Source organism: Balaenoptera ricei, chromosome 14, assembly GCF_028023285.1.
Source record: "Balaenoptera ricei isolate mBalRic1 chromosome 14, mBalRic1.hap2, whole genome shotgun sequence".
NCBI lineage: Eukaryota > Metazoa > Chordata > Mammalia > Artiodactyla > Balaenopteridae > Balaenoptera > Balaenoptera ricei.
In genome coordinates this window covers 15,536,551-15,678,164 of record NC_082652.1, presented here as the reverse complement: position 1 = coordinate 15,678,164, position 141,614 = coordinate 15,536,551, and the positions used below count along the sequence as shown (strand labels likewise).

Here is a 141,614-nt window from a genome sequence, read left to right as displayed (position 1 = left end):
GGGGTCCCCTGCTGTGCTGAGTGTTAACTCTTTAATTGCTGGATTATGGGGAGGTTTTAGGGGGATGGGGGAGTATCAAGGGAACCACAGGGGCCTCAGTGCAATATAACCATACAGTACAGGGGTATTAATATATATATATAATATATTATAGAAGAATATTATATATTATATATTAGAATGTGTAATATATATCTAATATTCTAATATATAATATGTAGAATATATATGAATATATAGAGTATATAATATGTAAAATTTATATGGTTTTATATATCTCTCTATATATAAGTATAGTTGACTTTCAGTGCTGTGTTAGTTTCAGGTGTACAGCAAAGTGATTCAGTTATACATATATATTATAACAACTGGTTCAGCCACGCAGTGCATGCCAGCCCACCTGAGGTAGCTGGGACTGGGCTGTCCACACGTGGGTGTTTTTGAACATCTACTTGCTGCCTCCCAGCCTTACTTCCTTGGGGGTGGTTAATATCCAAGAGGCTGCCCTCCCTCCTCCCTCATTACATTTGAATTGGTGCATTATGGTGCACCAGGGAAAGGGAAACAGAATCTTCTGGAAAGAGCCTTGGACTTGGATCAGGAGCCCTGGGTTCCAGCCCCAGCTCTGCCTCCCCTTTCTGGGCCTCAGTTTCTCCATCTTTGCAATGAGGTAGTTGGTCTATGTGACCCCAAGGCCCCTTCCAGCTCCGAGGTTCTATGACTATGTGATGAGTGTGCATGTGTGTGCACACACTCAACGCTTCTAGGAATGGTTAGCACTGTGTTTGGGAATTTATCTTATGTGTTGAGGAGGTTTTGTTTGGGTGAATCAGGATGGGGATCGACCCTTTGAGAACTTTGCTAGGTTCCTAGAATCCTGTGCCCATCTGGAGAGGGATCTTCTTTGTTTATGGCTTCAGTTGCATAGACATCCAGGTTTGGCAGCACTTGAAGGCCCTATAGAGATTTATCTCAGGGAGACACCAAGGACCCCTTTGAGAACCTTCACTCTGAAAAGATGCATATACCCTGTAGCCCACCTGAGCACCTCAAGTTCGGAACCTCTGATCTAATCTGACCCTTCACGGGCCCCAAAGAGGGAAAGCAACTTGCCCAAGACCACACCATAAGTCATGCACAGCAACATAAAAGACAAGGCATTACGCTCTCATTCCTGGCTCCAGCAGCCCCCACTACCCCCACCCAGCCAGGGTGCAGGGGGAGGACTTTCAGCAGCTCTTCTCCATCCTGTGCTGGTAATCAGGAAGCATAACCGTGGAGACAAATGTGGACATTTCCTTTCTCACTGGTGGGAAGGAGGCAGCGGCCAGAGATTCTGCAGTCCAAGACGGTGGCCTGGGAAGTCAGTCTCCCCAGCTTGCTCTGCCTTTTCTCTTTTCTTGCTGCCTGTACACATCCTGGCTGCCTGTCTAAGGCTGTGGGTCTGGTTAGGGTGGTTTATTTGTAGGCTGTGGTATTTACTTTTATTTAACCCTCTCTTTCTTTCTCTCTCTGTGGGTCATAGAGAGTTTGTGACTTTCTAACAAAAACCACCATGACATATGGACCTGTCTTCTGTTCTTTATCGCCTTCAAGAGGGGAGCTGATCATGAAGGCAGACAAATTGGAGTTGATGTAAAAGTGATGAGAAGCGAACAGCATGGTTTATTTCTGTTAAGCACTGTGGCTGTAACCTGGGATAAAAATAAATCTGGGACCCAGTAGTGGTGGGCTGGAGCCGATGAGCTTAAATTATTCAGCTGCCACCCAGGATGGAGATCCTTGATGTGCTGGGAGAGTGAAGGAGGCACCACAGAAATAGCCCTCTCTCCTTGCTGTTCCCCACCCCTGTCTGCTTCATTAACCAGGCTTTTTAGCCTCCAGGGGCTGCAGTGTGGGTCCCTGGGAGCAGCCAGACCTGAGTTTGAATCCTGGCTCCAATGTTTCCTTGCTGTGTGACTTCAGGCAAGACCCTAAACCTCTCTGAGCCTCATTTTCCTCAGGTGCAGTGTGGTGGTGAAGAGTGTGGGCTCTGGAAATAGATCTCTTGGGTTTAGATCCTGGTTCTAACACTTGCTAGTTATGTCATATCATCTCTCTGAGCTTCAGTTTCTCCATCATTAAAGTAAGGATAGTAAAGGAACTGTGAGAATTTTGAGTTAATGTTTGCAGTGTGCTTAGTACTGAGCCTGGCAAGGAGTAAGTGTCCAACAAATGTGAGTGATGGGAATGCTGTTGGTGATGGTAACAGTGAAATCACCCCGACCAAAGTAAGACTGGGCCAGGATAGAGGAAGGTGAATCCTTTGTGCCAGGCATACAGCTCTGGGACCCAGGAGAAAGAGGATGTGGCTTGGAGACAGTAGACTTCCAGTCCCACTTATTCTGTATGTGGTCTTTGTGCAGTTGCTGAGGGTCCCCAGACCTCAGTTTATTCACCCATGAAATGGGCATAATGACCTCCTTTCTTTAAGCCTGTGAGGCCCTGAGGAAACAGGGCAGTTGTGAGTGTAGTGGGTAGGCCCTGGAGGAAGGAGTTCAGGAGGAGAAGCCCTCCTGACTGCTCTGAGTCTTTCGTTCCTCCAAATCCTTGGGAGGCTTTTGCTGAATCATCTCAACTCACCAGCTCGGAGCCCGAGGATTTTTCCTAGGAGACCTGAGCTTTCCCTCCCTTCCCTGCTATGGTGCTTTCCCTGCCACGATACTCCTGCATACGGCACCTGAGATGCTACAAGGCGAGATCCTTGCAGGCCAAGGCTCTGCCATCTTCCTTTTTGGAGTCAGATTTAGCACACAGCAAATGCTCAGCAATGACTTGCATGAATGAATGAATGAATGAAACCTCGATTGACTAGTGAACTGGTCAGTTTGGGGAGGTGCCTTTTGCCTATGGTCCAGCAAGAGAGCTGCATACAGTAGGTGCTTAGTTACTGTTTGTTGATTATGATGAGTCATTGGTGAAGAGTTTAAAAGGGCTTGGCTTTCATCTCAGATCTGCTACAGGCAAAGGACTGGCCTCTCTCTCCTCTTGTCAAGAGTGTTAACTGACATTTATTCATGTGTCATACATTTATGGAGTACTTACAGTGTGCCTGGTACCATGGTGGACATTGGCAAAAAATAGTGACAAAGACATAATCCCTTTGGGACTTAGATAATGTAAGCGGCTGCCTACAAAATGTGATCTTTTGGGGGGTTGGTACAAAGAGGGCTTCCTCTGTCACCCTAAAACACTCAGCTCACTGATATGTGAATTTCCATCATTAAAGTTTCATCCTTTGTCTTTAGGCTTTGCTCTTGGATAAAGATGCTTTTGGGTGGAATAATGCATCCAGCCTTATTAGTCATTTACACTTCAGTGAAGAGGAGTTGTAAAATCCTCTCCGAAAAGTGAAGGGAGTGCTTTTTGGGAATGGGGAGTGGAGTTTGCACGTACTAAGCTTGAGGTTTCACCTGAGAGGGCAAAAGGCAAAGAAAGACAAACACTGCTGGATTCACATTCTGCTGTAAAAAGCTCTCAATGCTCAAGACTGATTTGCCTGAATTGGGTGATTCATCTAACTCAGTGGTTCTCAGACTGTGGTCCTGGCCACCTTCCCCCCACCGCCCCAGCGGTATCGGCATCACCTGAGAACTTGTTAGAAAGGCAAATTCTTGGGTTATATTCTGGACCTGTCCCATCAGAAACTCTGAGTACAGGGCCCTGGGATCTGTGCTATAAAGGAGTTTTTGAAATGCAAAACACTATTACAGGTATTAGTTATAACAGCTCTGGGTGTGTTGTGAGCTTCAGAATTTTTGCCAAGGTCCCCCACCCTCATCATCCCCCGAGGGGCTGAGGTCTGTTGCTTCCTCAGCACACATCATTTACTTTTTGCTACTGGATCCCTCTGTTTCACACGGGAGCACGAGCTGGACCTACCAGGGTTGACCCCATTCCCTGCTAACCTGAGTGCTCCAGGGGGGCTGCTTCTTTCTCAGGCAGCACCCAGGGATTCAGGTTGTAGGATGGCTCATTGTCAAGGCGTCAAGGGTCAGCCCTCCAGCCTGGCCAGGGAACAGACCTGGTTCCTCTTAGCCCAACACAGCTTCCCATTTGGGCCAGGGGAATGTGGGACACCACTGTGCAGTGCTGAGGCACCAGACTGCCATATGCAATGTCACTGTGGTTTCTTCGAAGTAATTGTCTTGCTGTCATTAGTTTTAATGACATATAATGCACGCTTAAATCTCATTGCAATGGAGCTGTGTCAGACTCTGTCTTAGGAATCCAGCTAGTGAGCAAGATAACATGCCTCAAGAAGCTGGGGTTTTGCCCACCCCTCTGCAATTAATCAACAAGAGGAAATTCATATGACAGCATCATTATGATGTTTGGTTTGTGAAGGATTTATTTGCAGAGTGGAAGAAAAAAAAATTTCTCCACATCTCTTAATATAATCTAAGTTCATTCAGCTGCCTTTTTCTTTCTTCTCTCTCTCTCTCTCTGTCTCTCTCCCTTCCTCCCTCCCTCCCTCCCTCCCTCCCTTCCTTCCTTCCTTCCTTCCTTCCTCTCTCTCTCTCCCTTTCTCTCCTTTCTTTCCTCTTGTAATGCATCTACACCATGACAAGCAGCAACTTGTGAATGGAAGCAGCTTTCAGTAGAGAATAGATTCGGTAAGCAGGTTTGGTGCCAGCCATTGATGATGAGGCTGCATTCCGGGGCTGCTGAGAAGAGAGATGATTTCTTGAAGTTTGTTAGGAGGCCCTCCATGCGAGATGCTGCCAAAAGGCATCTGTGTGGTCCATTCTGCCCCATAGCCTGTGCCTGCCCCCGTCCCCTCCTGCTCTACCTGTCAGGTTTTCCTCTGTCACCATAGCACTGTGTCTCTAAGTCTGTCTCTGTCTCTTTCTCTCTCCCCTTTTCACACCCCCAACCCAGCCCCTTCCCCATCTTTCCCATCCTTTAAAAATTCCCTTTCTTTCTTCCTGTGGTTCATCTTTCCTCCCCTTTTTTCCCCCTCATCTGACCTCTCCTGTCTCCCTTCCACTGGCATTTTCTCCCAATCTCTTTTTATCTTCCTGTCCTAACCGCTGCCCTTCCCCATCCCATCTTTAGTCTTGTCCATGCAGATATACCAAAGTGGCTTGGGAAGGGAATGCATTTGTGAGTCCCAAGACCCCAAGTCAGGCCTCCAAGTAGGATGACCAGCTGTCCCAGTTAGCCTGGGACTGAAGGGATTCTTGGCAGGCAGGACTTTCTGTGTTCAAACTGGGAGAGGCTCAGGCAAACCAGGACGAGGTGGTCGTCTTACTGCTAAATCAAATGCTTGGGATTTTGTGGAGCTTTCAAAAGGCCAGAGATGTGGCTTTCTGGGCAAATTGCCTGCCCTCCTGCTCTGGGGAGGGACACAGTGGTCTCCAAAGCCCTTCCCAGCCTTGGTGTGCTCTGCATGGCTCTGGGGCCTGAAGACTACCTGGGCATGCAGAGGCCAGTTTTCAGTCAAGGGCACAGGGCTGACTCCTTCCTCCTTCCCCCGACAAGACTGACCACCCAGTCAGTTATGCACTCCTTAGTCACAAGAGGGGATCCGGTGAGAGACTGTAGGTGGTTCTATGACAGAGATTCACAAACTTAAGCCTGTGTCAGAATCCCTTGGAGGGCTGTTAAAACAGAGTTTCTGATTCAGTGAGTGGGGCCCAAGAATTTGCATGTCTAACACGTCACTCCCAGGTGATATGGATTCTGCTGCTCCAGGAACCCCACTTTGAGAACCACTGCTTTCTGCAAACTCATTCCCTTTCATTTATTTACTCCTTCATTCATTCATTCTCAAATATTTATTGTATACTACCATGTGCCAGGCACCGGGGACTCAGCAGTGAATGAGACAGAGCTCCCTGCCTTCCTAGAGCTTACAGTCTAGTGGGGAACAAAGGCAATAAACAAGGGAAACACACAAATAAGATGGTTTTAGACCATGTTAAGTGCTATGAAGGAAATGGTATGACATGATCGAGAGTGATAAATAGTGGGTGGGGGAAGAGAGATAATTTAGTTATTACAATTTAGTTATGAAAAGGATGGCCAGGGGAGATGGTAACATTTGGATTGAGAGCTGAGTTTCTAGAAGGAGCCAGAAGGATCCAGGCTGGAGGAACACCAAGTGCAAAGGCAGAGACAACTGTGGTGTCTTGAGGGAATAGCAAGAAGGCCAGTGTAGTGGGATGAGGGGAAAGTGAGGGGGATGAGGTCAGAGGGCCCTGGGGACTGCAGGACCTGCCAGGGTAGGCAAGGAGTCTGGATTTTATTTCACTGGGAAGGGGGCTTTAATTGGGAGAGTGACATGACCTAATTTACAATTTTGGTAATGATCACTTCGGTTTCTGAGTGGAGAAAGGACTGCAGGAGGCGGGGTGGAAGCCAGGAGACCGGTGATGGGGAGCAACGATGGCGCCTGGGCCAAGTGGTAGAAGAAAGACGGTGGTAAGATCTGGGGTGGTGCGGGGCTTCGGCAGTAGCTCAGTCAGGTCAGATATGGGGGAGAGGGAGGAACCAGGGCCCACACCAGGGGTTGGGACCCTTCTTGGCAGTGGTTCAGCGGTTGTGATTCTGGGGATGTGGAGAGGGGCCAGTGGGTTAAGAGGCAAGACCAACAGGGTGTTCAGAGGGAGGGGCCTTTCAGGGAGGTCTGCAAATGCCCTTCCCACCCGGTTAATGTGCACCATCCTCCCCTCCCCAGAGGAAAAGGCAGCGACAAAGCCTAAATCCAACAGAATGTGACAAAATGCTGGAAAAAGCAGGCGGTTAAAATTGTGCCCTCAGCATCCTTCCTGGTCAGGCCCCAGCAGCTGGGGCTGTGAGTGCTTCCAGGTGGGTGCTCCAAGTCACAGAACACCTGGCTACCGGCAGGTGGCTGATTCCCATGGGGAGCTGGGAGCCCCAGGGTAAACATACAGGGTTCTGTAGGCTACTTCTCATGCTTTGGGGGAAGTTGGGTACCTCCCTCTCCCTCGGCTTCTGTCCTCACCCCACTGCATGTGCCATGAGCAAACCTCTGGGCTCTTTGTTCTTCAGCACCAGCAGTTGGTTGGCTCAAGCCAGGGGTGTGTGTGTACCAGGCATTTGTAAAACCTGACTTGCTTGTGGGATACCCCAGCAGTAAGGGGCTCAGCAATGAGAGCTAAGACTCCTTGGGTTCAAATCTGCACTTCATCCCTTTCTAACTGTACAGACTTGGCCAGTTACCAAAGCTCCCAGTACCTCAGGGTTTTTTTCCAACTATAAAATGGGGATGCTGTTAACAACAACATGTATTTTATAGGGTTCTCATAAGGATCAAATTGGTTCATATGGGCAGAGATCCCAGGACCCTATCATCACCATTGTTGTTATTTCATAGTAGCCAACACAAACTCGTTCTAAGATCTTTGGATCTTCCTAGTTCAGGAAGGCTCTTGGAGATCACTTGCTTATGCTAGTGGTTTCCAAACATGGATCTGGCCTGTTATAAAGTTCCCACTGGCCTTGATGAAAGAAGGAAAATTAGGCCTTTGAAGATAGGCAAAATATTGCCAACTAAATTTTCCTAGAACGGATTTTCCTTTAGTCTGACATTGTCTTTTCTGCTCATTTAATGTTAAAATATGTTCTTTAAAAATGAAACATTGGCAATAGTTGATGGTAGTTTCTTTCTTTAAAAAAATATTTTAGTGCCCTTCCTTGGAAAGTACCAACAACAACAAAAGTTGACAACCCTAGGGAGGGCTCCCCTAAAATTTGGAAGAGAATTTTACTCACTTGAGAAATCCTAATGTCTGGGAGCTAATTTTGCCTAGTCATTAACTTCAGGGGTTCTCACATTTTACCGTATTCAAGAATCTCCTGGGGTATTTTTTTTAATTCTCAAGGCCCATCCCTAGAAATTCTGATTCAGAAGATTTGGGGTTGTACCCAGGAACCTGCAGGGTAAAGAGTTTCCTGACCGATTTGGTTGCAGCTGGTCCATGGGTCATTCTGGGAGGAACGCTGCTCTTTCCCGTGGGTGAATCCTCTTCATCACTCCTAGGCCAGTGGGCTTGAATGCCTCCATGGTGGTTGGCTCAGCACCTACAAAGTCATTCCACACATTGCTGGACAGGTCTGATCAGCATGATTGTCCTTCCTGGTGTTGACTTCCATCTGACTCCTCTCGCTGCTGATCATTTAACCTACTGGAGCCAAACTGAAGAAGTAAAAATCCTAAGACAGAACATGATCCGTAAGAGTTAAGTGCACATTCAGAGGTGATTGCATGAAGCTATAAATCTGAGTTCGTTTTTGTTAGGGGGATAATTCAGAAAAGAATGTCTAGTCTCCTCTGCATTGAAGTTAGGGGTCCCCTCAGTCAACATAAAATCATTTATTTATTCAACATACAATCATCACTATTCAGCTGATAGATATTTATTGACTATCTACTGCCATGTAGGTCAGATGGCCCCAAATACAAGGTTGACCTTCAATTTCCACATTTTCCCAGTAAAATCAGTCCCTCCTAACTTGCACAAAATGGTTAGCCAGACTTTAAAAAATAATCTGTTAGGAGCTGAAAGAAAGAAAACAAAACCTATTAGGGATGTAGATGAAATGGTCAAATGTCCATTTATAGTATCTGATTCATCAATCATATTATACAAACATACTTAAAATCACATATTATATAAAATAATCAATTAATCCATAAAAACTATTTTTTCTGCCACTGACACATATTTTAAAAATAATCAACAAACCAGAAAAGTAAGGAAAGTTTTATAACTTTAACAAAAGTCATCTACTGCAAAAACCTTTTGTTGAAGAATGGGAAAAGAAAGAGATACCATTTGGAGCCTGATGGATGAAAAGCTTAGAAAGAATTTACATAAACTATTCCGTTATTCCAAAAAGTAAATTGAGAGAGATAATGAGAGACACTTGACAGTGTAAAAAAATATTTTAAGGACCTGGATAGAAGGTGGATTTCTGTTTTCTGAGGGATATTTGGTTGGGGGATCCTTATCTTCTATCTGGTCATTAGTAGTATTTGTCAGGCACTGTGCTCACTGTTGGGATATGGTAGAAAACAATTTAGAGTTGGTACCTTCCCTCAAGGAGGTAGACATAAATCAGTAATGATACAAATGGATGTATAATTAGAACCTGAGGCAAGGGTTCTAAAGAGAGGAACACAGGTCTCTGAGAGCATGTGACAAAGAAATCTGATGTAATCTGGGAGGGCTTCCCTGAGGAAGTGACATTTGACCTGGGAGCTGAAGGATGAATAGGAGTTAACCAAGCAAAAAGAGGAGAAAAGAACATTTATGGCAGTGAGGACAGCATGTGCCAAGGCCCTGAGGTGGTGGTATTCCAGGATCAAAGAAGGCCAGCATGGCTGGAGCACAGGTTTGGGGGGAGCGCAGTGTGAGATGAGGTTGATAGTACCTGCAGGGCCATGGTGTGGCAACTTGTCTTTATCCCAAGAGCAATGCGGTTTCACAAGCAAAAGGATGACCTGATCTGATCTGTTTTGAAAAGGGCTCCCTAGTTGCAGCACAGGATTCACAATCAGGGGAGGAAGAGGAAATACTCTAAACTGACCCAGAAGGAGTTTCATATGTTGGCCAATCCACCTGCACCCCACCCTCTTTACAGCACTGACTCCCTAGAAAGGAGGAGGACAGTGGGACCCCAACCAGGGAGAGATTATGTTCTGTAATTAACCATGGTGTAGGGTCCCTTCCTGAAAATGAGGGCGGTGAGAGTGGAGGGAGGAGGTAGGGATAGTTGCCAGTCTGCCTAGGTTTGAATCCCAGCTCTGCTGCTGTGTGACTGAGCAAGTTACTAAATCTCCCTGTACCTCAGTTTCCTCATCTGGAAAATGTGGATGACAATAACATCTACCTCCTGGGGTTGTCTTGGGAATTTAACAAGTCAATATATATAGTCTCTGCTTGGAACAGGCATGATAACATAATAACAAATAACAAATAACTAATAACATTAGTTATTTTTATTTGATGGTGGTGATGATGATGATGACAAAATCTCAGAGCTCAACATTCTAGAGAGGGTACACTTAATCCTTTCCACTCTCTGCCCACTACCTCACTTCCTTTTGGACTTTACTTAAACATCACCTTCACAGTGAGACCTTTTTGGATCATCTTGTTTAAAATTGCACCCGCCTCCAGAATTCTACTTCTTCCTTCTTTATTTTATTTTTCTCCCTAGCACTTAGCACCATGTGACACATGATTTTACTTATTTATTTCATTTGTTGTCTATCTCCCCTCACTAGAATGTCAGTTCCACCAGCACAGGAATATTTGAGTGTTTTATTTATGACAGTAAGCTCAATACACTGTATCCCACAGTGTCGGCACACAGTAAGTGCTCAGTAAGTAGTGTTTGTTAGATAAATGAGCACTGACAGTGTCAAGCTAATGCTCCTTGCCCTTGTTCGAAACCCGACCCACTCCCCAGGCTGCTCTAACTCATCCTATGGTTCATTAAACAGCAAAAGCAGTAAAAGAAAAAACAATCCCCATATCTTGAAAGGGGTGGGGGACAGTCAGGGAAGGTGTTGAGGCACCGGAGATTTTGGTGCTGGGGAAGAAAGTGAAGGTCTTTTATAAAACCAGCCCAGCAGCCTGATCTTTGTAACCTGATTAGTCGTATTAAGCCTTTGTCAACATCGACATTACCTCAGCCCTGGCTGTGGCAGTTGGTGGAGCAGCAGACATATTCAATATTTAAGAAGACCTGCATAGCAGGAGAAGGGTTTGGGCCGTGTGTGGAAGAACAAGCAGCAAATGCTCAGTGACAGTCTCTTAAGTGGTGGATTATTTTTAAAAGGAGAGAAATAGGAGAAGAAAAAGCCCCAGAGTATTCAGCCTCCCCCCTGGCCTTCCTTGGTTTCTGGTAACATTTGCTCTGACCCAGGACAAAGAGAATGCTGTCAGCAGAAGGGAAACCATGGACCAGGAAATTTGGTCTCCTGGGTTCCGTTTTTCTAGCACTGCACACAGGGGTGGTCCCCAGAGTGTGTGTGGTCCCTAGACCAGCAGCATAACATCACCTGGAACTTAGAAATGCAACTTTTGGGGCTCTGTCCCAGCCTTCCTGAATCAGAAACTCGGGGGCTGGGAAGTGGGCGTCGGTCTCCTTTCCTGAGCCCTCCAGGTGACTCTGATGTACATTCAAGTTGAAGGTGCCCTGGCTGGAGGAAAGGGAGCCTGGAGAGAGTGTGGATCGGGGCACATGGTTCTAAGCTGGTGGTTCTCAGCCCCAGCTGCACATTATAATCACCAGGTGGACTTTTCAGAAAGTATGATGTGGGTACCCACCATGAGCATCTTCTTTAGTTGGTTTGGTTGGGATTCTGGAATTAGCATTATTAATTCCTCTCGTCCCCCACCATGATTCTAGGGTGCAGCCAGGGATATGACACTTTGTTCTAAGACAGTCCCTCTGTTTACTACTGATGTGCCTTTGGTGAGTCATCTTACCTTATGTGTCCTCATTTTTGGCATCTTTAAAGTGGGCCCTAAAACTCCCATCTTATGTGACTTGCAAGGAAATGGTGACACTTAAGAGGGATGCTATTGTGAAATCTTTGCAGTGTGTTAAAGTGCTATGCAGATAGGACAGTTGATGAGGGTCTCCTGGGTTGTGTCAGTGCCTTTTGACAGTTCTTGACCATTTCCTTCTGGTTGCCCCATCAGCCCCCCTCATCATCTTGGGGATCTAGGGCCACAGAATGCTCACCCCCCGAGATTTTTAAAAGATCACTGAGGCTCCTCAGTATGGAGATTACTGTACCTGGGAGAGGAAGGAGCAGCACAAGGTGCAGAAGGCAGAAAAAACAAAAGGACATGAGTATAAGTTCAAACCTTACAGGCTGTGGTTGGCAATGAGGACTTTGTATTAGAATTATCATTATTCTGGAATGAGAGCTGCCAGTTACTGAGCACTTAATGTGGGCCAGCACCATGCTGGGAGCACTACGTGTCTGATTTCAACCAGTTCTTCCGTCGGTCCTGAGTAGAAGGTACAATGATAAGCCCTATTTTCTGGACAAGGAAAGCGAGGGGCCAAGGAACTTGCCCAAGGTCCCAGGATAGCAAGAGATAGAGCCAGGAGCAGCCCTAGTGAAGAGTCTAGATTTAAATACTTCATATCCAATGAGTCCCTAAACTGAACACAGGTTGGTTTCCTAGGAGAGGTGATTATTGAGGAGAGGTTCTGAAGATGTCCCCAGAAGCACCAGATGAAATGACAGTGGTAGGAGTTGAACATCACCTTCTTTCCTGTTGCCTCTAAATCCAGACCCTTAACACAATGCCTCCTGCTGGCTTCAGTTCTAAGTCACGAGAGCTTGGTTTTTCACTCAGGGTTTCTCTGTCCCCAGGTCCCATGGAGGCTTGTTGGGGACACTGTCGTTTCCTTTCTTGATTTTCCTTGCAGCTTGGCCATGCAAAAACCAGACCAAAAACTCAGAAATAACTGCAAAGCTTTAACTCCTCTTTTAGAGAGAAATGACCTTCAAGTTTTCCTTTCTTTCCTGAAGAAGGAGCTGGAAATCAGGGCCAAGGGGACTCAATCCTCACTTGTCCTCAGCTTTGAAAGATGAGGACTGTCCTACTCCCTCAAATCAGCCCTCATCAGTGACCCATTTTATTGCAGAAACTGAGCTGGCAGCCTGGCTGGAGAGGAACCACTTGCAACTACCCCTGGCTCACTGCAAACCTTCCGCCTCTGAGCATGCTCTGCGGATGCTAGAGATTGAAAATGTACTTATAAACCCATTTGCTCCCAGCCCTGGTTTGTTATCTGATTAGGCTCCAGAAGGACTGTGTACTAGATGATTCCTGCAAGTTTTCCATCCTCAGTGAATCCCCAAGTCAACTTGTTCACTCTTGGCTGGTTTCCATTCTTCTGCTTCACCTCATTCTGCCCCAGAAGGGTGATGGTGTAGGAATGGGGTTTGAAATGCACCTTTGGTATTACATGGGAGAAATTGGCCAGGAAACAAGCCATAATGACAGTACTTTGTAGGTCCTTGGCACTTTTCTTCCCTAATTACCTCTTTGCATCAATTATCTTATTATCTGCCCTTTGCCTCTACTGTACTTGAAAAATAAAATAGAAAACAGACCAAACTACTAAGCATTTGTCCCACTTAATAGTCCTTATCGTAAGAGGAAAACTGGAAATGTAAGAGTGCTTGCTGATTAGTCTAGTATTTTACATATATTTACATATAACACATATGCATGTATATATGATATATAACATCATTACATATTATGTATGTATTATTTATTTTATATATACACATAACTGCATATATGTATGTATGTGTATGTATATATCAATATATACATATCTATACATGTATAGGGGGAGAGAGAGAGAGTTGATGATCATTATTTGTAGTAGTTATGTTCTGTGAAGTCACCATGATCACTGAATTAGCAAATACTCAACCATTGCTCCCAGGGGAAATACAGGGTTAGGTTCCTGCAAGCTTCTGGTCACACTGCATCAACCAATCCATACATATCCATGTTTTATGTGTTTCTGTAAAAAAAAACTTATTTAATACTGATGGCAAACCTAACTCAAACTAATTCAAGTGATACAGAGGGACATCTACTGGCCAATGTAATCAAAGAGTCCAAATCACAGCTGAGGCGTGACTGGATCCCGTGGCTCTAGGACTGAGTTCTAACCATCTCTTAATTCTGCTTTCCTTTGGGTTAGCCTCACTATCAGGCAGGCTTTCTCCACCTGATTGAACCTCACCAAGTCCAAGTTTGTATTTTCCCATCTTCAGCCCAGTAAGGAAAAAAACAGAGAATCTCCTTCCTAAGATATTCCAACAAAAGTTGCAGAATTGAGTCTAATTGTCTTGTATTGGGTAACTAATACAACTTTGAACCAGAAGAGGGGAATATGCTGATTGCCCATACCAGGGTCATGTGACTTGCCCCTTAGCTGGTAGTTGAGGTTGAGCCCCATCAGAACCCCATGGGTAAGATAGGAAAAGGGTGGTTCACTAAAAGAAAATTGGAGTGTTGATAACAGGAGAAGTTCCATTCCTCCATGGAATTTTCAGTCTTGTGGATGATGATTTCTGTGAACTATGGGAGGCTAAGCCCTGAGTTTCTGAATTCCAAGTATATTAAAATTTCAGAGAAGAGAGGGCTCAGGTGACTGTAGAAGGCATTATGGGACGGTGAGGGTTGAACTGGGATTTGAGGTGTTAAGTGGAGGAGCACAAACATTTCAGGGAATGAAAACGGCTTCTCAACACCATACGATCCTGGTAGCTTCTGCTGCATGAACCTCAGGGAGAAAAGTGTGAGTCACATCATAAGGGGATGGTGGACCCCAACTTTTAGGAAGTGCATCAATTACTGGTTTCATCCCTACACACACACACACACACACACAGAGAGAGAGAGAGAGAGAGAGAGACACACACACACACACACACACACACACTTCCATATATTTACTAAAACAGGGGGAGTAAAGTACATGTGCTGCTGTCTATGGTCTTGAACCATAGCTTTGGCCGAATCTCTGCTGACATCTCCCCAACTTTTCTGAGGAATGAGGGCTTCTAGTTTGTTGCTGCTGTTGTTTTCTGTCTCCATGAAAAATATGTGCTGTTGACACTGCCTGTGTCAATCAGGATCCCAGCAGGAAACAGATGGCAATTCAAACTGTGTAATTTGAGGACAGTTTTTAAGAGGAACAAAACATGAGCAGGATTAAGGAAAACCAACCATGGTTAGTGAAGTACCCTGGGGCTAACAATAATGGGGAGCTGTTACCACCCCTAGTTCTGAAGGGGGAGATAAATAGAATTACCAGAATCATGTGAGAGCTGGAGATGTAGTTATAGGACAGGGCCTTCTGACCAGAGATGTGACCTTTGTCAAGGGAGGCAGCCAGCCCATGACAACACTGCAGGAAGGGAGCCCTGACCTCACTCTCCTACCTCCATCCAGTCTCCCCTAGTGCTCTCCATGGGAAAAATCAGAATGGAAGCCAGAGGACAAGGGAGTTGATTGAAGTAATATATACAAGCCAGCCTTCCACAGAATAGAAAAGGGTGGGTAGTAGATGTGGAGGGGCAAGCAGAAGATATGGCACACTACCAGTATCAATTAGTTATTGCTGCAAAACAAATCAGTCCCAAAGTTAGTGGATTAACACACAACCATTTATTTACTTGTAATTCTGCAATTTGGGCTAGAATCAGTTTGGTGGTACTTCTGTAGGTCTTGCCTGGGGTCACTCATGTGGCTACAGTCATCTGGAGGCTTGATAGCTGTATAGTACAAGATGGTCTCACTCACCTGTCTGTTGATTATCTGGGCTCTTAGCTGGGAGCCTTAGTTTTCTTCCATGTAAGTAGACTGGATTTCTAACATGGTGGTAGGAACACTCCAGAGGATAAGTCCCAGTAGGCAAGCACTTATCAAGCCTCTGTTTGTGTCATATTGATTGACTTCCCATTGGTGAAAGAAAGTCATATGCTAAACCCAGAGTTAATGTGGGAGGGACTACACAATGTGGAGGCATGTTCATTGAGGACATCATTTCAAAAGGCTACCGTGCTGCCCCAGTACAGATAGAATCATTGCCAACATTTTACATTTTTGCTGCTGGCTTCATATCCTTTTGCCAGCTCATGCAAGTTCCTGACTATTAAAAAAATGATTCCTGGAAAGTTGGATGTTGAGAGGGTGTGTGTGTCCATGTCTGCCCCTAGTGCAATATAGATGTTTCACTTACTAGATTGAGAAGAGAAACTAGACCAGCTTCAGATGTAGTTTTGATATAATGTCTCTTGAGAAGATCTTAAGTCAGGGAATGAGCAGTGGCTTATCTGGTGTAGCTTAAGGTAGGGTGTATACGTGTGTGGTGTAATACATGTATGGTGTATGTATATCTCTGACATCTGGGATTTGAATACTGGCTCATTGTTTGTGACTTTGGGCTAATACCTAACCTCTCTCTGCTTCAGTTTCCTGGTATAAAATGGGGCTAATGATTGAGCTGAGGATTAAGTTAGATAATACTGTGTTAGGTACCAACATGTGGAAAGCACTTAGCACTGTGCCTGAAACAGCATGAAGGTTCTATATTTATTAAGGGCTCAGTGAAGAAGGATGGGGAGGAGGAAGAAGACGGTAGGGGGTGATTTAGAGTCAATCAGGACTGTGTTTAAAGAAGCCCTACTTCTTACTGGTTCTGATTCAGTCTTGGGGAAAGCCAGTTAACCTTTATAAACGTCAATTTTTCTATCTGTAAAATGGACTCAGTGGTGTCTCTTTGCAAGTGTTGTATGAGCCAATGTATGTAAATCACTTAGTGTGGTGCCTGGCACACAGTAGATGGTAAATGCCATTATAGCTGTTATTCTCAGCCTTTATATCCTGGAGATGTGACAAGGGTAACGTACTTCTCTCTATTTAATTCTGACCATGTACCAGACACTGTTCTAAGCACTTTACAAATATTAACTCATTTAATCCTTTAACATCCCTATGAAGTAGATACTATTATCACTATTATTATGAAGTTTTTCATATGAGGAAACTGAGGCACAGAGAGGTTTAGTAATTGTCCTAACATCCTACAGCTAGAAAGAGGCAGAGCTGTAATTTGAACTCTGGCCGCTCAGCACTTTTCAACCTCTGCACTCCCCTGCCTCCAGTGATGAGGGTCATAGCGCCCACCTGCCTGGTCATTGTGAAGACCAAGGGCTTTGTAAATTGCAGAGTGCTCCATCCATACTTAATGTTCTGATGGCTGTTTTCATGGGGACATAGGGAGAGGAACAGGAACTTTGAGGTTCATTCATGTTCTCCAGCCAACACTGACCAAGATTCATTTTTCTGCTGCTTCCCCCCACCTGGTGTCAGGAGGGCCTGGGCGGGAGAGAGGAAGAGATGGAACGAACCAAGTCTTCAAGATTTATTGTTCATGGGAACTTTCTGATGTGGTCTCAGATTTCTTAGAATCCACATCCCAGGGAAGTAGCTATGGCTGGACTGTATGAGGCAAGAAGTATCCTTCCTGGCCAGAGACCCAGTAACCTATGTTATTTTGGAGGGTAGGGTTCTGCAAGAGCCCCTGGGTGACACCTAGTGAGGGTTTGCCTTGCACCAGAACTAGCCTTGATACTCTCTGCTACTGTATTTTCCACTCCAGCCTCTCAACAACCCTAAAATCGACGCTCTGAAATGTTAAGTATTTTGCCCAGGCTCACCCAGCTTGAGTTTAGCTGGGGGTTGAATCCAGGTGTATGTGACTCCAAAGCCTGAGCTCTTGACGGAAGATTCTGTCATGACATTTGTACCATGGGTGAAAGTGAGGGTGGTGTGCGTGTGTGTGTGTGTGTGTTTTGGAAGTGAAGGTGCTTGGGGTGTGGGTGCAGTGGGTATGGGACTGACTGGCGTAGATGTGGGTGTGTTGTGGGTGGGATGGTGCTGGGGGTGTGGGGGAGAGGTGAGCAGGAGCATGTGGAGTGTGTGGCGGCCGGCGTGTGGACGTGTAGTGTGAGTGTAGGTGGGAATAAGGGCATGAGAACATGCTGTCAGTGGGAATGGGCGAGTGTAGGTGTGCGGTGTGGGTGGGTAGGAATGGGGCTGAAGCAGGGGTGTGTGTGTGTGTGTTGAGTTGAGAAGACAAGTAAAGCTCTTCCCTGGGCTCTAATTGCCTCTTCTTCCAAGGATGAAGTGAAATATGCATTTTCCCAGGACAGGGAGCATCTAAGGCCAGAGTACTTATTCTTTCTGTCTTGTAACCAGAAACTGGCTCTGCTTGCTTGATAAGAGAGCCAGACCAAGTCAAAGATGAGGAGCTTTGCCTGCATATGAGAGGAGAGTCTGTGAGCTTGAACCATTCCTTTCCAAATGCAGAAAGAGGCCATCTCAGAAAAGCATATTGCCCTTTTTACAACAGCCCCAATGAGTAGTTTTTCTGTTTGTGCTTGATTACCTCCAGTGAATGGAAATCCATTACTTCTCAAAGTAGCATATCCTCCTTTTGATACCTCTGATGATTAGAGAGCTGTTCTTTACCTTAAGCCAGACTTTCTCTTACTGTACCTTTTACCTTTTGGTGCCGGGTCTGGCCAGGCAGCTGTGTTATATGAGTGGCTGTCCAGAGTAGTGGTCAAGAGTGTTGGTATTAAGGGGAGATACACTGGGATTTATACCCTGGTTGGCTCCACCATTCCTGGCTGGGACATTGGGCATATTAAGGTACCCTTCTGAGTCTCAGGAGTGGAAATAACCTCATAGGCTGGTGTTGAGGATGAAATGAGGTGGTATATGGAAATTGCGCAACTGAAGGCTTGTGATGTTAATTTCTGTGCTACCCCACCTTTGCTAATGATAGACCCTCAGGGCAGGAGAGTGAGTTGGTCAAGAGCACAGGCTCTGGAACCACACTGCCAGGATTCTAAATGTGGCCCCATCATTTACTAGCTGTGTGACCTGGGAGTAGCTACCCAACCTCTCTGTACTCCAGGTGTATCACCTGTGAAAAGGGAATAGTCATTGTTTATTAGATCATTGGGAGGATTAGGTGATTCAGTACCCAGAACAGTACCTGGTATATAGAAGGCACTCAGAAATTGATCACATACCCAAAGGAATAAATGAAGAGAGTTTAATTAAGCGACTGTTTATAGTCATGGGAATGAGTCAACAAGGTCAAGGGAAACCAGGGTGCTGAAACACCCCAGCATCCATCAAAGGAAGCCATCACCATCTCCAGGCCTGGAGAGGCAGGAGAAGGAGCAGTTATGGACCCAGAAGAGAAAGGGTTATATGAAGAGGTCCTCCTGACGAGAGTTACCACCTTTAGTGTAGGGCCACAGCCAGCCCGTGGTGACCACCACGAGGGGTCCAGGGAGGAAGTACCCCAGCCTCTTGCTCTTTCCTCCCTCCAATCATCAGCAATCCCTCCAATTAGACAAATCCAACCAGAAACCAGAGGGTAAGGGAACCACTGATGCTGTCCACACAGGCCAACCTCCCAGGGCACAGACTAGGGCGGAAGGGTGAATAGATCTGGAGAGTGAATGGAAAATACCCAGCAAAGCTATTTTTATCATTAGTTTGGCACGATGATGCCACTTTTTAAAACCATATTTGCCATATAAAACCAGCAAATTAATATGCTTAACCAAATATTATATTATTTGCACCAACAGTCAAGATAGCAGGTGTCTCCCTCCCACCTGCAAGAGGGAGGGGATATGGGGGTATATGTATACGTATAGCTGATTCACTTTGTTATACAGCAGAAACTAACACATCATTGTAAAGCAATTATACTCCAATAAAGATGTTTAAAAAAAGAAAGATAGCAGCGTGGTCCGAAGGCTCATTTATATAAGACCCAGGTCCAGGAATATCTTTGGATATTCCACCTGCTACCAAGTGACCTTGGCAAGCCAGGGCCTCAGTTTCCTTATCTGTAAAATGGGAATGCTACGTCTCCCATCTGTGATTTGTGAAAATGCTCCTCAGATGAGAGGATGCTGTTTTTTTAAGGGGTAAATGCCCCTCTTTACTCTGAGTATTTCATCCCTGAGGCAGAGGAGGGATCAGGGTGACACCTGTGGTCTCTGTGGCATGAGGAGAGTTAGGGCTGCAGATAAGTCAGTTCCAACTGAGTTTTAATCAGAATGAGTGTCACTGCAACTTGACCCTGCGTGGCAGCTGGAGGCCATTAAGCTAAATGACTTGTTTTAATACTCAGACCTGCCTAATCACATTTTCTTGTTTGGAGCCGTGTGTGTCTGTGCATGCGTGCTCAAGTGCAGAAATAAACCTGAGCTTTTCCTCTTCTCCTTACTCACCACAATGTGGTTGGAGCAGAGATAAGCTCGATAAGCAACACAACAAAAAGCTTCCACTTTATCAAGTAATCAGGTAATTGGCTGGACTGTGCAGGGAGCCCTGAAAAGTGTTCTGTTAACAGTGTCTGCCTTTGCGTTTTGTTGTTCAGTATTTGGGTCTGTAGACTCAGGGCTCGGAGGGACTCATAACCCAGGGGAAGAAGGAAATGTTGAGGGTACCCCTGTCCAGCAAGAGACATTCTCCCCAGGAAGATCAATTCTAGATCCTCTGCCTTGCCTTCAGTGTGTGTCATGTGTTTTCCACTGTGGACTCATTTCGAATGCATGCACTGCTGTGACTTACTCGCTGTGTGTCCTTGGACAAATGACCTTACCTCTCTGGGCTTCAGTTTCCTGATCTGTAAAACTGGGTAATAAAAGGTCCTATTTTCTAGGATGGTTATGAAGATCCAACAAGATGTTTCACATGAAACACTTAGTGCAGTTTCTGGCCCCTAGTGAGCACAGACAGGATGGGTTAGGTTGTGCTGTGGTAACAAACAATCCTTGAAGTTTCAGGGACTGAAACAACAGAGATTTGTTTCTCACTCATGCTCCCTGGATATGGTGGGTTAGCAGGGGGTGTCTGCTCTGCATTTGTCCTCACACAGGGACCCAGACTGAGGGGGGATGGAGCTCCATCTTCATTCATCCATGATTGTCAAGACAGGAAAAAGGGGAAGTGCTAAAGTGGGCACCAGCTTTAGAATTTCCACCTGGAAACTTTTATTGGCCAAACAGGTCATGTGACCACTCCCAGCTTTCCATGGAGAGGGACAGGCAATCCTATTACATGGTGGAAAGCCAGAAATATTTAGTTATCAGCATTAGTGACAACCATAGCACTATCAAATGACCCTTGCTTTAGTACAATTATATTGTCATTATCATAATAACAGAATATGTTTTGTTGTTGTTTTTATTTCTGTCATTCATCATTATCATGCTTCATGTACTTAATCTGGCTTCAAGAATCCTGAAACATTTCCCTCTAGTGCCGAAGTTCGGTTCCCATCTCTTTAAGAAAACATACCTGAGATTATTATTAATAATAACATAAATTAATAGTAGCTTCCACTTGGCCCCAGACCAAGGACTTCACATATATCATCTCATTTAATCCTCACAGTTCTCTTTTGAGATAGGTCCTATTATTTTCCCCACTCTACAGATGAGGAAACTGAGGCTCAGGAAGGTAAATTCACTTGTTGGGCTCATAAATGGCAGAATGGACTTGGCCCCCAAATCCATACCCTAAGTTGCCTTGCTGAACTGTCTGCTAAGAATATGTTGTCTTAGCCTCTGGATCTTTAAATGGGGAAGCAGGGGTTGTCTGGGTGGAGAGTGCTGGAGACACTATGCACGATCATTGTTGAAACCCACAGAAACAGGGGTTCATCGCTGGGACCCATCCACTCTTTTCTGTCCTGTTTTCCCCTCTTCTCAACCCTGCAATCACCCAGGCTCCATCCTCATGAATTTCTCCATTCCCTAAATATTCCACATCCATTGAAGCCTCTGAGCCTTTGCTCACTCAGTTCCCTCATCCTTTCCTCCATCCTCCATGTCTTGCACACCCCAGCTCATCCTTCAGGGACCAGCCCCAATTTTCCCCCTTTTGGGAAGACCCACCCCCAGGCAGAGCCAATCCCATAATCTGTCTGCTCCCATGGCATTTTGTACATTAATAAATCTAAACCTTTTCTACACACACACACACACACACACACACGCACACGCACACACTCACAGTCTTTTTAGAGGAGGGAAGAAATTATTCTTTGTTTTTAATTAATACCAGCTCTCTCATCCCAACTTTTAATACTGCCACCTCATTTGTCTTATTAAGTACTTAGTTTTGCTTTTAATTAGTGCTGTTTATTTTCACTGAATTTTAATTGTCAGTGCAGGATCTCAGCAGACCTTGGTGAGGATGCTTTACAAATGTTTCTTGTCCTCCTGCACCACCTCAGCTTCGGTGGCAGTGTCTCTGAGGTAAAGGAGGCAGGGATTCTGAGGGTGGCTGAAGGCAGGTGTGTTTTTTTTCCATACCTCAGCCAATTCTGGTTACCTTTGAGATTCCTGTTCGCTTCAAGGTAGCTGGTCTATGAAGACACATAGAGCTTAGGAGCATTGCAATGGCAGAAATTCAATTCAAAGTTGACTTCAGGAGAAAAAATAGGAACATATTGGCTCATATGTTCAACATATGGTAGCCAAAAAGACCAGGATTGATTCAGGTGTGGCTCAATCCAGCATTCCAGCAGTGTCGTCAGGAATCAGTCCCTCTCGATCTCTCAGCTCTACTTTCACCCCTTCACAGACCTTTGCCATTTGGTGGCAAAAGTGACCAGTAGCAGCTTCAGGCTTCTGTTCTACCAGTTTAGCAATCCCAGTGGAAAAAGAGTGCTTCTTTCCATATAGTTCCAGCAAAAATCTTAGGGCATGCCTTCATTGGTCCAGCCTGGGACATGTGCCTATCCCTGAACCCATGGGGCATCATACACTGATTGATCAGAGATGGATCATTGGCCCACCTCTAGGGACCAGGTTTGGGTGCCCCCTCATCTGAGCCACACAGATTGATACTGAGAGAGGGATGGTTTCCCAAAGGAAAATTGGGGGTCTGTTACTCAAAAAAAGAAGGGATTAAGTGCTAGACAGGCAAAAAACAAGAAATATCTACCCCAGATGTCCACTGCATTGTCTCACTCAGGCCTAAACAAACACCTGGAATTTAGACATTTGTTTTCCTCCCCAGCCCCACCCTCAAATAACACTAACAGTGACCTCCTTGCCTACTACTTAAAAAGCATTTTATATTACCAGGCCCCTGCACATGTGTTAACCCTTCAGCTCTTCCCAACAACCCTTCGAAGTTGGCGTGACAAAGATGGGAATTTTTATGTCCTCATTTTACAGATGCAAAAACTGAGGCCCAGAATGACTAAGTGATGTGCCAGGAAATGAGTAGTGGAGCTAAGGTTGGATCCCAGGACTCTGGGTCCAAGGCCGGCAATTGTTCTACAACAATGGGCTGTACTATCAGCCAGCTTTTGCTGCATAACAAACAAAGCACCCCTCAGATTAGTGGGTTAGAACAACAGCGTTTTGTGGTTTTTTTTGTTGTGGACCATTTTTAAAGTCTTTATTGAATTTGTTACAACATTGCTTCTGTTTTATGTTTTGGTTTTTTTGGCTACAAGGCATGTGGGATCTTAGCTCCCTGACCAGGGATCAAACCTGCACCCCCTGCATTGGAAGGCGAAGTCTTAACCACTAGACTGCCAGGGAAGTCTCATCAGCCATTTATTTATCTCAAGATTGTTTAAGTCAGTGACTGGGTTGAGTTCAGCTGGGCAGTTCTTCTGGTCTAGGCTAGGCTTGTTCACATCTGTGGTCAACTTGTATGTTGGCTGGGCCTGGCTAGTTTATGATGGGGCCCCCCCACAAACGTGGCCTCTGTAAACTGCCAAAGTTGCAGAGCAGTGTGGGATGAGCTCTGTGCCTGCCTTAAAAACCCATAAAATGGGGACTGTCCTATGGGATTTCTTGAAGGCTCATGGCAGGAACCATCTGTTACTGCTATATGGTGATGGGAGACCCATAGGGAGGTGACAATAAATTTGCTCTGTTTCAAGGCCAGGAGCACAGAGGTGCCTTCATCTCGAGCATCTCTCAGGCCTGTCTCTGTCCTTGTCTTGGATGCCAGCCAGCTCAGCATGGAAGGAGTCAGGCCTTGTCATTCTAGCTTTGGCCCAGTTCAGGGGAGGCTGGGGATGTCCCATCTGGCTCTAGGAGCAAAGAGAAACCAGCAGCAGCCTGCACCCTCTGGATGTAGCTGGACCTGTAAGGGATGCTGGGGCTCTGAGAGAGGAGGGTGGAATGGCAAGGCTTGCAGGCGTGTGGAGGGGCACTCAGCTCTGTCAGTAGTAGGCAAGGCAGGAGACCACCATCTTTCTCTTTGCTGAACCAAGTGTTCTTGCCATGGCAAATGTCTATAGGAGCCCTTAGTGCCTGGCAAATGGTCAAACCTGGATGCATGGTTGAGGCAGAATAGAATATATTCAGTTCACTTCTCAAAGCCCTTCTGTGGCTCCTACATCACTCAGAGTAGAAGCTTAAATGGTCCTAATGATCTGATGTCCCTTACCACCCCCACTGCTGCTTCGGCTCCCACTTACCTCCCCCTTGCTCACTCTACTCCAGCCACTCTGCACTCCTTGTCATTTCTCCAACTAACCAAGCACATACTCATCCCGGAACCTTTGCACTTGCTTTCCCCTCCAACTTAGAATGCTCTGCCTCAGCTATCCATGTGGCTCAGTCCATTACCCGCTTCAGTCAGGTCTTTGCTCAAATATCATTTCTCGGTGAGCCCCCATCTGACCACGACCAGCTTTTTTGTTTGTTTGTTTTGTTTTGTTTTGTGTTTGCCAAGCCTCGCAGCGTACAGGATCTTAGTTCCCCAGCCAGGGATTGAACCTGGCCCCCTGGCAGTGAAAGCACCAAGTCCTAACCACTGGACCACCAGGGAATTCCTTGACCACCTACTTAAAATCAAACTTCCCTCTCAATCACCGATCCTCCTTCCCTGTTTTTCTCTAAAGCACTCATCACCAGCCAGCATGCTTTACATTTGACTTACTGTTTCCCCACTAGAAGGTTAGCTCCATGAGGACAATGATTTTCCTTTTTTATTTGTTTTAATGCTGTATCCCCAGTGCCTAGAACAGTGTCTGGCACATAGTAATAGATGTTCTATAAATTTTTTTTTATTCTTCCCATTTCTCAAGAGAAGCTGGTAAACTGTATTTTTAATTAAATCCTGTGCTTTTAAAATATTGGCTTAATTTTCCTTTTAAAAAATACTGCATGGGCCAAACAAAAACGTAGTTTCAGCCTGGATGCTGTTGGTGGAGGGCCCCCAACCCCACTCCACCCCTGTTTGGAGCCCTTGGTGTAAGCTGCATTTCCCACGCCGTCAGACATTCCAGGTGATTTTTTTCCAGGTTCTTAATTGGGCAGAGATAGGCTGGACTCAGGAGAAGAGGGAAGGGGCAGGAAAAAAGACAGAGAGACGGAACTGACTGGGCACCATCTGAGCTGGTGGCTGCAGGTTCTGCCGCGAAGCATCTGGTTTAATTCCAACACTGTGGGGCTGGGAGGCTGGCTGTGGCATTGAACTCTACGCAGACAGCTGCAGCTCACACTGGTTCCCTGCAGCGCCCTGAAGTGCCGCGTATGGCCCCTGCCAGCCCAGCCCAGGCCCACCGTGTCACGCTTAGACACCTGCTGTGGCTCTGAAGCTAAATGGACTTTGAGGGTTGTTTTTTCAGTTCAACTAAAACCAGCAGAAGACCTTGGAGGTTCTGGGGGATGGAGGCACCCTTCCTTAACAAACTGTGCTAAAGGGAGTCAGGGGAGAAGTAGGTAGAACAAAATGTAGAGGGAGAAAGGCAGGGTTCTGGAATCTGGCTTTTCTGGGCTTGGGACAGGGTCTTCGTGTTATTTTAAGATGCAGGTGACATAAAGATTAGTACCAAGCTGTGGAGGTGGGCAGATCTGGAACAAGGCCTGGCTCTGTCACTCACATGCAGATTTATTGAGTGCTCACTGCACTCATGGAGCTCTGTGACTTGTGTGAAGATTTATTGAGCATCTACTATATACCACACTCAGGACTGGCTGCAAAGTGAAAAATGCAGGGCCCCTTGTTCAAATATTATAAAGAACTTCAAGATGATGACAGCAGAGCATTAAGCCAAGTGTGGGCCTATCTAAGTACAGGGTCCTTCTAAGCTCAGGGTCCTTCTATGCATGGTGCCCTGTGCACCTGTATAGGTCGCAGGCCCATGAAGCTAGCCCTGCATGCACTGGAGTTACAACTGTTGAACAAATACAGACCCGGGCCCTGCTCTCATGGACCTTACAGAATAGGTGGGGAGACAAACAACGAATAAGTAAAAAATAATAATAATCGCACATCACAATAACTATTATAAAGGGAACAAACAGGATGCAGTGAGAGTAAGTAAGGGGTAAGAGGAGGTGACTTAGAGAGTGTAGTCAGGGAAGGCTTCTTGGAGGAGGTGACGTTTGAGCAGAGATCAGCAGAGCGTGAGCCATGAGAGAGTGAGAGGAAGATGCTATCAAGGCAGAGAAACAGCAGAGGCAAAAGCCTGGCAGCTGGAAAAGACAGTGTGTCTGGAACATGGTCCGAGATATACAAGAGTAGTGGGCAGAGGGTCATGACAGCTGTTTGAGGTCACGGAGAGAGTCTTAAATCTTATATGCAATGGACAGCCATTGAAGCACTTTATTATTTATCTTTTAAATAAGTCATTTATTTTTGAATAGCCAACATATCCACATGGTTGCAAATACAAAGGGGTATCATGTGAAAATTCTTCCCATCTCAGTCCCAGCCTCCCAGTTTCCCTGCATAGAGGCAAACAATGTTGTCCATTTCTCGTGTGTTCTTTGCAGAGATACTTTATGCAGATACAACCCAAAATCACATGCACATATCCTACTTGCCCTTGTGCACACAGATGGTGTTGTTCTGGAATATTTTTCTACATCTTGGCTTTTCCACTAGACAATTAATCTTGGTGATCAATCCATATCCGTCATAAAGAATCTCATTATTCTTTTTTTTTTTTAATTTATTTATTTATTTTATTTTATTTTTGGCTGTGTTGGGTCTTCGTTTCTGTGCGAGGGCTTTCTCTAGTTGCGGCAAGCGGGGGCCACTCTTCAACGCGGTGCGCGGGCCTCTCACTGTCACGGCCTCTCTTGTTGTGGAGTACAAGCTCCAGGCGCGCAGGCTCAGTAGTTGTGGCTCACAGGCCCAGTTGCTCCGCGGCATGTGGGATCTTCCCAGACCAGGGCTCGAACCCGTGTCCCCTGCATTGGCAGGCAGATTCTCAACCGCTGCGCCACCAGAGAAGCCCTCTCATTATCCTTTACAGCTGTGCAGTCCTCCACCGTACAGATGCACCAACATCCAGCTAGCCAGTGCTTGTTATTCGGCATTTAGATTGCTTCATTGACTAAAGCAGGTCATTGGGAAGCCCACTTAAACTCTCTGTGACTCAGTTACTCATTTGTGAAATGGAATAAGAAGAACATCTACCTTCTAAGGCTATTGTGAGGATTAAATGAGATAAAACCTGAAAGGCACTTAGCAGGTACCAAGCCCTTGATATTTGAACTAGCGATTGTTGCTGTTGTTGCTTTCATTCCTAAAAGCAGACAGTTCCTTGGGGCTCACAGCCGGGCTGTGGGGGACCCTTTGCCCAGGAAAGACCTGAGCCTCTGGCTTCCAGGGGAGGCAATTATTTTATGCCTTCTGAACTTGCAGCTGCAGCACTAGATTTAAGCCAGTGCTTCTACCCTGGTGGAGCCGAAGCATGTGATCTCTCAGAGTCTCCAGGCAGGGGTCTGGGTGGGCAGGTCTCTGTTCGTTGCTGAGGCTGAGGTGGGAATGCAGCCAGGGGCCAATGGCCATCAAACACTCGTCAGAACCCAACAATCTGAAGTCCAGGGAGGAGTGTCCTACAGGTGTGAACACAGTAGTGCATAAGCACCTGGGCTTTGGAGACAGAGTTCAAGGACTGGCTCTGCTACTTGGTAGCTGTGTGATTTTGAGCAGGTGGCTTAACCACTCTGGGTCTCAGCTTTCTCACCTGTAAAATGAGGATAACACCACTTACCTAGGAGTAAGACTATAAGGATAAAGGCTTAAGGACTGTAAGGATAAAAGCTTCATTATTTAATGAAGCTATGGAATTTGGCACATAGTAGATGCCCAAGAAATGTTAGTCCTTACTGTCAGATAAACTATGATCTAGGAGAAGTAGGAAAAGGGAATTACCATTCTACAAGTGCTTACTGTGCATCAGGGAGTGTGGAGGTGCCTAAACTCATCATCTCAATGACCCCAAGATTCTGCTGCGGTCCTAGGGCTGGAACACACATTCATCTGACACACACACGTCTACCTCTGCTCCTGAGATCAATGGGTGGTTTCCCTCTGCTGGTCCTCCCTGGCTTCCTGTCCGTCATGGTGATGCTGTCTCTGTAGTGGGCAGTGAGAAAGATGGGATGATCTGAAAATGTCAGGGGCTCGCCATTGGACTTCCTCCGTTTCTGTTAACTCACCCGTAAACTTGAGATCTTGGCTGGACTTCATGGAGTATTATTTGCAGGCAGGCAGGGGATATGTTAGGATCCAGCTCTGTCAGATTGGAAATGGTTAAGCAGCTTGCCTGAGGTGACATAATGAGCTCCGGGACCAGAGTCCCACTTTCCTAAGATTCTCCCTTCTACTTTCACATGAAGTCAAGTTCTCTGGAAGCAGAACCTGAGACAGGTTTTTTAAAAAAATTGTATTGAAGTATAGTTGATTTGCAATGTTGTGTTAATTTCTGCTGTAAAGTGACTCAGTTATACATATATATATTTTTTCATATTCTTTTCCATTATGGCTTATCACAGGATATTGAATATAGTTCCATGTGCTGTACAGTAGGACCTTGTTGTTTATCCAATTCTATATATAATAGTTTGCATCTGCTAATCCCAAACTCTCAATACTTCCCTCTCCCACCCCTCTCCCCCTTGGCAACCACAAATCTGTTCTCTGTGAGTCCATTTTTGTTCCTTAGATATGTTCATTTATGTCATATTTTAGATTCCACATATAAGTGATATCATATGGTATTTCTCTTTCTGACTTACTCGCTTAGTATGACAATCTCTAGGTCCATCCATGATACTGCAAATGGCATTATTTCATTCTTTCTTATGGCCGAGTGATATTCCATTGTATATATATACCACATCTTCTTTATCCATTCATCTGTCAATGGACATTTAGGCTGTTTCCATGTCTTGGCTATTGTAAGTAGTGCTGCTGTGAACACTTGGGTGTATGTATCTTTTCAAATTAGAGTTTTGTCCGGATATATGCCCAGGAGTAGAATTGCTAGATCATATGGTAACTCTATTTTTAGTTTTTTGAGGAACCTCCATACTGTTTTCCATAGTGGCTGCACCAATTTATATTCCTACCAACAGTGTAAGAGGGTCCCCTTGTCAGTTAGTCATGGCTCTGGGCTGCTCCCTGGGGTGGGGGTAGCCTCCTAGATAACTCTGGGCAAGGCAGATGCTCTCTTTGGCTGAGGGCAATGCTCTGTAAAGTGGGGCTACCATAAGCCCCTAGTTGCTAACACTCCTAGAGGCTGGGGGTGGGGTGGGAGCCCCACCTGTAAGGGGCATCAACAATTTCTGCTGTACCCACTCACCTCCACGGGCATCTCCACCCCTAGCTGAGATGTGGACACATGACCTTCCCTCTCTGGGCTGTTACTCCAGTTGTTCAAATAGCCTTGATTACTCAGGCTTCCCTCTCCAGGCCCAGGCTACTTGACCGGGGCAAGGAGCCCATCCTGGGATATTACACTCTGAGAAGCCTGGGTGGCAAAGCTGAAATAACCAGTGCTGTCCAGGGTGGCTTCTGGCCTGGAGGGACAGAGCTGGGTGGTTTCCATGGGGCGGCCAGCCAGTGAGTTTGGACTTTGCAGGCAGAATTTTAATAGGAAATGAGCTCCCGGTATGCCTGGCTGAATGCAAGAGAGGGTGGGCAAGCCACGTTCTGCCTTGAGGGCAACAGAATTTGGAGATCAGAGTTCCTGGGAGGGGACAGTGTATTCCTTGTCCCAGCCCTCCCCCACCCCGATCTCCTGGGATCCTCCAAGGTCAGTGCTGCCTCTCTGCCTCAAAGCAGGAGGCGAGGTAATCAAATGAACGTTCGGCTGTCCAGACCAAGGGCAGCTGAGGACGCCCCCAGGGGGCCCAGGACAGCCTCATTCAGCTCTTTGCACAGGCAATAATGAGATGTTAAGGTTCTTTTCAGCAGATTTCCTTCACAACAGGAGTCATCTCTCCTTTCTTTCTGTTTTCAAAGTGGAAACAATGAAATGGTCATATTAATCTGGGAAGATTATGTTAACCACCCGGGAGCAGATGAAATGGCTTTTCTCTAAGGGGCCTTTCCTTCCCTGTGTCCAACCATCAGCCCCCCGATCCCCGGCTTCACCCACACGAAGATTTAATAATTGCACTGGCTGTAGAATAGGAAAGAGAGTTCTCTCCCTGTTCACCTCCCAACTGCTCATCTATTCAGCTTCCTAGGAAAAAAGACTGTATTGTACCAAGACCTTCAGGGAAATCAGAACCCACTGGACACAGTGACCTACCTTCTAAGGCTTTTTTAAAAAATAAATTAAATGTGATCTCCATGGTCTCTTTCCCCTTATTCTTTTTAGAGATTTATTTATTATTTATTTATTTATCTTATTATTATTTTTTTGGCTGTGTTGGGTCTTAGTTGCGGCATGCGGGATCTTTTGTTGCACCACGCGGGCTCTTCATTGTGGTGCACGGGCTTCTGTCTAGCTGTGGCCGTGAGTTTTCTCTTCTCTGGTTGTGGTGCTCAGGCTCCAGGGCGCGTGGGCTCTGTAGTTGTGGCGCGCAGGTTCCAGAGCGCATGGGCTCTGTAGTTTGCGGCACGCAGGTTCTCTAGTTGAGGCGCATGAGCTCAGTAGTTGTGGCACACGGGCTTAGTTGCCCCACGGCATGTGGGATCTTAGTTCCCTGACCAGGGATTGAACCCGCGTCCCCTGCATTGCAAGGCGGATTCTTTACCATGGGACCACCAGGGAAGTCCCTCTTTCCCCTTATTCTTTGCTTAGACCTGAGGGAAGGGCAAGGAGGGGAAGTTCAGAAAGGACATAAGCTTGGCTGAGTTCAGCTAAACTTAGTGTTGATGGAGACTCATTCACGCATTCAACAAAAATTTATTAAGTGCCTTCTATGTGCCAGGCACTATGCTGGATATTGGACATTAAGCAGAGAACAAAACAGAAAGAGTTCTGCAAGAGGCTTACATTTTAGCAGGGAGATATTAACCGTGATGGTGCTGTTTTCACAAGCTGTGATTTATGTTTGTGATGATCTCCCTGGTCACTGTGTAGAGCATGGACTGAAGTGGGCCAAGGGCAGAAGCAGAGAGACCAGTGAAGAGGCTCCTATAGTAAGCCAGGCCGGGATAGTAGTGGTTTGGATCAGCATAGTAGCAATTTAGGCACAGAACATTGGGAAGATTCTGGATCTATTATGACGGTGAAGCCAACATGACTTTCTGATGGCTTGGGTGTAGAGTATTAAAAAGAAAGCAAGCCAGGGATGACTCTGGCATTTGGGACCTCAAAACTCTCAAGACGTGGGTTTGTTTTCTTTTTGACCTGACCAAGTCCAAGTTGACTAGTACATGAGTCAGATGACTTCCTCTAGTAGAAAGACCCTGGATTGGAGTTAAGAGCTCTGACCCTCCCTCCTGGATATGTGGTCTTGCATCAACAATGAATGGGAGGAACACGGATTAAAGGGAGGAAGTTCTTCCCTCTGATCCATTTCTGCCACGAGGGAGCTGTGACAGTTTCCCTCTTGGGGCCTGAAAGTCCCCATCTGGAAAGCGGAGAAGCTGGATGAAGTTCCGTTTCTTCTCTGTATCCCCCAGAGTGCTTGGCATAGACCAGGGCCCTGAGAAATAAAGGGTGATTGAATGACTGTTTGCATGATGTCCTTTCTGGGCTGTTGTTTTCCAGGAGCACTGGGCTTCTACCATGACTGACACCGTGTTCAGCAACAGCTGTAGCCGTTGGATGTGTCCCAGTGACCGACCCCAGCAATCAAAGTAAGTCGCTGGGTGTTCCTGGGAGTTGTTTGCTTTGGGGCAATGAGGTCCTGATCTACACTTGAAGGAGGAGAGGAATAGCAAGGAAAGAAATTTCCTTCCCTGGGGTGGAGGAAAAAGAACCTAGTGGGAGTTTGTTGTGGAAACTTCACTGATTTTACTTCTTTGCAAGGTTGGAGTAACAAGATTAAATTCTGAGCTCCATGCCCTAAATGAGAGGTGGCTTGGTGGAATGGAAACAGCACTGACCTGGTGGTTAGAATCAGACTTGGTTCTGGTTCTAGATCTGAGCTACTCTGGGTGAATCTCTTTCCCTTCTTTGGGCCTTGGTTTCGTCATCAATTAAATAAGGAAGTTGGACTAGATCAGAGATTGCAAACTGGCAGGCCACCAGCTGACTCTGACTTGCAGAAATGTGTTTTTTCTTTTTTCTTTTTGGCCTGATCATTTAAAAATTGGGAAATTTCACATACTCTTTCCAGTAACTATTATACCTGAATCAGTGGTGTGCTGGATCTGTACCATGGTGGTTCCTTAGAGCTGATGTTAAATTTTCAGGAATTTTTGCAAGTCAGTTGTTAAACATGGCCAGAATTAAAAATTAAGTTGTATAGTTTTACAATTAAATTACATTAAACACAAAGGTGGTGAATACTTAACGTTAATCACTTCTTAATTTTTTTTAACATCTTTATTGGAGTATAATTGCTTTACACTGGTGTGTTAGTTTCTGCTTTATAACAAAGTGAATCAGCTATACATATACATATATCCCCATATCTCCTCCCTCTTGCGTCTCCCTCCCATCCTCCCTATCCCACCCCTCTGGGTGGTCACGAAGCACCGAGCTGATCTCCCTGTGCTGCTTCCCACTAGCTATCTATTTTACATTTGGTAGTGTGTATATGTCCATGCCACTCTCTCATTTCATCCCAGCTTACCCTTCCCCCTACCCGTGTCCTCAAGTCCATTCTCTATGTCTGCATCTTTATTCCTGTTCTGCCCCTATCACTTCTTAATTATTTTACTATGTTTTGTTATTCTCTATGTTATTTGTGCCTATGATACCTGTATGGTGAAATACTATATAATAGTACACTACTGCATGTTTCCTCCCAGTTCTGCATTTAGTGACATCATATAGGTACTCGAAATCAGCCACAGTGGGGCTTTTTCTCCAGAGGTTCAACTGTTAAACATTTACCAGCACACCACTGCCTGAAGACCTTTACAATCTAAGTCTATTGTTTATCATCCCTGCAGATTTTCACTCAAAGGTCTTGTTTTTTAAACGCTTGGTAATTTTTTATTGTGAGCTCAACCTGTGAGAATCCTGGGGATCTACCATGGGAATATTTTCTTCAGAGAGATTTGCACTTGCTTCTGCCAGGAATCAGGTGTGCTGCTCACCCAGGATGTGACCTGAGCTCCCTTAGAGGGTCCTGGCTCAAAGTGGGGGTCTCAGATTCAGCTTCCTCACCTTGTTAGGAGCTCAGAGTCAGCCTCTGGAACATAATGCTGGTATTTACATTGGCTTACTGCTCACAGCTCCCTGTTCTGGATTCAGTTTGCTGGGTTTTCTTTTTCTTTTTTAAAAAATTGCCTCATAAAGGTATAATTGATTTACCTCCAACAGTACAGTTTGATCATTTTTACGCATATGCGCACACTCATTCCCCTTTGCAGTCTCTCCTTTCTGCCCCTCCCTCTCCCCACCCATCCCTAAGTAATTACTAATCTTCTTTCTGTAACTATAAATTAGTTTGCATTTTTTGGAATTTCTATAAATGGAATCATTCAGTATGTACTCCTTTTTTGAGAGATGTCTTCTTTCACTTGGCATAATTATCTCATGATCCATCCATATTGTTTTTCATATCAATAGTTTATTCCTTTTTATTGCTAAATAGTATTTCATTGTGTGGATATACCACAATTTGTTTATCCATTCACCTATTGATGAACATTTGGGTTGTTTCCAGTTTTGGGCTAGTACAAATAAAATTTGTATAAACATATACTTTCATTTCTCTTGAGTAAATACCTAGGAGTAGAATGTCTCAGTGGTATGGATAGTAGGTGTATGTTTAACTTTTTAAAAAACTGCCAAACTGTTTTCCAAATTGGTTGTACCACTTTAAATTTCCACCAGAAGTGTACAAGAGTTCCATCTCTCTTCCTCCTCACCAACACTTGATATGATTAGTCTTTTCCATTTTAACCATTCTAATGTGTGCATAGTGGTATTAGTTTTGTGATTTTAATTTGCACTTCCCTAATGACTAATGATGTTGAATGTCTTCTTTTGTAATTTTGCCATTCGTATAACCTCTTTGTTAAAGTGTCTGTTCAAATACTTTGTCCATTTAAAAATTGGGTCCTTTATCTTCTTGTTATTAAGTTTTCTAAGCTTTTTGTCATGTGTTGTAGATAAAAGTCCTCTGCTGGAGACACATTTTGCATGTATTTTTCCTGGTCTATGACTTGCATTTTCTTTTTCGTAACAGAGTCTTGAAGAGGAAAAGTTTTTTATTGTGATGAAGTCTGTTTTGTTTATTTGTTTTGAAGTAGGGAGGGTTGTTGGAGAATTCCCTTATTTTCTAGCAATCCTAGGGTCTTTTGGAATATTTAGTGCACTCATATTCTTGAAGCAAAAGTCCCTATTTACTACTTCTACCTAAAACCTCCTCTAGTTCTACAAGTTTATAGTTTTGAAGACATTATTGATCTCTGTTGGTTTCCTTTTTGAAAGGAAACTTCTAGTTTCCGAGCCCTTCCCATGATGTCCTCTTGAAGCCAGCCTTACTTGGCAGACAATATTCCATCAGCCAAAAATTGTCTCTGTAAGATAAACAGTTGCCTGAAGGTGAATGGGGTAAAATATTTATTTTATTTAAGAAATGTCAGTTAATTAAAACCCATCAGAGTTTACTTTAGTCGATATGAAGCCAAACAATTTGCCTTACAATTAAATTAGAATTATTCAAACAGTCTGGATGCAGTTTCATTCAAGTGCTTCTGGGCTCCTGTGAAACATCTTGGCATTCTGAATGCATCCAGCTGGCTTGATTGCTACTGCATTTTCTTCAGATGTTAAAATTATTTTCCAATAAATGCTAATGGGTAAATTATAGTCATCACACATGCTATCTAGTCTGCAACAGTGATGATGTGCTAATGCAGACGCTTCAAATGTCTTTCTCCAATAAATTAAGAAATCTAGTCTTAATTAACTGCTGGCTAGCCAGATACACTTTACTGCCTTTGTGATTTCTCTCAGTCTCCTTGAATCTGACGATGGTGTTTGGAACACAGTTGTGGTTGTGTTTGAAAGAAGTGAGTGTATCTGTTTCTTGCATCGGTAGGACAGGGCTTCAGCTGTCTTATGTTGTTGATACACGTGGAGAAATGCTGGTCTCCGATAGTTGATACTTCTCTATAGTTTTCAAGTCTGCAAGCCTGAGAGTGCCAGAGATCAGAGGTGGAAACTGAGGCACAAAGAAGAGATGTGACCTGCCTATGGTAGCATGTCTAGTAAGTGGAGAGGCTGGTCTCCTTTTTAGACTGGAAGGACTTGCTTCCCCAAACTGGGGCACTGCGAGTTCTGCTTTTGGATGATCCAGTCACGGTTCAGGGCTCATTGCCTACCTCAATGTGCTCCTTATCCCCCAGTGTTTGAAACAACAGAAACCAAGAATGATGGTGGCCCTGTTATCATTAAGTGATTCCTTTTTAGTGCCAGAAAACATTATTCAAATACATAAATGATCAGATTGGTTAATTAATAAGCTGAACTGATTGGTCACTTTAATCAAGGCTGTGGCTCATACAACCCTACGTTGCTGCAGCCTTGTTTTAGATGTGCTGGAATAAGATAATAATGACTGATAACAAATGGAAGTAGGTCACTGTGATTTAAACAGAACTGTGCGGTTGTGGCATCCAGACAGTGTTTACATTGTTGAGAGATTTTTTTCCCCTAACTTCATTCATTTTGTTCTTTCTCTCCTTTCTTTGCCTTCCTTCAGTGATAAAGAACAGTGAGTATTTTGTAATACTTTTATTTTTCTACAGACTGAATTTTATCTCTTTTCTGATTAAAGTGGCTTGTCCCTAAAGAGAGATGGTTCAAAAAGGAACTAGCATGTTTTACATATCTAAAAACAAATTCCAGTTGTTAAAAAAAAACACATACCCCTCTTGAGAAAGAAAAATAGGAAATTTCAAAAAAAAAAATCTTGATAAAAGGTTGGAAAATATTCCTTAGGGGAGCCCTCAGTTTAATTTTTGTTAGCAATTCGTGGGGTTCAGCAAGCTTATTAACCACCGTGTGCCTCTGTTTCTGCACCAGTTTGCCTGGGAACACTGTTTGTAGATAAAGAAAATATTAACTCACATGACTACTATCATTAATCAAAGATGCTGATGAGCAGAACAGAGCTTGTGGGAAGTTATGTGCTGTACACATGGTCTCTGTCACCTCATGGAAGGTCAGCCTGATTTCCCAGTGAAATGCCTTTGACTCAGAGGTCCTATCTTTGCTCATAACTTTTGTTTTAAATTGGATTCATTTCCTAAATATGCATGACAGATTGGATGCTGGGTCCAACAAATGAACAGTCAGGCTGCAAAGCAGATGGGGCTTTGGTTGTGTGTACACATTGGGAAACTATGGGAGGTCATTTTTACCTTCCCCTTGATGGGGAAGTTTTCACAGAGCCACAGCCAGAGCGCTGAGTCTAGCCTCAGAACACCCAGGTCTGAGTCCTGCTCTGGGACTCAATGTCAGTCTGGCCTTGGGGCACTGCCCTTCACCTCCTTGAGCCCTGGCCATAATGTGGTTATGTTAACCCTGCCCTTCCACCTTCACTGGGAGGTGGTACGGTCATATGAGATGCATGGGAAAGCTTTGTAAACCGTAAAGCACCAAAATCAGAGGAAGGTGTGGATCACAACCTTGCTTTACCCTTGTGTGTATTTTATATATATATATATATATATATATATATATATATATATATATATATATACCTTGTATGTATACATTGTGTGTGTGCATGCATATATGTACGGTGTGTGTTCTACAGTCTCTGTGTTGGCTGGTAAAATTCTGGTCTTTTTATGAATATTGTGAGCATATCATTCAGACATGCTAGGGAGAGATGCTGAGATGTTGTGCGATTATAAATATGAACATCACAAGAGAGAAGTTCATGACTTCAGAGGGTCCCAAGTGCTTCAGGCTTCCTGAATGCTGAAAGCTGAAAGGTAGGGTGTATGTCCATCCTCCTTCCCTCCCTCCTTCATCCTCTCCTTCCTCTCCTCTCCTCTTCCCTTTCTCCCTCCTTCCCTCCCTCCCTTCCTTCATTAACAAACACATATCATGCACTGTGCTAAGCACCAAGAATACAAGGTTAGCCAAACTCTGAGTGGATGTCTAGAAGGGTTTACAAACAAATAAATAGTCAGTCACCAACAAATACACTTTATAGTGCAAGGAGCTATAATAGCAGAATCACAGGGGCCAAGGGAGCACAATGGTGGGCACCTAACTAGACTTTGGGGTCATGATGGGAGAGCTTCCTGGAAGAAGTAATGTGTAAGCTGAGACCATGTAAAGGAGGTACAAGATAGAGAAGAGACAGAGGAGTTCCAGGTAAGGGAACAGCATGTGCAAAGTCCAAATAGGAGAGAGAGCATGGGATTTTAGGAAAGCTGAATGGCACTCAGTCTGGCTTAAAAGATTACCAGGAGCCCGAGATCCCCTTAGCTTTCTGAAGGGAGTCGGGAAACCACAGCATCCTTTTGGCACCCTCTTTAGTCTGTTAGGGGTAAATTTCATCCAAAAGGGCCTTTTTACCAGCAGGGCTTATGTAAACTGTTCTGTGGTGTGGATGCCCCTCCTTCCACCGCCTCCCCTTCAGGATTCATTAAAGTCTCATTCACTGAGCTGTAAAGAGACTTCCTGCTGACACCTGCTTTGGTCGGCATCCTGGGGGAAGGGAGGGGATAAGAAGAAAGGAAAGAAAAAGGATTCATTTTCTGCACACCACCGCTGTTTAATGCTTCAGAGCCTTCGTGCCCTGACAGCATTTCCATCATCCCACTCCTTTTGGGAGTTATAATATATTAATAGAGACATCCGGTGGGTATTTATTACGTGACTATTGTGTGCATGAAATGAAGAATCAAGGTGGGAGGCAGGAAGGAGCTGGGAATCTGCCCTTTGCAGTATTTTAGGGGGAAACATCTGTGAGGGGCTTCCACCTGCAGTCAGGACTAATTTCCTTTTGTGTTAGAGGCCACTGGTGCTGGTTTGTTGGGAGAGTTCCTTCTGACCATCTCTAGATGCACCTAACCAAGTACATTCAGGTCACAGATGAAGCACGTCCAGAATGCTGGTGTCTCGACCCTCTGACCATATTCTCCCCACACAAGAGAATTTCTTAGCAATTCTCCTCCCTCTTCTGAGTGTCAAGCCTCTGGAAGATGAGCAGGTCAACTGCAGTCATCTTTAGACTTCTGTTAGCAGCAAAGTTCTTTCTTTGAATACTATTTTATTCAGAAGCTAAATATATAAGACAGGTAAAGAGTGGCGATGGATAAAGACCTGTCATGGCTGAAAGCATTAAACATACCACGGTGCAACTGTAAGTTAAAATAATACCAAACTGTAAAGTAAATGTAGGGAGTTTAACAAGCTTCACTTTTTTGTTGCCACAGTAGATAGCGTATCAGTTATCTTTTGCTGTGTAACAAACCACCTTAAAACTCAGTGGGATAGAAAAACGATGATTTATTCTCAGGGACCTGGGCTCAGCTGGTGGTTCTGCTGATCTTGGCTGGGCTTGCTCATGTATCAAAGGGTTGTCTGATCTAGGATGGCTGTGGCTGGAATGACTCAGCTCTGATCCACATGCCTCTCATCCTCCAACAGGCGGTCCTAAGCTTTTTGTCATGGTGATGACAGAGAGTAAGAGAGTAAGTAGAAACACACAAGGCTTTTGCAGGCTTAGCCCCGGATGGCACAACATCTCTCCCCTGTGTTTTATTGGCCAAAGTAGGCCATAAGTCCAAGCAGGATTCAGGGGTTAGGGAGAAAGACCCTGACCTTTTGGTGAGATCAATTTCAAAGTCACATGGCAAAGGGCATGGATACTTAGAAGGGTGAAGTATTGAGGTCACCAATGTAATAAACTATATCTCATGATTTTATTAAATATCAAATATTAAATTCTTAAAAAATTTTTTTCTCTCACTCTCTTTGTTTTTAAACTGGCATCCTTGCTTTGCTAGTGTTGGGAACCCAGCATTGCCATCTGGGCCGAAATGAGGATGGCGGGCCTGGTTCCCTACCCACTCTGTCCCTCTACGACCCACTCACCTGCAGCCCTTTGAGATCCCTCCAGGGAACTACAGACAATAGTTTGAAAACCATGGCTTAGACAGTTTGGGGAAATAGGAGGCAGGTGCCCTTTGATGATTCTCCAGGAAGCATTGTCCTAGGTATGTGAATGAGAGCAGAGATGGGCCAGCCCTCTTCGCCCTGTCTCAGCCAGTAAGCCAGGGGTCTCTCCTCATGCAGCTACTGAGGGTCAGGAGTAGCCTCTGAAGGTCCCGGCAGGAAACAGACATGAAATCATTCCCACTTAACAGATCTGGAAACTGACATTCAGAGTGGCTCAGGGCCCTAGTACACACTGCTAATAAGCCACAGGTCCAGGATTCCAATCTTAAACCCCGCCAGGTCAAGGAGGGCTCAGGTTGGTACACAGTAGGCCCTCTGGGTATTTACTGGACTCGATACAATGCTCTGAGTCACTTGTCCAAGGAAGCAACACTTTGATCTCCACCTTTGGTTTTTAATGAGATCCCAACACTGGACTCTGGTCTTAAGGACGTGGAGCTGGAATCCTGTGCCCAGAGGCCCTTGGCAAGGGTGCCACCGTCCTGTCACAGGAGAATTCTCAAGGCCCCCATGCTCACAGTGTTCTCCAGCCCAGAGGAGGCCCAGACAAGCCCATTTTCTCCCTTGAGAGCAAAGGCTTTGGTTTGAAAAACCATCTCATTTCCCTCTGTTTACTTTTGGGATTAAAACATGAAAATCCACAGGAGGCTTGCGTGTCCCCACTGAGAGCAATCAGTGACATTTTCAAACACTAGATGAACTGTTTGTCAACTGCGTGTTTCTGAGCAGAGGATGGGGGTCTGCAGAGGTGCCGGCAGCCTCTAGCAGGCCTTCTGCTCATCTGCAGATGGAGACAGTTGTCCTCGGCAGACCTCTTGTGGACCCCCATTCCTGCTTATCTTTCTGCAGTCGTGCATTTCCTGTGCATTCTGATCCCAGCGAGTTGTGTGGTGGGGTGAGAGGCATTGGCTTCAGGTCTGACCCATGGCTGACCGTACCCATGACCAGATTGTGAGCTGTGGGAATGTGCCCTTGAAAGGGTCTCCACTGGGTATGAGGCCCAGCATCTCACCTGTGCTCTGTCTTGGTCACTGAGCTACTTCGTAAAGGCAGGAAATAAATGGAGGGACCGATCAGAAGAGAATGAAGGAAGAAAAGAAGGGATGAAGGAAGGAAGAATAGGGGCAGTTGAGGCATCCATTTCCACAGAAAACCAGAGGGACCTGGGGAGGTGGCTGGATGAGGTTATAACTAAGGCTCTTTGGGAAGGATGGTGGTCTTCATTATGCAGGAGTCCAATGTATCCTTTACAATTAATGGGAAGAAACATCAGGCTGAGGGATATTAGCACACTGTAAGGAAGATCTTTCCAACAGAACGGCATAGACTCCTAATGAGAGAGTGAGGTCTTCATCACGGGGAGCATTCAAGCAAGGCTGGAAAGACCCCTGTAGGGAGGCTGTGCCAGATGGGCTTTCAGGTGATCCTCAATGGCCCTCCCCTCCTGGTGTTCATGCCTTTGTGTAAGCTCCTCGCCTTGAGTGCGTGCAGGACCTGGGATGTGTTTCTAACCTATAGAATACGACAAATGGGATGGAACATCACCCTTGTGATTACATCATGTTATATAAGACCCTTTCTCATTTGACCGGAGCTTGAGAGTCACCTTGTATACTTGATGAAGGAAGTGGCCCACAGGATGAAGTTGGAGAAGTCTGCTTGGTTAGGAATTGCAGGCTGCCTCCAAGACATGGAGGTGACTTCCTGCTAATAGCCAACAAAAAGCTGGGGTCCTAGGTCACATGGCTGCCAGGAAATGAATTCTGCCAATAACTCAAATTTGCCTGGAAGCTGATTCTTCCCCAGAAAGGCTCAAGATGAGAACTCAACCCAGCCGACAACTGATTGCAGCCTTGTGAGATGCTGAGCAGAGGACCCAGCTAAGCCGTGCCTGGACTTCTGACATGGAAACTGTGAGATAATGAATGTGTGTTGTGTAAGGCCCCTAAGTTTATAATAACTTGTTATGTAGCAATCGAAAATGAACACAGACACTATCGCTGGGGCTTTGTGCCACCCTGTCTCTATCCTCCAGCTGGGCTGATTTTTCCAGTTATCTGATGCTGCAGAACAAATCATATCAAACGTAGTGGCTTAAACAACAGAAACTACTTATTACCTCTTGCAGTTTTTGTTGGTAGATATTTGAGAGTGGCTTGGCTGGGTGGGTCTGACACAGTTGTAGTCTTATGTCAGCTGGGGCTGCAGCCATATAAGGGCTCGACAAGGGCTAGAGGATCACACAGCTGGCACGTTTGGTGCTGGCTGTTGGCAGGGGGCCTCAATTCCTCTCCACAGGGATGTTTGAGTATCCTCATGACATGGCATCTGACTTCCCCTAGACTGCATGATCCAAGACACCAAGGCAGAAGTTGCAATGTCTTTTGTGACCTAGCCTTGGAAGTCACCCACGGTCACTTCCATTGTATTTAGCTGGTCACACAGGACTAGCTGGGATTCAGTGTGGGAGGGGATGACACAGGGAGGGTGTGAATACCAGGAGGCAGAGATCCTTGGCGAGCATCTTGTAGGCTGGCTACCATATTGATCTTCCTTCACCTCCTCAGGCACACTGCCCACTCTCTCAACTCCAGGTCTCTGCAAAGACCATTCCTCTGTCAGGCTCAGTTTCTTCCTCTGCCTTCCTCTCACCAACTCTAGTTTATCTCTGAGGTCTCAGTAGGAGCCAGCCATACCTTTCTGCAGCCTGGAGCTTACGTAATTTAGGAGAGCCCTCTTCAAAATAAAGAAGACAAAAATATCTCTCTTTTACAAAATTTTCAGGACAGATGATCATTACGAGGGCTCTTCCCAGGGCCTTGGAAGGTGCCTGTGCTAGCAAAGGGTCCCAAATTTAAGCTCCACCAGCATCACAGTAAATCCTCTTCAGGGTCTCAGAGTAGATATCACTCCCTCAAGGCACTCTCTTTGGTCCCCTAGACTAAGTGACTTCTGTTGCTTCAGTCTTGCTGTGGGTCACACTTATAATCAGACATTTATCATCCCTTTTGGCAATAAGGTATTGTGTCTTATTCAAAAACTCTTTCTGTGCTTACTCTCAGACACTATTCTAAATGCCATTGACATAATAGTGACCCAGACCCAGACAAGGTCCCTGTCCTCCTGGAATCCTACGTTCAGGTGGGGGGAGAGAGGCAACAAACAGGTAAACAACAAACTTCTTTTAAAAGATAATTTCAGTTAGTGATGGATACAAGTGAACCTGGGCAATGAGAGCTCAGGGAAGACCTCTCTGAAAGGCTGACATTTGAGCTGAGACCTGAATGATGAGAAGGGGGAGATCTGGGGAGATGAGTGTTCCTGGAAGCCGGGACAGCAAGTGCAAAAGCCCTGAAACAAAAACAAGGTTTCAGTGTTCAAGATTGAGCAGGGAGGCCAGTACAGCTGGAGTGTAGTGAGAAGGGGCGAAAAGGATGGAGAGTCAGGTAAAGCACAGATCGGGTAGGACTTTGCAGATGGGCAAGAAACTGAGTCTTACTTTTATTAAGGTAAAATTCACTTAACATGCAATTAACCGTTTTAAAGTGCACACTTCAGTGGCATTTAGCACATTCACCACATTGTGCAACCACCACCTCTATGTAGTCCTGGGTTTTATTCTAAATCAATGAGAAGCCATTGGAGGGTTCAGGGAAGGGGATTTGAGTATGTTTAGCGTTTGTTCATCCCCAGAGGCCCCTGATCCAAGGCAAGATGTGTTTCCCCCAGAATTTCCCCAGGCTACCCCCTCCTTCCCTTTCTCGCAACAAGACTTGCCCCCAAGACATCTGCTTCCATTGCTTTCAAACTCTTCCTTCTGTGCTCTTCTGAACAAACCAGCTAAGGTGGGAGGATGGAAGAAGAGGCGGGAGCAGGGAGGAAGATGGGGCCTTTAATTTCCAACTTTGAGTGTCAAAAGGCAATTTCACGCCTGCTGACGTGATTAGAGCAGTGGAAGTAATAGAGGCTGGCAGCTAATGGGGTGCTGGCTCCAGGGGATTCACAGTTACTGATTTTTCCCCCAACAGGGACAAGAATTTCTAGTGGTGTTGAAGCCTGCATTCCACTTGGGCGATGCACCTCAGTGCCCTGGGGTGTGGACCATGTTACTAGTGGAGAGGATGATACTTTGCCATAGACCACAGCGTTAGCTCTCTACCCAGCAGCCTCTGATCCTCTGCAGCGTTCAGTTCTCTCCGTACTGTGGAGGTTAAGTGTGCAGGCTGCCCAGGTCGGAATTCCACCTCTGCCACTTCCCAGCCATGTGACCCTGGGCAAGTGGTCTAATGTCTCCTCACCAGAAAATAGACAGTAACAGTCCTGCCTTGTAGAAATGTTGTGAGGATTAAATGAGATAATGTGGGCATCCAGTAGGTGCTACATCAGTATTTGCTTTTTGTATTTTAAAAAAAAGATCAAGGAGAGCACAGGATGGAACTCAAAATGCTATAGGAGCTTTGGAGGCAAGAGAGCTAGATGTTTATGTGAAATCAAGAGATTTTTATAAAACTAGTTGACCACTAGTTTAAACTTTTTTTTAAGGACTCTGTGGCCTACACCAAATGTATTTGTGCCAGACAGGGGCTGGCGTCAACCTGGGATGCAGGGCTTCAGACCAGCCTCCCAGAACTGTTTCCACTCCTGCTGTAGAAGTCTACCGTTTAGATTCTTTTCCTGAGAACACCATTATCCTCCAGGTTTCCATGAACTTCCTGCACATGCTACTTCCAGAGTGTCTGCCATGTGCTAAGCACTTAATAAGCTCATCAGAACCTTATGAGGGAGGTATGTGTGTCCTGTTGTACAGATGAGCAAACTGAGGCTCTGAGAGATTGGATTCTTTTGCCCAGGGTCTCCCAGCAAGGATTTGAACTGAAGTTTACCAGACTCCGGGAGCTAGAGCCTAACCACCACTCTGCAACTGCTGACTTTGTCTGCAGCCTCACACCTTCCTATATTACCTTTCAGGCTCCAGACAGGATGGTCCGTTCACCCCAGTGGTCAGCCAGACAGACAAAGGAAGCAGGAAGAGCTGACAGATGAGGAGAAGGAAATCATCAACCGGGTGATTGCTCGTGCTGAGAAGATGGAAGAGATGGAGCAGGAGCGAATCGGGTGAGGCCTGATGCTTCCCATCCGTTCTGAGAGCCAGTGAGGGCCAGGAGGCTCTGCTGCTCAGGGCGGGTGTGCTGTGGTGGGGCAGGGCTGCCTTCGGGGTTTGTGATCTGTGATGTACCAAGCCACCCACTCAGGCAGAACTGGAATCCTTGATGTATGAGGTGGGAGAGCTGGAAGAGAAAAGAGAACAGGGGAGAGAGTGGGCTGGGGGCTGGCTGGGGAGGGGGCTTCTGGGCTGGGGGTGCATTAAAGATGGAGAAGGAGGGATCTTCTGAGAGGGGGATGAGAGATTGTCTCTGAAGGCTGGAGACGTGTGTGTGAGCACAGGTGTCATATCCATTCCAGCTGCATAGGAATATGTTCTAGAGACATTGGCCATGCAGATGCCAGAACGATAGCTGAGGGTGAGGTAAGGGGGAGGAAGTGTATGTCAAAGAGACAGTATGTGAAAGAGCATATCTGAAACGAATTATATGAGAGAATTGGAGAAATCCATCCTGAAGGGAGGCCAGCACGAGAGCGAGGTAGCAGAGGTTGGGTCTGGACTCTAAGAACTCGGCTTCCATCCCAGCTCCCCCGCTTGCCGGCTGTGGATCCTGGGCCATGTTGCTTCACCCTCTGAGCCTCAGTTTGCTCACTTGTAGAATGGGAGAAATAAAAGGAATAGTCCCACAGGATTGTTGTAAGGAGTAAGTGAAATGATGCTTGTATGGTTCCTGGACCAGGCCTGGTCATACTTCATGTTTAATGAATGGTAGGAGGAAGGGAAAAAGTGGGGTTTGGAGGGCAAAGGTAACAAAAAACATGTATGGGATGTAAGAAGGTGTGTGTGTCAGAGCATCAGTGAGCCAGGACAGTGTTAGAGAGAGAGGGAGGGCTCTGTGCCTGGGCTTGGGAAGGGTGGAGTGGGGAAGTGAGAGGGGAGGAGTGTCTGGGAGAAGAGGAGAGTGAGCGTATGTATGGAGGAGGGGGGCTCTTGGCGTGGGTGGAAACTTCCACTGCCAGGATGCAGGGAGGCCACCAAGGGGTCCTCTAAGACTGAACCTCAAATGGGAAATGGGAGGAGCTGCTGAGATGCCACCCCCTCCCCAGACCTTCTTCCAAGGGGCAGCCTTTGCCAACTGCTTACAACTGGTTTGGGCACTGGGGTGCCCTTTCATCTCCCTACCCAGCCACTCAGTGGGGGGTTAACAAGATTCTTGGATGGAAAATGATGCTGTGAACACACAGGAAGTGGGTGCCTTTGATTTGAGCCTCTGCAGATCATTTTATTCAGAGTGGGCTGGGGAGATCAGAGGTGCCATTGACAAATGACAAATAGCCTGGCACAGGCGGAGTCAGCTTTGTGCTCGGCCCTCCGTCAGGTTCCTCAGTAGGTTGCTAAAGGGATGGGTCTTGAGGGGTCTGCTTATAGGGTTGAGTTTTTATTTTGCTTTTTAAAAGATACGTCAGGAGTGAGGAGTTGTCCAGGTGGGAGGTCTGTGAGCATGTGTGTATGTGAGTGTGGGAGTGTGTGTGTGTGTGTTCACTTCAACCAACAAGGAGCCTCAGCCTTGCAGGAAGGAAGAATATAGATGTTAAATTCTTGCTTGGAAGCAACGACTTCCAGCCTTTTTCCTGTGGAGCACTTTCCACTAGCTAACTTTGAATTTTATACATTGATTATATCTCTCTCCCCGTTAGATTATAAGATTCCTGAGTGTAGAGATTTTTGCCTGTTTTGTTTGCCACAGAATCCCCAGTCCTAGTACATAGTAGGTGTTCAGTAAAGTATTTGGTGAGTGAGTGAGTGAACATGGTAGACAGTGCTGCCCCCCAATTTCTTTCTGCATCTCCTGTGACCAAGAGGCTGGAGAGCTTAGAATTTTGTAGTCCAGGGTCCATATTCCCAGGGAAGACACTATGATTGGCTGCTGCCTTATGTTTATATCAGATTCTATCCCTGTTAACTGTGGCCAGAGGTGCTGGCTACATTGTGCAAGCGTGGCCACTAGGCTGCCTTTGGGTGTAAAGTTAAGGGGATCTCTGTGGACTGAGCAGATTCTGGCTTGAACATTCTAGAACAGGGCTGATGGGTTCCCTGCCTTGTCCCCCATGTCCTGCCACATTGCCTGACCTGGTGACATGGTGGGAGAGCACAGTGGTTAATCCCTGGGACCCCAGAGTCAGAGAGACCTGGCTTCAAATTCCAGCTCTGCCGCTTATTCCCTGTGTGACCTTAGATAAGGCACTTTACCTCCCCCTCAGTTTCCTCAGCTGCAAAATGGGGATAACATTAGCACACATGTCTCGGGGAGTGTTTAATTCACATGCAAAGGATTATCGTGGTGCCTGGCACAGAGCGCATGCTCAGTTAATGGTGACAATCATTAATGACAAATTTGCTGAGGAAACTTGTTTTTTTACACTGGCCAAGGTCTCCATTCTAGAATCATGCCCGAGACTCCTGTTTGGCAAGCCCCTGGCTTCCCCTGAAGGAGATTTCAGAGCCTTCCAGGGAAGCTGGGGCCAAGCCCATGGTGACAGAGTGTCCCTTTGCTGAGAGAGTATGTTTTCTGCCGGAACGGGGAGGGTAGTCCTAGAGGACTCTGGCTGAGGCCGTTTCCCCCGCTCCCTTCCAGCTGCCAGCCCTTGCTGGTAGCATCGCCAGAGGCAAGCCCAAGCTATTTGTGTCTTATGACCTTGAACCTGCCCTCATTCCTGTTCTACTCACACTTCCTTGGGAGAGGATCAGAGTGAAGTCAGATGAAAGGAGAGAGACACGGATTGAGGCTGAAAACGGGGCGCCATCAGGGCTCCCCCTCCAGAACCTGAGGCTCAGTTAATGAGCCTTGGGGGCTTCAGTTCCCCACTTGTCCGATGAGGCGGGTCAGTCTGAGTCTCAGGATCCTTCCTGATCTGACTCTACAGTATTTGGGGGTGTCTGGTGTCTGGTGGAGGACCCTGTACCCTGTTGTTGGCTGCACCTCTCAGAGCAAATGAGCTCCTTCTGGCTCTTCTAACTGTTAAAACTGCAGATGTAGTTATGTCCCCTTCTGGGTCTAGACACCAGCTCTGTGATGCTGAGTTTTCTTTTCTATTACCGAACAGTCATCTGGGAGACAAGTGAAGTCATCGTTTACATAATAAACAATCATTATAAATGGGTACCATTTATTGATTGAGCACTTACTATGTGCCAAACATCAAACCTAAAAACTTGATATGGATTTAACTCATTAACTGCTCCTCTCAACCCTATCAAGTAGGTGCTATTTTGCAGGTGAGGAAACTGAGGCTTAGAAAGGTTAGGTCACTTGTCCAAGGTCACACAGAGCTAAGATATATGTCCCTGTCTGGCTGACTCTCAGAACCTATGTTCTAAACTATTAGATGTCTTTCCTGAAGGCATGGCCTCAAATTCTTAGACTTTGCAGGACATGGAAATTTTTAAAGCTCAGGTTTGGAGGGGACATTTGGGGAGCTAGAAGCTAGAATCCCTTCTGTGCTGGCCCAGTGATTCCTTCCCAGTGATCTTATTAACCTGTTTGTACCTCCAAAGCTGCCAGAACTGGTCTCCATGGTCCTAAGGCCATGGAGAGTTCCCTGGGAGAACACCCTAAGGCGTCCCAGGAGGTGCTGCCGCCTCCCTGGGGCAGTTTTGCTAGAGTTTGCTGCCCCAGGGAGCACCAGATGATGCAGTGGACCAGAGTTGGTTCTCACCTTGGAGCCTCTGCTTTTGCCCAAGGCAGTGTCTAAACCTTCACTGAGTGGTAACTCAGCCCACAACCAAGCTCTGCTCTCTTCAGCACCCCCAGAAGGAGAGATGATGGTCAGAAGGGAAACTCATTAAAGAGCCTCATTTTGCCTCACCTCCCTTATTCAAGGCTAAGTGGGATCTCAGAATTTATTTTGCATGACCTGACTGCTGTAGACTTTCTATACTAGTTAGGACACTTGGCTTGCAAGAAAAGGAATTAGTTCCAGCTAGGTTGTTTCAGTTATCTATCACTGCATAACAAACCACCCAAAACTTACTGACTACAAGCATCAATAGTATACTCTTTTTCATAATTCTGTGGGTTAAGAATTTAGGCAGGGCTCTGCTAGGTTGATTTTTGCTCCATGTGGCATAGCCTGGGGTCACTCACTCAACTGCATTCAGTGGGTGGCTGGGTTGGACTGGAAGGGCCAGGAAAGCTCCAAACCCTTGTCTGTGCCTCAGTGCACTCTGCATGGCCCCTCTCTCTCCACGGAATCTTTCCTTATTCAGTAGTCTGGCCCGAGTCCTTTAGATGGCAGCTGACTCCCAAGAGAGCAAGGATGGAAGTCTCCAGGATTCTTAACAGCTAGGTCTGGAACTGGTAGGGCATCGCTCCACTGCAATCTATCGGAGAGGAGAAATAGATCCCATCTCCTCCTGCAAGAATGACTTATGCATCCAGGGAAGGAAGATGTTAATGGTGGTCATCTTTGGAGACTCTACCCCATTAGGCAAAAGGGGAATTTAATATAAGGATTCAGAGGTATCTCAAGGGATCCAAGGGCAGGAACACAGCCTGGTCTCATGAAAGGTCTGCTTCTCATCCCACATCTTAGAAAATATAATCTCATACTATACCTTCCTAGTTGTTATATTTCTTCTTAGTCCTAATTCCAAATTCCCCGGGAAGGAACTCTGATTGGTCCAGGTCACCCTGAGTGCCGCTCCTCATCCAATCAGCTGTGGCCAGAGGTGCCAGGCTATACAAACAAGGCTGCTGAGTGCTACTCTAGAGAGTGCAAAGGGCCTTTGTAAATTGAACAGACACCCAGGGGGTGTCCACAGGACTTTTAAAACATATTAAATATGGAATTAAACATTTGTCTGGGGAAATTTGTGTGTGCGGGTTTTGTTTTTGTTTTGTTTCCCAGTGGTAGGTTCCTCCATGTCTTTATCATATTTCTTTCTATCCAGAGCCTCTCAAAGACATTTACTCATATATTCTGCCTGCAAGGGGATAGGCAGCTTGGTGGCTTCCATTTGAGGTCATCATCCCTCAACAGATGGGCCCAAAGAAGTAATTAGGATTTGTCATTAACCTTGGTGTCCAGACACTGTGATAGAGGAGGAAGTGAAAGAGACACAGAGAGACCTGTCGTTGACAGAATCTGTTGGGCTGCTATCACCTCCCCATCCCAGTTCCACCATCCCCTATAGTTTTGGCACAGAATTTTTCCAAAATGTGGACAGGGGGAGAAGTGAGTAATAATGCTTGGAATTTGCTACATCTAATTAGGTAGGCATCTTTCCTATGGCTTGACAAGCTGACAGTAAACCAGGTCATAGTCTCCTCTTTCTAAAGGAAGATTCCCCTACCGCCCCGCCACTTTTTTTTTTTTTTGACTTGGAGTCCTAGACATTCTGTGGGTAGAACTCAGGGGTTCTGGGGCATCCTGATATTATAGACATAGTTATCCATGTGTCTGTGTGCTTTTTTTTTTTTAATAAATTTATTTTTTTTTAATTTTACTTTTGGCTGCGTTGGGTCTTCGTTGCTGCACGCGGGCTTTTCTCTAGTGGCGAGTGGGGACTACTCTTCGTTGCGGTGCGCGGGCTTCTCATTGCGGTGGCTTCTCTTGTTGCGGAGCTTGGGCTTTAGGTGTGCGGGCTTCAGTAGTTGTGGCACGCGGGCTCAGTAGTTGTGGTGCACGGGCTTAGTTGCTTCATGGCATGTGGGATCTTCCCAGACCAGGGCTTGAACACATGTCCCCTGCATTGGCAGGTGGATTCTTAACCACTGTGCCACCAGGGAAGTCCCTGTGTGCATTTTTAAGAAGAAATATTCATAGATTTCATCAGGTGTGGGGGGACTCTGAATCCCCCCCATGTTGAGAACCACTGAGTAGTACCTCAGTTTTCTCAGGGATTGGGTCGATGCCTTCTCATGTCCATCCAGCCTTAATAATTTATGGAATCTGTTTGCACAAAATGAAAACGAAGTCTTCTTAATTCCTTAAGCAGCCCAGTGCCTGGCATAAAAGAGAAAGCAAATGAATACATATTGGATGAATTCTAAACCCAGCTGACTAAGCCTCTCATTGAATGTTTTTAACCTCAGGGTTTCCTGGACCTTATCTATAAAATGGACCATGTGGTCTCCAAGTCCCTCTAGCCCAAGGTTCCTGAACCTTGACACTGTTTACATTTGGAGACAGATAATTCTTTGTGGTGGGTGCTGTCCTGTGCACCATAGGATTTTTTAGCAGCATCTCTGGCTCCCACCAACTAGGTGCCTGTAGTGACCGGGTCTGTTACCAAGCTGTGACAACCCAATATGTCTCCAGACATCGCCACATGCCCCCTGAGGGGCAAAATCACCCCCTGTTGAGAACCACTGCTCTAGCCTTTTTGTTGAGTGGCTCAAGAAAGGAAGAAGAAACAAATGAGAATTTCCCTGCAACCACACTCAACTTCTAGAGAAATAATAATACCCCACCCTTACAAAGCACCATGTGTTGGCACTGTACTCAAAGCTTTATGTAGATTCATCTATGTAACCCTCACAACAACCCTATGCATTAAGCCGCATTATTATCATTCCCATTTTACAGATGAGGCAACTGAGGCACAGAGTGGTTAAGCAACTTGCCCAGGCTCACACGGTTAATAAGCAATACAACTGGGATTACAAACCCAGGCTGGCTGGCTCCAGGATTAAAGTCCTATTCTGCTATTCTATAGAAAGATAAACATTTATAGCCAAGCATTGTATTAGGAACTTTCCAATATGTTGCATTTCCTTTAATCCCTATTATGTTCTCTCAGAGAGACAGACTATTGTCTTTGCTTCACAGATGAGATTATTGAAGTTCATGGAGGTTAAGACACTTGCCCAGGGGCACACAGGTTTTACGTGGCCAAACCAGACTTTGAATCTGTCTTTCCACATTATCCTATTGCCTTTTGGCAGTGCAGGTAGGGATGGCAATTGACAAATGACTTCAGAGTTTCAGGGAAGTCAATAATTTACAGGGTGTCTCATATTTACTCAGGTTAATTGGTTCAGTCTCATACTTCTTCCTACCATAGGACAGTTCACCCCTCTCCACCACAATGACCCTTGTCCCCTGTGGGCCTCAGCAGCACATTCTCTCAACTCTACTTTCCACAACAGAAAAGGGCAGGTGGAGGGGTTAGAAAGGGCCCCAACTATAAGCACTGAAATGAAACAAAGGCTTCATTCTTTCAAAGCGGGTAACAGCGTCTGGGTAGCTAGACCTAGCCTCTGATCCCATCTCTGCCACTTGCCAGCTGTGTGCCTTTGGTAAGTGACTCCCTGTCAGTGTGCCTCGGTTTCCCCATCTGTAAAATGGGAGTGAATAATAGAACTGATCTCACAGGTTGTATGACTTAAGGAAAACCATGCACATGGAATGCTTAACACAGCTCCTGATAACTGTTGCTATTATTGGGTTTAAATGACCCAGCTCCTTGCCTGACTGACTACATTAGCCCAGTGGAGCCGTCTAGCTGTCTTTCTCTCTTGGCTCCAACTCTGACCCAGGGTGACTCGCTTCCCCAAAGTGCTGAGGTCCAGACAGGAATCCCACTCACCAATCCATCAAGGAGAGAGATTACGATCAATGGCTCCCCAGGTAGTGACGGTAATAAACAACAGTGGGAATTAATGAGTCTGAACTGCACACACCCTGCGTGCCAGCCGCGTGGCTTCATGACAGAGCAACTTAGTCATTTAAGGACAGGTTCCCGAGAGACTCTGGCATTGGAGTCTCAGACCACCCCCCTTCAGAGCAGCCATGTCCCTGTTCACAGCTGATGGCCCAATCTAGACTTCAGAAAATGCCGAGTTTAATAAACTTAATGGTAACATCCACTTGGCAATTAGGGTGATGGGAAAAGCAGCATGATTCTGGAATTAATGGTGTGTGTGTGTGAGAAAGAGAGAGAGAAGTTGAGAGACAGAGATAGAGACAGAGGGACAACATGACATCCACTCTCCTACTTTGCTGCATTTTACAAACCATTGTGTAATCATGCTCAGTCACAGCTCTAACGCAGCTGCTCTGGCTTCATACCATCAGTGATGGAACCCCAGCTTTTCACCATTTCCCTCACCAATTCAGGAACCGGCACATAAAGCCATCACACCTTCACTGGCAGGGTGTCCTCAGCTCTGCAGCTCGCCACGTTAAGCCCACTTCCTGGAGCAATTGTACATCCATTAGCCTTCTCTTCAGCATTCATCAAGACACTGCGGCAATACTGGTTTGAAAGCTCAAAAGCAGTTGCCTGAATGTTTCCGAGGCCAGTTTGAACTTTTTTGAGGGAGCCTGGGCTTAACAAGTAAGCACTGTCTGATCTGCATTTGGCTTATATCCTTGTCTGCAGAAGGCAGCCAACTAGGGCTTGGCTCCCTGCAAGAGCGGAGTGTGTACAGCCGTGTGTGTGAAAGTGTGTTCTGTACGTGGGTGCTGATCATGCACCTGTTCCTGTGTGGGTACATGTGCCATCCGTGTGTGTATTTAGAGATGGGCACACGAGTCCTGTCAGTTTCTAGTCACTGCAGCCCCTTTAAAAGCTTTAGAAAGACGGATTTCATGGGCAGATTTTAGCACCCTCGTTATATAGGAAAAAAATGTGAGTATAGGGAGCTATAAAAGCCACAAATTTCCAGAAGAAATAATTAGCAGCAATCATGACTGAGTAGTTACCATGTTCTGGGCATTTTACAAACACTCTCATTTTTTTTTTTAGATTTTTTTTTTTAACATCTTTACTGGAGTATAATTGCTTTGCAATGGTGTGTTAGTTTCTGCTTTATAACAAAGTAAATCAGCTATACATGTACATATATCCCCATATCTCTTCCCTCTTACGTCTCCCTCCCTCCCACCCTCCCTATCCCACCCCTCTAGGTGGTCACAAAGCACAGAGCTGATCTCCCTGTGCTATGCGGCTGCTTCCCACTAGCTATCTATTTTACATTTGGTAGTGTATATATGTCCATGCCACTCTCTCACTTCGTCCCAGTTTACCCTTCCCCCTCCCCGTGTCCTCAAGTGCATTCTCTAGTAGGTCTGTGTCTTTATTCCCATCTTGCCCCTAGGTTCTTCATGACCATTTAACTCTCATTTTATCTTTGCAACAATCCTAGGAAACAAGGACTTTGTTTTCCCTAATTTACACATGAAAAACAGAGGCTCAGAAAGGGTAAGTAACTTTCTTGAGGTCACAGAGCTAGGAAGTAGCAAAGTCCAAATATGGACCCAGGCAAGGTCACTCCAGAATGGACACCCCAACACACATGCATCATAAGTGCCTTGTGGGACTTCCCTGGCAGTCCAGTGGTTAAGACACTGTGCTTCCAATGCAGGGGGCGCAGGATCGATCCCTGGTCAGAAAGCTAAGATCCCACATGCTGTGCGGTGTGGCCAAAAATTAAAAAAAAAATAAGTGCCTCGTATTTCTAAATTCTGAAAGTGTGTGTGCGTGCAGGTGTGCATGTGTGTGTGTATGTGTGGAGAGTCTATGTTTTCCTGGGGTTGTACTTGGAGAGGGTGATTAGAACCTCACAGAGTCCAAAGCCTGATCTGTCTGACATCCACAGCAAGGCAGGGAGGAATTGCCCAAACCTTGCTCTGGAGAGGAGGACTGGAATCTGATTTGGACCTGAATCAGGTGGAAATAGAACCTGGGTGGCAGATGGGGCAGGAATGTGGGTGTGCTGGGTAGAATAATGCCCTCCCCCACCACAAAGATGTTCACATCCTAATCCCTGGAACCTGTGAATATGTTATCTTACATGGCCAAAGGGACTCTGCAGCCATGATTAAGAATCTTGAGATGGGGAGATGATCCTGGATTACCCAATGTAATCACACGGGTCCTTATAAGAGGGAGGCGGGAGAGTCAGAGTCACAGCAAGATTGAAAAATGCTACACGGCTGGATCGAGGATGGAGGAAGGGGCCACAAGCCAAGGAAAGTGGGGCAGCTTCTAGAAACTAGAAAAGGCAAGGGAACAGATTTTCCCCTTGAGCTTCCAGAAAGAACACAGCCCTGCCTGCCAACACCTCGACTAAGTGAAACCCATGTCAGATATCTAATATCTAGAACTATTAAGATAGTAAATAATATATGTTGTCGTAAGCCACTAAGTTGTAATTTGTTACAGCAACACTGGGAAGCTAACACACAGAGTGACTCCTTGAAGCTGGCTAGCGTGCAATGGCATCTCTCACGGCCTTCCTGCTAGTGTACACTTTCACCACCACTGAGTTAGACCCACTTGGGGCAGTCTTGTAGTTTCAAGAGACCTGGTCTAGCCCCATGTGTAGACAAAGTCCAGGGACCTGCCTGCCTCATTCGACCTGGAACCACTGCGGCATTTGAAACTCTCACTGCTCCGAGCCTCCCAAGGACTCCATTCATATGTCCATATGTTGTCTCAGAATGGGGGAAGTTGAGTCTCCTCTACTTAAAGCCCTTTCATGCTGTCCCATCACTCTTAGACTCAAGACCCTGCATGGAGTGGCCCCTGCCCATCCTCCAGCCTCATCTTCTACCGTCCAGCCCACCAGCGCTGCTAAGCCTCTCAAGTCCCTTGCACATGCTGTTCCCTCTTCTTCCAGTGCCTTTCCTCACCCTCTTTACTGGGCCGGCTCCTCTTTATCCTCAGGTCTCAGCTCAACAGTCACTTCCTCTGAGGCCCCATCTTACTGTTCATGTCCCTCTCTGTGAGTTCTCATAGCTTCCCATACTTGTCCTTCAGAGCACGTACTCCAAGTGTAATTGTGATGATCGATGTGATCATTTAAATAACGTCTGAGTCCCCAACTAGAATGCCAGCTCCATGATGGCAGGCACCTCATTTGTTTTGCCCCCCCTTGGGTCCTCACTGTCCACTGTCACATGGTAGGTTCTCCATAAATATTTGTCAAATGAATGAGTAGACCATCTGCATCTATTTGGACAGCAAGGTCAGAGCAACTTGGGAATCCACTTCCCACCCCCTCTAGAGGTCATCTGTTGGTGCTCAGAGGAGGGGACATAACCTTTCTGGTGCCTCCGGGAGCATCCTGGGAAATGGGAGATGCCCACCCAGCTTCACTGAGTAACCGTCACCTCCCCTTAAGCACCCAGCCTGGTGATATATGGGTTTCCTGGACTGAGGTGCAAGTAGGAGTCATAAAGTTAATCAGACGTGTAAAGACATAACTAGAGAGTGACAGCCACTTACAGTGTCCAGCTAATTGGGCCCTTAATGTGGAGACATTAGACAGGCAAACAAAAGTATCCTGCCAATGCAGACAGGTCTTCTCTTAGTCATTGAAGGTCCTCCAGTTTCAAAACACAAGGGGAAATCTTGATGTTTCAGCCTCAGCATCTGAGAATCCCTGAATCTTGCCCATGGCAGGAAGCTTGAGGTGCGTCTCATCTAACCCCTCACATTATTGTCTGGGAAGAGGGCATGCAGAGAACAAAGCCTTTTCAAGGTCATTGACTGGATAAGAGGTAGGATTCAAAGCCATGACTTTTAACCCTTGGCTTACATGTTCTCTATCTTCAAAAATGCACTTTATTGTCTAATGTAACACATGTTTCTTGTAGAAAGTTAAGGAAGTATGAGGAGTCCAGGTAATTGGTGCTTTAGGAAAGGGGGTAGCAGAAGCTTTATAGAAGGAAATAAATATTGCTCATAATCCCACCACCTGGTGATAATCCCTGTGAATATTTCGGTGTGTCTCCTTTCTAATTTTTTTTTGTCCAGTGCACACCATGAAGATATTCAGATGAGCATCTTCCAAACCCAACCTCATATCGTGATCACAATTCTACATCCTGGGTTTGGGGTTTTTTTCCCCCACTTAACATAATAAGGAGAGCATTTTCTCATGGGATTTCTCCCACTGCTTCCTTCCTTACTGAAACATTTCTCAAAGTGTGGCCAGGAATTCACCAGCATCAGGATCGTATAGGGAGTCACTTCAAAATGCACACGCTCTGGATCCACCCCAGTCCCATAGAATCATTGTCTGAATGTTGAACACTCTCCCCAGGTGATCTAGATGGACCATACATTTTGGAAACATCCCCCCATGCCGTGGCTCTCAACAGGACTGCATGCTGAAATGCTGGTATCCGGGCGTGACCAGATCCATAGCTGAGGAGTTTTAGAGCTGGGGCCCCAGGCGTTGGTATTTTAAAAAAATTCTTTCTGGGTCATTAACATGGGTTGAGGGTTGCCGGCATCTTTCATAATGCACATAGGTCTCTCCTGCCAAGACTGGTAACAACAAACATTCCTTATGGGGTGAAGAAACTGAAATGTTTTATCACCAGGATAAAGACCCATCTGGGACTCATGGTCTTCCATGACATAATTTGGACTTAACTTCCCGCAAAGTTTTATTTCCAAGTTTATGCTACTTGGCTGTTGGGGCCCTCCCTCTTGAAGCCCTAGCATTCGGGGCTGCAGAGAGGATGTCCAAAAGGGCGGGCTACAGGAACCCCCCCGCTCATCTTGATCTTTGAGCAGAGAAGGAAGGTCTGCCCATCTCCACTCCACTTCCTTCTCTCTTTATTGGTCTGGACTGAATTCATAAATAACAAGGGTCTCTACGCTGAGAGATGTGAATAATGATTTTCAATCTGTTGTTTTTCTATGCCATTTGCTGCCACTGATAGAAGCTAATGAGACGCTCCCGGTACAGTGCGTGTTAATGGGGGCTGTTGGAGTTGAGGATCGAATGGTGGAAGGAACAGGCATCTTGGTAAGGATGCTAGACTGTGGGTTTGCAAGAGGTGGGTGACTCCACACCCTTATTTTCCAAGAGGAGACAAGTAAGCCTCGTAGGTTTCCTGAGCAAAGTACACTGCAGTTTAGAATTGGGTCATCTATCCTATGCTCTCTTCCTGAGCTGAGTGGGCAAAGCTTGACTTGAGGCAGGAGGCCATGAGGGGACTTCATGGAAAGCAAAGGTGGTTTACTGACACAGAGAACGAGATTCTAGCCCAGGCTGAGTGACCCAAGTGACTCTGTGCCTTGGGACCCCCATTGATAGAGTGAGAAGAACAAAATCTAACCGCTTTCTGGCTAGATCAGTCCATGAAGGAGAAAATAGGTGAGAACAAAGGTGTGTGCCAAAAAAAGAGAGAAAAAGAAAATATATATCACTGTGCAATTTCCATCCCCTGCCTCCGTTAGCTTACCTCATTGTCTCAATGCTATGGCATTGAAAGGCAACCTGAAATTCATCTGCTCCAGACGACTTCAAACTGTTTCTTTAAACAGTGGAACCAACTTTCCAAAGGAAATCTAATTCAACAGCTCAAACAAATGAAAGAGATAAATGCAGACATGCTCTGGATTAAATGGGATTTTTTGGCTCCTCAGAATCACTCCCACCATGCCACTATAGTGGGTGGCCCCAAAATGGTCTCTAAAGAACCCCTGGGGTGCCATAAAGCACAATTTGACAACCACCAATTTAGCCCAACACCTTCTCTTTTACAGATGAGGAAACTGAAGCCCAGAGAGGCAAAATTCAGGGCTAAAATCCAGATTTCTCAACCCTATGTTGAGGATTCTTTAGGGGAACAAGATGATGGCACAGCTGTTGGGTGTCTTGTCCTGACCTCTGAGAAGTCAGAGGCAGGTGAGATAGAAGCAGCTGGGGTGACTGCATGTGTGCAACTTGGTACCTACCAGTGATGGAGGGTCCCTTGGTGTGGGCAAGGCAGGGGAATCGAGCAGGGTGGAGGTTGGACTGTTCAAGAATGTCCCCATGGCTCTGCTTGGCAGTAGTGGCAGCGAGGTCTGATTAAGAACAGGAACTATAGCTGATTCATTTTGCTGTACAGTAGAAACTAACACAACATTGTAAAGCAACTATATTCCAATAAAAATTAATTTTAAAAAAAAAGAAGAAGAAGAAGAACAGGCACTCGAGAGCCAGACTGCCTGGGTCTGAGTCCAGGCTTTCTCCACCTCCCCGCTGTGTGACTTGGGTACCTCACTTAACCTCTCTGTGCTTCACTTTTCTCATTTGGAAAATGGGGACAAGAACAGTCTTTAGCTTATAGTGCTGCTGGAAGGATTCATTAAGAAAATCCATGTGGATTGCTTATCTCTGTGCCTGGCACATTGAAATTGCTCAGCAGACACTGGCTACTGGTGTTCTGAGACTGAGGACTGGGCGCTCCTGGTTTGTGCTGCCTCCCATCATCCTGTAAAAGCAATTTCTAGGGAAAATGCAGGGAGGGTTGGGGTAGAGGAAGAGGAGGAGGAGGAAGAGAAGAGCATGCTGCCTTTGGTTCTGCACATCCTGCCTCTCGAAGCAGCTCTGTCCGATCTGGGTCACAGCAGGCGCTAGAGCCTACAGGCTGCCTTTGGCTCCTCCTTGGGCTCCTCTGTTGAATGGAACACAAAGGGAGAAGCTGCTGGTTATAACACAGCGAGTAGCGTGCTTTGAGGGGATGGCAGGAGCGAGGAGGGCCTGTGGGGAGAGTCAGCATCAGGTGGCGGCCAGCAGGTCTGCCAGGGGCTTTCTGGAGCCTGTGATACCCAAGTCCCATCAGAGTGCTTCTCACGCCTGTGGTGTCCACAGCTGAGAGCCAGTGCGTGGAGGGGTGGGCAGGGTCCGGCTCCATCTGGGTCCACTGGCTGTGGCTGGAACAGGAACAATAAGGTTCTGTTTGAGGACAAAGCAAAGAGGTGACTTCAGGCTGGTGGGAAGGGTCAAAAACAACCCACCTGAGATCGAAGCAGGATGCCCCCCCCACAGGTGTAGTCATTATGTGTAGCCTTGCTATTCAGAGTGTGCCCTTGGGCCAGTAGCATCATGTGGAATCACTGGGGAGTTTTCTAGGAATGTAGCACCTCAGGCCTCACCCCAGACATGATGCTTCAGAATCTGTTTTAACAAGATGCCAGTGTGACTTGTGTGCACATTAAGTTTGAGAAGTGCCAGTGTAATACACATGATACCTGGCTTCCAGTTTTAGCTCTGTTACTTCCTAGCTGTGTGACCTTGGACGAGTAATTTAACTTCCTTGTGCCTCACTTGCCTTACTTGTAAAATGGCTTCTTAATAGTGCCTGTCTCTTAGGGTTGGGTGCCAAAGCACTTCATACCATGCCAGGCCCATAATAAACACTATGTAAGTATAAGCTGCTATTGTATGTCACTTGACATTCAACTCAGCTTGCTTTTGCTGGATACAAATTTGGGAAGTGGCCTGCCTTCATTCATTCATTCGTTCATTCATTCATTGGTTCGACCATCATGTGTGAGCACTCACTGTGGACCCCAGGTACTATTCTGGTCCTGAGGACACAGCAAGGAACAGGACAGACAAGATCCCAGGCCCAGGGGAGCTCAGAGTCTAGGAAGGCAGCCAGGTATGGACTCACAATTACCTAATTACTTAATGTAGACAATTCCACAATTACTTACAAATGTGACAAGTGCTATGCAGAAGGGTTGCCAAAAAAGTAAATAAAATGGATGGTCAGAGAAGGCTTCTAAGGGGAGGTGATATTTTAACTGGAATATGAAGGATAAGGAGAATCTAGGCAGGAAAAGTGTGTGTGTGTCTGTGTGAGAGAGAGAGAGAGAGAGAGATCACAAATATGTGTAATGAGGGAAGGCTGCATTCCAGGCACAAGGACCAGAATGTGCAAAAGTGCTGAGGCAGTTAGGAGAACTAGAACTCAAAGAAGACCAGTGTAACCAGAGCAGTGGTTCTTAAACTTTTGTCAAAATCCCCTGGAGGGCTTGTTTAAACAGATTGCTGCCCCGCCCACGGAGTCTCTGATTAGGGTTGTTGTGGAGTGGGGCCCAAGAATTTGCATTTCTAACAAGTTCCCAGGTGACTCTGATGCTGATGGTCTGGTCATAACACTTAGTGAACCACTGAGCTAGAACATTGAAGCAAGACCAAGAGGGCGAAGAGGTTTGGGGTCTCATCTGGGGCCAGACCACGTAAGGTCATGGAAACCTCATGGAATGAGAACCAACTAAAGGTTTTAAAGGGAAGTGGGAGTGCCATGATCAGATTCATGTTTTAGGAATATCACCAAGGCTGTGATGGGGAGAACAGACTGTAGAAGGCATGAATGAAAGCATGGAGACTAAGGGGTTAGTCATCCAGGGGAGAGATGTCAGTGGCTTGGTTGAGGTGAAGATGCAGAGAAATGGGTGGATTCCAGAAATGTTAGAGCATTAGACATGATAGGATTTGGTTGGGTCATTGAATGTCTGGGAGGAGGGGCTCAGGAAGGCCCTCTAGGTTTCTGGTTCAAGCAAGTTAGCGGACAGTGGTGCCATTTCCTGAGAATGGGAGCAGGTTTGCTGGGGATGAGGATGAAGAGCAGCCAAGATGAAGAGTTCAGCTGAAAGCACACGTTTGAGACCCAAGTGAAGACGTCATACAGACAATTAGATAAACAGATCTGGACCTCAGAAGACAGTTTCTGGAGGAGGTGACATGAGAAAAGACTAGATAATGTTCTTAATCTGAAGTTGGTAGAATAGATGGGCTTTGGGGGATGTCGGAGGGGATCCATGGTGTTCTGAAAATATATCAGAATATATGTGCCTTTTTCTGGGGAGGGGTCCAGTAGTCATTATCAGATACTCAAGAATCTATGACTCAAAGAAGGTTAAGACCATCAGCCAGATAATGAGGGAGAAGCTGGTGGTCCTGGTCCTATAAGGTCCGTCCGTATAACCCTGACTCTGCTTCCAGGCGCCTGGTGGACCGTCTGGAGAACATGAGGAAGAACGTGGCAGGGGACGGGGTGAACTGCTGCATACTGTGTGGAGAAGAGCTGGGGATGCTGGGCTCTGCCTGTGTAGTGTGTGAGGACTGTAAGAAGGTACCATCGCCCTCCCCTTCCCTGCTTCCCCGCTCATCACATGCATAGGGGCTAGGCCTGGGCTCCAGCCTTTGGGGGCCTTGGGTCTTGGGGATGGAGCTTGGATCGGGAAAGGTAGTTGCCAGAATATGATTCCTTCTGGGATGCTCCCATGCCCAGCTGTATTCCGAGGTAACCCTGATCCTGGTTCCTCCCCTAGAAGTCACTCTGACCCTTCTGTCTCCTTGGAGCTCAGCTCCATCCAGGATGAACTTGGGAGACTGAAGTAGGACATGAACTATGGTTGAGCCTGCAAGTATCCTGGTTGTGGCTTAGCAAGTTATAGGTCAGGCTAAAGAGCATGCTGGGGGAATTCCCTGGCGGTCCAGTGGTTAAGACTCCGCGCTTCCACTGCAGTGGGCACGGGTTCAATCCCTGGTCGGGGAACTAAGATCCCGCATGCCACACAGTGTGGCCCCAAAAAAAAAGCATGCTGGGCTTCTGTCTACATGGAAGACACATGTGTACGTGGAAGCCCTACCCAGCATTCTCTACCTTGGGGTACAGTTCAAGCCACTTAGAAAGCCCCTCTCTAGCCAAGTTAGGCCAACTTAGACTTTGGTCTTCTTAAGCATTCACTCTTGAAGGGGAGTCTCCCTGTGCTCTCTCCACCCTGCACCCTCTCCTCAAGCTGTCTGAACTTGACAATTCCAGGACAGAAATACTACTGTCCTTGGGTCTGTCTGATTCCCAGGAAAGGAATTCAGGGGAGTGACCCAGCTGGAGACATCCATAATGTCACTTGGCATCTCCTACTTGGGGTCCCATTTAGCATTTAGAATGGAATATTGGGGAAAGGTTATCTACTCCAAAAAACTTGCCTTCTGTAGTCAACTAGATAGCGAGAATTTTGTGACCTATTTGTTTTGACTGCCAGAAAACTCAGCCAAAAGTATAATGTTACATCATATAGTCATGGCATTTACTCAGATAACATCCTTCTCCATAAGGAGTTGAACCTGTAGTCATAGTCTAGGGTGTCTCAGATTCATTTGGGAAAGAAAGAAGAAATAAAGTAATAAACAAAATGGATATACAGTCTCTCATGATTAAAAAATCATGTCAGTGGGCTTCCCTGGTGGCGCAGTGGTTGAGAATCTGCCTGCCAATGCAGGGGACACGGGTTCGAGCCCTGGTCTGGGAGGATCCCACATGCCGCGGAGCGACTAAGCCCGTGAGCCACAATTGCTGAGCCTGCGCGTCTGGAGCCTGTGCTCCGCAACGGGAGAGGCCACGATAGTGAGAGGCCCGCGCACCGCGATGAAGAGTGGCCCGCACTTGCCGCAACTAGAGAAAGCCCTCACACAGAAACGAAGACCCAACACAGCCATAAATAAATAAATAAATAAAATTAAAAAAAAAAAAAATCATGTCAGTGATCTCCCTTGTATGGATGATGAAAACTCCAACCCCACAGGGACTCTTGGAGAATCCCTTTGTCCCGTGCTTGGGAATGACTCCAGTTCTTGTTATCACAAATCAGGACTCAGATTGGAACTTTATTCTAACTGGCCTTGGTCATGGAAGGGAGGTGAAGAAAGGAGAGTTCTATCTCTTTATGTCCACCAAGGGAGAATAGGGCTTCATTGCCACCATTCCCAGCCACTTCTCCTGATCACCGGCAGCTCCAAGCCTGGCATATCTGAGTGTGCACTGGGCTATGTTTTGTCCCCAGAATGTCTGCACCAAGTGTGGAGTGGAGACCTCCAACAGCCGCCCACACCCTGTGTGGCTCTGCAAAATCTGCATCGAGCAGAGAGAGGTGAGTGGATTGGTCCCATTCAGCTCCTGGAGCATTCTCCCTTCTTTGTACAATTCCCCCTTCCTTGCTATAACCAGGGGAGTAAGGTGGCAGTTGGGGGGCTGGGGAACCTGTTCAGGCACATGTCTTAAGGGGTTGGTATAAAAGGAACCAGCTCAGCTGTGAACACTGGTGGGACACAGTATTTGAATGAATTTCTTTTCTCATCTCTCGCTTCTGTGACTTTTCCTTCTTTCCCTCCCTGCTCTCCTCTTATTCATTGCCCTCTGACATCCATTATTCCCTACTCCCCATTTCTCATCTTCTGGGTCTTCCCCTACTGCCACCTTCTCTTTCTCTTTCCCTCTACCTCACTTCTTGTCTCACACTTTCCCTCATTTTCTTTTCTTTCCCTGTACAGATCTTCCTCAACTTACAATGGGGTTGCATCCCGATAAACCCATTGTTAAGTGGAAAATGCATTTAATACACCTAACCTAGTGAACGTCATAGCCTAGCTTACCTTAAATATGCCCAGGGCATTTACAGTAGCCGACAGCTGGGAAAAATCATCTAAGACAAAGCCAATTTTATAATAAGTGTTGAGTATCTCCTGTAATTTATTGAATACTGTACTGAAGGTTAAAAAAAAAAGAAAGAAAGAATAGCTGCATGGGTACAGAATCATTGTCAGTGTATCAGTTGTTTCCCATCGTGATCGTGTGGCTGACTGGGAGCTGTGGCTCCCTGCCGCTGGTCAGCATCACGAGACAGTATCCGATCGAGTATTGCTAGCCCAGGAAAAGATCAGAATTCAAAATTTGAAAAGGACTTCCATGGCAGTCCAGTGGTTAAGACTCCGAGCTTCCACTGCAGGGGGCGTGGGTTCGATCCCTGGTCAGGGAACTAAGATCCTGCATACTGCATGGTGTGGCAAAAAAAAAAAAAAATTCAGAATTTGAAGTATGGTTTTTACTGAATGCATATCGATTTTGCACAACTGTAAGTTCAAAAACATCATAAGAAAACCATTTTAAGTCTAGGGCCGTCTGTACTCTCCTCCTCAGAGCTCTTTTTTCCCTTTCATCCTTATCTCCTCTGCCTTTTCTTCTTTCTCTCTTTGCCTCTCACCCTTCACACTTCTTCCTCTGCACTGTCTTCACTCTATTTCTGTTTTTTTCTCTCATGGAATCTTTCTCTTACCTAGGCTTGCTTTTTATTACCCACTTTGTCCCAATTAACTCCCTTCGCCTTTTTCCAATTTCTTCATCACTCATCTTCTGCTGCAGATTCCTGCCTTGGAGACTGTTCCAAGGACCATATTTCCCTCAATATCAGTCAGGGTCCTGGGAAAACAGATGGCACAATCCATCAGGATTATCAAGGAGGCTTTGATAAAGGTGCTGTTTGCAAAGGTCTGGGCAGGGATGAGGAGGATCAGCGAGGCATGGTGAAGCACGCAGCACCAGCAATAGCAGGGTTGCTGATACCACTCCTGAGACGGAAGGAGTGGAGGAGGGAGCAGTTACCAGACTGGACACTAGGTATCAACCAGCAGGAATGTAGCCACTGCCTGCCTAGCAAGGAGGGAGCCAAGGGACTCAATACCCTCACCTCACTATCTTCTTTCCGCCGATCCCCCACTGATGCTCTCCTTGACCAGATCCACCTGGAGGGTGGAGATCAAGAAAGTCCAGTTACTGTAGTCCTTACTGGTCAGCTTCCTGGAGCACAGAGCAGGGTGAAAAAAGATGTAGAACCAATCTGAAGGGGCAACAGAAGATGTTCAACACACTGCCCCAGGTGGAACGCTAATCCACAAGGCAGGGAAGAAGGCCAGAGGTCTTGGGGAGGATGTACGTGGATCATCCTCTTTACAGCAGCCAGTGTAGTAGGGAGCACAACACATTTAAGAGGTGGGAGACTTGGTGTCCAGTCCACTCTCTGGCTGTGTAACCTTATACCTGTTCATAACCTCTCTGATATTCAACTGTTTCCATCAAGAGATTGGTTATTCTCTATTGAGTGTTCAGGGGTATTGTGTGAATCAAATAAGAATTGTGAAAGACTGTGTACTGGTGAGAAAATGCACTGCCTATTGTGTCAGTGCTCTGTGAGCAGGGAGAAAAGTGAAAAATTGGCTCTCGTGAAGGCAGGAGCAATAGTGCTTGGCTGTCGTGTCTTCATGTTCTACCTCTCCTCCCCCAGGTGTGGAAGCGCTCTGGAGCATGGTTCTTCAAGGGCTTCCCCAAACAGGTCCTCCCACAGCCTATGCCCATAAAGAAGACCAAGCCCCAGCAGCCAGCCAGTGAGCCCGCTGCCCCTGAGCAGCCCGCCCCTGAGCCCAAACACCCTGCCCGGGCTCCAGCTCAAGGTAGGAAAATACAGCTTCTCCTTTCAGAACCAAGGACAGGTCTTGGCTAACTGGTCTACCTGGAGGGTGTCCTGACATCATGTCTGTGTTTCTACCCAGTTGGTGGACAGCCAGCCTCTGGGCTTGGGTCTAGGTCCCCTACGTCTCCTTCACAGCTCATCACAAACCTTTATCAAGGTAGTAGTTCAGGGAACTCTCCAGCAATGCCAGGCTGCCAAAAGACTTTGTTGTCATCCCTGATGGATTATTTAGAGGTACAACAGAGGTGGAAATCAAAATTAGGAACTGAGAAAGACTCCCAACATCAAAATACACGCTGGAGTCTGGGGGGCGGGGGAAAGGGGGCTTGCTGAGAAGGCCTTCTTTGCTCCTGATATTTCTTCTATCAATCATCAGCAAATCTGAAATTGGACTAATTAAAAATGAAAGGTGAATAGCAAGGAAATTAGTAAAAGAAAATTACCACTACTCTGGATATTATCACTATTATCTAAGTATTATTATTAATTATTAAAATGATGGTAAAAAAGGGAGAGACAAAGCAATAAAAAGAAAAAATATGACCCCAGTGAAAACACATTTTAATATAATAAGACCACTAAGACTGACCAGATAAAGCCCTTGCAATACTTTCAATTAACTAAGTGATAAAATCTGGTCTGAATGAAAATTCTAGAGTTGAGCACAGTCAGTGCTTCTAAAAGGAAGGTTATAGTTGAAGGTCTCAAAAATTGAAGTGCCCAACTATAACTTCTCAAGGTGCCCTGTACAGTGTCTGGCAGTCAGAAGGCACTCAACAAATACTTTCATCCTGGCAAGCCATCAGCAATTTCTGCTCCTTGCAGAGACTCACCAAATTGTCAACATATACTGCATCCCTGAGAAGCCCCAGGTTTCCACCTCTAGAACATCTTTCTTCCTGGTTAAACATTACTCCCTCTAGGCTGAGAAGACTGCATAGCTTTACTGTCGAGATCTTGAACATCGGAGCCCAGGAAGACCTGAGTTTGAATTCCAGCTCTGCCACTTACAAGTCGTGTGAGCTTGGATGAGTGACCTAACCTCTCTAAAACTCTTTCCTCATCTATAAAATGAGATTAATAACTCACTGGGTTATTTTGAAGATTAAATGAGATGCTACAGGCATACCTCATTTTATTGCACTTTGCTTTATTGCACTTCACAGTCATTGCAGTTTTTTATAAACTGAAGGTTTGTGGCAACCCTGATCAAGCAAGTCTGTCGGTGCCATTTTTCCTGCTCACTTTGTCTCTCTGTGTCACATTTTGGTAATTCTCACAGTATTTCAAACTTTTTCATTATTATTATATTTGTTATGGTGATCTGTGATCGGTGATCTTCGATGTTACTATTGTAAGTGTTTGGGCATTTTTTTCGCAATAAAATATTTTAAATTAAGGTATGTGCATTTTGTTTCACACTTAATAGACTACAGTATAGTGTAAACGTAACTTTTATATGCAGTGGGGAAAAAGTTCATGTGACTCACTTTTTTTGTGATATTCGCTTTATGGCAGTGGTTTGGAACTGAACCTACAATATCTCCAAGGTATGCCTGTACATGTACAGTACTTTGCAGAGTGCAGCACTTAGTAAATGTTGGCCAGTAGTACATAGTATTAATCACCTATACACAGACAACGTACACTTACACACATAAATGGTATGAATTAGCTTATTATATAAACTCTAGACAAAACAAATAACTCTGAAAGATTCACCTCATTGGAAAGAAGTAACATCACCTGCATTGCATAGCAACTCCTAAACCATTATTGGCAATAACATCTAGTGCTGGTGAATATGTGGAGAAATGATGGTATAAACTGTTGGTAGGACTATAAGTCACCTCCAGCCTCTTGAAAAGTAATATGGCAGATGTTATTAAAATTTGAAGCATATACACTATTTGATCCAACAGTCCCTCTCTGGGAATATATTTAACAGCAAGAAAAGTACCCATATAAAAGATATATGTATAAGTGTATTTATTGTATCATTGTTTATGGTAGCAAAAAATACTGGAAAAAACATTCATTAACAGGATAATTGTTAAATAGATTATGGTATATCCACACCATGGTGTATTAGCACCTTTTAAAATTGAATGATGTAGGGACTTCCCTGGTGGTCCAGTGGTAAAGAATCCGCCTTCCAATTCAGGGGACGCGGGTTCGATCCCTGGTAGGGGAACTAAGATCCCACATGCCACGGGGCAACTAAGCCTGTGCACCACAACTACTGAGCCCGCGTGCCTCAACGAGAGAGCCTGTGTGCCGCAAACTACAGAGCCCATGCCCCCTGGAGCCTGTGTGCCACAACTAGAGAGAGAAAACCCACATGTCGCAACTAGAGAGAAGCCCGTGTGCTGCAATGAAAGATCCCGCGTACTGCAACTAAGACCTGATGCAGCCAAAAAAAAATAAAGGAAATAAATAAAGGAAATAAATATTTAAAAAAATTAATGATGTAAATGTATATTGTAGATTTGGAATTATGCCCATGATATGAGCTTTCAATATTCTCTTAATGAACAGTTACGGAACACCTAGTGAGTTCCAGGCTCTGTTCTTTGCCCCAGGGAATCAGTGAATGGAACAGATAAAATCCATGCTCTCATGCAATTAAAATTCTAGTGGGGGAAACAGATGCTCAACACACAGCAAATGCAAATACAACATAATATCAGGTAGTGATAAGTGCCAGGAAGAAAAATGAAACAGATAGAGGGGATAGAGGCTTCATGTTCGACAGAATGGCCAGAGAAGGGCTGTCTGAGAGATGATATTTGGGGAGAAACCCCGAACAAGGTAATAAAGAGGGCTCATAGAATCTTCGGAAATACCGTGTGCAAAGGGTTTGAGGTTGGAGCATGCTTGGTGAGTTCTGGGGAAATTCAAATTAAGTGAACAAAGCACATTCTAGAAACAGTACGTACCCATGATCCCAATTTGTTTGCAGTGGAAATAATGTGAAATTTGTAGATAGGCTCTACATCAAAGGGGAAGTTGGGAAAGGAAACTTTTAATTTTGTTTTAAAAGTTCTTGGGAATGGTGGATTGGCCCTTTTGTGAGCTCCTTAAGTGTCAGCTCTCCAGAAAACATCAAATATTGGGGGTTTGCCAAAAAGTTCATTTGGGTTTTTCCATAGGATGTTACAGAAAAACCCAGGTGAACATTTTGGCCAACTCAATACATACCCCTCATCAGTTTTCTCTCTCTCCAGGTGACGCTGATGACAGGAGGGGCCCAGGTCAGAAGACAGGTGGGTTCTGCCGACTCTGTCTTCTACTTTTGAGACAGGAGTCCTTTTCCCCATTCCTCCATTGCCTTTTCTCCATTCAATTCATGCTTTTCCTTTCAGGCCCTGACCTGGCCTCTGCTCCTGGGCGAGGAAGCTATGGGCCTCCTGTGCGAAGGGCCTCCGAGGTACGAATGAGCTCATCTAGCCGGGACTCAGAGAGCTGGGACCAGAGCCACGGCGGAGCTGCTGGTGACCCCAGCTGGAGCCCAGCAGGTGAGAGAGATGGGCATATCCAGACAGGCTTCCTGGATGAGGAGAATCAAAAGGAATGGGGAGAACAGTGGTTTTTTTTCATTTATTCATTGGTGCTTGGTAGACATTCAATGAACACTTGTTGAATGAGTGAGTGAGTGAACGAGTGAGTGAGTGAGTGAGTGAGTGGTTGGATGGATGGATGGATGGATGGATGGATGGATGGATGGATGGATGAACAAGGACCCAAATGAACAAGCAAACGGAAGTGCTAATGCAGGACCCTGGGACAAGAATTTGTAAGCCCCAGCCAGAGGTGGCAAAGCAATTTCTGTCATGAGCATTCAAGCATCTCTCCAGTGAAAAATATTTGGATTCAGGAAAGGTGGGATCCAGCCCAGTGAGGTGAGAGAAGACAGGGTATTCTTCTAGGAATTTCATACCTTCTCAGTACCAGGAACTGCTGTGTATATCATCCCCATTTGATCCCCCAACAGCTCTGTAGGAGGCAGTAGCATCTAATAGTCTCAGGTAGACTCTGGAGACCAAATGCCTGAGTTCAAACCCTGGCTTGGCTACTAAACAGCCAAGAGACATTAGGTGAGCTCCTTAACCCCTCTGTGCCGCAGTTTTCCCATTTGTAAAATGGAGCTAATAAAGCACCCACCTCATAGGGTGTAGAGATGAAATAAGTTCTTATAAAAATGTTTATCAAGTGGGTAGAGTTGTTGCCTCCATGAAGCATCTGAGGTTCAGAGAGGGTAAGTGACCAGCCCAAAGACACACAGCTTATATAAGAAAAATCTGGGATGCAAAGCTAGGTCCATGTGAAGATAAGAACAGTCTTTCAATAATTATAAAGTAGTATCAACATCTGCCAGATGTTGAGTGTTCACTATATGCCAGGCACTGTTCTGAGCACTTTACATGTATTGTATCATTGTGTCTCCACCACAACCCTATGAGGTAAGTATTGTTATCCCCATTTGATGGATGAGGAGACTGAGGCCCAAAGAGGATAGGTCATTGTGCAAGGTCACAGATGTCGGAAGCAACGTCGCAGAACCTGAGCTTTTCAACATCCATGTTGTTGCAGTGAGTTGCCCAGGGGGATCTGAGTATTGGAAAGAGAGAACACACGGAGGGGAGGAGAAGAGGGTCTGAAAGAGCTGGGAATGTCGGGGGGCTGCATCCAGTTCACACCCAGAGGACCATGCCTCATGCCAGCTGACCGGTCCCAGGCTTCTTCCTGCTTTGACTGTGTGTGAGTGTGTGTGCGTGCATGCGTGTGTGTGTGCGATATGACAGGCTCTTTCCTTTCCCCTGCAGGTTTGAGACGGGCCAACTCAGTCCAGGCCTCTAGACCCACCCCGGCCTCGATACAGAGTCCAGCGCCCCCCAAGCCTGGGCCCCCAGGTACGTGCCACCGACCCACCTGCCCAGGCTGTCACTCAGCTGTGACCCCAATACCTCCCACCCTTGCTTGCAGAACCCTCTGGGCTTTCTGCAAAGCTGCAGCCACCACCAAACCCTAAACTCTTCAGAGACCTTTAGAATGAATAATACTCCAGGCTGGGAAGCTGGTGGGGGTGGGAGGAAGGGTAGCATCATACCTACCTAAATGCAAGAAGTGACAGTACTTCATCCCTCACTGTTTCCCACCTTCTGACATCATCACTCCACTTTCACAATTTTTACCACATGCACCTATGATCTGCCCTCTTATTTCCTTAATATTTTCTTCAAATTGACCTCCTTTAAGAACATAATTGAGAGAAGTTATCATAAACTCCTTCAAGGAAATTTTAAGGACTTCAGACTTCAAGGAAAAGGCAAAGGTTCTCAGACAGATATGTGAGATTCAGGAAGAAATGGTGGGCAAAGAGATTAGTAATGTGAGAAAATCTGAACACATATGGCTTGTGTAAAACAATGGAAATAATTCCTAATTGGTGCAGTTAAAAACCCGTTATTTTAAAAGAAACTTATAATGATGGCATAAGTGGGAAACCAGTATTCCATACCAGAAAAAGAGAGTATATTAGTTTGCTAGGGCAGCCATAACAAATATCACAAACTGGGTGGCTTAAAATAACAGAAATGTATTGTCTCACAGTTCTAGACGCCAGAAGTCCAAAATCAAGGTGTTGCCAGGGTTGGTTCCTTCCACAAACTGTGAGGGAGAATCTGTCCCAGCCTCTCCTCTTGCTTCTGGGGGCCTCGGGCATTCCTTGGCTTGCGGATGTGTCTTCACATCATCTTCCTTCTATGCATGGGTCCCTGTGTGTCCAAATTTCCCCTCTTTATAAGGGCGTAGTCATATTGGATTAGGGCTCACCCTAATGGCCTCATCTTAACTTGATCACCTGCAAATATGATCAAATATTCACATTCACAGGGACTGGGGGTTAGAACTTGAACATTTTTTGGAGAACACCATTCGACCTATTGTGGGGGGCTATTATACAAATTAATGTACTGAAAATAAAATGGTGCAATGACATTCTCAGTACTCTGGCCTGCTGAAGGTTCGGAGCCGAGGCCTGTCCTCTTTTGCTCAAAAGGAACATTTACAAAGGTTAGAGAAGTGTTAAAGTAGCACCTAGATGAGACTTTTCCCATGACGGGATCAGTATGGAAAGGCAATGGGAACCCAGAATGACTTTCTCACTCTGTCATTGACTGTTATTTCACGCCCCATCCCTGTGGCTCTCCCCCACATGCCAAGCTTTGGAAATGTAGTTATATAGAATCCTCTGGACCAGTAATGACCCCGTAATAATGGTGGACTCAAAGCCTGGACTTGCCCGTTACCTTGCAAGCGATTCTTGCTCCATTCGACCTCATAACAGCCAACAAAACATGAAGAGCAGGTAGTACCTGCTCTTCCCCACTTCACAGAGGAGGAAGCTGAGGCCCAGGATGGAAGGATTTGGGCTTGAAGCCAGGGCTTTCCAACGCCAGAATCCCCCAATGGGACCGTTCCTGCAACCCTGGGTGCCTCTGCACGTCACCTGCTGCCCCTGGGCCTGTGTCCACACTTGTGAAATGAGGGCGGCTCAGGGCAAATACCCAAATGATGCCGCCTTCTCTATTCCAAACTTCTTTCTCTCTTTGCCCCACTCAGGACCCCCAGGAGGCAGCAGACCCAGTCCCGGGCCAGCAGGACGTTTTCCAGATCAGAGACCAGGCAAGTGTTCGCCTCTTTCTGTGCCTGCGCAGGTGACCACCTCTTCCACTGACTGAGAGAGAGAGAGAGAGAGAGAGAGCAGGGGCTGCCAGACATTGGCCCATTCTGCATCCTGAGACCTATCTGATGAGCTCCAAGGGAATTCCCTAATTCTAAAACTCTAGAGAGTCTGTACGAAGATTAGATAGATAGAAAATGACAATACATACAGTGGTTAAGAGTACAAGCTGCCTGCATTCAAATCACTGCTTCTTTACTTCCCAGCTGTGTGACCCTGGGCAAGTCACTTAACTTCCCAGAGCCTCAGTTTCCTTATCTCTAAAAGGAGAATAATCCAAGGACCTACCTCACAGAGTTGCTGGGAGGATTAAGTAAACCAATACATGGAACACCTTAGCACGTGGCCTACAATGTATGAAGACCACACCGAGTGACAGTGATTATCACACATGATATATATGCAGCAGCACCAATCACTACAACAGATTCATTGCTTTCTAATGCACCAGGTACTGTGTTAAGTGCTGTGCATATACTAGAAAATTTTTTAAATAATAGCTAATACTATTTGAGCACCTTCAGGTCTTAAAATTCCCATTTTACAGGTGAGAAAACTGAGGCTCAGAGGTAAGTAATCTTGCAGCTGAGATTCAAATCCAGGCTGTCTGGCTTCAGAGCCCATACCAGTGAGGGCTCTCAGTGAGGTGTGTTTTGCTCATGGAACTTGTTATAAAACATAGATTCCAAGGCCCCACCACAGGGCCTACAGATTCTAGATGGAGCCTGGGAACCTGGATTTTTGCAAGCCTTCCCTGGGTGGCTTTGACAAAGGCAACATTCTGAGAACCGGTGAACGGCATGATGTGGCCCCCCTGTCCACTGGAAGTGACAGTCCCGCATTGCAGGGCAGTGGGTGATTGTGGCACAAAGCTCGCCAAGCACCTAGTACACAGTAGGTGCCCATCACTCGCGTTAATGCTGCAGCAGTTTTCACTGCTGTCGTTATGACACAGGGACTCAGCTGCCTCTTTCCCACCCTCTCCCCATCTCCCCTGCAGAGGTGGCTCCGAGTGACCCCGCCTATACAGGGGTCACCGCCCCACCGCGAGAGGAGAGAACGGGGGGAGTTGGGGGCTATTCGGCAGTTGGAGCCAAGGAGGACCGAGCGGGCCGCCCACTGGGCCCCTGTTCCCAAGCGTCTGCTGCTGCTCCCCAGCCGGCCGCGGCCCCGGCCCGCCAGCCCCCACACCCACAGGAGGAGGAGGAGGAGGAGGAGGAAGCCAACAGCTATGATTCAGATGAAGCAAGTAGGTGACGCGTAACGGAGGGGTGGCTGGAAAAGTCACTTCAGGGGTCGCCCCCAGGGAAATAGGAATGGCTCTGGGGACAGCTCTGTACATCCCCAGGCCTCCAATATGCCAAACCTAATAAACGTATTTACCAAGTTATAAAAATACAAATTTGTGTTACTAAATTCACAAAATGACATCGGCTTTCTAAAGTATAAGTGCTATCTATTTTTTTCATTGTTGTAAAAGACACATAACATCAACGTTAACCATTTACATAATTTTTTAAGAGTGCATTTCAACTATATTCACAAAGTTCTATTTGGTGGTTCCATAGAACTATCATATGACTCAGCAATTCCACTCCTAGGTGTATATATAGATGGATATCTATTTTAATCGTTTCCCAGACTCTTTGGTGTGTGTCTTCTAAAAGTCATTTTTTAACCATGACTTTAAAATTTCTGATACTTCCTCTTGCACCCATCCATTCAATGATTTATAAAGTGCCTGCTCTATGCCACACACACACACACCAGTGGTACTTCTCCTGGGTGTGGCTGGGAGCAGCAGGGGAGAGCTGGGGTGGCCTTTGTGAGCTGCAGGGAAGCATGGATGGGTTGTGTCTGGACCTGATGCATGCTGTGGGGTTGGGGGGACGTTCCAAGAGCTCCTGGTCAGATGGGGAGACTGGACCCACTCAGAAGAAATGGACCAAGGGCTGTGATCGGCGGAATGGCTTTGGCCCATCGCGTCACCTCCCCTCGTTGTAAAAGGGAAAGCAAATACCACCTCCCATACGGGGCTGAGGGGTCGTAAACTGAGGTACCTGCTGAGAAAGGGCTTCATAAACCAGAAATCATTATTATATAGTACGAAACACACATGAGGAATTATTATTATATGACATGCACATCAGAAGTAATAATAGTCAACACTTGTTGAGCCCTTATTTTGTGCCGGGCACTTTTCTAAGTGTGTTACGTGCACATGCTCAATTTAATCATCCCAGTGAGCCTGGGAATAGTTGCTTTTCCTATTCCGATTTCACAGATAAAGAGACAGAGGCTCGGAGAGGTTCAGGGGCTTGTCCAAGTTCATATGGCCAGTGAGTGGAGGGACTGACAGTCATTCTCATTGCTGCAGCAGGTCAGAGGCCAGACCTGGAGGAAATATCAGCTGTCCTGTCTCTCCCAGGGGTCATGAGTCTGCAGGCTCAGGGAAAAGGAGTCTGAGGAGCCCACCCCCACCTCGCTGGCTGGGGGCTGTTTCTGCCCTGGAAATGCACCATGTCTCTCCCACCTTCCTGGCTTTCCACATCCTGGTCCTTCTGCCTGGAGCAGTGGCCACTGCTCCTTCCATCTGCCTTAAGTGTCTCTTTGCTGACCTGCCAAGCCTAGAAGATCCCTCCCAGCCGGTGTATGTCCCTGTTAGGAGCTGTCCCTAGTGATTTATAACAAGACTGTCTCTGTATTCAACTCCCTCCCTCACTCATCTCTATATTTGACAAGTACTTATTGAGCACCTACGAGGTGCCCCCAAACTATTCTAAGTGCTAGGGATACCATGGCAAAAAAAGAAAAAAATAAATAACAGACAAGATGGCTGATCTAATGGAACTAATATTCTAGTGGAGAGAAACATACCAATGAGTTCATTTCAGGTAAAGACAGAGCACTGTGAAGGAAATAAAATAGGGTGTATGACCATGAGGGTGGCTGCTTTAGATGGATCAATCAGGGAGGGTTTCTCTGAGGAGGTGACATTTAAGCTGCGATGTGGATAATGAGAAGGCACCAGCCATGTGAGGATCTAGAGAGAGAGCATTCCAGACAGAGGCAACAGCAAATGCTAAGACTCATTTATTCCTTCAGCAAGTAAGTGAGCACAAACTGTGTGCCCTGCACTGTGCCCAGCGGGGACAGCAGTGAACAAGGCAGTCACAGCCTTGCCCTCATGGGACTCTCAACCTAGCAGATGGAAGTCATTAACTAGGCAATTGCACAAATGATTAACTGATCACAGGTGTGCTGAGGGCTCCAAAGAAGAGGAGGGTCTACCAGGATGGGGAGTCCAGAGGGACTGAGTCTTCCTCTCCTCTGTAGGCTCAATGGCTAGCCCAGACCGCGCACACGGTAAGTGCTCAGGAAATGTTTGTTGAATGAATTAATGTCCTCTTGGTACCTGCCTCTGTCTTCTTCAGCCACCCTGGGTGCCCTGGAGTTCAGCCTTCTCTACGACCAGGACAACAGCTCCCTGCACTGCACCATCATAAAGGCCAAGGTGGGTAAGGGGGCCAAGCTGGGGACCACTCAGGATGTTCTGGCATTTCCAGGGGACTTGGGGAGGGCATGGGTGACCAATTCTGTCTCCTGTCATTGCCTTGTCTATCTGTGACAGTGACAGTGATGAGAAAAGAGCAGGAATTAGCCACGGCCAATTCCTCTGCAGGCAGGACTTCCTCCGGGGAAGGTCCCAGAGGGGTTTCACTTAACTGCAGCTGCCTCCCGGGAGTGGAGGAAACCAAGCTTCAAGGGCAGAGCCAAGATCTGCCCAGCCCCATCCACACCCTCTGGAGGGGATCTCAGAGGTGTCACCCAGGAGCAGTGACAGCCTAACTTGACAGCTGACATGCCACTGAACAGCTCCTTCTATAGACGGGGCTGTCAAGCTGGAGCTACAGACTGAGTCAGGACTTACTGTTGCAGATGCAAGGACAGTAATCTGGGCTTCTGAGAGGGGGGAAAAGGCAAACCAGATTGAAAGAGCATCTCCATGCTACAGGCTCCAGGGGCAGTGAGCCAACTTTACTCCAGCCCGCAAGGAAAGCTGGATGATGCCAATGCCAATCCCAGGAAGTAGTTGACCAGGATCTCTCCCTGCCCCAAGTCTGGTCTATAGAAAATAACAAGCAAGGTTCAGGAACCAGACTTCCTGGATTCAAATACCAGCTCTGCCCCTCCTAGCTGTGGGATTTGGGGGAAGTTAACCTCTCTGTGCCTCAGGGATAATAATAGAGTCTCTCCCATGAGGATGTTGGTAAGTATTACGTAGAAGGTGGCGGGATGTCCCAGTTTGCACAGATGGTCCCCAGCTATGCCTGTTGCCTTGATGAAATAATTAAGAACTCCCCTTTCCACTCACAAAATGTCCCAGCTTGGATGATCAATAATGTATGAAATGCTTAACACAACTTCTAGATCAACATACCCAGGTCACTCCTTCAGCAGACACTTAGATGCATTTACACGTGCCCTCCAATAACACAGTGAGGTAAGGCCCTACATTATCTTATTTCATCTTCATAGGAACCTCTGAGGAAGAGATTATTATTAGCCCCATTGTACAGATGGGAAAACTGAGGCTTAGAAAGTTAAAGCCTGAGGCCACTCAGCTGGTAAGGGATAGAGCTGGACTTGAATCCAGATGTAACCACCTCCAGCTCCAGAAATGGGGGAAAGCCACACCATTACAGCCCCCTTGAGACAGGGGTACAGAAAACTCAACGGCTCAGGGGCTGGGCTGGTAAAGAGACGAGAAAAGCGTGTGAGACATTAGGGAATGGTAGTAACTTTGGTAAACTAAACTGGTGTGAGCAGGACCCAAACAAAGATGTTCAAGTTCAAATTTGAAAAACACAGCGTCTGCCAATTTGTAACCTCCCAATCCAAACAGACATTACAGACATGTTTATTAAATACCTACTCTGTACCAGGAACTACCCTAAATGTTGGGGAATATTAGAATGAGCAAGAATAGACTGTGCCCTCATGGAGAAATGGACAAGAAACCATCACTATAGCATCTCCTGAGTATTGTATACGCTCTGGGGCTTTCTACAAATTATTTCGTCCCATTTAATCTTCACAACAAACCTATGAGGAAGGTTTCATCATCATTCCCATTTTATAGATGGGGAAATTGAGGCACAGAGAGATTAAGGGACTTGCCCAAATCACACAGCCAGGAAGTGGTGGAGCTAGGATTTGAACCAGTGTTGCCCAGCTCAAAAGCCTATGCTCTTACCTTCTAGGCTACCCGGCCAGATTTCCCCCTTGCACCCCACTTTGTGGCCTCCTCTCCCAACCTAGTAGTAGCAAACGTTGTTCATACTGAACTTGTGCCAGGGCCAGAGTTCAGCCTTCACAGATGAGATCTCATTTAACCCTCCAAGAATCCCATGAAGCAGGGTCTGTGATCAGCCCCACTGAACAGATGAGGAAACTGAAGTCCCTGGAGATCACAGGGCACGATACATGGGATTGGGGATTAGTGCTGTGAGAGGAGACAGTGGGAGCCCAGAGATAAGATACCTGCCTCAGCCAGGGCCTAGGGGGATGGGCAGAACGTATCTGAGCCCCAGGAATTTTGGAACTGCTCATGTTAACAAACCCAGCTTAACTCCCACCCCGGACAAACTGCTCTCCCCTACAGTGGCTCATTTTAGCCATTTTAGCCATGCCAGCTCTGTGAGGGGGGCCAGGCAGAGATTGTGATCCCCATCATATGGATGGAGAAACTGCGGTCTCAGAAGTGAGTGCAAGGGCCAGGGCCAGAACTCAGGCCTCCTTTCACTGGCCTTTCCTCCTCTCCCACCCATTCGGGGACATGTCCTCCCATCCCTGCAATAACAATCCAGCCTTGATGGAGCACTTCCTGTGTGCCAGGCAGTGTGCCAAGCACTTTACAGGTGGGATCACGTTTAAATCTCACCAGCCCATGAAGCATCCCATTTGACAGGTGAGGAAATGAGGCTCAGAGAGGTTAAGAAACTTACCTAAGGTCACACAGCCAGTAAGTGACTTGGCCAGGCTTTAAACCCCATCTGCCGGATTCCAGTGCTCATTTCAAGACACTGCATTTCCCTTCTCTTTCTTTGGAAGAGGAAGCACACAGGATGGAGTGATAGCTGTGCCCATTGCCTGTGATAGCTGAGCGCCCAGCCCTCCCCAGGCCCTCACGCCATTGCCTTCTTCTCTTACAGGGACTGAAGCCCATGGATTCCAATGGCTTGGCCGATCCCTACGTTAAGCTGCACCTCCTGCCAGGAGCCAGCAAGGTACCATATGGCCTGGGCCTCTTGGCAAGCGGGGCACATGGGCTCTGGAAAGCACCCAAGGTTCCCAGCTCAGAGCCTAAAATAGCCCTCCCCAAACCCCCTCTTCCCTGATTGGCAAAGTTCTTACAAGGGGTAAGGGATGGGCCAGAGCCATTCTCCTTCAAGAGGCAGGGGCTCTGCTCATTTCTCTAACTCAGAAACCTGGGATCCAGGAGAGAAGCTGATACCCTGATTATGCCCTTGACCTGCTCAAGCACCTTCAGGGCTCCCCAGTGCTGACCATGGTCCACCTCCCCCACCCATCTTGTGCCCCAGCCAAACACCTCTCAACAGAAATGACTAACTCTTTCCAGATAACTTGAGAAAAGGTTCTATTATTAAGAGAAAATGTACCCCCATCCCTTCCACCTTTCCGGGAGGGACAGTGGGATTAATTCTCCTTTCTTTGGATTGACCAACTCAGAGCACATGGCTGGAAATGGAAGTGTGCCTTCTTGGGTTTTATTTTTTGCTTTGTTGTGTTAATTTGACATGGATGTCCTAAAAACAAGGCTGCCTATATACTTGGTTACATGACCTTAGAAAAATGCCTTTCAGAAATCTCTGCAAGTATCAAATGCCCCATAAGACAAAAAAGGACACACACACACCCACACACCCACACACCCACGCACGGACACATACACACTTTATCTCACTCTTTTTTTGTTTGGATCAAGGAAAGACAGTCCCACCTGGCCATGGCCAAACTGGTTGGCCACTACTCCTTCTAACTCCCCAGCGACCTTTGCTTCTCCTTGACCCACTCCTTTGCCCACTCCTAAATCCAAACCTGCTTTGCCAAAGAATCCAATCAGTCATTTACATGTTAGTATGAATTAGATTTCTCACCAGGCCACCAGGTGCATTTCTAACCTTCTCTCTTAGAGTAAAATGAAAAATTTTGTTCTCTCTAAGGAATTTCAGGCATGGAGGATGCTATCTGGGGAAACAGAGGGGACCATCCCAATATCCCCAGAAATTATTTCTTCACTGCCTAGGAATGGGAGACTCTCATTTCTGCCTCCCTGGCCTAGAAATAATACTTTTTCTCAAAGAAAAATATCTTTGCTTTCTAATCTTTATGAAGAGTTCAAAGAGTGGGCCCAGTGCCTGGAGGGAGGGCTGGCCCAGTATCCAGTGTTGGTGATGCACCCTAGAGGATGACCCCACTCCCTGAGAACATGCATTTGGGAGCAACAGAGCCCCTGGACACTCCTGAGGGAAGTGGACTCCTAAGTCACCCACCCATCGCAGATGAGCCCAAGGGATGGAGCTGCAGGGCTGGCTCCCCACTGAGACAGATGTCTGTCTGGGTTCTAGTCCAACAAGCTTCGTACGAAAACCCTGCGGAACACCCGAAATCCCATCTGGAATGAGACTCTGGTCTATCATGGCATCACGGATGAGGACATGCAGAGGAAGACCCTCAGGTGCCTGCCGGGAGGGCGGGCAGAGAGGGGCCTGAGGCTGGGCAGACTGAGGCATGCGTGGTTCCTGGGGGCAGCGCTTTAAAACATCTCAGAGTAGTTTTTTGTTTCTTTTTTTCTTCTAAAAAGCAATATATATTTCTGATAGACACTTTTGAAAATACAGATAAGTGAAACTGTTAACATCTTGGTGTCTGGACATTTGGGTTTAGCGTGTGTCTATATTTGTGTGTATGTGTTTGTGTGTGTGTGTGTGCGCGAAAGTTGTTTTTTTTTTTAATAAAGTTGAGTGTTTTTAAAAGTTTATAAAAATGGGCCATCCTATTAAGTAATCAACCAGTTTCACTTAATATACTGACGCCACTTCATATTCTTCTACAGTGTATTAAAGTGCATTTTAAATTACATAAGTAATAAATGAGTACATTGTTCTTGTAAAGAATTACTGAGAAAACAAAGCTGCTTTCAAATGTTAGTCCCCTCCCTCAGCCTGGGTTGCCTTTCTCCTTCTGTGAGTGTGTGTATATTCATATATACATACATACACTATATATATATATATATATATATACACACACACACACACACACTGTCGTTTACAATATAAGAAATATCATGTTGAATATATCTGGACCTTGCCTTTTTTCTTAACAATGTATCTTGGGGCTGTGGCCATGAGAAGACATTTAGATCTACCTAATTTTTAACTGCTTCAGAGTACTTCATAGCATGGGTTTATCACAGATTTTTTTAATGTTTTATTATTAAGTGTTATGAATATACAGAAAAATATAGAATATAATAAAAACAACTACCCATGAACCCAATACTCAGTCTTTCAAAAATCTTAATATTTGTTTTATTTGCTTCAGCTCTTTTTGTAAGGAATAAAGCACTACAGATGCAAATTGAAGCTCCTCTTGTATACTTCATCCCCCACCCCCTTCTCTTCTTTCCTCCCCAGGGCGAAACACTATCCTGAATTCTATGGGTATCATTTCCAAGCGTGTCCTATGCTTCAGCTACTTAATTATGTATCTATAAACAATATATGGTATTGTTGGCATCTCTTAAAATTTTATGTAACTGTTCACCACTTTATCCAGTTCCCTGTGGACAGACATTTAGATAGCTTCTACCTTTTCTCTATTACAAACAAATTTGCAGTGAGCATTCTTCATGCTTCCTTGTGTTCATATGAGTATTTCCTTAGGACAGAAACCAAGGAGGAATATCTGCTGGATCACAGAATATGGGGTGTGGGTCTTTTTAATTTTGCAAGGCATACAAACTGGTTTGCAAATGGGCTGTTCCAAGTACATTCCTATCAGCTACAATATTATTTTAAGGAAACATAAACATTTTTATTGCAGTGTAATAACATCCATTTAGAAAAGTGCACACAGAAAAAGTGTACAGATTGATGAATTTTCACCAAGTGAACACACTGGGTTAAGAGAACAGAACATTCCCAGACCACAGAAGCACTCCCCTTGTGCCCCCTTCCAGTGAGGACCTTTTCCCCCAGGGGATTCACTACCCTAACTGCTAACAGGAAAAATTAATTTAGTCTAGTTCTGTACTTTATACAAATGAAATCATACCACATAATTCCTGTATGTCTGTCTTCTTTCAGTTAATAGTATATTTGTGATACTCATCCAAGTTGTTGTGGGTACTTGTAGGTTGTTCTTTCTCATTGCTATTTAGTATTCCATTGTGTGAATATAACACGATGTTATTTATTCATTCTACCGTTAATTGGCATTTGGTTGGTTTTCTGTTTGGGGCTATTACAAATAGTGCTGCTGGGAACATTCTAGTAGCTATTTCTTGCATACATTTCTGTTGTATATACACCTGGGAGTGTAATGGCTGAGCCATGGTGTATGTATATGTTTAGCTTTAGTAGAAACTGCCAGTTTTCCATAGTGATTGCACCAATTTACACTCCTACCGGCAATGGGAGTTCTGGGAGTTCCAGTTGCTTCACATCCTCATCAACACTTTTCCATTTTGGCCACTCTGGCGGCTGTGTAATGGTGTCGCATTGTGGTTTTGCACTTCCCTGATGAGCAATTACAACATTATTTTCAACGCGTACTGTTACATTTTTAGGGTTACTTCATAATTTTCTTAAGAAGTTCCCCCATTATAGAATACTTATGTTATTTCTGCTTTTTCACAACTATAAACAAAACTGTGGTAAAGATCTTTGTAGTTACGTATTTTTTCACTTACGTCTTCAAGGTAAATTCCTAGAAGTGGCATTACTAGGTCAAAAATGGTGATTATTCGTGAGTCTTTGGAGACATTGTCCTGCAGAAAGGATGGTGGTGTTTACACCCCCACCGGCTAAATGGAGACAATTTCTCTCTCCAGTTGTGTACAGTGTGGGGCTCAGCAGGAGGGTGTTCTGACCCTTCAGAACTTTGAACCTTGTTCAACAAATGTTAATGGCCAAGAAGCAAGGTGCTGTTAGTTCCTATCTGTCCCCCATGGGGGGAAAAGTCCTTTCTTCCTCTTAGTATATGTCAGGATGAATTATCATGCCTCGATTGGTCCTTTTGGCCTCCTGAGGGACCTTTCTCATGACCTGCCCTTTTTTGTGCCTCTGGTCTACTCAATGCTGTGCAAAGTAGATAGCAAAAGACAATATAGTGTTCTGGAAATCAGGAGCTTCAAATTCTGGTTCTGCCCCTTACTGGGGAAAAATTATTCAACCTTTCTGGGCCCCAGTCTCCTCTCCAAAGTGGGAAACTCAGAGGTCTGGGGGGAGAAAGAATTAAATGAGAAGAGTCAGCTAAGTTCCTAGCCTAACTTTGCAACAGATGATGCTGAAATGACCGTAAAGTAGATGTAAAGGGGGCTGAACTTCATTAATCATCAGGGAAATGTATTGGGTTGGCCAAAAAGTTCGTTTGGGTTTTTTCCACAACATCTTGTGGAATACTAATAAATTAATACTACAAGGAGATACTATGGCCCACTCAGAAAGGCTAAAATTAAAGACCGACAAAATCGAAGCTAGAATGAAGAGCAACCAGAACCTGCCTAAACTGCTGGTGGGAGTGTAATTGGTGGAATCACTTTGGAAAACTGTTTAGAAGTTTCTACTGAGGTTAAACTTGTGTGTAGTCCATGGCTCAGCAATTCTGCTCCTACCTAACAGAAATATGTATCTGTGCATATAGAAAAGACATGAACATGAATGTTCCATTGCAGCTTTATTCGTAACAGCTAGAAATGGCTCAAAACCAAATGCCCATAAGTAGCAAAATTATTACAACATATTTACACAATAGAATACTATACAACCAAAAAAGGGACAGATAACTATTGACATGGGTGAATCTCACAGACATAATGTTGAACAAAAGAAACCAAATGTAAAAGGGTCTATACATCTGATTTAAATGTAGGTCAAAAACAAGACACTGAATCTTGCCAAGAGAACAAGATAGTGATTATCTTTGAGGGAGGTAGTGACTAGGAGGGATCATGAGGGTCTTCTGGGAGCTGGAGTGTTCTATATCTTGATCCATCTGAGTGGTAGTTGCATGGGTGTATGCAAATTCAAAAATCCTACAAGCTAGAAATTTAAGATTTGTGCATGTTATTGCTTGTTAAGTATACTGTGATCAAGAAGAAATTAAAAGTACCTGGCCTAGTGCTCAATAAATAGGAAGTTGTATTATTCCTGTGCACATTACACATCCCTTGCCAGCATCAATCAGAGCTCTTGGTACATAGTAGGAGCTCAATATATGCTCTTCTTTCTTTCTCCATCCTTTATGTCAATCGCAGGATCTCTGTCTGTGATGAGGACAAATTCGGCCATAACGAGTTTATCGGTGAGACCAGATTCTCGCTCAAAAAATTGAAGCCCAACCAGAGGAAGAACTTCAATATCTGTCTGGAGCGGGTGATCCCAGTGAGTGCCTTTGTCCCAAGGGTTCAATGGGGAAGAAGAGTTGGAGGAGTGGATGCTGCCTTCTTCTGGGCCTGTAAAGGATGTGATAGATCTGTAGGGTGCCAGACAGGAGAGGGGCTGTGGCAGCTGTTGGAGGGAGGGTGAAGATTTCAGGTCAGAACATGGGGGGTTGCATCCTGGCCATGCCTTCTACCAACCCTGTGTTAGCATCACTTCTGAAGGTCAGAGTGGTTTGGCAGTGTGGCCTGCCTGGGTTCAAAGCCAGCTCTGCCATTTCCCTGCTCCCTGGCCTTCACCAAGGGTCTGAACTATTCTGGGCCTCAGTTTTTCTTGTCTCTAAAATGGGTGTTACAACAGCACCTGCCTCATAGGAGGCAGAACCTAGTACCTAATAAGCACTCATAAGTTAACTGTTGTTATTATAGTAAATAATACTTCCTTACCCACTGGTCGGTCAAGAAGTCATAAAGAATCATAGAGAGACACAGGAGGCAGGATACCATAGCGCTTAAGAGCATGGGCTCTGGAGCCAGACTGAGTTTGAGTCCCAGTTTCTGCCACTTATAGTATAACTTGAGTCAAATGACTTAACCTCTCTGTGCCTCAGTTTTCTTGTCTGTAAAATGGGGTAATATAGTACCAACCTCATAGGGTCTTTTAAGGATTAATGTAAAAGTACATGTAAAGCATTAAAACTGTTATTGTTAGATGTGATACTCACCTTTTGAGAAAGAACAAGAACCAAATTGAGGTTGTCCAATTGGGCTACACCTCAGAATCAACTAGAGATTTTAAAACCAGAACTTTACAAAATAGATTCTGTGGGGGATCTCCCTGGATATTCTGACTTAGCAAGATAGAGTGAGACCTAGCAATCTGTATTTTTAGACATAATCCAACCTACCCTTTTTTATGTCTGAGCCACCTGGGGCCCAAAAAGAGGAGCGAGTTGCCAAGGTCATACCGCAAGTCAGTGACTGTGTTCTCAGGCACCAGCCAGAGCCCAGCTTTCTTGCAATGCCCATCGTGCCTGCTCCCCCTGGGCAGTGGGCCAGCACCCCATTGGGAAGCCATGGGGGGTGGGAGGGGGGCTCCTGCAGCATCCTCCCGCCAGATGCCAGCCTGGGGATGGACTGTCTGTGTGCTGCACCGTATTTTATAGCACAGACAAAGGAACAAGACACAAGAGGGAAAATTGCAAGGAAGAATTTACACGGAATGCCAGGCTCCCAATAAATCATTAGACGTGCCTAGGAATGAAGCCTTTCCTCTGGGTCTTTGCCTGGTAACAGTTGGCTCTTCAGGCTTCGTCATCCTTCCGTCACTCAGTGAGTCCAGTTGGTCAGCACAGGGGCCAGGACCCCGTCTGAGTCTTCAGCTCCTGGGTCTGCCATCTCGCTGTGATGGACGCAGCCAGCCTCAGAGGCACAGACGTGGCAGGACAGGCCCGCACTGGCCCCAAAACCCTGCTGATCATCTCCTTTGCTCTTAAACCTCCCACCACCAACTCCCCTCTTATGCCCCACTAAGGACAGGGACCTCATAAGCTCTGACCCCTCGCCTCTGGACATCAGTTTTCCTCATTTCTAAAGTGAAGAGGTTGGATTTAACCAGTGCTCTTCACATTGTGTTCCCCAGAGCCTTAGAAGCCTGCAAAAGGGCCTTAGGAGACATGGGGGAAGAAGCACCTGGTGGCCCCTGTGCCACTTCAACCAGAGCAGGCAAAATCTTATCTGTTTTGTGCATGGCTACTTTGCCACTTATTGGTTGTGGCAAGTGGTTTAACCACTCTGACCCTCAGTGTCATCATCTGTAAAATGGGGATAGTAATACAACCTACATCAATAGGCTGTTGTGCATTAACATGGTCTCTCAAATGGTTAGCGTTATATACATTTTAGCTGAATGGGGGAAAGCTGGAGGGCCACAGAAGCTTGGAGAACCCATCCTCATGGCTCTGGATGCCAGTGGAGGGGAGAAGGGGTTTCTGGTCTTTCTTGTGTAGGGAGATGAGCCCCATTGACAATGTTATTTTTCCTTTCTGTCTCCTTCCTCAAGATGAAGCGTGCTGGAACCACCGGGTCAGCCCGAGGCATGGCCCTTTATGAGGAGGAGGTGAGCGCTGAGTGGGTATTGAAGCCACAGTCAGGGTCTGGCATCTCCCTTTTCTCTCCCTCCCTGGCCCCTTTCCCACTCTTTTACTCCAAACCACCTGCCTGTTGGTTCACCATGAGAGGTGCCCTTGCCCAGGGCATTAGAACATGAGACCAGGAGCATGCTTTTCACACCTGGAGCCCCCAAGGTGGGGGAAGCCCCATCCTCTCACACCTGAGAGACACCCTCGAATTCCTTGACCTTGTTAGCAGAAGCTCTGCTGGCAATTCTGCTGCACTAGAGCAATGCCACGCTCCCTCCATGGGGATGTAGGGCAGGTTCTTTGAGCTGTGTGTCTGGCAGAGGCTGGAGTTTGGCTTCACAACCATGCCCTCGGCCCCAAGGACTGTACTTTTGAGAAAACTGAATGGGTGGGGGGAGTCTGAGCTGAGTCACGTTGGAATCAGGGTCAAGCTCAGCCTATGATCAGAGTCAGGGTCAGTCCGTGTCTAAGTCAGAGTAAAGCCATTGGCCCCCATGTACCTAGGACTGGGCCCCTTGGCTTTCATCATTTGCTCCTCCCTGGAGTCTGGGGTGTCTGCTGTCTGTAGTGCTGATTGCACTAGCACTGGCCCAGCTCCTCCTACTTTCCACAGACTCTTTTTAATGATCACCATCCACGTTGCCCGGACCCCTTCCCTCCTAGGCCCACACACCCTCTTCTCCTCCTGCAGCAGGTGGAGCGTATTGGTGACACAGAGGAACGCGGCAAGATCCTGGTGTCCCTCATGTACAGCACACAGCAGGGAGGCCTCATTGTGGGCATCATACGCTGCGTGCACCTGGCGGCCATGGATGCCAATGGCTACTCAGATCCATTCGTCAAGCTGTGAGTCAATGTCTGGGGACTATAGATGAGCCCCAGAGGGGGGTCCTAGATCCTTGCAAAGAGAGGACCAGAGAACTTCCCCAAGATCATTGTACATTGAGGCCCAGAGAGGGCAAGGAACCTGCCCAAGGTCACACAGTGAGACAGATGCCCAGAACTGGTGAGTGTGAGTCTGGAGTCTCAGTCAGCCTGGTATGTCACCCACCCATATGAGAAGTTCTGTGGCTCTTCTCCTGTGGGAGAGGGGTGGTCGGCAAGGTTACAGTAATCCCATTTGTAGCCCCTGGGAATCAGCAACACACCCCTCCAGAGTCCAGAGCCCCACCACCAAAGAAGCAACCTGACTTTTTCTGGATTCAGTCTGGAAATGCTCAAAGAAAAGACCTTAGGCTTTGGGGTTATTCCAGTTATCTCAGTCATGGGGAATAAGAGAGACTTCGTGTTCTGGGTCCTCTGAGAAGATGCCAAGAGGGGATTAAACAGAGGAGAAATGCCTGTGTGAGGGAAAGTAGGGGGAGAGTCAGGGGAAATGGGACAGCAGTTAGACGGCCATTCGAGTCTGACCCTAAGTGAGGGGACGAGGGAGGGAGGGATGGGTGGAAGCATCCCAGATGCAAGTTCAGCAAAGCCATCAGGAAGTCCTCAAGCCAAAATTGGCCATCACATGAGGCCCATGTCTCCTAGGAGTAGGCCTGCCGTAGGTATCCCTGCCATGTTCGGTAGTCAGCTGGGAGTGTGGCTTGGCACAAACATGGCATGGATTTCCAAGCGCGGCAGCTGGGGCCTTGGTCATTTATGTTCCCTGTAGTTGGAGGTCCTCCAGGCACATTCTCCAAGCCGCCATTGAATCAGACATGGGATGCACCTCCCATCTCTGCCAGCTACCAGCTGTGTAACTATAAGCAAGTTATTTGATGTCTCTGAGCCTCGGATTCTTCATTGGTAAAGTGGAGAAAACAAGTCCACCTTTTTCCAAGAGTGCCCATAAGGCTCAAATGAGATATCATATAAAAGGAATAAAATTACGCCTGGTACAGAAACATTTAGCTACTCTGAATAGAATTCTGCCTTGCTTGTGGCAGTAAAATGTGTGTTTATGTGGTGGTTGAGAGCCTGAGCTCTGGATCCAGACTGCCCGGGTTTGAATCCCAGATCCAATAGTCTTCAATATTCTCCAGCTGTGTGACCTTGGGCTCATGCCTTAACATCTCTGGGCCTCAATGTCCTCATCTATGAAATGGGAAGAGTAATATTGGTCATTTGGTCCTGTCCTCCAAGAAGCAGACACCAAGACTAGATGAGATGCTAAGAGATTTGCTGGGGAAAGCGCCTGGGAAGGAAAATTGAGAGAGAGCTGGAGGAGGACCATAGAGACAACAGGCCTGGTGCACATCTGCTTCCTGAGGGGTAGTGGGGGGATGGTTGGGCAGGAAGAATCTTAGACTGCAGTGCAGTTCTGTGTAAGTTTCAACCACTGTGGTGGGGAATCCTTGAGCGCAGTCGCCCATTAGAGGAGCCCCGCATCTCCCAGAAATGGGGCTGCCTACTGTCGCTGCTGGCTCAGGTACTGGCTGAGAGCAGCCTGTGGGGAGCATGGCCACATGAAAACACAGTGGTGAATTCAGAGCCCAGCAGCTTGTCAGTCTCCCCCTGCAGTTGGAGATCTGAGAGATGCATTTTCATGGAGTTGGTGCTCAATAAATACCTGCCATTATGGTTATAAATAATTACTATCACTATCTTACTCATGGCAAAGAGTGTTTATTAATGATCTCTCCAACCTGGGAGACACTCCTTCCCCCATCCCCACTGCCTCTGACAATAGAAATCAATGCTTCCGTTAAGGTCATGGCTACAAATGAGGCCACAGTGAACTTTGCTCCAGATTTTCTTTGAAAGAGGATTTTAGTTAACAAAAGAACACACATGTCTGGAATGCGTTTGATTTCTAGGAGTAATTTGGTGTAATTTTCTAATTTTCCCATATGGTCCAATAGAGAACATTAGCTCCTGGGCTCCTGTCCTGTACTCCATTGAATCCCAGACACATGCAAATTGTTTTTCTTAAATAACTCTCCCCACCACCCCTTCTCCCATCTACCCAACCCTCCAGAAGAAGTAGAGTTGCAGTGGTCACCAGTGAATCGCTGCCCTGGTGGGCATTGTAAAAAAGAAAACAGGAGATCGTTAATCAATTTAAGATCCAATAAAGTTTTTTAAAGTCAGAATTGCCCTTTATTTTTGTTCAGCATCTGGTACCTTTCAAATCCCCTTTTGTATCTCTTCTTTCAGATTATCCTCAAAAGCAGTTCTGTGAGTGAGAAAGAAAAGTTTGCCTTCTTTACAGATTGGGACGCTGAGGCATACCAAAGTTACACTCATGTTGAGAGTTGCACAGCTAGTGACAGCTTGCATCAGAATCCAATTGTCCTAACTCTTAAGAGTTTTTAGCCCATTTTATTTATTCGCCCAGAAAATATTGATTGAGCACCTACTACGTGTCATGCATTGTGTCTACACTGGGGAAGAGCCTTCTAGGCAGAAGAAATAGTCTGTGCAAAGGCCCTGGGATGGAAAGGAGAGTGAATGGGGTGTGGGGTGAAGCAAGTGGCACAAGATCAGGCTGGACAGGAGCAGGGACCCAACCACGCAGAGCCTTAAGGCCACATTAAGGATACTGAACTTCACCCTGAGGTCAAAGGAGAGCCATGGAATAGTTTTGAACAGGAGACTGATTGTAATCAGATTTGCATCTTGTCCCTTTTGTGCATACACTCATCGTCTCCCCAGGACCTGGGGGCAGCTTAAGAGATAATCAGTAGTGAAGCCCCAGGCACTGTCATCCAGGTTCTCAATGATCCATTGGGAGAAAGTCCTAGCTAAGAGCACAGACTCCAGAGGCAACAGCTGGGTTGAGTCCCCAGCTGTGTGACCAGAGGCACATGTCTCAACTTCTCTGAATGCTCAGTTTCCTTATATGTAAATGGGTGGTTGTACCATCTACGGTTTGTTGAGGGTTAAATATGCATAAGGTGCTTAGGTAATGCCTGGCACCAAGTAGATGCTCTGATGCACATTGGTCATTATTAATGTTGATTCACTTTCTGATCTGTTCATTATTCTCCTGACACTGGGAGGACCTTTGGGGTCATCAAGAGGCTGTTCTTATTCATTAAACTTCATCCATAATGGCCTCTCATGTCTCCTCTCAGCTGGCTGAAACCAGATATGGGAAAGAAAGCCAAACATAAGACTCAAATTAAGAAGAAAACCTTGAATCCTGAATTTAATGAGGTAAGGCTGCCCCATTTTCTGCCATGCTCTGGGATAGTTCCTATATGTGAGGGAGGAACAAATTCCCTGCTAGAAAGTTGTAAAGCACACACAAAAAAAAAAAATTCTTACATAGATCAGCTTGAATTATCTAAAAGAAGAAGGAATGAGTTCCTCATCATTGGACAGAATCAAGCCTAAAACAAAAGCCTATAGATTGGGAATGTCATAGGGAAGACACTGTATTTGGAGAGAGAATGAATTAAATCATCTCCAATGTCTTTACCAACTCTAATAGTATATAATACTGATATTTGAGGAAATAAATAGCGGCAGTTGTCCCCTTTCACCCACCCAGTTGGCACTGCCCTCTCCCTCTCCCTCTGCTTCTCCCTCTCCCTCTGCTTCTCCCTCTCCCTCTGCCTCTCCCTCTCCCTCTGCCTCTCCCTCTCCCTCTGCCTCTCCCTCTGCCTCTCCCTCTCCCTCTGCCTCTCCCTCTCCCTCTGCCTCTCCCTCTCCCTCTCCCTCTGCCTCTCCCTCTGCCTCTCCCTCTGCCTCTCCCTCTCCCTCTGCCTCTGCCTCTCCCTCTCCCTCTCCCTCTGCCTCTGCCTCTCCCTCTCCCTCTCCCTCTCCCTCTGCCTCTCCCTCTCCCTCTCCCTCTGCCTCTGCCTCTCCCTCTCCCTCTCCCTCTCCCTCTGCCTCTCCCTCTCCCTCTGCCTCTCCCTCTCCCTCTCCTTCTGCCTCTCCCTCTGCCTCTGCCTCTGCCTCTCCCTCTCCCTCTGCCTCTCCCTCTCCCTCTCCCTCTGCCTCTCCCTCTCCCTCTGCTTCTCCCTCTCCCTCTGCCTCTCCCTCTCCCTCTGCCTCTCCCTCTCCCTCTGCTTCTCCCTCTCCCTCTGCCTCTCCCTCTGCCTCTCCCTCTCCCCCTCCCTCGCCCTCCCCCTCCCCCTGCCCCCACCTCCCCCTCCCCCTCCCCCTCTCCCTCTGCCTCTCCCTCTCCCTCTCCCTCTGCCTCTCCCTCTGCCTCTCCCTCTCCCTCTGCCTCTCCCTCTCCCTCTGCCTCTCCCTCTCCCTCTCCCTCTCCCTCTGCCTCTCCCTCTCCCTCTCCCTCTGCCTCTCCCTCTCCCTCTCCCTCTGCCTCTGCCTCTCCCTCTCCCTCTGCCTCTCCCTCTCCCTCTGCCTCTCCCTCTCCCTCTGCCTCTGCCTCTCCCTCTCCCTCTGCCTCTGCCTCTCCCTCTGCCTCTGCCTCTGCCTCTCCCTCTCCCTCTCCCTCTGCTTCTCCCTCTCCCTCTCCCTCTCCCTCTGCCTCTCCCTCTCCCCCTCCCCCTCCCTCTCCCCGTCCCTCTCCCTCCCCCTCCCTCTCCCCCTCCCCCTCCCCCTCTCCCTCTCCCTCTCCCTCTCCCCCTCCCCCTCCCTCTCCCTCTCTCTCAATCCTCAGGTCCGTCCAGTGCATCCAGTCCTGCTAAAGCCACTGTCTAGATACCCATTGAATGTGCTTATTCCTCTGTATTCACACTGTGACTTGTCAGTCATCTCAGTACTCAATTGTTGAGCACTAGGTTATGGTCCAGCCACACAGCTGTTAGACAAAGCCATAAAAGTGGTGATGCAGAAAAAAATTAAAAGTAAAAATAAAGTGGTGATGTAGAAAAAAAAAACTGCTAACATGCAAAGTTGGTTTTTACCATATGTTATAAAATGGAAAAAGGAAGCCACAGTACAGTATGTTCATATTATATTTCTATAATACAATATTCAAATATTTCATATGGTATAAAATTCAAATTAATATTCATATTAATTTTTCAAAACAGACACCAGTATGGTCACACATGGGGAATGTTGACAGTGGTCATTCTTGGGTAGATAGATAACAAGTTTCTGTTTTGGGTTTTTGTGGGCTTTTGTTTTTTTTTTGCTTCCTTGTTTGTTTTAAAGATGAACATGAATGAATTTTATGATTAGGCAGAAGAGTTACTGACAAAATCAGATTATCTGAAAACATAAGCACCTAACCCTCAACTACCTTTAATCTGTGAACAATGGAGCGGGAGGAAAACTGCTTCAGAAGCTATCAGAATGGAAGGACTGAGTTCATGGCTATCTGGCTTTAAGGAAACTTGACCAGGACCAGCCCTCTTAGAAACACCCCACCAGTCTTCCCAACTTCAAGCAGAGTCATTGAAAAGAGAATTATAGGGCCTGGGGGGCTTTGTTATACCAAATGTTGGTTGAGAGGGGATCATCAGGCCTGGGGTAAAGGCCCCTTTGATTCCAGATACCCAGCACAAGGTCCTCCCCTTGGTCCATGAACCCCTAGGACTCAGCCTCTTAGCTCCCGATGCTGAAGGCTCAGAGAACCCTGTCACTCACATGTCTTCCTCTGCTGCATCTAGGAATTTTTCTATGACATCAAACATAGTGACCTGGCGAAGAAGTCACTGGACATCTCAGTCTGGGACTATGACATTGGCAAGTCCAATGATTACATCGGTGAGTGCTCCCAGCTCCCGGGGAAAACCCTATCCTCTATCCTCCCAGGAGAGGAGAGCCTTACCCAGGGATGCACAGGGTTGAGGGCACTGCTTTACTTTGGTAATTTCATTGTCCAAACGCTAAGTTGGGACCCATGGTCCTCACTTGGGTCCAATTTGGGTTACAAAGCTGGGAAGATTGGATCATGATTGGTTATTTGCTGAACAAATCACCTCCAGCAGAATAATTAAATTACAGAAGAGTGGAGTGTGTGGCCTCTGCAGAAAATAAGGTGCAAAGGAAGTCTCCTTAATCTATTTGCAAGTCCAGAATGAAGGTTCTACTGTTCCCAGTCCCCCTCCAAATAATGAGGAAGAACAGTCATTACAGGTGGAGCAGGGAGGGAATTCCAGACAATGGATACAGCATGAGCAAAGGTGTGCAGGCAGGATTGAGCAGGGTGATGAAACTGACTCTTTGGAAATAGATGATGAGTACCAGAAGTAGTGAGAGAGAATTTCAGTGAGTGCAGTGGTGACTTAAAGAAGGTCTTAAAAAATAGACAATGAAGTTGTGACTTGATGCCACAGTAGGGAGCCATTGCAGGTTCTTGAGTAGGTAGTCTGTAGGCAGAGAAAGCCAGTAGTAGTAATAACATGATAACCACAACCTCCAGAGAGAATGGATCCCAAGTGGCTGGAGGGAGGTGGGTCACTGCTTGGTGGCAGTTTTTCCCCAACTAGACATTTGGGTCCAGAATGAGATTCCCGTGCATGCCTCCACTCTGACCGCCTGCCCCTATCTTCCCATCTTGTCCTCCAGGAGGCTGCCAGCTGGGGATCTCAGCCAAGGGAGAGCGCTTAAAACACTGGTACGAGTGTCTGAAAAACAAGGACAAGAAGATCGAACGCTGGCACCAGCTACAGAATGAGAACCACGTGTCAAGCGATTAGGATGGTGCCCAGGTCCCCACCTCCATGCCCCAGCCCATGCCCCGTCACCCCACAGCCTGTCCCAGCTGCCCATTGCACTCTGGTCTCTCTTCTCTACGCCTCCCCCAAGCCCATCACTCCTGGAGCCTGCCTTTGCAGTCTCCCCCGCACCTTGGACATTGCCACCAAAAACCCCCCCTCTCCTCAACGCTGCGATGCAGGCTCTGAGCGCAGCCCCTCTCTGATCCCTCCAGAATGGAGCCATAGGGATGGGGATGGGGAGATTTTCACAAGGAGGTTGTTAATTTAACAACCTCTCAGCCTGGGTAAATTACAGAGGCTCTTCATCATTTAGGACTGTTTTTAGACCCTCCTGGCCTTGGACACACGCACATAACACACACGCACACACACACGTGCACAACTTGTTTCCTATGTCGCATCCACCTATACCCTCAGTTGTCAGCAGAGCCAGACAAGGCTGTGAGGATAAGCATTTGGGCAGAAATAGAGCATCCCGGGTCCCTCCACCGCTTCACATCATACACCCCAATTGCCACAAAGCAGACCCCCATGTTTAAACTCCCCGGTGACTAGGAACACACCCTCCTGGCTCCAGGTGCATCAAGAAATGACCATGCAGAATACCCAAAGGAACTGGGTAGCCCCCCCTCTTTCAGGATGTCCCCTATTTGCTTCCTAGCAGAAACTAGCTCCCATTCTCTACCACCCACCTCGCCCCTTCTCCTCCTTCCCCTTCCCTTTGCCCAACGCCACGTTCACCTCTCCCTTCCTCACCCTCTCACCTCTTCTCTCTGCTCCCCCCTCTCGCCCCTTCTCCTTTCTCCCTCTCTGAGGGGGTAAAATAGCAAAAGCAAAAAAGTGTATCTTAACACAGCCTCACCTTCTCACCTCCTGTCACCAGCCTCACCAGCAAATGCTGAGAAGCTGGCAAAACCCTGAACTTCCATGGAGGTCTGCGCTTCTACAACCACCCACTTCCCCCCTTGGCAGAGCCGGGTGCCCTTGGGCCTTGGGCTGCTGCTGGCGCTGCCCTGGGTGCGTGGCAGCGTCCCGCAAGCTGTGCGGACGCCCCGTGGAGGGGCCTTCTCAGCCCCTGGCCTCCCCAGGTGGGCGCAGAAGGCGTGCGAACCAGAGGTCTGGGTTCCAGGGGGCCTCCCCAAAGCCCCTAGCCCTTCTCCTTCCTTTGCTCTTAGCGACATGAACAAATGACCCCCCCTGCCCCCCCCTCTCTCTCTGACTCTCTTGCATCCTGTCTCTCACTCAGAATCGCCTCTGGTCTCTCTGTCTCTCTATCTCTTGCACCCTCTTCATTGTGTCCGGAGAACAAAACACCATCATGGACATAAAACTTTAGAGAGTGACAGATCCTGACACCAAAGGCTTTTGTTCCATCATGAATTGTTCAGTCTTTCTTCCTAAAAATTAAAAAAAAAATTTTTTTTTTCAAAGGAGGTAAAGGCAACGAGGACAAACATTATAAGGTTCAGGGTCAGGTCATCTTCAGTGCCCTGTGAGAAAGGTTTGATTTTTCCCAATTTCCAGTAAGTCTTCCCCTATGAAAATTGCCCCCCCTCTTTCCAATACCCCACCATTATCTATAGAAGTAGCCAGAGGGACACTAAAACTCTCACTTTCTCCAAACACACATCTTTTAACTTTCCATTTCGGGGCCCTCCACCCCTAGCTCACTTGACAAGTCATTGGAAGTCATTGATTTCTTGCCTTGAATAACCGTTTTCTAGACACCAGGTATTTCGCCTTCTCCACGATGGCCAACAGATTCCTGGCTGCCATCTTCCCTCCTGACCCTCTCTCTCCAGTGGCCCCCTTGGTGCCCACTCTCAGCCCACCTCCTGTTCATGGTTTGCCCTTAGGAGAAAGCATGCTGGCTGTGTCTTCCAGGCCTAACTCTGGCATTGGCGCTGGACTCAGCATGCGGCTAGCTCACAGTGCCTCGGTCCAGGTGTGCCCCCTCCCTGACTAATGTAAACACCTCTGCTAGAACACACACACACACACACACACACACACACACACACAAACACACGCCCTCTGGTGCATGCAGAACCGCCCATCGCCTTTCTTTGTGATGATGTAGCCAAAAATAAAGTAGGAATATCCAGGAAAACTGATGGCCTGGGTTTTTCCTCTCTGGTTTCTGGAAGCTCTTTCTCCCCACCAACATACATGATGTTACCTGGATAGTCAGTAGTTAATGAGCATCTACTATGTTCCAGCTACTGGGGATACAGCAGTAAGCAAGGCAGATGCGGTCCCTGCCCCCGTGAAGTTTGCTTTCTGATGGATTTCATCTTGGAAAGGTGGGCTCCAGCCAACTTGACTGACCTCACACCCTCCTGGAAGAATGCTTTTTGCTGGTGTCCACCCAATAAGAAGGCAGCATCCTCATCTTTTCCCGACTAACCCAACCTTGGGGAAAACTCCCTAGTGGTTGTGGAATCAGATAATTTCAAGGCTGAAAGAGACCACAGAGTTGAGCCAGAGCCTAGTTCAATCAGCTCACTTACCTGACAGATGAATAACCCAAAGCCCAGAGAAGGGAATTGGCACTTCCAACATCTCATGGCTGCAGTGCCAGGAAAGGAGCTAGATCGTTGGACCCCCTGTGCGATGCTATTCATGTACCGATTATAAGAAGGCAGATCACCAAACACCTCTTTTATATTGAAGCACTTTCCATCCTGCGATGAACCTTTTCAGAAATGACCCCTCACTTGAGATTCTCAACAGTCCTGAAAGTGAGCTAGTAAGTAACTAACTTTCCAGAAGGATTTTTAAACTCACTACAAGTGAGATTTTCAGCTTAAGTCAAAAGAGCTTAAGCAACCCATCAGGAAGATTGGTTGCTTCTCAGAAGGAGCTGACAATTCCATCCAACAGAAACTTCTCTTCCATGCCAAGTTTTCTCACTCACAAAAGGGTGGCTCTCACTGTTGGGGGCAGAAGTTGGCATATTAGAATCACCTGGGGAGATTTATTTTTCAAACTACCCATGCTCTCCCTGCCACCATCCCCCCTCCCTGCAGATTCTGCTGCACCCTGGGGACCAGAGGTATATTTGAAAATATTTCCTGGTTGATGGCTTGGGCTTCCCACCTCCATCGTGACTTTGCAAACCACTGCCCTAAAAGTCCATCATTTTGCCTACGATTCAGTCAGCTACCACTAAGTGGAGAGGGGTGCCAGTTAGGGCCACACAGGCCTCTCAGAATGGCAGTAAACCCTAGTTGTCACTCTCTTTCCTGTGCTCATGGTGGATCACTAATCAATATGGCATTTTTCCCACAGAACCCACTAGCAGCATCTGCATCCTTCTCAACACAGCAGTCTACCCCTGGCAGCCGCCACCCGTCAGTCATGGGCAGCTGAAAGAAGCCTAATTTCCACTTCTGAAATGGTTGATCTCCTTCCCTAGGCGTGGGATATGCTTAACAGGCTGAGATGAATACACATGAGGAAAGTTTTCATAAATATCAGTACACCTAACTTGACGAATTTTCTTTTTTCCCCACTGAAACCAAACATAGCGTAAGAAGCAACGTGGTGTGGTAGAAATCACCTGACCAGAAAAGCACACCAGCTTTTTAATCCACTCAGTGCAACATTCAGATCCTGACTGTCACTTACTAGCTGTGGAACCTAACCTCTCTGAGTCTCGGTTTCCTCATCTGGAAAATGGGGACAGTATGTGAGTTGAGCAAGTCCCTTCCTCCTGTGGGTCTTCAACTGTATAGGCAGGACATCATTTGTAGTCCCCTGGGCCCACAAATAATGCTTTCATTTCCCAGTCATTCAAAGACCTAAACCTCGTTGAGGGCAGATCCCCTGACTGCAGTCCTGCATTATCTGTTTTGCATAAAACACACAAGAATGAGCCATCTATAATTTCCTGTTCTGTTTCTTTAAAGAAAACAAGAACGTAAAGTCACCTGCAAAGACATGAGGGCCTAATTCTGGATTTTTCCAATTATGCCCTCAGTTCTTTTAGAGTTGTCTCACTCATACCTAATTCTCTGCACTGTTTTACGGCACTAGGCTTTATTACATCTTTCCAAAGAATTCAGTGCTGGTTTTCTAAGGACAGATAGCTTTCGCACTCATGCTGGATTTGTTTACATATATTTTGTCAAAAGTATATATTTCATTAACAAGTACGATTGCCCAAAAAGCATTTGGGAGCAAACAGAATCTTTGATAAACATACGTTCCAACTGTATGTATAGAGTGTCACATAGACGAATGCCCATCCCCTTCATGGTCCCACATGCCTTAGGCATAAGTCAATATGTTATACAGAAGGAGTGGGGAGTGTCAATTAATTGATGAGCTGGTTAAGAGAAGGGTGATTCAGAAAGATAGCTAATTGTCACTGACGGACTGCTTCACCCAACAACAGCAGAATACACATTCTTCTCAAGCTCACATGGGATATTCACCGAGATAGACTACTGTCTGAGCCATAGAACGCACCTTAACAGATTCAAAAGCATAGATAGCATACAAGGTATGCTCTTTACCACAATGGAATTAAACAAGAAACCAAGAAAAGAAAGATCTGGAAAATTCCAACATCTTTGGAGATTAAATAACACACTTCTAACACACACATGGGTCTAAAAGTCTCAAGAGACATTGAAAAAATATTTTACACTCAAGGAAAAGAAAAAATAAAATTTAGAGACACAGTGAAAGCAGTGCTTAGAGGAGAATTTTTAGCACTGAATGCATATATTAGAAGAGAAGAAACATCTAAACTCAGAGATCGTGGAGCAACAGGTGAGACTATTCTGCAATGATTTCATAATTGGTGGAGACAACACATGATTTGGCAAACCCATAAAATGTACAACGTAGCGTGAACCCTAATGTAAACTTTGAACTTTATTTAATGATAACATATCAATATCAATTCATCTTGCAACAAATGTACCACACCAAATTTGATAATAGGGGAAACTATGGGTGGAAGGAGAGGGGACATAAGTGAACTCTGTACTTCAATTTTTCTTTAAACCCAAAACTTCTTTAGGAAATAAAGTCTATTAATCAAAAGGGGGAAAAGTATAGGACAATGTCATTTAGAAAAAAGAGATACATGGTTAGAGTTTGTGTGTACGTGTGTGTGCGTTAACCTAGAAAAAAATATCTGGAAAGATCTCCACCAAAATGTTTATAGATGTAGTCTTCGAAGTTTAGGATCCTGGATGGTCTTTATGCTCCCTGATTTTTCTGACATTTTTCTTTTTATAATATGCAGGTACTGCTGTAAAGATCGTAGGAGACCATAAACCAATTTTGTAGGTAACAAAAAAAGACAAAGGAAACCCCCCCAAAAGTTTTTACTTATGATTTCTCTTGGGTGAGGTACTAACCTGGGTTAAAAAGCAACATTTTCAGAACAGTCTGAAGAAAGGCCTGATGTTCTAGGGGGCTGGATAAAGGCAGAGCAAGTCTCAGAGAGCAGGGGAAAGAGCTGGGAGACACAGGGTCAAAGGGGTTTTTGATTTCTTAAAGGCAAAGAACAAGGGTATGGCTCCTCCCTTTCAAAGAAAGGAAACCAGTGACACTCCAGACTCAGGTCACAGCTCCACCCTTTCGAGAAAATGAAACTAACAGCCTCCTAGACCCAGGCAGCAGAAGAGGTAGAAGCTAACAGGGTTTGGCAGCCAACTCTGCCGCCTCTGGCTCTCCTGTCCCTGCCTGAGCATCATGAAGAAGCTCAGAAAGACCCGAGCCAACCAACTGGACAAGTTCATCGAAGACCGCCTCCTGCCAGACGAGGATTTCCGCACACAGGTCAAGGAAGCCATCCACATCATCTGCAGTTTCCTGAAGGAGAGGTGTTTCCAATCGGCCCCCTACCCTGTTCGGGTGTCCAAAGTTGTGAAGGTGAGTCCAGAACTGCCTGGCTGGGGAGAAGGGGGCTGAATGAGCAAGTGTTTCCACAGAGACAGAGCAAAAGGTTGAGGTCTCTGGGGCTGGTGGTTTCTGATTTATCCATGCCAAAACTATAACCACAGCTTGTGAAAGTAGCTTCTGGGGTGACGGCCTCCACCTGTAAGTTTTTTGTTTTGTTTTGTTTTTAGAGAAACATTGTGTTTAATGGTAAAGCTTAGCACACTCTAGCACCGGGCATGGCCTGGAGTCGAAGCAGCAGGGGTGGATAGGTGACCTCCACGGAGCCTCACATGGCAAAGAGGATGAGGAAGGCAACCATCAAACAGAAGAGTCCCATAGCCTCAGACAGGGCAAAGCCCAGAATGGCATAGGAGAAGAGCTGCTGCTTCAGAGACAGGTTCCTGGCATAGCCAGTGATCAAACTGCCGAACACTGTTCCAATGCCGGCCCCTGAACCAGCCACACCAACTGTGGCAGCCCCAGCACCAATAAACTTGGCCGCTGTGTCAATGTCCCAGGAGACAACACTGGTCTGGAACTCCCGCCTGGCCACCTGGAGTGGGACACTGCTGTAAGAAGGCTGTTCAGATGGGATCTCTGGCCTACTCAGGAAGGAGGCAGACACAGGCCTACTCAGACCCCTGGTACAAGAGCAGATCAGAGCAGGAGGAATGAGTAGTGCCCTGGTGGTCTGCATTTTTTCGGTCTGCACTCCCACTGTCCTGCTGCCCCTGCTCAGAACACAGCGCTCGCCCGGCTCAAGGTGACTGACTCACCTGTAAGTTTTTAACAAATGCCCAGGTGAAGTTTATAAACCACCTATGTCACGTCCACTACAGAGATAGACAAACTGAAGCCCAGCTGTATCAACAATCTGCTAATCATCAACCAGGCTGGGGACTCACCATTCCTGCAGACTCATGAGCTGGTTAAGAGTATAAGTTTTGAAAGCAGATAGCACCTGCTGCTGTGAAATCTTGGGCAAGTCACTTAACCTCTCTGTGCCTCAATTTCATCCATAATTCCCAGTACTTTGCAGGGCTTGCAGGTCAAGTAAAATAAGCCATGGACCAGTTTACAGTATTAATTATATAAGGTCAAAAAGAACAGGGAATAAAGAACACAGACCCTGTAAAAAGGCAACCAGGGTGTGAATTGCATCTCTGCCACCTACTAGCTGCATGATCGGGCTGATACATAATCTCTCTCAGCATCTGTTTCTTCATCTGGAAAATGAGAACAGATGATAATAGTAGCTAAATCATAGAGTTTTTGTGAGCATTCTAGGAGTTGACTGGTAATGCCTTCAGAACACTGAGTGGCTAGCACTCAGAATGTTAGTGATTGTTCTCAGCATTTTATTTAGGAAGGCTCTTCTCAGTGATAAATGTCAGTTCTCATCCTCATCACCTTTTTTAGGGTGGCTCCTCAGGCAAAGGCACAACCCTCAAGGGCCTATCAGATGCTGACCTTGTCATCTTCGTCACCAGTCTCACAAGTTTTCGGGAACAGCTTCAGCACCGAAGACGATTCATCGAGGAAATTAGGAAACAGCTGGAAGCTTGTCAAAGAGAGGAAATATTTGAAGTGGTGTTTGAGGTCCAGAAACGCCGAAGGAAGAAGCCCCGTGCTCTCAGCTTCATGCTCAGGCCCCCTCAGCTCCTCCAGGGGGTAAAGTTTGATGTCCTGCCTGCCTTTGATGCCCTGGGTGAGCACTCCCAGTCACAAGGTGTTTCAGCCTTTGTCCTATGTCAGGGCTTCTTCCTTTTTTTTTTTTTTTTTTTTTTTTCATGTTTCTGAGCAGAAATCTTCCTCAGTTCAAGAGTCTATTAAAACATAAACATCCCTTCAACATGGGGAGGAGATCTTAGTATCTCTCTCGGAGTAAGATAACTAGGGTCATATTCAGCCACCACAGTGACATTACACAACAAATTGGTACAATTTGGGGGTAAGACATTTCTTATACAACACCTGCTAGGCTTACTAGTTCTACTTATGGCAAATTGTGTGAATCTTACCTTTCTATAAATGAGGCAGCAAAAGATGCACACTACTACATATAAAGTAGATCACCAACAAGGTTTTACTGAATAGCATAGGGAACTATATTCAATATCTTATAAATTTGTAACTGAATCACTTTGCTGGACACCTGAAAATAACACAATATTGTAAATCAACTATACTTCAATTAAAAACAAATAGATAAATCCCAAAAAAATGAAGCAGCATGTATCTGGTGTAAACACAGTATGTTAATTTCATCTTTTATCCAAAGCATAAGGAAATATCATCAAATTTGTCTGAGGGTTGGAATCGGTAGACAATGTGCAGGAACACTGGGACAGGAAGCAGTACATCTCTGAGGCTCAGTTTCCACTGAGTACCTTCCATGTGCAAGGCACTGTTCTATGGCCATAAATGAGACAGAGAGGGAACCTCTCTCCTGGAGCCTGACAATAATAATTTAAATACCATAAATGAAAGGATAACTTGTTGTGACAAAAACTAAATATGGTGATTCAAAAGAGAATGATGGGGCTTAGAGGGCGTTTTTAGACAGGGCAACAAGGAAGGTGACCTCTGACCCGAGGCCCGAGGGATGAGAGGAAGCCAAACCTGGGAAGATCTGGGGCCTCCAGGAAGAGGAAACAGCAAGTGCAAAGGCCCTGAGACAGGAATGAGCTTGGCATATTTGAAGAAGTGAAATAACCAGGGGAGTAAGTAGCAAAGGGATCAAGGCAAGAGGTGAGATGGCAGAGGTGGCAGGAGACAGGTCACACCGAACCTCCTGGGCCACTGCGAGGACTTTGGATTTTATTCAGATGTCCTGGGAAGCAAGAAGTGGAAGGATCAGGTTTTAAAAGGCCTCTGTGGGCGCTGGGTAGAGAATGGGCTGTGGAGGATCCAGGAAGGAGGCTGCTGCCATCTCTGCTGTGTCCAGGTGAGAGATGATGCTGGCTTGGACGGGGTGGCGGCAGTGGAGATGGGAGCAGCGAGGACTGGGGATGGCCCGCAGGCCTCCTGGCTCTGGGCCTGCTGACCTTTCCAGTGCCCCCCATGGTCAGTGAGCTTGTCTCCTCAGAGGGACTGAAAGAAACTCAGAGAAGAGCTGACATCTTCACATTATGGATTAATTCCCAACAGGTCAGTTGACCGAAGGCTACAGACCTGACCCTAAAGTCTACGTCCAGCTTATCCGAGAGTGTGAGTCCCTGGGGAGAGAGGGCGAGTTCTCCCCCTGCTTCACGGAGCTGCAGCGAGCCTTCCTGAAGGAGCGTCCACCCAAGCTGAAGAGCCTCATCCGCCTTGTGAAGCACTGGTACCAAATGGTATGGCATGTCCCATCTAGACAGAGAGCAGAGGAGGAGGAGGAGGAGGGAGAGAAGGAAGAGAGTGAGGATATGAGGAGGAGGGAGGGGTGGAATAGAGGGAGGGAAGGAGGAGGGAGAGGTGTGGGGAGGAAGCAAGGATGAGGCAGTGGGAGGGGGAAGAAGGAAAGGGAGGGGAGGGGAGAGGAGTGGGGAAGAGAAGAAAGAGGAGCGGGAGGAGGAGGAGGAGAGGAATCAGAAAGGATGGGGGAGGAAGGAGGGAGATGGACAGAGATGAATGGAGAGGAGGGAAAGAGCATGAAGGAGGGGAGAAGGCAGGGAACAAGGAGGGAGAGGATGAGAGGAAGAAGGTGGAAGAGTAGAGGTTGTGGGGAGGGGGGAAAGGAAAGGGAGAAGAAGGGTAGGGCCCGGGACAGGTGCCAGTGGACTCAGGTATCTCATTCTTCCTGGTCTTCCCTTATCAGGAAATAACAACTCCACCCTTCCAGTTACTCTGGACAAAACCGTGGCTCTTTCTTATCTTTTGCACACACACACACACACACACACACACACACAAATACATATCCAACCAGTCTGTAAATGGCTTGGTCCTGTATCTAAAATATACCCATTATCATCAGCCATCACCACCTCAGTCACTCCCACCCTGGTTCAAGTCACTTGGGAGGCTCACAGGATCTGCCCTCGACCTCTCTGAACCCCCATCTCTGCCCCCTCACCACTCCCCCAGGCCATGCTCTCCTCTTCATTAGTCCTCCAAGAGGGAAACTCTACTCCAGCCTCAGGGCCTTTGCATGAGCTTATTTGTTTATTGCCTGTCTCCCCACTAAAAATGTACATAAAAGAAGGGATTTGTATATTTTCTTCACTGCTGTATCCCCAGAACCTAGAATAGTGCCTGGCACATAATAGGTTCTCAGTAAGTAATTACTCAATAAATTAATTAGTGCTAACACCCCCACCCCCCAACACACTCTTCTGTTCACTTCCTAGCTGTCTGAATTTGGGCAAATGAATTAACATCTTGTCCCTCCCGTTTTCTCACTTGCAAATAGTAACATGGCACAGCAGTAGTAAATCACATACCACAGTGATGCGCATATAGATTGCTTTGGGTAGTATGCACATTGTAACAATATTAATTCCTTGAATCCATGAGCATGGTATATCTTTCCTTTTATTTTTGTCATCTTCAGTTTCTCTCATCAAAGTCTTATATACTTCAGGGTACAAGTCTTTCACATTTATGGTTAAAGTTATTCCTAGTTTTTTCTTCTTTTTGATGCAATTGTAAATGAGATTGTTTTAAAATTTCTCTTTCTGATAGTTTGTTATTCATGTATAGAAATGCAACAGATTTCTGTATATTATTTTTGTGTCCTGCAATATTCCTGTATTCAGTTTTTAGTTCTAAAAGTTTTTTGGTGGCGTCTTTAGGGTTTTCTATGTATAGTATCATGTCACCTGCAAATAGCAATAGTGTAACTTCTGTTTTAATTTGGATGCATTTTGTTTCCTTTTTTAATGTTTTTTTAAAGTTTATTTATTTTTGGATCTGTTGGGTCTTTGTTGCTGCGCGTGGGCTTTCCCTAGTTGCAGCGAGCGGGGGCTACTCTTCCTTGCAGTTCACGGGCTTCTTATTGCGGTGGCTTCTCTTGTTGCGGAGCACGGGCTGTCGGCCCTTGGGCTTCAGTAGTTGCAGCACGCAGGCTCAGTAGTTGTGGTGCATGGGGTGGGCTTAGTCGCTCCGCGGCATGCGGGATCTTCCCGGAGCAGGGCTCGAACCCATGTCACCTGCATTGGCAGGCGGATTCTTAACCACTGCGCCACCAGGGAAGTCCCTGCATTTTGTTTCTTTTTCATGCCTGATTGCCATGGACGGACTTCCAATACTATGTTGAATATATGTGGGGAGAGTGGGCATATATGTCTTGTTCCTGATCTTAAAGGAAAAGCTTTCAGCCTTCACCATTGAGTATGGTTTAGCTGTGGGTTGGTCGTATAGGGCCTATATTGAGTTATGTTCTCTCCATACCCACCTTGTTAAGAGTTTGTATCACAGATGGCTGTTGAATTTTCTCAAATGATTTTTCTGTATCTGTGGAAATGGTCATATGCTTTTTATCCTTCGTTTTGTTAATGCAAATGTATCACGTTGATTGATTTGTGGATACAGAAGCATCCTTGAATCGGTGGAATATATCCAACTTGATCAGGGTGTATGATCTTTTAATATATTGTTGAATTTGCTTTGCTAATATTTTGTGGAGGATTTTTGCATCTATGATCATCAGGCCTATAATTTTCTTTTTTTGTAACATCTTTGTCTGGTTTTGGTGTAGAATGAGTTTGGAACCATCTCTTAATCCACAATTTTCTGGAATAGTTTGAGAAGAATAGGCATTAACTCTTCTTCACATAAAAGCTGAACAAACTCATTTTCCTAATTTTTTTTCCTCTTCTCAGTGTAGGATGAGACGTGGGAAAAAACTGCCCCCACAATATGCCCTGGAGCTCCTGACAGTCTATGCTTGGGAGCAAGGAAGCATGGAAACAGAATTCAGCACAGCTCAGGGATTTCGGACTGTTTTGGAATTAGTCCTGAAGCACCAGCATCTCTGCATCTACTGGGAAAAGTATTATGACTTTAAAAACCCTATTATTGGACAATACCTGAGAAGGCAACTTGCAAAACCCAGGTACTCTATCCCCACATGGCTTAGCTCCCCACATAAATGAACCCATGATTACAGCTGTGGCACCTTGGAAATGTAGGAAGTGGGAGGGATCCATATTTATTGATCATCATCTATTGTCAATCATTTTGCTGGGCACTTTACTCCTACCATCTGATTTAGATAATAAATTTAAATAATAACCTCCAATCCAGTGAGGCAGGCACTATGCTAACCATTCTACAGATGACTGAGGTTTGGAGAAATAAGAGCTTGTCCAAACCTTAACAGAAAATGAGTGAAATAGCTGAAATTTGACTCAAATAACAATAGCTACAGCAACAATAATGACTGCTCCCAGGAAGTAAGAGCTTGCTGTAAGACTAACACACTCGAACAGAATAGTAAAATTTTGGTTATTAAAACTGACATGTGTGGACCCCTTATTATGTTCCAGTTACTGTTCTGAGCACTTCACATGCTTGTCTAGATCCTCATACAACATCCTTTGAGGTAGGGTTATTCAAATCTCCCCATTTCACTGATGAGGATACTGAGGATTAGAGATTCAGGTGACCTGCCCAAGGACACACCACTAATAAAGAGCAGAGGTAAGATTCAAACCCAGGTCTATCAAGGCCCAAATGCAAGCCTCCTTCTCCTTGTGTTCAATGCCCACCGTAGGGGAGGGCACTCAGGTCACACCCCAGGGAGCAGTGCCCTCCTGGGCCCCTCCTGCTGCCCTGAGTCCCAGTCTGCCCAAGTTGGTATTTTGCTCTGCCAGGAGCTCTAGGCCCCCTCAACACAGCCCACATACTCACCTGCCCCTCTCTAACTGTTGCTTTTCAGACCTGTGATTCTGGACCCAGCTGACCCTACTGGAAATGTGGCTGGTAAAGACCCATATAGCTGGCAGCTACTGGCACAAGAGGTTAGAGTCTGGCTGGGGTACTCATGCTGTAAGAATTGGGATGGGTCTCCAGTCAGCACCTGGAAGGTGCCGGTGTGACCTCCTGATTCCCTCATGTGACCTGATATTAATGGCACGTTGAAAGAACAACTTCTAGAAATACTGCATTAAATCAAATTGAATTTCATCTCTGTCTTTGTACTCTTTTACTGTGGTTACTAGAAAATGTAAAATTACACATATGTTCTGCCCCAGAATGAATCACTGGATTAGACAATAGACTTACCAACTCACATTGTCACCCCGTCTTGGTACCAAAAACAACATTGCATTTACAGAAGTCCATTCAATAAAAACTCCCTTAAGGATGCACAAAAGATCAAGCATGTTCTCACCACCTGAGTCACTGGTCACGTGTGTGGCTGCGAAACAGTCTTTGGCTTCTCCATATTACTGTTCCTCCTTTGAGTCCTCCAGCATCCCTGTGAGATGGTTCTTATTCTTGTTGTCATAATAATACACTGAGATTTGGGCACTTGCTCAAGTCACCAAACATTTCAGCAGCATTTGTTGAAGGGACCATCCTTTCCCCACTGTTCTATAAAAGCCACCTCTAACATATGTCCAGAGCCCGTCTGTGTGTGAGTCTGTGTAGTTCCATTGGTCAACTTTGGCATCCTTGAGTTAATACTACCTTGACTAATTACTCTAGCCTGGTGTTAATTCTTAATATCTTGTAGAAAACTCCGTTCTTATCCAAACCAATGTCTTCTCTTGGCTCTATTTCTACGTTAATATTATACTCCATTTGTGAAATTTCACCCAAAATACGGGGAGGCATTTGATTAGAATTCCATAAATTAGTTCAGGGAAGATGACATCTATTGAGAATCCCAATCCACAAACTTGGAGCTTCTTTCCATTAATTTTCCTCTTCTTGAATTACTCTGTAACTATGTTTTATAGTTTTTCCCTGCATTGGTCTTAAGTGTGTTTTGTCATATCATTCCTAGATACTTGTTTTTATGTTATTGTACTTAGTAGGTTTTCTTTAATTTCATTTTGTAATGGTTGGTTTCATGAAGACCTAAATGTTTTCAGTGGGTATATTCGATTAAAGCATGGTGAGTGAGCTTTGTACTTTTCTGAATTTTGTGATTTTTGTTTTGCTGTAAATTTGTACTGCTTGAATGACCACAAGAAACAATAAAGCCTTTTCTTTCAAAACCTTTTGTGATAAGTATTTGTCAGCTGAGCTCTGATAGTTTGGGCAAAGCTGGCAGACCCAGGTGACAGAAAGCTCAAGGGTGCTGCAGTTTGGAGCTGCTGGTTCAGGTACAAGTTCATGAGGTTCAGAAACAGAGGAGCAAGTGTGTAAGGGATGACGGAAATGTTCTCATGAAATTTGAAGCACCCGAGTCATAAATTCCTGACTGCCCAGAGCTGAGTCCCCATTCTGGGCAACTTCCTGCTGAGGAAATGAAACTGGGAAGAACTAAGGTTGAAGCAACAGAGATGAGGGTGGAGTTCTCTGAGCCGCCCTGGGCACTCAGCATCGTGGCCAGGTGCCCCAGCCCCACCAGGGGGTGCAGTTATTTTTTTCATTATTATTAACTTTTATCGGAGTATAGTTGCTTTACAGTTTGTGTAGGGTGCAGTTTGATGTACTGCCTGCCTTCCACCCTCCCAGCCACATGGGGTTTCAGTCTTTGTCCTGTATCAGGGCTTCTTTCTCTCTCTGTTCATATTTCCGAGCAGACGCCCCCCACAGTTTGAGAGTCTTACCAAAATAAGGTGTCCCTAAAAAATGGGGAGGAGATCACATTGGGTGGGCCAAAAAGTACCTTCGGTTTTCAAGTAAAAATAAAAGACCCATTTTTCATTTTTACCAAGAACTTTATTGAACAACGTAATCACCCTTTTGTTCCACTACCTTCTGCCATTTTTCAGGCAACTTCATAATTCCATCTTTCCAAAACTTTTTATCTTTTTGAGCAAAGAACTGTTCCAGGTGCCTTTTACAGTCTTCCAGGGAATTGAAATTTTTTCCATTAAGAGAATTTTGTAAAGACCGAAATAAATGGAAATCCGAAGGTGCAATATTTGGTGAATATGGCGGATGGATCAGAGCTTCCCAGCCTAGCTGTAACAGTTTTTGCCTGGTCATCAAAGAAACATGCGGTCTTGTGTTACCCTGATGGAAGATTATGCGTTTTCTGTTGACTAATTCTGGACGCTTTTCATCGAGCGCCGCTTTCAGTTGGTCTAATTGGGAGCAGTACTTGTTGGAATTAATTGTTTGGTTTTCAAGAAGGAGCTCATAATAGAGGACTCCCAATCCCACCATTTACTCAACATCACCTTCCTTGGATGAAGACTGGCCTTTGGTGTGGTTGGTGGTGGTTCATTTCACTTGCCCCACGATCTCTTCCATTCCACATTATACAGTATCCACTTTTCATCGCCTGTCACAATTTGTTTTTAAAATGGAACGTTTTCAGTACGTTTCAGTAGAGAATCACATGCGGAAATATGGTCAAGAAGGTTTTTTTCACATAACTTATGTGGAATCCAAACATCAAAGTGATTCACATAACCAAGCTGGTGCAAATGATTTTCAGCACTTGATTTGGATATTTTGAGTGTGTCAGCTATCTCCCACATGGTATAACGTTGATTGTTCTCAATTATTGTTTCGATTTGATCGCTATCAACTTCAACTGGTCTACCCGACCGTGGAACATCGTCCAGCGAGAAATCTCCAGCACAAAACTTAGCAAACCACTTTTGACACGTTCGATCAGTCACAGCACCTTCTCCATACACTGTACCAATCTTTTCTTGTGTTTCAGTTGCGTTTTTACCTTTCTTGAAATAATAAAGCATAATATGCGGAAAATGTTGTTTTTTTCTTCCATCTTCAATATTAAAATGGCTACAAAAAATTCACCAATTTTGATGTCTTTTTTAAAATACACGCTGATATGACAGCTGTCACATACAATCTAACAAAATTGTTTGGAATGAAGTTAAAGCCAACTAAGTGCTGCTAGAGCCATCGTACGGAAAAAACCGAATGAAACTTTTGGCCCACCCAGTAGTATCTCTCCTGGGGCAGTCCTGATTAAACCATGCAAGCAACAGTAAACAGCAAACTGGCACAATTTGGGGCCAAGACATTTCTTATGGAACCCCTACCAGGCTTACTTGTTTGATTTATGGCAAAGTGTGTGAACTTTACTTTTCTAACAATGGGCCAGCATAGATCTGTCCTCTGCAGTTGGGGATCTGAGAGGAGCACTTTTGTGGAGTCTGCTACATAGGAAGTGCTCAGTTAATACCTGCCATTATGGTTATAAATAATTACCATCGCTATCTTACTCATGGCAAAGAGTGTTTATTAATGATCTCTCCAGTCTGGGAGACACGCCCTCCCATCCCCTGCTCCCACACCGCCTCTGATAATAGAATGCAATGCTTCCCTTAAGGTCATGGCTAAAAACTCAGGCCAGTGTGGACTTTGCTCCAGATTCTCTTCGAATGAAGAATTCTTAACAAAAGAATACACATGTCAGGGATAAGTCTGATTTTTCATAATTTGGTGTAATTTTCTCATACGATGCAATAGAGAACATTAGCTCCTGGGCTCCTGTCCTGCACTCCCATAAATCCCAGCCACATGCAAATTGCTTTTCTTAAATAACTCTCCCCACCACCCCGTCTACCCAACCCTCCAGAAGTAGAGTTAACAGCAACCACCAGTGAAACAGCTGCCCTGGTGACCATTGTGAAAATGGGAACAGGAAACCATTTAAGACCCAATGAAGATTTTTAAAGTCAGAATTGCCCTTTATTTTATTTTTTTTTTAAGATTTTTTTTTTGATGTGGACCATTTTTAAAGTCTTTATTGAATTCGTTACAATACTGCTTCTGTTTTTATGTTTTGGTTTTTTGGCCCCGAGGCATGAGGGATCTTAGCTCCGCGACCAGGGATCGAACCCACATCCCCTACACTGGAAGGCAAAGTCTTAACCACTGGACCGCCAGGTAAGTCCCTGCCCTTTATTTATGCTCAGCATTTGATACCTTTCAAATCCCCTTTTGTGTCTCTTCTTTCAGATTATCCTCAGAAGCAGTTCTGTGAGTGAGAAAGAAAAGTTTGCCCTCTCTACAGATTGGGACATTGAGGCATGCCCAGTTACACGCGTGTTCAAAGATGCACAGCTAGAGACAGCTCGCAATTTTTCTGTCGACTTAAAAATGCCTTAAGAAATAAAGTCTATTAATCAAAAAGTAAAATCATTATAGTCGTGCCATTAAAAAAGAGAGAGAGAGACAAATTATGTTTGTGTGTATGTGTGCGTTAACCTAGAAAAACATCTGAAAAGATCTGCACCAAAGTAGTTATAGTTGTAGTCTTTGAGGTTTAGGATCAGGGATGGACTTTATGCTTCTGGATTTTTCTGACCATTTCTGTTTGCAATATACATGTACTGCTGCAAAGATCACAGGAGACTATAAAACAATTTTGTCAGCAACGAAAAAAGAGGAAAAGGAAACCAAAAGTGTGTTTTTACTCATGATTACTCTTGGGTGAAGTACTAACCTGGGTTAAAAAGTACCTTTTCAGAGTACAGTCTGAAGAAAGACCAGATGTTCTAGGTTGCCTGTTAAAGGCAGGGAGTAATTCTGGGATACTGGAGGAAAGAGCTGGGAGAACGAACAGGGTTCAGAATCAAAGGAATGTTGGATTTGCTGAGAGACAAAGACTCAGGGCAAAGCCCCTCCCTTCCAAGGAAACGAAACCAACAGCAGCCCAGACTCAGGGCACAGCTCCTCCCTTCCAGTGAAATGAAACTAACAGCCTCCTGGACCCAGGCAGCAGAAGAGATAGAAGCTAAAAGGTTTTCCCCGCCAGCTCTGCCCCTTCTGGCTCTCCCGTCCCAGCGTCATGATGGAGCTCAGTGATACCCCAGCCAGGTTTCTAGACAAGTTCATCGAAGACCACCTCCTGCCAGACGAGGATTTCCGCACACAGGTCAATGAAGCCATCCACATCATCTGCAGTTTCCTGAAGGAGAGGTGTTTCCGATGGGCCTCCCACCCTGTTCGGGTGTCCAAAGTTGTGAAGGTGAGTCCAGAACTGCCTGGCTGGGGAGAAGGAGGCCGGAAGAGCAAGCGTTTCCACAGAGACAGACAGAGAGCAAAAGGTTGAGGTCTCTGGGGCTGGTGGTTTCTGATTTATCCATGCCAAAACTATAACCACAGCTTGTGAAAATAGCTTTTGGGGTGAGGGCCTCCATCTATAAGCTTTTAACAAATGCCCAGGTGAAGTTTATAAACCACCTATGTCATGTCCGCCACAGAGATAGACAAACTGAAGCCCAGCAGTATCAACAATCCGCTAATCATTGACCAGGCTGGGAACTCACCATTCCTGCAGACTCATGAGCTGGTTAAGAGTATAAGTTTTGAAAGCAGATAGCACCTGCTGCTGTGAAATCTTGGGCAAGTCACTTAACCTCTCTGTGCCTCAATTTCATCATCCATAATTCCCAGTACTTTGCAGGGCTTGCAGATCAAGTAAAATAAGCCATGGGCCAGTTTACAGTATTAATCATATAAGGTCGTAAAGAACAGGGAGTAAAGAACACAGACTGAATTGCATCTCTGCCACCTACCAGCTGTGTGATTGGGCTGATACATAATCTCTCTCAGCATCTGTTTCCCCATCTGGAAAATGGGAACAGATAATAATAGTAGCTAAATCACAGAGTTCTTGTGAGCATTCTAGGAGTTAAGACTGGTAATGCCTTCAGAACAGTGGCTAGTACTCAAAATGTTAGTGATTGTTCTCAGCATTTTATTTAGGGAGGCTCTTCTCAATGATAAATGTCAGTTCTCATTCTCATCACCTTTTTTAGGGTGGCTCCTCAGGCAAAGGCACGACCCTCAGGGGCCGATCAGATGCTGACCTCGTCGTCTTCCTCACCAATCTTAAAAGTTTTCAGGAACAACTTGAGCGCCGAGGAGAATTCATCGAGGAAATTAGGAGACAGCTGGAAGCCTGTCAAAGGGAGGAAACATTTGAAGTGAAGTTTGAAGTCCAGAAACAGCAATGGAAGAATCCCCGTGCTCTCAGCTTCGTGCTTAGATCCCCTCAGCTCCACGAGTGGGTGGAGTTTGATGTCCTGCCCGCTTTTGATGCCCTGGGTGAGCACTCTCAGCCACGAGGTGTTTCAGCCTTTGTCCTATGTCAGGGCTTCTTCTGCTCTCTTTGCATGTTTCTGAGCAGAAATCTCTCTCACTTTGAGAGTCTTATTAAACAGGGCATCCCTTCAAGTGGGGAGGAGATCCTAGCATCTCTTCTGGGGCAAGAATGTTTAGGGTCATACTCAGCCACTGCAGTGACATTAACAACAAATTGGTACAATTTGGGAGCAGTATATTTTTATAGAACACCTGCCAAGCTTACTAGTTTTACTCTTGGCAAAGTGTGTGAATCTTCTCTTTCTAAAAACGAGGCAGCGTGTATCTGGTGTAAACACAGTATGTTAATTTCATCTTTTATCCAAAGCATAAGGAAATATCATCAAATTTGTCTGAGGGTTGGAATCGGTAGACAATGTGCAGGAACACTGGGACAGGAAGCAGTACATCTCTGAGGCTCAGTTTCCACTGAGTACCTTCCATGTGCAAGGCACTGTTCTATGGCCATAAATGAGACAGAGAGGGAACCTCTCTCCTGGAGCCTGACAATAATAATTTAAATACCATAAATGAAAGGATAACTTGTTGTGACAAAAACTAAATATGGTGATTCAAAAGAGAATGATGGGGCTTAGAGGGCGTTTTTAGACAGGGCAACAAGGAAGGTGACCTCTGACCCGAGGCCCGAGGGATGAGAGGAAGCCAAACCTGGGAAGATCTGGGGCCTCCAGGAAGAGGAAACAGCAAGTGCAAAGGCCCTGAGACAGGAATGAGCTTGGCATATTTGAAGAAGTGAAATAACCAGGGGAGTAAGTAGCAAAGGGATCAAGGCAAGAGGTGAGATGGCAGAGGTGGCAGGAGACAGGTCACACCGAACCTCCTGGGCCACTGCGAGGACTTTGGATTTTATTCAGATGTCCTGGGAAGCAAGAAGTGGAAGGATCAGGTTTTAAAAGGCCTCTGTGGGCGCTGGGTAGAGAATGGGCTGTGGAGGATCCAGGAAGGAGGCTGCTGCCATCTCTGCTGTGTCCAGGTGAGAGATGATGCTGGCTTGGACGGGGTGGCGGCAGTGGAGCTGGGAGCAGCGAGGACTGGGGATGGCCCTCAGGCCTCCTGGCTCTGGGCCTGCTGACCTTTCCACTGCCCCCCATGGTCAGTGAGCTTGTCTCCTCAGAGGGACTGAAAGAAACTCAGAGAAGAGCTGACATCTTCACATTATGGATTAATTCCCAACAGGTCAGTTGACCAGAGGCTACAGACCTGACCCTAAAGTCTACGTCCAGCTTATCCGAGAGTGCGAGTTCCTGGGGAGAGAGGGCGAGTTCTCCCCCTGCTTCACGGAGCTGCAGCGAGCCTTCCTGAAGGAGCGTCCACCCAAGCTGAAGAGCCTCATCCGCCTTGTGAAGCACTGGTACCAAATGGTATGGCATGTCCCATCTAGACAGAGAGCGGAGGAGGAGGAGGGAGGGAAGGAAGAGAGTGAGGATATGAGGAGGAGGGAGGGGTGGAATAGAGCGGAAAGTTTTGTGGACTTATTACTATTTTATTTTTTGTTTTTGTTAGTCATCACTCTGGGTGTCTTGTTTCTTTGTGTGCCTGGATACTTATGTGATGGTCATTGTACATGAAAATTATCTGTGAAAGAGTTGGAGACTTTGGATTAAATATCTTCCTCCAGAAAAAAACAAAAAAAATTCTTTGCTTCTTTAGGCTCTTAGGAACACTACAAGTCCTTCCTCTCAGTTAATTTTCCTAGTATCCTTCTGAGGAAGGTGCAATTATTACCATTCACTTGGCAAATGAGAAAAAATAAGGCTCCTAGAGTCTACATTGTCTGCTCAAATCAGATAATGGTGGAACCAGGATTCAAACCCACATCAGTCAGAATCCAGAGCTCAAACCTTTAACCAGGGGTCAATAAACTTTCCGTAAAGGGCAAGTTAGCAAATATTTTAGACTTTATAAGTCACACGGTCTCTGTCACAAGTACTCAACAATGCCTTTGTAGCATGAATGCCACCATAAACTACACATAAATGAATAGGTGCGGATTTGCTCTCAGAAAACTTTATACACAAAAACAAGTGGCAGGCTGAATTTGGTCCATGAGAAATGTGCTTTACACGAAAGCTAGAGAAACCCACTTTTCTGATTGTTTTTCCTCTACTCAGTGTAAGGAGACGCTTGGGAAGCCACTGCCCCCACAGTATGCCCTGGAGCTCCTGACAGTCTATGCTTGGGAGCAAGGAAGCATGGAAACAAGATTCAGCACAGCTCAGGGATTTCAGACTGTCTTGGAATTAGTCCTGAAGCATCAGAAGCTTTGCATCTACTGGAAAAAGTATTACAACTTTGAAAACCCTATTATTGGACAATACCTGTCAAGGCAACTTGTAAAACCCAGGTACTCTATCCCCACATGGCTTAGCTCCCCACATAAATGAACCCGTGATTACAGCTGTGACACCTTGGAAATGTAAGAAGTGGGAGAGTTCCACATTTATCGATCATCTTCTGGTGCTAATGATTCTGCTGGGCACTTTACTACTACCATCTAATTTTTTTTAAGCATTTAAAAAAATATATTTATTTATATATTTATTTTTGGCTGCTTTGGGTCTTTGTTGCTGCGTGCAGGCTTTCTCTACCTGCATCGAGCAAGGGCTACTCTTTGTTGAAGTGCACAGGCTCCTCATTGCTCCTTCTCAAGGTGGCTCCTCTTGTTGCAGAGAACAGGCTCTAGAGCGCAGGCTCAGTAGTTGTGGCACACGGGCTTAGTTGCTCTGCAGCATGTGGGATCTTCCCGGACCAGGGATCGAACCCATGTCCCCTGAATTGGCAGGTGGATTCTTAACCACTGCGCCAGCAGGGAAGCCCTTCCATCTAATTTTAAAAACAATGTGCAAGCAACCCTGTGAGGCAGGCACTATGCTACCTGCTTTACAGATGACTAAACCAAGATTCTGAAAGGTAAAGAGCTTGTCCAAACCTTAACAAAAAATGAGTGAAACAGCTGAAATTTCAACTAAAATAACAACAGCTGCAACAATAATAATTGCTCCCAGGAACTAAGAGCTTGCTATAAGACTAACACACTCTAATAGCATAGTAAAAATTATGATTATTGTAACTGCCATGTATTGACCCCTTATTATGTCCCAATTACTGTGCTGAGCATTTCACATGCTTGTCTAGATCCTCATACAACATCCTTGGAGGTAGGGATGTTCAGTTCTCCCCATTTCACAGGTGAGGATACTGAGGATTAGAGAGGTCAAAAGACCTGCCCAAGGTCACACCCCTAATAAAGGGCAGAGGTAAGATTCAAACCGAAGTCTATCAAAGCCCAAATGCAAGGCTCCTCCTTCTCCTCACTGTTCTCCATAGGGCAGGGCACCCAGGACACACCCCAGGGAGCAGTGCCCTGCTGGTCCCCTCCTGCTGCCCTGAGTCCCAGCCTGTGCCAGGCTGGTACTTTTCTCTTCCAGGAGCATCTAGACCCCCCAGACATAGCCCAGCTTCTCACCTATTCTCTCTCTAAATATTGCTCTTCAGGCCTGTGATTCTGGACCCGGCTGACCCTACAGGAGACGTTGGTGGTGGAGACCCATACAGCTGGCAGCGGCTGGCACAAGAGGCTAGAGCCTGGCTGAGTTACCCATGCTTTGAGAAATCGGACGGGTCCCCAGTAGGCTCCTGGGATGTGTCGGTGAGACCTTCTGCTGCTTCCCTGCCGTCCTTCCGCCACCCCCTCCACACAGCATGGGGCAGGTAGATAGAGACCATTCTTTCCTAAGAAATTGCCTCTTGCTAGAGGTCACTCACATTCATATAGTGTCAGGCTGTGCTCTCTATTTTACAAGGCATTTTGGCCCCATACAGAGAGTTCCTGGACTTCTCACATCCCTCATCCAGAGTTCATTCTTTAATTAATGCCTCCTTGTCCGGAAGTAACTTTTTTAACAGCTCCAGTTGACTCATTCCACTAAGAAGAAGAATAAACAATAACAACCACCACTTAATAAATACCTGCTTTGGGCTAAGGTTCTGTTCTAAACCCCTTAAATTTCATTATTTCATTAAATCCTCACGACACCCCATGAGATATGTTTTCTACGCCCATCTTACAGATGAGGAAAGGAAGCTCGGAGAGGTGAAGTCACCTGCTCAAGGCCACTCAGCCAGGGAGTGGTGGAGCTGGGGTTCTAACTCGGTAGACTCCAACGCCAGTGTTTACTCCACTGAGCTAAACATCCTGCCTTGTATCCCCTCCCCCCTCAATATCATGTGACAAATGAGCGACTCAGAGCAGCTGAGGAGGTGGGCATGTCACCCAGCTAAGTAGGGGCTGAGGGCCTGATCTTTCCACTCCAAGAGTAGAGATCTTTCTCATGCCGGGGTGGGGAGGGTTGATGATGCCATAGATGGGTTTCCTAGGAAACAGACTCTGGGATGAAGTTTACGTGCAGGATGTTTCAGGGGAGGACCATTGGATCCAACACCTGTGTAAAGGAGGGGAATTAAGCGGGTACCAGCACAGGGAGAGGTGCAGCTGGGGAGCCCTGGAGCTTCAACGGCCTTCAGAGTTGTCCTGCAGAAGACTGAGGTGGCAGGTCTTTATACCCTAACATGGATCAGCCACTGAATGGACAACTCAGGAGGGGGTGTGGCCTTCCTCAAAGGGGATCCAGGTGGCACATCACAGTGTCCACCTGTCCACCATAAATGTTCACTGAGACCCAGTGCCAAGGTGGGAGGCCCACCTCTCCAGTGTGATCATGTGCTTTACCCTCCAATGTGATCATGTGCTTCACCCTTTCAGCCCCAAGACCTGACGTGCGAGGCCTATGGTTTTAGACAGTGCTGTGGAACCTCTCCGAGACTCAGACTCCAGGGAGGGGCCCCTCCCCAGGTGGAAGAGGATTGGACATGTGCCATCCTCTGAATGCCAGAATCTCTTACAGGCAAGGTCTCCGGAGCCATCCAGGTCAGCCCCCCTCATTTCTAGGGGCGGGGTGGGGGGCCTCGATCCCGAGAGGGCCATGAGTTGGTGTCAGACCTGGGACCAGAATCCAGGTCTCCTGGCCCCCATCCTTCCCGCCATTCTACGCTCTCTCTTCTTTCACAGATAGCATTTTCCGACAGCTCCCTCCCCACCAGAGCCTGTTCTCCGACAATATCCTCTGAGAGACAGCAGGAGAGACTCAGACAAAAGAGAGGAATCCCAGTCTTCACGCTCTTCTCTGTACCTGGTGGGAAGGTTGTGGTCCAATTTATTGTCAATAACAACAAAAATAATAGCAAATACCATTTGTTGGGTGTTAATTAACCACAAGGCACAGAGCCAAGAAGTATATCTGCATATTATATGTGTGTGTGTATGTATGTGTGCATATTCGTTGATTCAACTTAAAATATTAATTGAGCACCTGCTATGTGCCAAGCATCGTTCTGGGCACTGGAACATAGCAATGAGCAAAGCAGACAAAAATCCCTGCCTCATGGAGCTGACATTTTGTGGAATATTCTACTGTTGGATAGACTAGGATCCTTCCAATTTTCAATTACAGGTAATCCTGAGACAAACATCTTTGGTTCATCCTTTGTCCACATCTCTGATTATTTATCCAGGAAAAGTTTTAGAACTGCCCTGTGTAATACAGTAGTCACTATTGAGCACTTGAAATGTAGCTGGACCCAATCGAGATGTGCTTATCTTTATACTTTTTTGAATTTTCAGATTTTATTAATTTTTGGCCATAAGTTTGTACTGTTTGTATGACCACAAGAAACAATAAAGCAATGTTTCTTGCACAAAAAATTTTAATAAGTATTTCTGTCAGCTGAGCTCTGATAGTTTGTGCAAAGCCGGCCGGCCCAGGTTATAGAATAGTCTGGGGTACTGGTATTGGGAGCTGTTGGTTCAAGTCCAAATTCATGAGATTTGGAAACAGAGGAGCAACTCTGTAAGGGATGACGGAAATGCTGGAGTGAAAATTGGAGCACCGGAGTCATAAATTTTTGATTCCCTGCAGAGAAAGCCCCATTCTGGGCAATTCCTTCCGGGGAAACAAAAACCGGCAGATCTAATGTTTAGCCAAAGGAGATAAGGGTGGAGTCCCTCCCTGCACCCCCATTTGAGGAACCACCTTGCTGTAGCCCATAGCAGCTGCACCATTTACATCCCCTTCAGCAATAAATGGGGGTTTCAGTCTCTCCACGTCTTGGCCAACACTTTGTAATTATTCATCATTTTGATTATTGCCATACTAGTTGGTGTAAAAGAGTTATGTACTCTCAAAATAATCGGGCCTGCTAAGCAAGGTCACGACCCTACTTGGGAAAGAATGGGATCCTGACACATAGACTGCGGACATAAGAGTGGAAGCCCCTGAAAATCTTGAATCCCCAGACTCTTCTGAACCTGGGGTTCAGAAATGTCCCATCTACCCCTTCTGTTAAAAGCTAGCACCTCCCCCCTTGCAAGGAGACTCTGCAGAGGTCTCTCTTCCATAAGACCCCGCAGGACCGGCACCCACTTCCCCTCCTGTCCACTAGGACTATGAGTAGGGTTGAGTCCCAAAATAGCCCAGCCGGGGGCGTGCTGGGCCTGCTGAGGGAGGGATGGACCTATATCCCAAACAGCCAGAAGACCCGGGCAGCGTGTAGCAGCAAAAGTCAGGTGGGTGTGTGTGGAAGTGACCCCGAGGGCACTTGATCAAGGGGCTCCAGTGTCAGGTCAGATGCGGAAGAGTTTATTGGCTTGGAAGTCCCCTCCTGGAATTCAGGACTTCACACCCTGGCAAGGACCCCAGGAGACGGTGCAAAGTTGCTGTTAGCCAGGCTCTTAGAATGGAAAAAGTGAGAGCTTCTGCCAGGTGAGAACAAAAATGCTGATATTCCCATGGGAGATGGTGGAAGATGGGATTCAAAGGTCAGGGAAGTGGATGTGCTTGGGTAGATGTGCTATATAAGTCCAGAAAATTATCTCCCATGGAAAAGCAGAGAATACAGCGTTACCGAGGCCATAAAGAATACGCCAGTGAGAGGACTCAGCATCACTAAGAAGCTCGGGTGGCCTCCTCCAGAGAAGATGCTGTCACAGGCCTCCTAACAGCACTGGGGATGGTAGAACCCCGAAATCATAGCGGCCATGAGACAACACTTACCCGTGACGTGGACACACTTCTCTTCGTGAGTGGTAGGGTGGAGGGGCAGTAAGGATGGCCTGACCCACAGAGAATTAAGGAGCTGGTCATAAAATATGGTGTCCCTGGGGGCAAACTAAATGGGCCACAAACGAGGGGCGCTCAGTCTGCCCCATCAAACTACTTCAAGGATGGACCATTAGAACACTGAGGGATTCCCCCAATAAAAAGTCACCATCCCTTTCCCAGTGGCTTCCCAGGAGATCCATCTCTGACACATGACATCTAAATGTAACATGATCCTAGATTTGGAGGAGGGGGGGGTTTGCTATAAAGAACAACATTGGAATAACTGGTAAAAATTGAATATAAGAATATATCCATTATATATGCTATAAGAGATGATAGCATTGTATCAAAGGTACAATTCTGAATGGGGTTGTCATTCTGTGTTTATGTAACAAGATACCCATATTCTTAGGGGATACATATGGAAGTATTTAAGAGTAAAGGGGACTGGGTGATTCTGATGTGTCCATGAAGGTTCATCACTTGTAACAAGTGTCCCACTCTCCCACTCTGCTGGGGGATGTTGATAGTGGGCAAGGCTGTGTGGGTGGGGGAGGGGGAGGAGGCGGGGGGGCCGGTATATAGGAAATCTCTTGGCTTCTGCCCAATTATCTGCAACATGCACTCAAATGGCTCAGTAATAATGATACTGATACATAGAGAATGAGGAGCAAATGTGGTGAAATATTTCAGGATGAAGGATATGAGAGAGTTCTTTGTGTTTCAAAAGATTTCAAAATAAAATATTTTAAAAATAAAAATAAAGCACCGACTTTGGAAAGTGGGTAGTTAGAACCTAGTCAGACAACTTACAAGCTGTATGATCTTGGGCAAATTTTTTCAACTCTCTGAGCCTCTATGTTCTTATCTAGAAAAGAAGCCTTATGATCTCTGCCTGCCCAGCGTACCTCTAGGTGTTACAGTAGAAGTCAGATAAGGGCAGGGAAGGGCCCTTAATGCGCAGGTGTGATAATCAAGTTTCTCCAGAGAAACTGAACAGTGAAAATGAACACATAAAGGGAAACCTCATTTTAAGTGGAGTCAGGAGACCAGAAGGCGGCGCTCTCACACACCTCAAGTACCACCGAAATTCAGTCATAGGAAAGACAGTCAATCAACAGACCCCAACAAGAAGAAGCATCAACAGGAAAACACTGTCAATGACAGGCCTGGACAGGAATGATGTACATTGCGTCTCTTGGAGGAAACTGGCTACCCCGGCAGCTAAGCCAATCACTTGTCATCACCCTGAATTCTTGCTTTTCTCCAATGGACTCTCGTTCAAAACAACCCCTCCCAACTTCCTCCTTTTTCTCTATAAAATAATGTTCCTCTTCTTTGTTTGTTGGACTTGCCTATGACTTTTGCTATAGCCTGCTTGTCCCAAATTGAAATTCTCTGCTGTTCCCGAATAAAGCCATTTTGCTGGTAAAATAACTGGCTGTTTTACTTTTGAGGTTAACAGAACTAATAGGTTTTATAGATCTAGATTTAGAGAAAGATTTGTTTTAATGAGTCAGCTTGTGCCATTGCAGGGGCCAACAAGTCCAAATTCTGCAGGGTAGGCTGGCCGGCTGGAAACCCAGGGAAGCATCTGCTGGTGGAATTCCCTCTTCCTTGGGGGAGATCAGGCTTTTTTCTTTTTTCTTTTAATTTATATTTTTGGCTGCATTGGGTCCTTGTTGCTGCTTGCAGGCTTTCTCTAGTTGCGGCGAGCAGGGGCTACTCTTCGTTGTGGTGCATGGGGTTCTCATTGTGGTGGCTTCTTTTGTTGCGGAGCACAGGCTCTAGGCACGTGGGCTTAGTAGTTGCAGCATGCAGGCTCAGTAGTTGCAGCACGCAGGCTCAGTAGTTGTGGCGCATGGGCTTAGTTGCTCTGCAGCATGTGGGATCTTCCTGGACCAGGGCTCGAACCCGTGTCCCCTGCATTGGCAGGCAGATTCTTAACCACTGTGCCAACAGGGATGTCCCCGGGCTTTTTTCTATTCATGCCTTCAGCTGATTGGATGAGGCCCACCCACATTATAGAGAGTAATCTGCTTTCCTTGAAGTTTACTGATTTAAATGTTGATCTCATCTCAAAAATACCTTCAAAAAAACATCTAGAAGACTGTTTGACCAAATATCTGAGTACCATGGTCCTAGCCAAGTTGACACAAAATTAATCATCACAACAGAGAAGGGGGTCTGCTTCTGTCCCACCTTGGAGATGTTTACCTTCTGTGTTACAGAGGAAGCCAGTGGGAGCTGCCTGGGAGTTTCATTTTCATGGTCCTGAACACAAGAGTTGCACGTCTGTCTCCCCTCTGGCCTGTGTGCTCCTGGGCCTGTTTTCCTTCCTTGCTGGGTGGGGTAAGTGCCCGATGAAACCTGGCAGGTGTCCATGTGTGTGCTGAGGAACTGGGCACACAGACACAGACCTCTTGGGACCTGTGTTTGCTCAGTGGCAGAACTAAAACCCGAGTGGCTGAGCCCTTGCCTTGCTGTGTGTCCCTGAACAAGTCAGTGCCCTCTCTGGGTCTCTTTCTCCTCGCTGTTCTCATTAACTCTGAGTTCCCAGGCCATTGGGAACAGGGAGAAGGGGAAAGAGCCTCAAAAGATGACCTCTGGGGAAATAATCTAAAAAAAACTATATACAGATATAGATATAACTGAATCACTTTGCTGTATACCTGAAACTAACACAATATTGTAAATCAGCTATACTTCAATTAAAAAAAAAGAAAAAAGATGACCTTTGGCCCCCTATGAAGTTATTTGCTTAACAAACACTTTACAGCTCTACCCGTGTGCCAGGTCCTGTTCTAAGGACTTTGCAAGTCTTTAATCCTTGCATTAAGCCTGTGAGACAGGTACCATTGTTATCCCCATTTTATAGATGGGGAAATCAAGGCACAAAAAGGACTGGCAATGTGCTCAAGGACACAGATCTCGCATGTATCAAGCCCTCATAGTCCAGCTCCAGAGGCTGCATTTTTAACCACAAGTATTCCTTGAGAGCAGCTGAAAGGCTGATCATCACAGCTTGGGGGAGGGCAAAACCCTGGACTGAGGCAGCCGGCTGGGACGGTTCTGTGAGTTTCCTTTTCCCCAGACATGAGTTTCGGTTTCAGTCTCCTGGCACAGGAGTTCCTCATTCTCTTCTGCCTCCAGCTCTGCCATTAGCTGTCATCTCAGCAGCCAGCCAGAGCAATGGGAAACTGGGAGTCCCATCTCTACAAACAGCCTGCCCAGAAACTGGGTGAGTTTATCCAGGACAACCTGAGGCCCTTTGAAGACTGTCAGAAACGGATCGACCAGACCGTGGACACCATCTGTGCAGTCCTGCAGGAAGCTGAGCAGTTCCCCATGGTGACCAGTGTGGCCAAAGTGAGTAGAAGGCTGGGGTCAGGGCTTCTGGGACCCAGAAGGCAGAGAAACTTGGTGCTGAGCACCTAGTGTGTGCCGGGCCCTGGGCACACAAGACATCATCTTGTCTAGCCCCACACTCGAGTGAGATGGTGGGATATGGTGTAGAGTTTAGGAGTACAGGTTGGGGAGCTGGTTCTACCCCTTACTACTGTGTGACCCAGGGCAGGTTGCTTAACCTCTCTGTGCCTCAGTGTCTGAATCTGTAAAATGGGAGAGAAATAATACTCATTGCAAAGTCTTATGAGGCTTAAGCACATAATGTTCTTGCACAGGGCTTGGTACAAAGTTAGAGCAGTAAATTAGCTGTGGTTACTTTTATTGTTTTTATCCTCCCCATTTTACAGAGGAGTAAACTGAGTCTACAAGACTTCAGTAAAACTACCCAAGGATGCTCTGTGTCTTCTCAACAGCAAGGGGCGGGGAGCTCTCATCAGTTAGAAATGTTTGGTGCTATGGGCACAAATCCCAGGGTTGAGGCTGAAGATTCTGGACCTTTGGGGAAGAAAGGGTGCTGGGAAGGGACCAGGACCCTAGGGTGGGGAGGGGCTTATGGATGCCCACCACAAACCCCATGCTCTCCGGCACCGGAATCCCACTTCTCTGGAGTCACAGTGCTTTCTGGCCTCTGCCCTTACACACACCCACTAGCCCTAGCAGTAAAGATACCTGGACACTTGGTATCTCCTGCCTTGGCCCAGATGAGGAAACTGAAGCGTGGAGAAGTTATTTAATAGTTGGCATCCGACCTGGGATTTTAAGCTCAGGTAATCTGTTTGGGAGCATGCACCCTTAACCACTATACCATCATACCTCTCAATACTGTTAACTTTTTTCTAATTAAAATATTAATAATACATACAAAAAGTGCACAGATCTAAGTGTACAGCCTGATGGATTGCCACAAACAACATACATGTGTAACCTACGCCCAGATCAAGAAATAAAATATTCCCAGCCCCGACCCAAGAGCCCCTGAACCCCCCATCCAGTCGCTACCCCCAACCCCAGGCAACCACTCTCCTGACGTCTGACAGCATAGCATAGATTAGTTTTGCCTATTTTTAAACTTTGTATAGAGTGACCAACCATCCCAGTTTGCCCGGGACTGAAGGGTTTTCTGGGACATGGGCCTCTTGGTGCTAAAACTGAGCAAGTCCAGGGTAAACCAGAGGTTGGTCACCCTGTATAAAAGAAATCATGTACTGTGTGGCTTTAGTGTGTGGGTTTTTTTGATCCATCTGTTGACGAAATTTATGTTGTTGTGTGCAGCTGTTGTTTATCATTTCATTGTTGTCATGTGTTCCCTGTATGAATACACCACATTTGTCCATGCTGATGGCCATTCAAGTTGCCTCCAGTTTGGGGCTCGTAGGAAAAGTGCTGCTATGGGGCTTCCCTGGTGGTGCAGTGGTTGAGAATCCGCCTGCCAATGCAGGGGACACGGGTTCGAGCCCTGGTCCGGGAAGAGCCCACATGCCGCGGAGCAACTAAGCCTGTGTGCCACAGCTACTGAGCCTGCGCTCTAGAGCCCGTGAGCCACAACTACTGAGCCCGCACGCCTAGAGCCGGTGCTCCGCAACAAGAGAAGCCACCGCAATGAGAAGCTGGTGCACCACAACGAAGAGTAGCCCCCGCTCGCCGCAACAAGAGAAAGCCCGTGTGCAGCAACAAAGACCCAACACAGCCAAAAATAATAAATAAATAATACAATAAATAAATTTATTTTAAAAAAAGTGCTGCTATGGGCATCCTGATTCAGTTCTTTGGGTGGACAAGTGAACATCTGCCACTCAGCTTTTAGACTATGTTGACATTTGGGGCTTTTGCTTGAAGTGAGAAATACTTCTGCCCGTCGGGGTGCCCTGCGACCCCAAAGGGTTCAGAGTCTCACATCCACTTCTCTGTTGCTGGCAGGGTGGCTCCTATGGCCGGAGAACAGTCTTGAGGGGCAACTCCGATGGTACCCTCGTCATCTTCATCGGTGGCCTTGAACAATTCCAGGATCAGAAGAAAAGCCAACATGACCTCCTCAGCAAAATCTGGGCACAGTTGAAACACTGTGAGCTCACAATGAAGCTGGCAGCCAAGATGGAGATCCAAAGCATCAATGGCAAGCTCACCATCCAGCTGTCCACAAAACAGCAGAGCATCACTTTTGAGATGCTGCCCGCCTTCAACGCTCTGGGTGAGCCCCCCTGGGTGTGTGTGGGGGGGTGGAGGTTTGGGTCTGGAGGGGCTTGTCAAGAGAGCAAAGCCAAAAAAAGGGGTGGTAGATAGCCTGGCATCTGAATAAATACCACTGGTGCTTTCCAAAATGAGGGACTGTAGACTTTCCCTCCTTCCTTTCTTTCTCTCTCTTTCTCTCTCTCTTCCTTCCTTCCTTTCTTTCTTTCTTCCTTCCTTCCTTTCTTTCTTTCCTTTCTTTCTTTTCTCACTGTGTGGCATGCAGGATGTTAGTTCCCCTACCAGGGATGGAACCTGCACCCCCTGCAGTGGAAGTGCGGAGTCTTAACCACTGGACCACCAGGAAAGTCCTGAGAGACCGTTGACTTTCAAAAGAGGAGCTTCCTCCTACCCTGAGCTTACTCTCTTCTGTAGAATTTCTCCCTTGTCTCCTAGTTGACTTTGGAGGAAATGTTCTAGACTCTAGAGTAGAGTATCTCAAACTGTGACATGCACACAAATCACCTGAGAAACTTGTTAAAATGCAGGTTCTGATTCAGGAGATTGGGGTCCAGGATTCTATATTTCGAACCAGTGCCATGATATTGCTGCTGTTCTGTGGACTACATTGGAGGATTTAGACTAGAATAAATGCTGGTTAGAGGTAGAGGATGGGGCAAACATCTGGGAAAAGTTCAGCTGGAGCAGGTATTTGGAATGTGCCTCTAGTCAGGTCAACATCAAGGCAAAGATCTTCCATGGGCAGCTGTTTGAATGGATAGATGGCTGGCTGGCTGGCTGGCTGGATGGCTGGATGGATGGTTGACTGGATAGATGGATGGATGGTTGATTGAATGGGTAAGACTAAGAACAGTCACAGCTTAGTCTCAAGCACAGATACATATATTATCACAAACTTAAATACCAGAGCTGGAATTCAACCCCTCATTAAACAAGTGAGGAAGCAGAACGAAATGAATGTGTCCAGGGCCACACAGCCAGTTACTGACAGAGCTAGAATAAAAGCCCAGGTCTTTTAAGCCCCAGGCCCAGTGCCTTCAAGGTGGACACACACACACACACACACACACACACACACACACACACACACCCTGACGACTTACATTCACAGAAAGGTGACCTAGTGCAGAGAAAAATGCACCAGTCTGCAAGGTAGGCAGCCTTGAATTCTCATCCTGGTCTTACTACTAACCCACTTTTGCCAACTGTAAGATCAAGGCTAGAAACAGCTAACTTGCAAGATCTTTAGGATGATAAGGGTTGAGTATATGTGCCTGACTCAAAGGAAGGCTGGAGTCAAGGTGAAGAGACAGAGTGTGACTCAGAATTCCTAGGAAATCCTATGTTCCGTCCTCTGGTTCAGAGCACGGTGGCTGGAGATTAGGCTAGAGCGCCCTCTGCTGGCTGCACTCCATCTCGCAAAGAATGATGTGAGAACGAGAAATCAGCTCTTCCTCACATGTAGTACGGAGAAGCTGCCACCAGATAGCGGCAGAGCTACACATTCCAAACAGATAACCTTTCCTAGACGGAAACAATAATGGTCGCTTTCTGAGAAAAGTAAACTACTGAGAAATTTTTAAATTACTTTCTTTACTAAATATTAGCCTAACTACATGTTATTATCTAGCAGGACAAGCCGCCCCTCACCTTTTATGCAAATGCACCAGGCCTCTTACAGATGAAGCAGTGAATGTGTGCTACCAAACCACATCCAGCCTTTGTGGGCTCACCGAGACCAGGTTCCATGAAAACCAAAAGTTCTGTTTCTGTTTCACACCAGGCTTAAGTGAGAAGCCCAGCCTCTGCACCTATCGAGAGCTCAAAAGAGCCTTGGATATGGTGAAAGCCAGCCCCGGTGAGTTCTCAATCTGCTTCACTGAACTCCAGGAGAAGTTTTTTAGCAACCATCCCAGCAAGCTGAAGGATTTGATCCTCTTGGTAAAGTACTGGTGTCAAAAGGTAAACTTCAAATTGCATGTCTATTGCTATCATCCGTTTCCCTTTTACTGAGATAATTCACGTTGGGTAAAGTACAACAATGTTAAGAATACAGCTCAGGGATTTCCTGGTGGTCCAATGGTTAAGATGCTGCCCTTGCAGTGCAGAGGGTGCTGGTTCGAACCCTGGTGGGAGAACTAAGATCCCACATGCCGTGTGGGCAAAGGACAAAAAAAAAAGATTACAGCTCAATGTGTTTTTATAGCCTTTCAGGCAACACCCAGATCAAAATAGGGCACGTTTCCTGCGCTCCAGCAGGACGCCCACTCCCAGACCATACTCCCCCCAAATAAACCACTATACTAACATCTGTTACCACAAATTAGTTTTGCTTGTTTTTAAACTTGATGTCAATGGAATCATACTGCATGTACTTCGTGTTTGCCATCTTTTGCTCAATATTATGCCTGAGAGGTTTGTCCGTGTTGTTGCAGGGAGTAGTGGTTCTTCATTGTTTTGTACTATTCCATTGCATTAATACACTGTACATGGATGCATTCTACTGCTGAGGGCCATATTATGAATTAGGTTACAGTGGATATTCCCCTACATGTCTTTTTGTGAATTTAAGCAGTCATTTCTCTTGGGTGAATATGCAGGAGTGAGACTGCTGTGCTATAAGGTATACCTTATATATGTATGTGTGTGTGTGTGTGTGTATATATATACACACACACACACATATACCTCATATATATACACACATTGTACATATATACATTATATATACCTTATCTGTGTATATATATGTATATGTGTATACATATACACATGGCATATATGAATAAATCTGTGGAATATATATATATATATATAACTTTAGTAAATACACCCAAATAGTTTTCCCAAATGGTTGTACCAAATCACACTCCTGTCAGCAGTGTACGACAATTTCAGGTGCTCCACATTCTTATCAACACTTGCTATTGTCAGTCCATCGAATTTTAGCCATGATATCATTTCAATCACTGACAGGGGACAGTGACTTCCTATAGACTTCTAGTTTCTTGATTTCAGACCCCTGGCATGGGCGGAACTGGGTTCCAAATTATCTGCTACACTCTTCTCCTTCCACAGTGCCAGGAAACGCTGAAGGATTCATCCCTGCTGCCCCTGTATGCGCTGGAGCTGCTTACAGTCTATGCCTGGGAACAGGGGTGTGGAGCAGAAGACTTTGATATAGCTGAAGGTATCAGGACTGTTCTGGAGCTTATCAGCAAGCAGGAGCAGCTGTGTGTCTATTGGACAGTCAACTACAACTTTGAGGATGAGACCGTCCGCAACATCCTGCTGGGCCACCTCCGATCCCCGAGGTACCAAACTTCCCACGGCCCTCTCTCCTTACCTCTTTATCTACATGCCAGGCTGTGCCCCCTTAGAATGAGGGTGCATCCCTGTCTTTCCCGGCCAAGCATGCACCAAAAGAATGCCAGCAGCAGTGGGTAGGGAGGCAAAGAGAGGTCTGTCTGAAAGAGGGACGCTTCGATGCTTTTCACATTCTAAACCATTGTCACATTTTGTCCCCAAAGCAAACACTTCCCCTCATAGAAGGAAGGGGCAAAGAGAGGAGGGGTCAGCAGAAAGAGGAGACCATTTTATTAGGTTATGAATGGAACATGTCTGTAAAGCAGAGAACACAGGACCAGAGAGGCTAGACATCTTAGAGCACTTCAGCAATTGGGAGGAACTGCAGGAGGTAAAATCCAGGTTTCCAGATGCCCAGTCCAGGCCTCTTTCCCCCAAGTTGATTTCTTCTCCCAACTGATTTTTTTTAATCAAATTCATAGGCCGGTGATCTTGGATCCAACTGACCCAACCAGTAATGTGAGCAAAGATAACACCTGCTGGCAGCTGCTAAAACAAGAAGCTCAAACCTGGTTATTTTCTCTCAGGCTGAACGAGTCACCTGGACTGTCCTGGAATGTTCTGGTGAGAGGGCTTTCCAATATAGCTCGTGTCCTGCTGCAGGCAGGGCCCTCCCGATACTCAGACTGCAGCCTTATCCAAGATCACCGTGAGCTGGTTTCCCAGAGGTGCCATGACAAAGCACCATGCACTGGTGGCTTAAAGCAACAGAAATTTACTCTTTCACAGTTTTGGGGGCTAGAAATCCAAGATCAAGATGTTGGCAGGGCCATGCTCCCTCTGAAGGCTCTAGGGAAAAGTCCTTCCTCACCTCTTCCAGCTTCTGGTGGTCGTTAGCAGTCCGTGGCCTGTGGCAGCAACACTCCAATCTCTGCCTCTGTTGTCACACGGCCTTCTCTGTGTGTGTGCGTGGTGTCTTCACAATGTCCTCCCTCCAGGCATGTCTGTCTCTGTGTCTCTCTCCTCTTCTTATAAGGACACCAGTCGTACCAGATTAGGGCCCACAGTAATGACCTCGTCTTAACTTGATTACCTGTTTGCAAAGACCCTATTTCCATATAAGGTCACATTCATAGGGCCTAGAGGTTGGGACTTCAACATATCTTTTAGGGGGACACAATTCAGTCTATAACACACCATTAGGGATGTCCTCTTCCATTAAAATGATAGTAAAGTGCAAAATTGAACAAAGAGTAAAGGCAGGCACCTGCAGATGAGAGATTTCAATTCGTTTCTGCAAGAGAGAAAGCAGGTGAGAAGGTGGTGACAGATGAAATGGAGCAGAGCCCAAGAGACGTGGGTGGCAGTCACCCCTGCGGATGCTGGGACAACCTCTGAGCTCTACTGAAGCAGGCATTGGGGGCGAGAGCGAGAAGCGAGGCTGCAAATGGGAGAACTAATGAAGGGCCAGATGCATTGGTTTTTCCCCTCCCATCCCCCAGAGGAGAAGCACATCTATCAACACAAATTTGATCATATCCGCAAAGTCCCATTTTCCATATAGGGTAATAGTCATAGAGCAGGACGTGGACTTTGTGTGTGTGGGGGGGGGGTGATATCACTATTCTCCCTCCCACTAGCAAGAAGTAAACTGCCTCTGCAGACTGAGGCCTGACCAGAGCACGCAGAACAGGGAAGAGAAGATGCTGAGGTGTCATGACCTGTGGTCCATGGAGCACATCCCATCTGATGTTTTCTACTGGAGAGGAGAGAACTTCACTTTTATGCAGGTGTCAGACCCCATTTAGACATCAGAATATGGTTTCCTTCCAGAAGTGACCACAGGTACAAGGGAGTGAGCAGGTCCCACCCTCCACGGTCCCACTGGATTAGAGAACAGGTAACTGTCCCTTCAGACTGAACACACGGCCCCTCTGACTCCAGGACAGCCCTCTCTTCAACACACTTAGAGGGAACAGCATCCCCTGGGGTGGAGGGTTGAATAGTGTCCCGCAAAATTCATGTCCACCCGGATCCTCAGAATGTGACCTTCTTTGGAAGTAGGGTCTTTGCAGGTATTACCCGTTAAGAGGTCATCCTGGATCAGCGTGGACCCTGAAACCAGTGACTGGTGCCCTTATAGGAAGATACACAGGGACACAGACACAGAAGGGAGAAAGCCACGTGACAACAGAGGCAGGGGTCAGCATGATGCAGCCACAAGACAAGGAAGGCCGTGGACTTCCAGAAGCTGGAAGACACAAGGAAGGATTTCCCCTAGAGCCTTTGGAGGGAGCATGGCCCTGCCTACACTTTTATTGCAGACGTCTAGAACCGTGATTTGTTACGGCAGTGCGGGGAAACCAATCCACCTGGGCACAGGGTGTTTAACAGAGGCTGATAGAACCTTGAAAAAGGAATGAGTGTGATCATCAGAAGTCAAAAATACCTATAATAAATGGGAAAATAAGGAAGGAACAGAGCAGTCGGAGAAGCCAAGAGGTGCTGGCCATTTGTGGACGATCCCGGAACAGAAAGCGGAAACTAGACAGTAATTTGGAGCCAGGTCTTCACAGACCTGTTGGGAGAAGGATCCAGATCCCTTCCAGAGGGTGAGAGGAGCAACTAGGAGAGGTTCTGTTTCTGGGGGCTCTTGGGTACCACCCGAAACGCTCAGGTATGCTCTGGGGATATGTCAATGCAAGAACTCAGGATGACAAAGGTACCAGCAGGAGAGTTGGGAGCAGGAGGGAGAGATCGGGGGCAGAGCCGGCAGGGGAGGAAGCGGGGGTGGGGGCAGGCGGCTGGCAGGCGGCATCTCACAGCGGGCTCCTTCCACAGCCTGCACCGCTCTACGTGACCCCAGGCCATCTTCTAGATAAGTTCATCAAGGACTGTCTCCAGCCCAACAGGACTTTCCTAGATCAGATCAAGAAAGCTGTTGATGTCATCTGTAAGTTCCTTAAAGAAAATTGCTTTCGACATTCAACTACAAAGTGTCAGAAGATTGTCAAGGTGAGCAATGGCCTTTCCCTTTGTTATTGATGGGGACTAAGCCGTTCCTGTAACTCTGCAATGCTCGTGACCACTGGAAATGTGAGGACAAAGGATGAGGGAGGGAAGCTGGGGAGATGGGCAGCTAGGACCCTGGTTTTCAGTGGAGGGTGCTGATGCACCGCCTACGTCATTCACAATAGACTTTTGGGGGGTGCACATTGTGCGGCTTGCGGCATCCTAGTTCCCCGACCTGGTTATCTTCAGGGATTGAGCCCGGCCCACGGCAGTGAAAGTGCCAAGTTCTAATCACTGGACTGCCAGGGAAGTCCCATTCACAATAGACTTCTGATTCTGTGTTAACCTCCGAGAGCTGCTGGCAACGCTTGCTGGTGCTTGGCTTGTAGTGCATCACTCCAATCTCTGCCTCCCTCTCCCCGTCACCTTCTCCTCTGGGTCTTTCTTCTCTTCCCTTCTAAGAACACTTGTCATTGGATTTAGGGCCCGCAGATCCCTAACTTAATTACATCTATAAAGACCCTTTTTCCAAAAAACATCGCATTCACACGTGTTGCCAGCAGACATCTCTTTTGGGGGGGCCACCATTCAAACCACAGCAGATTCTAAGCTCCACGTGTATTAAAACAAAAAGTGACAGTCTTCCTGGTTTCAATTCATCCCATCAACTGAGCTAGAGATTCAGCAGATGGGGCCATTCTTGTCCAAGACTCCAAGGTCACGCGCTGACACACTTGCCTCCGTCTGTTGGCCACCAACCAGATAACTGTGTGTCCAGGGTCACAAGAAGGGAGGGAGAAAAGTGCTGACCTGTGAGCAAAAACATTTGCCGTGATACAAAAAACAGATCTGTGTGCATGCTGCCCTGGGACGGGTCTGGGGACCAGTACCGACGTCCCATGCGCCGTGAGTAAAATGTCTCACGAGGTTAATTTGAGGGAAAACAAGACTGGCTGTGTTCATGGTCAGTGAACCATTGTTGAAGCACTCATTTTGTCCTCTCCTTCCCCAGCCTCTCATTAACATGATAGTAAATAAATAAGAAACGTTAATGACACATCAAAGAAGAAAATAGGAAGAGAGCCTTTGGCCGATAAGAAGTTGCTTTCTATCTTCCTGAAGTTGGTTGCAAGAAAGAGTTGTCTGCTGAGGTGATGGAGGAGGTGCCAGCTGGAGAATGTAGGGAGGGGGCTGTGGCCCGGGAGACCAGCTGCATGAATGAAGTGGCATGGACCAGGGATTAATTGAGCATCTGTGTACAGGAAGCTCCACTCCCTCCCCTCGCCTCCTAGGCCAAGTAGCCAGGCATTCACTACCCATGGGTAAAATAAACATTGCCTTTGCAGAAATCAAATGAGCTTTCTGGGGAAAACCAGGAAAACATACATGCGGGTTGATGCTCAGAGCAAATCCCACCGAAGTTGTGGCATTGAGAGAGCTCCGTGCGAAGCTGGCTTTTCCCCGACTCACTCTCAAAGACGCCCGTCAGCTAAGGAGCTGTGCCTTCAGGGAGAACTTCACAAAATAGACAGAATGAACCTGTGTGCCTGCCTAAGCTGCCTCGTGCAGAGCTTGGCAAGCCAGGGCCAGCGAGCTAAGAGTGGTTTTACATTTTTACATAGTTGAAGAAGAAGGAGAAGAAGGGAGAGGAGGAAGAAGAAGAGGAAAAGGAGGAGGATGGGGAGGAGAAAAGTGAGGAGGGGGAAGTAGAAACTTATGTGGCAGAGACACACGTGGCCCACAAAGCCTACAATATGTATCATCTAATGCTTTAGAGAAAGTTTGCCGACCCCTGCATCTAAATGATGAATATTCATCCAATGGTCCCCAGATTGCAGGAGGGAAGAGATGATGTCAGGCTTGCCTTTAGTTTGATTTATTTCAGGTCACAGGAATTCAAATAAAGCTACATACTCTTTTTTTGTTTGTTTGTCCAGTATACTGTAAATGGACATCTTGAGGACTGTATTTCATAAGATCAAGTATGCAAAGGGATCTATATAATGTCTAACAGAGCACATTCAACTGATATTAATACAGTGCCTTGTGTTTAAAATTTGCTCATTGCATATTGATCCATTCGAATTTTGTTTTATCTAGGGGGAAAATTTTAGATTTTCACTATTAGTTGATGATATTTTTTCTCACTATGGTCTCTTTTTAAAATTTGTTTATGTTTTTTGAAGTATAGTTGCTGTACAATATTATATGTTACAGGTGTACAGTATAGTGGTTCACAATTTTTAAAGGTTATACTCCATTTATAGTTATTATAAAATATTGGCTATATACCCCATGTTGTACAATATAACCTTGTAGCTTATTTTATTGCTAACAGTTTACACCTCTTACGTCCCCACCCCTGTAGTGCCCCTCTGCACTTCCCTCTCCTCACTGTAAGCACTAGTTTGTTCTCCATGTCTGTAAGTCTGTAAAGCTACGTAGTCTTTACCAGAAATCTTTAGGAAGTTGACTTGAGAAGCAGGTCATTTATAACTAGCCCATCCATTGTTTGTGGGCAAATTCACACATCAAATGGCACGAGATGAGCCACCTTTGGAACCAGATGATTCTATTTGTTTGGAAAATGAAACACTCTGCTTTGGAATCAGCCCTAACTGGAGACTCGAACTTGGCACTGCCCCTGGCAACCTCATTAATTAGCCCAACGGGCGCCAGCCCATGGGGGTGAGGGCTCAAGCTCTAGAAAGTGCTGTATCTCGATTTGCCTTTCTTCCCTAGGGGGGGTCAACCGCCAAAGGCACGGCTCTGAAGAGTGGCTCCGACGCCGACCTTGTTGTGTTCGTGGACTCGCTGAAAAGCTACACCTCCCAAAAAAACGAGAGATGCAGAATCATCAAGGAAATCCATAAGCAGCTGGAAGCCTGTCAGCAGGCGAAGGATTTTGAAGTGAAGTTTGAGATTTCAAAATGGAAGGCTCCTCGGGTGCTGAGCTTCACTCTGAAATCCAAAGTCCTCAACGAAAGTGTTGACTTTGATGTGCTGCCTGCATTTAATGCCCTGGGTAAGACTCCTAAGATTTGAGCTTCTGGAAGAGGAAGAGGGATTCTGGTGTGATGGGGGGAGGGGGGGGGGGGGTGGAGGGAAAGTCACGTGACTTACTGATCGGACCTGGTCCGGTGCCCCAACAGGTGGCATTCATAATGACAGCAATACCTTACACCTGTATACATTTTCATTCTCGTTTATTTTATCCCTACGACGGCCAGAACCCACATCTTATAGTCCCATGGTGTCATTCACAACATCTGTCAAAGAATGGGGTACACAGGAATTCAGTACACATTTATAGATAAAATGCCTCAAGTATTAGGGAAGGAAATGAAAAAACAGACTGTGGGAGAAATTCTGAGGCAAAGACAGGAAATCTGGGTGTTCGCCTTCGATCTTAGGCAAAAACTCCTTTAGAAATTCAATTCGTGAGTGACAGATACACAATGGTGTATTAAAAGAAACCAAGGCTATTTCAGGCATTTTCCAAATCAAAATCAAGAAGACTCTGGTACCTTCCCTCTGAATGGTTCTTAGGGTCTTTAGAGAGGAAATGACAGTATATAGGTAGGGGGTCAGCTAACTTTTTTAATAAAAGGCAAGAGAGCAAATATTTTCAGCTTTAAGGACCATAAGGTATCTGTCACAACTGCTCAACTCTGCCTTTGTAGCTTGAAAACAGCCATAGACGATACATTAATAAGTGGGCGTGACTGTGTTCTGAAAAAACTTTATTTACAAAAACAAGCAGGTGGCCAGATTTAGTCTGGGGGCCACAGTTTGCAAACTTCACATCAGCACTGTCCAGAAGGCCTTTCTGGGATAACGAAAATGTCCTATATCTGTGTTCTGTGTCTATTGAGAGCTTGAAATGTTGCTAGTACGAGTAAGGAACTAAATTTTTCATTTGATTTTCCTTTCCTAATGCAAATAGCCACCTTGGCTGATGGCTACCCTATTGGACAGTGCAGGTCTAGATAACACTTTAATAATAAATACCACCTATACTCATATAAACCATGTAATTTTTAATATCTCATTACTCTAGAGATGACCCAATATCTTAGACATCAGTAATTCACATACACGAATAGAGTTCAAAATAATTTCCCAGAATTAAATTATAGTTGTCAACAGTGTTTTGAAATCTGTTACTTTCTATACAGATTAAAGCATAATGTAAATTTCTTCCCCATGTTAGGTGAACTGAAATCTGGCTTTACACCCAGCCCCAGGATCTATGCTGACCTCATCCGTTTGCATAAATCCTCAGACGCCCTAGGGGGAGAATTTTCTACCTGTTTCACAGAGCTACAGCGCAATTTCGTTTGCTCCCGGCCCACCAAACTGAAGGATTTAATTCGCCTGGTGAAGCACTGGTACAAATGGGTATGACAGCTCTTGTCCTGGCCATCTGGTATTATTTTTATCAGTACTCTGTGACCATGAAATCAGCACTTACCAGGTGCTCACAGTCTCCCATGCTGGGGGCTGGACCACATTACAGAATCTTCCCACTCCTAACCCTGAGTATCTTTGTGGGGTTCCCATCACTAACCCCATTGAGATGGGTCAGATGTAAGCATCTCCTACCAACAAAGCTGCTACACATGGTTTAGTTTGCTTTTGCTCTGACACCCAAAGAAGTCTGCAGGAATCCAAGTTATCGTGCCTCCAAAGGGCAGCTGAAGTTGGGATTTTCATGCCTACAAGTCACCCGCATGGCTTATCTGCTGCTGGGTGTCCATAATTAATAGACACAGATGCTACCTCTTGGAAGGCAGGTTGAAGCGACAGGCAGCGCCAGGGGCTGCATTTTCTGCATTTTACTGGTTCGCCCCCCTTCACTTCCATCAGTCTTGCTCACAGGGTAGTTTCTGAGTATTTTCATGACAGCAGACACCCAGCACAATAGCAGCTCTTTCAGGAGATGTCTCCTTTCTGTGTCCAGCTTCCTGAAACCCGAGGAGACTGAACCCTGTGGTTTCCACCTCTACACCCAGCCCCAGGGTGCTCAGGGTGCTCAGGGCTACAGGGTGACCTTGAGCAAGTCACTTCACTTCCCCATGACTTCATCATGGCGACCTCTGCCCCCTGTGTAGGGATGTTGGGGGATCAGGAATGAATGACGTAGGTGGAATGTCTGGCCCCATAATTAGCACACAGTGGGTCTTTAGTAAATGGTACTATGTTATAACTCCAGGAAGTCACATAAAGCCAAAGCACAACAAAGAAGCCTGTGTGGGCTGCCTTTAAGCTGCAAAGTTACCCTTCCCAGACCAGTCCCAGCACTGCGTCTCAAGACTTGGGTGCCCTACTGCGGCCCCAGCAGTCCTTCATGTGCACCCTCTACAGCTCTTGCTACGCTCATTTCACCTTCCTGCTTTAACCAGTATCGTCTGATGTTTCCACTCTTCCCTCAGTGTGGAAGCAAACTGAAGCAAAAGGGGTCTCTGCCCCCCAAATATGCCTTGGAGCTGCTCACCATCTATGCCTGGGAGCAGGGGAGCGGGGCGCAGGATTTCGACACGGCTGAAGGTTTCCGGACGGTCCTGGAGTTGGTCACAAAATATCAGCATCTCTGTGTCTTCTGGTTGGTCAACTACAACTTTGATGATGAGACTGTGAGGAACTTCCTCCTGACCCAGATCCAGAGAACCAGGTGCCCCAAACCTCAGCCCCCTCCATTTCTTAACCTGATTCCCTCTAATGCTATTTTGGTGACCTGAATTCACCTCCCACGGGGTCCTGATCCATTATTCCTCATATGAAACTGAGAAGGGAATGTGCTGACCGTCAGAACCACCCACAGTCTCCAGGGGTAAAATCCCAGGGAGGCAGGAGAAATGTCATCCAGGAGGAATAAAGAAGGAAGGATCAAGGTACCAGGTCCCTGAGTTGCTTTCATCTTTCTAGGTCAGAAGGAAAAGCATGGATTCATTAGCAGGTCTAAAAGGTGTGGAAGTTGGAGAAATAATGCTATTATTCGCTGCCGGTGTATCCTGCAGGCTGTTTATTAGATCAGGTTTTATCTCCCCTTTCCAACCTCCATCCCACAAAACCTTTATCCTTCAAGAATAGGAAGGAATCTTAGTGTATCCACTCAGCACCAGCAGCAGGGAACCAAAACAGTAGAAGCAAAAGAAAAGAGAAGAGAGAAGAGAAAGAAACATTGAGAAAGAATAGAGGAGAAAAAAAAAAAAGACAACAAGATACCCTGGCTTGCCTACCATGGGTGTGACCTACTTGACAGTAGAGTTGATTAAATGATACATTATATTTCAGTTGCCCTAGCATGGAGAGATGTTTATAGAATGCCTTCATGTGTATAATAATGAACAGCTTTCAAAACTTTTCTGACAAATATGATGTAATTCTAGGAAATCACTTTGAACTGTATTGGTACATTTGAATTACAGACATCTAAGCTAGAAAGACACATTGTTTTATTACGAAGAGTAGAATGGGCCCCCAATTCTGAGGCCACTGGTTCTGAAAAGCATGCCTCTAATGACTTCTAATCTCTCGTTTAGGCCTGTGATCTTGGACCCAGCCGATCCTACTGGCGACGTGGGTGGAGGGCACCATTGGTGTTGGCATCTTCTGGCAGAAGAAGCTACTGAATGGTTGTCATCTCTCTGTTTCAAAGATGGGTCGGGTTGTCCCATACAATCGTGGAAAGTGCCAGTAAGAATCATCTAAAGGAAGTGTCATCTGGAGATTACCCTGGGACAGGCTTAAATCAAAGAGCTTCCCTGCTGTAGCGACTTGGGATTCACTCAGCCACAAATAACAGATAGCCCAACTCAGGAGCTTAAACGATTGGGTTTTTTCTTCCCATAACAAGAAATCCTAAGGCAGGCAATCTAGGACTCACACAACAGCTCCACTGGACTTTCCCCAGGAGCAGATAATCTCTACCGTGGCACTTGGTATTCGGGGCTGGATAGTTCTTCGTGGTAGGGGCTGTCTTGGGTAGTTTAAGATGTTGGGCCGCATCCCTGGTCTCTACCCACCAGATGCAGTAGCACCACCCCCGAGTGCAACAACCAAAAATGCCTCCAGACATGACCAAGGGTCCCCTGGGGCACGCTCATCCCCAGCTCTTCCTGGCTCCACCCTCTTTAGTCGTTCGTTTGAGTCTAAATGGCACTGAGAGTGGCTATTGCACCTCCAGGTGGCGGGTTCACGGTCAGGTTGGAGGAACAGAAAGGGGGAGGATACCCACCCAGGGTGTCTTATTAGAAGCCTCATCCAGCAAACTCTCTTACATTTCAAGTTGCAGCTACCTGTAACTTAAAAGTGGCTCCAAAAAGGGGGGGTGAAGACAGCTGTGGATGGGAGTTGGGTCAGCCAGCCAAGAGTACCTGCCACCCCTGTCCAAAGCTCCATCGCCAACCAAGATACCTGCCACCAGGTATACTTGGTTCCCCCGTCAGGTTCTCTGTCAACAAGTACCCAAAATTGTCCCTGGTAATAGTCACCTTCTCAGATACACTTCCTTCTTTCTTTTTGTTTTTTTTTTCCTGTCTCTTTTAACCAATGGTTCTAACTGCTTGGATATGTATTATTCTTGCACATATATTTCTTTCTTTCTAGACAGTGCAGTCACCAGGAAGTTGCGGAGCAGGGATACATTCTATTGTCAGTGAGATGCACTTATTCAGAAGGTGTAGATTCCTGGAATAATAATGCTGGAAGAAACGTCTAGAGACCATCAGGCAATTGATTTTTTTTTTTTTTTATGGTCAATAAACTACAAAATTTACAAACCCAAGCCTGAATGAACGGTATTACTGTACTCCTTCATATTACCATTATTGGTATAACATATTATCCATGATTGATAGCAAAAATCATTGTACATAATAAATATTGTGCTTTATTTAGAAAGATGACTTATAAGCACCGCTGTAGGCCTGCTAGATAGGGCTTTGATTTTCTAATAATACTATTAAGTTATCTAATCTATTCAAAATAGCTCGACCTGATGGCCACAATCTATGTTTTTCAGATGACTGGTATGATTAGAAATTTGGCTAATGACTAAGGCACGAGGCTCTTTTCTAGGAAAAGTTATTATCATCGTCAGTGGGTCAGCCCACAAAGTTTATTTGTCCTCTCAAACACCGTCTGAAGCACAACGCCCCCTCTGCCCCCTCTGTTCGACAGAAGAGGAGAGCGGAAATCCCACCGTGTGCTTTATACCATGACTGGCTGCATTCAGGCCCGTTAGGGAGGCGGTTCTGAGGAGCTAGTCTCCAGTCTTCTTTCTCTGTAATCTCATCTGAACAACTTAATGCACATCCATGGCCTCCCCCACCCCTGGCAGGCAATTGCTTTTAAAGACTCGGTTCACTATGTGAAAGAGTAGCCTATTCTTCCCTTGACGGTCCCCACGACTTCTTCCCTCGCTTCTTCAACTCCTCTTGAAATCAAGACCTCCACGTCCTTTGTAAAGTCTCACCTCGCCTTGCTGAAGTCTTGTTCCATGTGTGACCTCCGTTATTAAAAACATTTGCTCTCGGGCTTCCCTGGTGGCGCAGTGGTTGAGAATCCGCCTGTCAATGCAGGGGACACGGGTTCGAGCCCAGGTCTGGGAAGATCCCACATGCCGCGGAGCAACTAGGCCCGTGAGCCACGACTACTGAGCCTGTGCATCTGGAGTCTGTGCTCCGCAACAAGAGAGGCCACGACAGTGAGAGGCCGGCGCACCGCGATGAGGAGTGGCCCCCGCTCACCGGAACTAGAGAAAGCCCTCGCACAGAAACGAAGACCCAACACAGCCAAAGATAAATAAATAAATTTATTAAAAAAAAACAAAAAAACAAAAACATTTGCTCTCGTCCAGGTTTGTGTGCACTGTATTTGTCAACCATTCTGTATTTTCCCAATTACTAACTCCTTCCTTTTCCTTCAAGTCTTAGAAGAGGCTCTTTTCCCAAAGTGAAGCCCTTTACCTGCCCCTTTGTTCCTGTAATTCTATGATCTTGCTCTCATACTCCTCCACCCCGCCCACCACCTGTCTCTTTTCCTCTGTACCCAAAACCCTGTCTGCCCCTGCTGAATAGAGGTCTCTGAAACCAGTAATGAGCTGGCCTCTTCTTACACCTGCAAACTCTCCAAAGGCTTGGATTATAACTGTTGAGTTAGATAGATAGATAGATAGATAGATAGATAGATAGATAGATAGATAGATAGGTATCAGCAGTTGTTTTATATATATATAAAATATTATACATGTATATATATAACTGCTGTCATTTCCTTCTGAGCCTACCTTTTCTCCCCCATCCATGAGTATCTTCTTGCCAAATCTAAAGGCTTTATCCTCTGGCTTTAGCTTCCAAGATACTTGAAGATCTAAGTGCTTTGACCTCATATATCCACTTAACGTTTCATTACCGCCACATATACCAACTTGCTTGTCATATAAGAAAGAATAGGTCTGGTCTTTTCCCCAGTTCCAAGCTTCAAAAAACCCTTGGAATTTCCTGATAAGGTGTATTTTGTATTCATAAGGAGCCTCTTCCAACCCTCTCTGAGTTATGCTAACGAGGTGTGTGTCCTTAGATAGTTTCGAAGGATGGGTTGGCCATGCCAGAAATGCCAAGTGTGTGATGAGAGGGTTGAAACTTTCAGCCCCACCCCCTCCCCCAACCTTCCAAGAGAACAGGAGGGCTGGACATTGAATCCAAGCCCATGGCTAGTGATTTAATCAATCGTGCCTTTGTAATGAAACCCTAATAAAAACTCTGGACAACAAGGTTTCCTGGTTGTTGAGCATATGGATGTATCACGAAGATAACACATCCTGACTCCAAGTGGATGGGAGCTTTAGTGCTCACGAGCCTTCCAGCCCTCACCCCCTATGTATCTCTTCATCTGGCTGTCATTTGTATCCTCTATAATAAAATGGTGATTGTAAGTATAGCACTTTCCTGAGTTCTGTGAGTCATTCTAATGAACTACTGAAC

General features: G+C 46.2%; 5 protein-coding genes across 12 annotated transcripts; 4 read left to right on the top strand and 1 right to left on the bottom strand.

The window, feature by feature from the left end:
* The first annotated feature begins 31,611 nt into the window (after positions 1–31,611).
* On the top strand, positions 31,612–93,439 carry RPH3A (rabphilin 3A). Of its 3 annotated transcripts, XM_059894095.1 has the most exons (20): positions 31,612–31,697; positions 35,726–35,737; positions 44,134–44,280; positions 61,017–61,146; positions 62,861–62,947; positions 65,135–65,300; positions 68,548–68,586; positions 68,686–68,838; positions 70,147–70,233; positions 71,945–72,007; positions 73,066–73,314; positions 75,500–75,579; positions 78,281–78,355; positions 79,718–79,827; positions 83,632–83,758; positions 85,817–85,873; positions 86,587–86,741; positions 89,954–90,035; positions 92,408–92,504; positions 93,309–93,439. In XM_059894095.1, exons 1-20 carry the CDS (start codon positions 31,627–31,629, stop codon positions 93,437–93,439), a joined length of 2,118 nt encoding a protein of 705 aa, XP_059750078.1. In that variant the 5' UTR covers positions 31,612–31,626. The 3 variants fall into 3 exon arrangements, with proteins under 3 accessions (XP_059750078.1, XP_059750079.1, XP_059750080.1); XM_059894096.1 differs by lacking the exon at positions 35,726–35,737 and having other exon boundaries at positions 31,627–31,697; XM_059894097.1 differs by lacking the exon at positions 44,134–44,280 and having other exon boundaries at positions 31,627–31,697.
* Positions 93,440–99,094: 5,655 nt separating this feature from the next.
* Positions 99,095–107,511, top strand: LOC132347648 (2'-5'-oligoadenylate synthase 1-like). Of its 2 annotated transcripts, none has more exons than XR_009497255.1 (5): positions 99,095–99,352; positions 100,781–101,069; positions 102,512–102,696; positions 105,171–105,398; positions 106,224–106,308. XR_009497255.1 is itself a non-coding variant. In XM_059894369.1 (5 exons), the coding sequence occupies exons 1-5, from the start codon at positions 99,173–99,175 to the stop codon at positions 106,381–106,383; spliced, it is 1,047 nt and encodes a 348-aa protein (XP_059750352.1). In that variant the 5' UTR covers positions 99,095–99,172; the 3' UTR covers positions 106,384–107,511. The 2 variants fall into 2 exon arrangements, 1 of the variants encoding a protein (XP_059750352.1); XM_059894369.1 differs by having other exon boundaries at positions 105,166–105,398; positions 106,224–107,511.
* On the bottom strand, positions 99,538–100,133 carry LOC132347486 (ATP synthase F(0) complex subunit C1, mitochondrial-like). Its single transcript, XM_059894043.1, has one exon. It carries the CDS (start codon positions 100,056–100,058, stop codon positions 99,648–99,650), a length of 411 nt encoding a protein of 136 aa, XP_059750026.1. The 5' UTR covers positions 100,059–100,133; the 3' UTR covers positions 99,538–99,647.
* A 3,547-nt stretch (positions 107,512–111,058) lies between the features above and the next one.
* LOC132347647 (2'-5'-oligoadenylate synthase 1-like) lies at positions 111,059–118,316 on the top strand. 3 transcript variants are annotated; one of them, XM_059894366.1, is made up of 7 exons: positions 111,080–111,416; positions 112,210–112,498; positions 113,732–113,916; positions 114,667–114,899; positions 116,051–116,204; positions 117,318–117,482; positions 117,624–117,800. In XM_059894366.1, the coding sequence occupies exons 1-6, from the start codon at positions 111,237–111,239 to the stop codon at positions 117,438–117,440; spliced, it is 1,164 nt and encodes a 387-aa protein (XP_059750349.1). In that variant the 5' UTR covers positions 111,080–111,236; the 3' UTR covers positions 117,441–117,482; positions 117,624–117,800. The 3 variants fall into 3 exon arrangements, with proteins under 3 accessions (XP_059750351.1, XP_059750350.1, XP_059750349.1); XM_059894368.1 differs by lacking the exon at positions 117,318–117,482 and having other exon boundaries at positions 111,059–111,416; positions 117,624–118,316; XM_059894367.1 differs by lacking the exon at positions 117,624–117,800 and having other exon boundaries at positions 111,059–111,416; positions 116,051–116,266; positions 117,318–117,414.
* A 4,499-nt stretch (positions 118,317–122,815) lies between these two features.
* OAS2 (2'-5'-oligoadenylate synthetase 2) lies at positions 122,816–139,421 on the top strand. Of its 3 annotated transcripts, XM_059894363.1 has the most exons (11): positions 122,816–123,081; positions 125,038–125,308; positions 127,091–127,269; positions 128,386–128,621; positions 129,096–129,237; positions 131,455–131,628; positions 134,368–134,650; positions 135,839–136,026; positions 137,061–137,299; positions 138,171–138,324; positions 139,237–139,421. In XM_059894363.1, the coding sequence occupies exons 1-11, from the start codon at positions 122,905–122,907 to the stop codon at positions 139,324–139,326; spliced, it is 2,133 nt and encodes a 710-aa protein (XP_059750346.1). In that variant the 5' UTR covers positions 122,816–122,904; the 3' UTR covers positions 139,327–139,421. The 3 variants fall into 3 exon arrangements, with proteins under 3 accessions (XP_059750346.1, XP_059750347.1, XP_059750348.1); XM_059894364.1 differs by having other exon boundaries at positions 138,171–139,421; XM_059894365.1 differs by lacking the exons at positions 135,839–136,026; positions 137,061–137,299; positions 139,237–139,421 and having other exon boundaries at positions 138,171–138,254.
* Positions 139,422–141,614: the final 2,193 nt, after the last annotated feature.

Excerpts from the sequence above, each read along its gene's own strand:
- RPH3A (XM_059894095.1), top strand. The coding sequence starts at position 31,627 with ATGACTGACACCGTGTTCAGCAACAGCTGTAGCCGTTGGATGTGTCCC. Across the intron at positions 65,301-68,547 it reads TGCCCGGGCTCCAGCTCAAG|GTGACGCTGATGACAGGAGG; the intron begins GTAGGAAAATAC and ends CTCTCTCTCCAG. Across the intron at positions 72,008-73,065 it reads TTTTCCAGATCAGAGACCAG|AGGTGGCTCCGAGTGACCCC; the intron begins GCAAGTGTTCGC and ends TCTCCCCTGCAG.
- LOC132347648 (XM_059894369.1), top strand. The coding sequence starts at position 99,173 with ATGAAGAAGCTCAGAAAGACCCGAGCCAACCAACTGGACAAGTTCATC. Across the intron at positions 101,070-102,511 it reads GCCTGCCTTTGATGCCCTGG|GTCAGTTGACCGAAGGCTAC; the intron begins GTGAGCACTCCC and ends AATTCCCAACAG. Across the intron at positions 105,399-106,223 it reads AGGCAACTTGCAAAACCCAG|ACCTGTGATTCTGGACCCAG; the intron begins GTACTCTATCCC and ends GTTGCTTTTCAG.
- LOC132347486 (XM_059894043.1), bottom strand. The coding sequence starts at position 100,058 with ATGCAGACCACCAGGGCACTACTCATTCCTCCTGCTCTGATCTGCTCT.
- LOC132347647 (XM_059894368.1), top strand. The coding sequence starts at position 111,237 with ATGATGGAGCTCAGTGATACCCCAGCCAGGTTTCTAGACAAGTTCATC. Across the intron at positions 114,900-116,050 it reads AGGCAACTTGTAAAACCCAG|GCCTGTGATTCTGGACCCGG; the intron begins GTACTCTATCCC and ends ATTGCTCTTCAG. Across the intron at positions 116,205-117,623 it reads TAGGCTCCTGGGATGTGTCG|ATAGCATTTTCCGACAGCTC; the intron begins GTGAGACCTTCT and ends CTTCTTTCACAG.
- OAS2 (XM_059894363.1), top strand. The coding sequence starts at position 122,905 with ATGGGAAACTGGGAGTCCCATCTCTACAAACAGCCTGCCCAGAAACTG. Across the intron at positions 131,629-134,367 it reads AGTGTCAGAAGATTGTCAAG|GGGGGGTCAACCGCCAAAGG; the intron begins GTGAGCAATGGC and ends TTTCTTCCCTAG. Across the intron at positions 137,300-138,170 it reads ACCCAGATCCAGAGAACCAG|GCCTGTGATCTTGGACCCAG; the intron begins GTGCCCCAAACC and ends TCTCTCGTTTAG.